We start from the raw sequence: 144179 nt of genomic DNA on the forward strand, positions 1-144179 counted from the left end.
TAGTGCCCACCAAATCTCATGTTGAAATATGATCCCCAGTGTTGGAGGTGGGGCCTGGTGGGAGGTGTTTCGGTCATGGGAACAGATCCCTTATGAATGTCTTGATACTGCCTTTGCGGTAATGAGTGAGTTCTTGCTTTGTTAGTTTCTGTGAGATCTGATTGTTACAAAGGGCCTGGCAGCTCCCTCCCCTCTCTCTCTTGCTCTCTGTCTCACCATGTGACACACCAGCTCCCCTTTCTCTTCTGCCAGGATTGGATGCTCCACGAAGCCCTCACCAGAACAGATGCTGGCACCATGCTTCCTGTACAGCCCACAAACTGCGAGCCAAATAAACTTCTTTTCCTTGTAAATTACCCAGCTTCAGTATTCCTTGATAGCAATGCAAACAGACTAGTACAATTCCCACTCCAACTCTAGACAGGAGCATCTTTGCTGTTCTTCATCCTGGGCTGTTTTGGGCCCCCTATGCTCAACTTACCTGACCTCTGAACTTAACTCATGACCTTTACTTTGGCCTCTAAAACCTCACCTTCTGGTGTTGTCTGCAGTGACACCTCATGCCTCTCTTGTTCTCCTTCTTAGCCAAGTGATCCCAGGCCATAGATGTCAGACACTGGGCTGAGCAGTTACTTTTCTGTGGGACCCGGTGTGGGGAGTTGACAAAGCAGTCAGAAAAGTAGCATTTAGGAAAGTGTTGAATCCCAAAGGAGGGGATGGATGGGAGGGCTCAGCTACCCCAAGTGGCTGGACAGAGCAGGAGAACTCAGCATGGTGTCCCGGACAAAGAGAAAGCACCTTCTCCGGCGACAGAGGAGGGCCAAATTAGACAGTGGGGAGAGTAGAGGGTTCTTTGCATCAGGTGCCCACTGGGGGTGGGAGGGGGCGCGACAGGACAGCGAAAGTCCTGAGCAGAAAGCCCATCTCAGAAGGGACACAGCCCTGCCTGCAGCTGCCTCTCCAGCTTGCTGTCCATGAGAGCTGCGCCCTCACTGCCATCCTCCTCCAAGTCCCTGTCTGGATCCATTCAGCTTGGCCCTGTCCTGGAGTGCACAGGAGGAAGTTCTGGTGACCCCTGGAAGCATCCCCAGGAGCAGTGCCAAAAGACCACTATTTTTTCCTTTTTTTTTTTTTTTAAATTTACTTTAATTTCCAGGATACATGTGCAGAACGTGCAGGTTTGTTACATAGGTATACGTGTGCCATAGTGGTTTGCTGCACCTGTTGACCATTCCTCTAAGTTCCCTCCCCTTGCCCCCACCCGCCAACAGACCCTGTTTGTGTGATGTTCCCCTCCCTGTGTCCATGTGTTCTCACTGTTTAACTCCCACTTATGAGTGAGAACATGTGGTGTTTGGTTTTCTGTTCCTGTGTTAGTTTGCTGAGAATGATGGCTTCCAGCTTCATCCATGTCCCTCCAAAGAATATGATCTCATTTCTTTTTGTGGCTGCATAGCATTCCATGGTGTATATGTACCACATTTTCTTTATCCAGTCTGTCATTGATGGGCATTTGGGTTGGTTCCAAGTCTTTGCTATTGTAAATAGTGCTACAATAAACATACATGTGCATGTGTCTTTATAGTAGAATGATTTATATTCCTTTGGGTATATACCCAGTAATGGGATTGCTGGGTCAAATGGTATGTCTGGTTCTAGATCCTTGAGGAATTGCCATACTGTCTTCCACAATGGTTGAACTAATTTACATTCTCACCAACAGTGTAAAAGCGTTCCTATTTTTCCAAAATAATTGCCATTCTGACTGGAGTGAGATAGTATCTCATTGTGGTTTTGATTTGCATTTCTCTAATGATCAGTGATGATGAGCTGTTTTTCACATGTTTGTTGACTGGCCCTGGTTTACCTCATGCAAAGGCCATCACCAGCTTGTGAATTCTGGTTCTTTTTTCAAAAATGTCTATTGTCAAGTCTATGATTTCAGATATGATATTCTGCCTGCACATGGCCCATATTGGTGGCAAGTCAGAGAAGGTATTTTCATGTATAGCATTTGGCCCAACCAACCCAGGTTTAGGTACCATCAGTCTCTTGAATGGATAAACAAAGTGAATTCATAAACTCTTACTGAAACTAACACGCTTTGTAAGTAGAAAACAAAATCAGGACCATGAATTGGCTAGTTTTATTTTTTCTAGTGGCTATTTGCTGATTCTTGGCCTTAAATGATAACATCTTTTTGTTGCATGTCATTTGATCATTCATTTGTTCAGCTTTCACCAAACACTTGTTATATGGGATTTCCTGTGATGCTTTACAAGCTGGCCCCAAACTGTGCCTCCATCCTGGTCTCCCACACATCCCTGTCATGTCCCTGCACCCACCTAGCACATTTAATCTCTGGCACACCTGCAGTATATGGATCAATAAGATATGGTCCCTGTCCCTCAACGTCTCCCAGTCCGGTGACAGTAATGCCAGGTATCGGTCCTTTTGAGGTGATAAAGGCTATGGTGACATTTGACCTAGGTCTTGAAGGACACAGAGCAGGTAAGCGACAGGTGCAAAGCCCTGAGTTGGGTGAGCTGGGAGGCCAGGGAGATCAAGGAGGGAGTGCCTGCCTCATGGGGACTAACTGGCAAGAAGTGGGGCTGGAGAGACAGCTCCCCGCCCAGGCCTGCCTCAGTGCTCTGTGATCAGCTGTTAGAGGTCCTAGTTACTGCCTGTGACATTCCTGCCATGCTGCCTCCTCAATGTGCCCAGATTCCCAGGTCACGCTCCCTCAGCCACCTTTCATGACTTGCTGCTAAGGTGGAAGGGAAAACCCAGAACTTTGTTCTTGGCGGGTAGCGAGGGAGTTGCCAAAGGCCGTTTATTTCTCTTCCTTTTGACTTTCAGTCAAACCACATGTAACTGCTCCCTGGATCCCTGCTCAGGTGTGCAGCAGACCTTGTGGTGCATGAGTCTCATGCCTGGCGTGGACTAGCCTCGCCGTAGACTCCTGTCTGAGCCCTCAAAAAAGTCTGCAGCACACGTCTAAAAATAGGTAAGTGAAGAAGCCCAGACTCAGGGAGAAATGCTCTTACTAGGCCCCAGAAAAGCCAGCTGTATCAAGTTCAGGCCTCTTCCCCGCCAAGCCACAGGGTCGTGAGAGACTTCCCATCTTGGCTTTCGGAGTTGGGAAAGGAGGGAAGGAAGTGGAGAGGCAGGATGTGGTGGAGGGGCTGCATGCTGCCTGCAGGGCTGGAGTCTCAAAGCAGAAATACTCTGAAGGACTTTTTGAACAGCCAGTTAGGCGCACATGCGCGTACACACACAAACACACACACACACACACACACACGCATGCGCGAGTGCAGAGCCCCCAAACAGCCTACTGGCTTTGGTTTCCTTCAGTGAAATCTGGGATCAAGAATAATCTCATCTGGGGTGGCCAGCCACTCTGGACTCACAGTTTCCAGGGTCTTCCGAGTATATACAACCATCCTCCAGACCGCAAAAAACACGATATTTACTCTGACAAAGCCACAAGAGCCCTAGGTTTATGTCCATGAAAGATCAGACAAAATCCAGAGCAGCAACTCATCAGTGGTGACTGACAAATAACCTGATGTGCAACTAATGTATGAGTCCCTTTTCTGACCCTCCTGTGTCAGTATCTGCCCTTCCATCTGTTTAGTGGGTCCACTGGGGGGGTGATACAGTTTTCTTGCAGGGGACTTGGGTCCAGGTGGCTGGAATTATCATAGGTTTCAATCCCGATTTGGTGTGTTCTAGGATGGAAAAGACACTTCCTCTTTGCTTCTGACCTCTTTCCAGAACAAGTAAAAAACACACACCAAAAAGCCACTCCCGGGAAGATGAAACAACGTAGTCACCCCTGGATCCCCAGGGGCAACTTCAGAGGGCTTCCATTAGCAGGGTGGATGAGCTATTTTCCCAGGATATTAAATGTGAGAAGCTTTGAGCATGTATCTGGTGAGTCACACTGAGGGGGATGACCAGTGTTTTAGAGTCTGACAAGGATAGTTACTGAAATACACAATGCAACCATCATCAGCATTTGGGGACTCATACATTGTAGAGATACTGATATGCTCTACCCTTTTAAGTCTTCATGCAACTAAAGGGGAAGATCCTCTCAAATAGGTTGTTCTCTTTCCTAACCTTAAGAGTCTTTCTTTAAAATAAGTTCTCCTGTATGACTGTAAGATAGGACTGATGGAAAAGGAAGGGAAAAGGAATTAGTATTTTCTGAGTGACTACTGGATTCCAGCTCATGAATGGCCAGGGAAATGGCATTCTCACTTGAGCAGGGCTCCTCCATTAGACTAGTGTAGGAAGCCCAGAGGGAGAATGGCACATGGTTAGGACTCGCCAGAGACCAGGCACAGTGGCTCAGGTCTGTAATCGTAACAACTTTGGGAGGCTGAGGCAGAAGAATTATATGAGCCTAGGAGTTCGAGACCAGCCTGGGCAACATAGTGAGACCCTGCCTCTACAAAAAATAGAAAACTAGCTGGGCATGGTGGCACATGCCTGTAGTCCCGTTACTTGTGGGGCTGAAGTGGGAGGATCATTTGAGCCCAGGAGGTAGAGACTGCAGTGAGCAGTAATAACACCATTGCACTCCAGCTTGGGTGACAGAGTGAGATCCTGTTTCAAAAGAAAAAAAAAAAAAAAGCTCGGGGTAGTGGTAGTGGCTCATGCCTGTAATCCCAGTACTTTGAGAGGCCAAGGCAGAAGGATCACTTGAGTTCAGGAGTTCAAGACCAGCCTGGGCATCATGGTGAGACCTCATCTCTTAAAAAAAAAAAAAGACAAGCCTAAAGTCACACCGCCCAGTTCATATTCTAGTTCTGTCACCTACAAGCAATGTGGCTTTGGGAAAATTGTTTAATCTCTTTGCAACTCAATGTCTTCTCTAAAATGGGAGAATTGAATGGAGATTTCTCAAAACTAAAAATAGGACTACCATTCAATCCAGCAATCCCACTACTGGGTATCTACCCAGAGGAAAAGAAATCAATACATCAAATAAATACCTGCAGTCACATGTTTATTGCAGCACTATTCAAAACCACAAAGACATCAAGTCAACCGAAGAGCCCATCATTAGACAAATGGATAAAGAAAATGTGCTGTATATATACATAATGGAATATTATTCAGCCATAAAAAAGAATGAAATCCTGACATTTGCAGCAACATGGCTGGAACCGAAGGTCTTTATCTTAAGTGAAATAAGCCAGTCACATAAAGATTAATACCACATGTTCTCACTGACACGTGGGAGCTAAAAAGTCTGATCACATGGAGATAGAGAATGAAAAGACAGAGAACAGAGACCAGGTGGGGTGAGTGGCAGGGTCGGGGAGAGGAAAAAGAGAAGTGGGTTAAAGGCTACAAGCCTACAGTTAGATAGAAGGAGTAAATCCAGAGTTTGATAGCAGTAGACTAGGGTGGCTATAGTTTAACAAAAGTATATTATACTTGGGCGATGGATGCCCCAAACACTGTGTCTTGATCACTCCACATTATATACATGTAACAAAATTTCACGTGTACCCCACAAATGGCGTACAAATAATATAAAAAAATTAAAAAAAAATAAAATAAAATGGGAGGACTGAATTCCCTGCCCCATGGTTTCCTGTGAATTGAATGAGCTCACACACTAGCACTTGGCACAGTGCCTGGCATAGAATAAGTGCTCAATGAATGCTAACTCCCCCTCCTACTGTCATCATCATTTACAACCAATAGACCTGAAAACGTCTGATGTTAATTGAACACCTTGATTCATTTGGAAAGATTGATCTGGCATTAATCGGAACTACTGTACAAAATCGATGACTTCTTTGGATGCATATTTTTTGGGAAAAGGCCCAAAGTGTGGGCCATAAAATAAACCGAGAGTTTGCCTTTTGGGAGTGTAGAAACATGTCACCAGTTCTAATACTTCCGCACTCATAGAACTAAAGCCTCCCAAGTAGAAAAAACTCCACTCCCAGAGGGTACTTAACTCTCTGTTTGGACCAAGATATTACTTGAAGCTTCTCCCTTTTATTTCAGAAACTTCTTGCATTTATTCGATTTAGTTCTAAAGACGTGAAGTGTTATGGAATAAATTTGCTTACGGTGATGGATGGGCATTTTCACAACCCAGGGCCTTGCTTCTAAAGTATTTTTATGACCACTTGATATCACCAAACAGTGAAACAGCATAGGACACCAATCAATGAGGTGCATATTCTTCTCAGGTGGCAGAGAGATTAGGTGGCCTGTTTAAAATTGCCCAACAGGCTGGATGCAGTAATCCCAGCACTTTGGGAGGCCGAGGTGGGCGGATCACCAGAGGTCAGTAGTTTGAGACCAGCCTGGCCAACATGGCAAAACCCCGTCTGTACTAAAAATACAAAAATTAGCTGGGTGTGGTGGCAGCTGCCTGGAATCCCAGCTACTTGAGAGGCTGAGGCATGAGAATCGCTTGAACCCGGGAGGCGGATATTGCAGTGAGCCAAGATTGCACCATTGCACTCCAGCCTGGGCAAGCCTGGGCAACAGAGCGAGACTCCATCTCAAAAAAAAAAAAAAACAAAAAAAAACCTACTTAGCAAACCAGTGACAGACAAATTGAGATGCCATTGGGCCACACTCCTTCACACAGAGGTCAAAGGAAGGAGCTGGCCATCGTCTGCCCATAGGTCTTTAATTAGAAACAGAGAAAGTCAGGATTTTTTATCCACTTGAGAAAAACATGAAACTTTACCAGCTAAACTGAAGAATCCCTGTTACTAAAAGTCTGTGTCATTGCACTTCTGGAGGGCGGGCCCAGTGGCACACATTTGTGACATGGCTGTCCAGTCACGCTGGTTGTGAAGAGTAGGAGCTACTGGAGAACCATGATGCATGACGCAGAGGATCAGGGGCAGGGCCCTGGCCATGTCTTTCTCAGCCGTCCTGGGAGCTTTCAGCATGGTCATCCTTCTTCTGTTCTTTCCTCCTAAGGCAAAAATTTTACACCACTTTTTTTTCCCCCAATCCAGATGCAAAACCAAAAACTCAAATCCAACTGTTCTCAGTCAAGTGAAAGCATTCCAAGACCTCAGAAATGCTCACTCACCAAAGACCATTTTCCTGACTTGTAATTTGGTCAGTTATCACTGGTTTTAGGAAGGTTCTGGGTGGTTCAGTTTCCTCTGGGAACTCCGTAGGTTTCATGGTTTCTGTTTCCAGAGTTTTCTGCTTGCCTAGGAGTTCCAGGGCAACTGAACCTGCTGAGAAGGTGAGCACCCACCGCTCAGCTGCAGGTAGTTTGGAAAACCTAATTAGGGTTCCTCCCCATTTTTTTAACACCAGGAGTTGGCCCTAGTAGGCCTGTGTGGAGGTGGAGGCGGTTACGTTTTGATCTGTAGTATATCTGCCTTAGAAAGATGCTGGACTTAAAATTTCAAACCACTTCATAATGATTTATACATTTTTTAATAAGTGCCATTAGATCTCCTTCCACCTTTCAGGTGTCAGAACTGCTAAGCCTCATACAGCTTCTTCCCTAAGGGCCCAAGTAGGTTGTTAGTTGGGGGGGTTGAGTCTCTGATTACTGCATACTTTAATGCCTTCTTCTAATTTGAAGTATGCAAACTAGGTTTGCTCCCTTCGGAACGATCCCATGCAATTTGGTTGAGGAGCTGAGCACATTTCACAGCAAGAAAATAGGGACCGTCCAAAAGGGATAGAAATTGCTCAAATGAACAATTTGCATTTACTGTCTTCCTGGGGAAAAATAAATTCAAAAACATCTGTTGCGAAAGTTAAGGTATAATCTTCAACTCCTCCAACTTTCTCCGTCCTTGTTTTGTACAGCACAGCACTAACTAAGGCAAAGTGTTTTTTTTTTTTAAAAAAAAAGAAGCACACACAGAGAGGCTAATTCACCATAAATGGTCCAGGCCACCACTGTGGAGATTGAGAATGTGAAAGTGAAAAGCAGGCCAGTCAGCTTGTAGAACAAGTCAGTGGAGGGTTCCTCTGACAATGGAACTGGTTGAGAAGTGTCAGCGATCACACCTGGGCATCCCAGGGCTGTCCCCTACCCAGAGAAGGCCATTATCCTGCTCTCTGTAATAATAAACCTCAGAAAGCACAGCCTGGTTGTCTAAATGAGCAGGAATCTTTTCACACATTTCCATCCCAGTCTAATATTTCTCCTTTCAGAGGTAAGAAGAACCTGTATTCATTGAAGCTAAGAAGAAGATAGTTTTTTTTCAACTATATATATACATACATAATTTTTTTTTTTTTGAGATGGAGTTTCACTCCTGTTGCCCAGGTTGGAGTGCAATGGCGCTATCTCAGCTCACCACAATCTTTGTCTCCCAGGTTCAAGCAATTCTCCTGCCTCGGCCTCCCAAGTAGCTGGGACTACAGGCATGTACCACCCTGCCCGGCTAATTTTGTATTTTTAGTAGAGACAGGATTTCTCCATGTTGATCAGGCTAGTCTCAAACTCCCGACCTCAGGTGATCCGCCCTCCTCGGCCTCCCAAAGTGCTGGGATTATAGGCATGAGCCACTGCACCCAGCCTAAAAAATATATATATTGAAGGAGCACAGGGGCAGATTTCTTACATTCATATATTGTGTAATGAAGTAATGAAGTCTGGACTTTTAGTGTATCCATCCCACCTGAATAGTGAACATTGTACCCAACAGGTAATTTGTCAACCAATAAGAAGACAGTTTGAGATGCCAAGTGGAAAGCCATCTCTTGGAGATTACTAGATTCTGTCTTTACTGTCAGTTCTTGGGGAGCCCAGGGAGCTCACATGGGTATCAGATGGGATTTTACTCCACACAGCTGCATAGCAATTGTGAGAAGATCAGGCAATACCAGATCTAGAGCTCCGTATTCAGTTAGGGCAGGTATTTTATCAAATGTCAGTGTACAAGTCAGTTTTCTTCCTTCCCTTCAGAATTGCTTTTTCTAATTTCATTATGTCCCTAGGCTTGGCATTAAGACCAATTAGAAGAGAATAAAGATAATGTCTGGGAGTGTGTGGGCTGAACAGATAAAAGCTGTCACTTGCAGATCACAGTGGAGCTTTCCTGCAGGAGTGACTCTCCTGAATCCAAACCACTTGGAGCTTATCTATAGGCTGCCTTGACTTTCCGGGACAGCTGATAGACCTGCTTCAGTCTGATTTGCAAAAGTATGCAATGCTTTTCAGCTATGACCTTGACTTGTCTCTTCCTGTCTCTCCAAGCAGGCCACTCTCCAAATGCAGTTTAGTTCCATTGACCAAGGATGTTAGAAGCAAGCTCTGGGCTCAGACCTGCCATTGGGTCCTGTCTCCTTGCCCCTCAGGACAGAGGAATTCTGTGCCAAGATTTTATCTTTGCTGATCTTGGCACATTCTGACATCCTGCATGTGTGGGCCCCAGACGAGCCCCAACTGTGTCCAGCTGGATAGATGTCACCAGGGAAAACCTCTCATCACAGCAGGTCACTTCCTTTCTCAGGCTACAGCCACCAGAGCTGGGTCAACTGGGGCTAGGGAAAGTAGGCCAACACAGAACTGGCTGGAGAAGGAAATCATGCAGGGTTTATTTAGAAGTGTCTATGATCCACAATGAGATTGATACCTCATCTCTGTGTAGGGAGATTTTGGAATGATCTCCATTTCCCTTCTAATTCTGAAGGCTGTGTACTGTGGTTCCAACCACGTAATTCACCCAAATTAGCACTGATGAACTAGCTTTTCACATACAAATATCTTTTCCAAGCATCAGCGTATTTTTATTTTGTGTCTCCAAATATTGCCAACGATGTGTGCCCAGGGTGTGGATATAGCAGGGCCGAACTTGGGTTGCCATCTGCACGAGGAGATGTTCCTCATATGTGCTCCTTCGCCGGTTTGCTGCCTGAAATCCTTAAACGGGAAACTCAATCTTTAATTCTACCATCTGATATAAGAACTCTATGCCAATGTGATGGGAGAAGATGCTCACTGAAAATTTCCCACCAAGATTTCAATGAATCATACAGATTCTTGCCAGAAGCTAAGCTTTTCAGGCAGTTGATATTGGGGATGGGGAAGGATGGTTGAAGCAGGAGGTCCTGGGGTTCCTGAAACGGAAGAGGGTGCCTGGAAGTGCACTAAAAGGAGCATATAGAGAAAAAGAGGGCAATTTCACCCACTCCACAAAGTGCTGAGTCTCTCAGTTGATGATTCTCCTGTCAGCAGAGTCTGCCTGTGGGCCAGCCATCTTGGAAGGAGAGAGGCTGCTTTGCTTCTCTCAGGCCATGGTAACAGAGGCTTAGCCTCCCAAGCTTCCTTGGGCACCAAGACTAGCAGCACTCAGAGCTCGGTTTATGTCTGGTTCACCCTGAACTGCACTGACTCACCCCCAGCAGAACTGGGAGGAGCTGACCTTGTCGTGAGGCCTAGTTGTCATTCACCTGGTTATAGGGGCAGTGACTCAGCCCTGTGGTTTTCAAGCCTTCGCCAATGATGCACCTTCATGGGCAGGAATCCATGGGCCCACCTGGGTCTCTGTCTCAGTTCATTTGTGTTGCTATAAAGGAATACCTGCGGCTGGGCAATTTGTAAAGGAACGAGGTTTATTTCACTTACAGTTCTTCTGGCTGTACAGAAAGCATGGCGCTCGCATCTGTATCTGGGGAGGGCCTCAGGCTGCTTCCACTCATGACGGAGGGTGAAGGGGAGGTGAAAGGGACCTGGTGTGTAGAGATCATGTGGCAAGAGACAGGAAGAGGCTGGGCGCGGTGGCTCACGCCTGTAATCCCAGCACTTTGGGAGGCCGAGATGGGCGGATCACGAGGTCAGGAGATTGAGACCATCCTAGCTAATGCGGTGAAACCCTGTCTCTACTAAAAATACAAAAAAATTAGCCGGGCGTGGTGGCGGGCCCCTGTAGTCTCAGCTACTTGGGAGGCTGAGGCAGGAGAATGGTGTGAACCTGGGAGGCGGAGCTTGCAATGAGCTGAGATCGCGCCACTGCACTCCAACCTGGGTGACAGAGCAAGACTCCATCTCAAAAAAAAAAAAAAAAAAAAGAGACAGGAAGAGAGAGAGGGGAGGAGAGGCCAGGCTCTTTTAACAACCACTTCTCATAGGATCTAAGAATAAGAATTCACTCACTCCTGCAAGAATGGCACCAAGCCATTCATGAGGGATCCACCCCCATGGCCCAAATGCCCCACACCAGACCCCACCCCCAACATTGGGGATAAAATTTCAACATGAGACTTGATGAAGACAAACAAACCACCACAGTCTCCATTCAAGGAGAACTGATATTGAAGCACAGTCTGCTCTTGACCCAACCACCCTTTCCATCAGATCCTCCAAAGGCCAAACAAACATTTAGCTAGACAGTCCAGAAAGAGGAATTTCTTATCAGAAAGGGCTCTGCAAGAAGACCAACCTGACTTTCCCTCTCCTTCTCTTCTTTACTACTTTCTTTGCCTGACTTAGCCAGGCGAGCTCTTACCGCAGTCTACTCTTCTTGATGGCACTGATGGGAAGGAAGTAGAAGAGACCCACATCTAGGTTTTCTCATAAAAACTTCTTGACCATTTTGGTCAAAAGTACAGTGAGCACATGGTGTGTACATAAATGTATCTAAACCATTGAAATGGCTAGGGATGTACAGTCATCAGTCACTTAATGTGCTGTTAGGTGATTTCATCATTGTACAAACATACCGGAGTGCACTTACACAAACCTACATGGTTGAACTTCCTACACACTTAGGCTACATGGTATAGCCTATTGTTCTCAGGCTGCAAACTTAACCCAGGGTCCCTAGGTTTTTGGGTATGGACTGTGAAAAAGTACCCACTAGTACCTGTTGCACCTTAAGTTCTTGTTGCTTCCAAAAGTTCCAGGAAGAAGCTCAGCCCTGGAAAAGCAAAAACCCATTGGATCCAGAGGTGCCTGAGTTGGAAATGAACTTTGGTGAACTTCCCTCATTACTGTACTAAAATCCCTGACCAGAGAGTAACTTATTTGCCATTTTCTATACATGCGACATATGTAGAAGCGTAATCAATGACTGCACATGTGCTATTAATATCTTGCTCCATCTCGACATGCAGTGACTCAGCTCACCAGCCCAATAAAAGGCCTGTTTTCACCTTTGATTGGAGGAGGCACTCCTTTAAGAATTATCCCCCATATCCTCCTCATTTGTTGCCAGTAATAAAATCCCCTTAAGTCCCCATTGCTTAAGTCCCCATTGGTTGTGGTCATTGGACTGCCACCTGCCATGTGATGGCACTCACCCGTTGTATGGGTAACAAAACTTATACAGTGTATCACTGTCCTGGATACTGCAGGCAATTGGAATGCAATGCTAAGCATTTGCATAACCAAACATAGAAAAAGTACAGTAGGACTAGGTGTGATGGCTGACACCTGTAGTCCCAGCACTTTGGGAGGCTGAGGCAGGCAGATCAATTGAGCCCAGGAATTTGAGATCAGCCTGGACAACATGGAGAAACGCAGTCTCTACAAAAAATACAAAAATTAGCTGGGAGTAATGGCCCGTGCCTGTAATCCCAGTTACTGAGGAGGCTAAAGTGGGAGGATCCCTTGAGCCCAGGAGTTTGAGGCTGCAGTGAGTCATGATCATGCCTCTGAGCTCCAGCCTGGGCAATAGAGTGAGACCCTGTCTCAAAAAAAGAAAATAAAAATAAAAGATACAGTAAAAATATGGTATTATAGGCCAGGTGTAGTGGCTCATGCCTGTAATCTCAGCACTTTGGGAAACCAAGACAGGTGGATTGCTTGAGGCCAGGAGTTCAAAACCAGCCTGACCAACATGATGAAACCCCATCTCTACTAAAAATACAAAAAATTAGCCAGGTGTGGTGGTGGGCACCTGTAATCCCAGCTACTAGGGAGGCTGAGGCAGGAGAATCGTTTGAACCCGGGAGGTGAGGGTTGCAGTGAGCCAGGATCACGCCACTGTACTCCAGCCTGGGCAACAAGAGTGAAACTCTTGTCTAAAAAAAAATGGTATTATAATTTTATGGGATCAATATCCTTCATGTGTCTGTTATTAACTGGAATGTTGTTATACAGTGCATGACTCTTCTTGGTCTGGACCACCTGGGACCTGGTGGAAGAGACTAGATACCAGCTAGTTCAGCCTTTATCTTGACAAAATCAGAAGAGTTGCCAGAAAGTCCTAGAGTCACCAGTTGTATTTTAAATATTGTGCATATAAATATAATGAGCAGTATTTGGTTTTACTACCATCATTTATTTCAGCATAATTAAAGACATTTCTTCTTTAAAAATTGACTGTCATATTTATATTTATAATCTGAGTTCAAGATTCTAAATTTTACTAATTCTTTTACTATTTCATCTTTTAAAAAATTATCTAACATATGGAAAGAAAAGGGAAAGATTTCTCATTTAACTGGAATCATGTTTGAAACACTCTGAATATATTTCCTAACATTTCCTGATTGATTGCCTGGGAAATAAATACACCCAAACGGTAGCATTATATTTATAATTCTAAGTCAGGAAAATTTTCCTTATTGCTCTGTCTCTGAAATAGAGTCCCAAGAAAGTGCATAAAATATCAAAATAGTATTTTCAATATCTGCCAAACCTGAACGTTTGCATCTCAGCAAGCAAATGTGCAACTAGTGAGTAAACTGCCTCTTTGTCAAACATAAATGTGGCAAATTCTAAGGCAACTCCTTTTCGACTAAATTGTCTCAGCATGCAGAGCAGCAGGGAGAATGTTTGCTATAGGACACAGGCAAAAAAACAATCTTTATATTATTTTTTCCAGGAGGGTATTACATTACGTTTCAGAGAGAAATGATGAGCTATTCATGATGAAATGGCACATTTTCTTGCAGAATCACCTACTCCATTTAAATGTGTTCGATTCTTTAGAAGGTGTCCCTAATGTCCCACTGAATCACAGTCTCCTCCCTGCCTCCTCTCCAAGTTCTTCCTTCCTAGCAGAGGAGATGTTAATGAATTCTGAAACATGACCCCTTGCTCTGGATGTCCACGTAGCCTGACCTCTCTAGACTCACTCTGACAGCACATACATGCTTTTCAAGAGACACAATTTTGTCTTGTCTGGAGAGCAATGTAATTAGAAAGCAATTTGGCCCACACACGCAGCTTCCATGGTCACTTGGCACAGCCTCAGCCTCCTTCTGGCGGGGCTGGTTTTGTTCTGCTTTGGCTGGCCTCCTAGATGTCTAGCGGCTCAGTGATCCTCGTCCTCGCTTGCTCGGAGCCCAGGCTTGGCCAGACTTAGAGAGTGTCAGGTGCTGTCTGCTGGGAAGCCGTGGGGGCTGCACTGGAGCCCCACGTTGGCCCCATGTCCCACATGGCCTCCAGACATGTGCGGTGACGCCTCTGCACAAAAGAGACCTGACATGAGCGGCCCAACCACTCAGTCTGGCTGGCTTCCTTGACTTTATTTGCTGAGCATCCAGAGTACAAAGAGAATCCGGCGGCACATCCAGCCCCCCAGATCTCCCTTATTACATTGCTCACAAATTTTTCCTCATCCCCCAGGCTCCAAATTGGCAGTGATCTTTAATTCTGCTCCCTCCATTTCTCTCTGCGTCCACCAAGTTACCATATCCTACACATTTGGCCTTCTCATTTCTGCCCTCGATACTGTAATTCAGGCCTCTTATCCAACCATTGTAACAGCCTCCCAGCTGTTATTTCTACACGGAACTCCACTTCCTCCAATTCTATTATAGCATTTCCCGGTGGTCAGATTAGTTTTCCAAATATATAGCATTGGCAATGTTATAATATCATCCTCCTGCTCACAAATCTTCAGTGGTTTCTCATGGTCTATAGTTTCTTTATTTGTGCGTTCTGGCCCACTGCCTGTTTTTATAAATAAAGTTTTATTGGAACATAGCCACATCCATTTGTTTATGTATTGCTTATGGCTGCATTTGTGCTATGATAGCTGAGTTGAGTCACTGTGACAGAGACTACATGGCTTTCAAAGCCTAAAATACTATTTGGCCTTTTACAGAAAACATTTGCTGGCCTCTGCTCTAAATTATGTTCCAGTTTTCCTTTCTGGTTTTCATTCTTTCCTTTTTTTTTTTTTTTTTTTGAGATAGAGTCTCGCTCCGTCGCCAGGCTGGAGTGCAGTGGTGGGATCTCAGCTCACTGCAACCTCCACCTCCCGGGTTCAAGCGATTCTCCTGCCTCAGCCTCCCGAGTAGGTGGGAAATAAATACACCCAAACGGTAGCATTGGGACTACAGGCACGTGTCACCATGCCCAACTAATTTTTTGTATTTTTAGTAGAGATGTGGTTTCACCATGTTAGCCAGGATGGTCTCGATCTCCTGACCTCGTGATGCACCTGCCTCGGCCCCCCAAAGTGGTTTTATTTCTTTATAGCCTTGGCTTTCATGCCGTCGTGCCTTGGCTTTCATTAATACACCCTCTGCTTAGGGAAATGCACCCCTCCAGGCCCATTTCAGGGGAACCCTCTGCATGGAGGCTTTCCTAACTCCTGTTTCAATGTGACCTCCCCTCACTTTTTACTTCGCTATGGCATGTTGAGTGTTCTGGCTTTTACTACAAATATTAATCAGTATCCTATTGCTTCTCCTCTCACCCTAGTCTCTAAGCTCCTTAAGGGCAGAAGTTATGTCTTATCCATGTTTAGATCTCCCCAGGGTCACCTGAATATAGTTACTCAATAGATATTTGGAGATTTTCTTGACTCGGAAACTAGGAGTCTTTTCTTCCAGTGGCTTCCAGAATAGATAATCAACATTCACCTACTGGGGAGAAACAAGGTGGGAGAATGAATACAACCTATGCTCCCCTAGGAAGGTTTTAAGAGTTTTATTTTGTGTTTCTTGTTTTGTTTTGTTCTTTTGCATAAGAGATTGAGGAAATACACAGCTACTTTATAAGAGACTCCTTAAGAAAGAGATGCAGTCAGGACCAAAGAATGCACAAAAGATGGAGTATTTTGCCATAAAAAGTAACTGCAATACACTGAATGTGTCCCCCCAAAATTCATGGTTTTAAAAAATTAAATAACTGCTTTTATTGAGATATAATTTGATGTTTTGATATGCATATGTATTGGGAAATGATTACTATAGTCAGGCTAATTAACATATCCATTACCTCACATAGTTACCTTATTTTTGTAATGAGAACACTTAAGATTCACTGTCTTAGCAAAGTTCAAGTATACAATGCATCATTATTAGCTATAGTCGCCGTGATGTACATTAGATTTCTAGAAGCTAATTCATCCCAAATAACTGAAAGTTTATACCTTTTGACTAACATCTCCATTTCTCCCAGCTCTCAGCCCCTAGAAGCCGTAGAGATCCATGTTTTTGCAAATGACAGGATTTAGAATTTCCTTCTTTTTTAAAGCTGAATAATATTCCAGCGTGCATGTGTGTGTGTATCACACACACATGCATCTATCTATATATTATCTATCTAGCTAGCTAGCTATCCATCTATCTATTCTATCTATCTATCTATCTATCTCTCTATCTATCTATCTATTCTGTCTATCTATCTATCTATCTGTCTATCTATCTATCTATCTGGCAATTTCTTTATCCATTTACCTGTTGACAGACACAGATTGTTTCCACATCTTGGTTAGTGTGAATAATGCTGCAATGAACATGGGAGTGTAGCTATCTCTTCAATATACTGATTTTATTTTCTATAACTTTGTAATATACTTTGGGATTGAGAAGTGTGATGCCTCCAACTTCATTCTTTTTTTCTCAAGACTGCTTTGGCTATTCAAGATCTCTTGTTGTTCCACACAAATTTTATGATTATATTTTCCATTTCTGTGAAAATTACCACTAGAATTTTGATAGGGATTGTGTTGAATCTCTGGATAACTTTGGGTTGTATGGACATTTTAACAATATTAATTCTTCCAGTCCGCAAACACAGGATATCTTTCCATTTGTGTCTTCTTCAGTTCCTTTCATCAATATCTTATAGTTTTCTGTGTCATAGATCCTTCACCTCCTTGTTTAAACATACTTCTAAATACTTTATTATTTTTTATTCTATTATAAATGAGATTTTTATTGATTTCCTTTTCAGATAATTTGTTGCCGGTGTAAAAAAACACTACTGATTTCTGCATGTTGATTTTGTATCCTGCAACTTTACTGAATTTATTAGTTCTAACAGTTTTTTATAGAGTCTTTAGGGTTCTCTACATATATAATCATATCATTTGCAAACAGAGATAATTTTACTTCTTTCTTTTTTATTTGATGCCTTTTATTTCTTTTTCTTGTCTAATCACTCTGGGAAAAACTTTTAGTACTATGTTGAATAGAAGTCATAGTGTGGACATTCATGTACCAGACCTTACAGGAAATGCTTTCAGATTTTCTTCAATGATTATGACATTTGCTGTGGGTTTTTCATAAATGGCCTTTAATGTGTTGAGGTAAGTTCATTCTATACCTATTTTTTGACAGTTTTAACAAGAATGGATATTGAACTTTGTTAAGTGATTTGTGTGCATCTATTAGGATGATCATGTGATTTTATCTTTCATTCTGTTAATATAGTGTATCATGTTGATTGATTTGTATATGTTGAACCAACCTTGTATCCCAGGGATAAATCCAACTTAGTCATGGTGTGTAATCTTTTTTATGTGCTGCTGGACTTTGTTTGCTAGTAATTTGGTTTGCTGGTATTGAGAGTTCTTGCTTTTTATTTATCAGAGATATTTGCCTTTAGTTTTAATTTTTCTTCCTTGTGATGTCTTTGTATGATTTTGGTGTCAGGGTAATGCTGGATTCACAAAATGAATTTGAAAGTATTTTCTCTTCTATTTTTTGGAAGAGTTTGAGAAGGATTGCTCTTAATTATTCTTTGACTGTTTGATAGAATTAATCAGTAAAGCCATCAGGTCCTGAGCTTTTCTTTGTTAGGTTTTTGTTTACTGATTTAATTTTCTTATCTCTTATTGGTCTCTTCAGCCTTTTTATTTCTACTTGATTAAGTCTTAATAGGTTATATATTTATTGCAGTGCATCCATTTCTGCTAGGCTATCCAATTTGTTGGTGTGCAATTGCTCATAAAAGTCCCTTATGATCCTTTATATTTCTCAGGCATCCATTGTAATGTTTTCTCTTTCACTTCTGATTTTGTCTAGTTAAGGGTTTGCTAATTTTGTTTATTTTTTTCAAAAACTCAATTCAGCTTTGATGATTTTTATGTTCTTTCTTTTAATTCTCTATTTGATTTATTCCCACTCTAATCTGTATTATTTCTAGCTAACTTTGGGCAAAGTTTATTCTTCTTTCTAATTCCTTGAGCTATAAAATTAGGTTACTTGAGGTGTTCTTTTTGTAATGGAAACAAGCATTTATTGCTATAAACTTCCCTCTTAGTAGTCTTGTTGCTGCATCTCATAAGTTTTGATATGTTGCATTTTCATTTCTGTTTGTTTTGAGGTATTTAAGAAAATTCTCTTTTGATTTCTTGACTCAATGATTATCAAGAAAATGCCATTGGGCTTCCATATATTTTTGAGTTTTCCTGCCTTCTCACTGTTATTGATTTCTATTTCATTCCCTCGTGGTCTTAAAGATACTTGGAATGATTTCAGTCTTCTTCAATGTGTTAAGACTTGTTTTGGGACCTACGTGTGATCCATCCTGGAGAATGTTCCATATATGTTTGAGGAGAATGTGTATTCTTCTGCTGTTGGGTAGAAAGTTCTGAATATGTCTGTTAGGTCCATTTAGTCTAGAGCGTTATTCAGTTAGCTATTTCTTTATTGATTTTCTGTCTGGATGTTCTGTCCATTATTGAAAATGAGGCAGTGAATTCTCCTATCACTATTTTACTGCTGTCAATCTCTTCCTTCAGATCTGTCAATATTTGCTTTATATATTTAGGTGCTCTGGTATTGGGTGTATATATTTTTATAATTGTTAGATTATTTGACCCTTTTATCATTTTGCAATGACTCTTTTTGTCTTTGGAGAGTTTTTAACTCAAAGTCTATTTTGTCTGATACAAGTATAGCCAGCCCTGTTTTCTTTTGGTTACCATTTACATAGAATATTTTTTCCCTCCCTTCACTTTCAACCTATGTGTGTTTTTAAATCTAAAGTGAGTCTTTTATAGAAGAAAATTGATGGATCTTGTTTTTCAAATCCATTCAGCCACTCTAAGCCTTTTGATTAGAGAGTTTAATCCATTTATATTTAAAGTAATTATTAATGGGTGAGGACTTACTGCCATTTTGTTAATAGTTTTCATCTATTTTGCTATTGTTTTGCTCCTCTCTTTCTTGCTGTCTTTCTTTGGTATTTGATAGTTTTTGGTAATGATTTGTTTTGATTCCTTTCTTTTTATCTTTTGAATATCTATTATGAACTTTTTCCTTGTGGTTACCATAGGGTTTGCATAAATTATCTTATAGTTGTAATCATCATATTTTAAGTTGGTAACTTGACTTCAATTGCATTAAAAAACTCTACACTTTTACTCCCCTCCTCTCACACTTTGTTTTCTTGTAGTCAGAGTTTACTTCTTTTTATATTGGGTGGCCATTGACAAACTTTTGTGATTCTGGTTATTCTTTTTTTTCTTTTTCTTTTTCTTTCCTTTTTTTTTTCTTTTTTTTTTTTTTGAGACAGCATCTCACTCTGTTGCCAGGCTGGAGTGCAGTGGCATGATCTTGGCCCACTGCAACCTCTGACTCCCTGGTTCAAGTGATTCTTCTGCCTCAGCCACCCGAGTAGCTGAGATTACAGGCACGCACCACCATGCCCAGCTAATTTATTTATTTATTTATTTTTTAATTTTTTTTTTTTTTTTTAGTAGAGATGGGGTTTCACCATGTTAGCCAGGATGGTCTTGATCTCCTGACCTCATGATCTGCCCACCTCAGTCTCCCAAAGTGCTGGGATTACAGGCATGAGCCACTGTGCCCAGTCGATTCTGGTTATTCTTAATATATTTCTTAACTTTTATATTAGAGTTAAAGGAAATTTATGCACTGCTATTACAGTATTACATTATTCTATATTTGACTCTATATTTACCTTCATTTATAAGATTTATGTTTCCATATGCTTTTACACTGCTGTTTAGCATAATTTCATTTCAACAAATAACTCCCTTAAGTATTTCTTCTAAGGCAGGTCCAGTGATTATGAACTTCCTCAGTTTTTGTTTGTCTAGGGAAGTGTATTAGTCAGGGTTCTCTTAGAGGGACAGAACTAATAGGATATATATATTATATATATTTATAATAGGATATATAATATATAATTTATAATATATATTTATAATAGGAGATATATATATATATATATATATATAAAGGGGAGTTTATTAAGTATTAACTTACACGATCACAAGGTCCCACAATAGGCTGTCTACAAGCTGATGAGCAAAGAGAGCCAGTCCAAGTCCCAAAACTGAAGAACTTGGAGTCTGACGTTTGAGGGCAGATAGCATCCAGCACGGGAGAAAGATGGAGGCTGGGAGGCTAGGCCTGTCTCACCTCTTCATGTTTTTCTGCCTGCTTTATACTTGCTGGAAACTGATTGTGCCCACCAGATTAAGGGTGGATCTGCCTTCCCAAACCCACTGACTCAAATGTTAATCTCTTTTGGCAACATCCACACAGACACACCCAGGATCAATACTTTGTATTCTTCAATCCAATCAAGTTGACACTCAGTATTAACCATCACAGGAAGAATTTATCTTTCCTTCATTCACAGAAGATAATTTTACCAGGTGTAGAATTCTTGGCTGACAGTTTTTTTTCTTTTTTTCTTTCAGAAGTTTAACTATATCATCCCACTCTCTCCTGGCTTGAAAAGTTTCTGGTTAGGAATCTACTGGTAGCCTTATTGAGGTTCTCTTACATGAGATAAGCCACTTTTCTGTTGCTGCTTGCAAAATTCTCTCCTTGTCCTTGGCTTTGATAATTTGATTGTAATGTGTTTCATTATATGATGCACTCATAATTGTATATCTTAAAATGAGGTCCTCTTTTGGTTTATCCTATTTGGGAACTTTTGAGCTTTATGAATCTGGATGTTGATTTCCCTCTCAAGATTTTCGAAGTTTTCAGCCATTATTTCTTTATTTAAGCTTTTTGCCTCTTTTCTCTCTCCTCTTCTGAAAATTTTGTGACTATATTGGTTCTCTTGGTGGCGTCCCTTAAATTCCATAAGATTTGTTCATTCTTTTCTCCTCTGTCTGCACAATTTCGAATGATCTGTGCTCAAGTCCACTTATTCTTTCTTTTCCTTGACTAAGTCTACTGATGAAACTCTCTATTTTTCATTTCATTGTATTCTTTAGCATCAGAATTTCTGGCTCTTTTTTGATTTCTATCTTTTTGTTGAAATTTTCACTTTGTTCATGCATTATTTTCTGATTTAGTTGAGTTGTTTAGAGATCTATGTTTAGAGATATGAGCTTCTTTAAACCAATTATTTTGAATTCTTTGTCTGGCAATACATAGATCTCTCTTTCTTTGGGATTGGTTACTGGAAAGTTATTGTGTTCTTTTGGTGGTGTCATGTTTCCCTGTTTGTGTGTGTGTGTGTGTGTGTGTGTGTGTGTGTTTCTTATAGCTTTTGTGTTGTTGTCTTTGCATTTAAAGAGGCAGTCACCCATTCCAAACTTGAGGGACTGGCCTAGGTAGAGAAAGAGCTCCTTCTATGGGAAGGCACAAGGGCACCAACTGGGTAAGATGTGCAGTAGCTTCTGATCTGGGTCTATGTCTGGGTTTGCTGGTCCCAGGAGTGCACCCAGGGCTTGAGTCTGTTGGACACATGGGCATACACTCAGATACCTGGTCCATTAGATGTGGTGTGCATGCACTGTGGCAACAGTGAGCATGCAGGAGCCCAGGCTAATGTGCAGTGGGTACAGCTTCAGGGGCACCTGGTCCCATGGTTGCGAGTGTGCAGCTGAAGTGGGTGCCTGTTCTCATGTACATATGGATGCATATTCAGTGGCACCAGCAGGCACTGGGATTGCTGTGCAGGCATGTGCTTTGCAGCTGCTGCTGGTTCCCAGGCATGGGCACACATGGACTTACCAAGGTTAAGGTTGGGGATGAGTGGCAGCTGTGACTCTGTCAAGGGAGGGTTAGCACATGGTGGCTCCAGCTCCAGGAGATAAAGTGGCTCTGGCTCCAGGCAGTGCTGGCAGCTGGAATCTGCATCAAAAATGATCACTGGAGTCTGTAGCTAGGGCTGTTGGGATCCTCGGTGGCAAAATTGTTGAGATTCCCTTCTCTCACTCTCCTCCCATAAGGGGAACTCATGGACAAAAGGATTCTTTCTGGCCCTGTGCCAGCCTGGAGGATGGAGTGATGCAGGCAGAATGTTTTCTACCTGTTTCTATGCATCCATCCACAGTCTCTGAACTCCTCTGCATCACTTTAGGATTCTAGGATTCACACCCTAAATACACTTTGGGATTCTCCCCAAACTATCTTCATCCATACAAAGTTGACTTTATTATTGTTTTTGTGTGCAGGTGAGGTCTGGGATCTCCTATTCTGCCATCTTGCTGACATTACTCCCCAAATTTATATGTTGAGTCCCTAACCCCAAGTGTGATGGTATTAGAAAGCAGGGCCATTGGGAGGTAATTAGGTCATGAGGGTAGTGCCCTCAGGAGTGGGATTTGTGCCCTTTTAAAACAGCGCCCAAGAAAGCATTCTCACTCTCTATCATGTGAAGATAAAATGAGAATTCAGCAGTTTGCAACTTGAAAGAGGACCTTCACTAGAACCTGGCCATGCTGGCACCCTGATCTCAGACTTCCAGCCTCTGTAAATTTCTCCTGTTTATAAGTCCCCGCACTCCAGCTCCCTGCAATGTGTGATACTTTGTTATAGCAGCCTGAACTGACTAAGACAGTAGCATTCACAGATTCCAGAGATTGGGACCTAGATATCTTTGGGGGCCATTTTGCCTCCCACAGGAGTTAATTCACATGGGAGTGGAATGCTGCTGTGAGGGGAACAGGCTATGGAAGCAGGAGACATTGGTGGCTGGTTAAATGTGGAGTGAAGGGATGAGGGAGGAAGAAAATTATTGAAAGGTTTCATGGTACAGGGCAATGTTCTCAGAATTAGGACTCTGAGTGCCAGAGAAGCCCAGAAAAAAACATGGGTTTGCGTAAAGGTGACTCATTGGCGACAAAACATGATGTAGACAGGCAGATCCAGATTTTGTAAGGACTGTAGCTTAGATTACCTTGAGAACGTCGTTAAGAACAGTAGTCCAAAGTTAATATACAAAATTGAGTAGGAATGTGAATTTTTTTAAAGAACAGAAAATCACAATATATCAAAAATTGTGCAGCCAGGGCAACATGGCGAAATACTGTCTCCACAAAAAAAATATAAATACAAAAAATTAGCTGGGTGTGGTGGTACATCCTGTAGTTCCAGCTACTCAGGAGGCTGAGGTGGGAGGATTGCTTGATCCAGGAAGGCGGAGGTTGCAGTGAACCAAGATTGTACCACTGCACTCCAGCCTGGGTGACAGAGTGAGATCCCATCTCAAAAAAAAAAAAAAAAAAAAAAAAAGAAATCATAAATTGTGAAAAGCTGACAAATACCACAAACATATATGCTCTAAAAAATAACATTCTTTTATTAACTGCCTGATGTCACTTTATGACTCTGTCATTCTAATTTCATGTCTGTATACTTTTTGAACACCTCTTTGTAAAACAATTTTATAGTATTTTCTACAGCATGAAGAGATGGCTAATTCAGACATGTCCTCTAGCATGATGGATCAAAATGTGGTTTCATAATTGATAGTTTAGAGAGGTTTCTTTCATCTACGCAACTACTATTGGCAATATAGGCAATAATACTATGTACATTTTTAGGATAGGTGCCAAATTTGAAAAAATCCTCTTTCAAGTCTCTTTCATATATGGACTATTAAAACTGTATTTTCTCCCTACTTACAGCACCATTATACTAAAACTAAAACTAGCCCTGAAACTACAGGAATTTTGATCATTTCTATTTTGTGCAATTCTCATTGAAAAAGAACAAGATGCATGATGCACTTATCATTGTATATGCTTCATTATCAAGTATAAATCCTGACAGGAGAGACTTTCCATTTGGGTTCAGCAATTAGGAAAAGCAAATTTTTCACTGACAATTTTATATATCCGATGTTTGAAATAATTTACCCGCGCATGGCTCAGAACATTTCAAACCTTATTTATCCTGCTAGATAGTGTGGGACTCAGTTATATCTCCTTCATGTCATGATGTTGGTGAGTTTCTATATTGGGTGGTAGAAGTATTCCCTGCAGTATTCTCATACGGGGATGACTGGTAGTAACTTAGCTGTACTCAAAAGAAACCACAATCTACATATATAAGCCCCTAAACCAAAATGAAGTGTATCCCCAGTTCAACTTCCCCTTAACCAGATGCCCAAAATGTCCATGAGCTCTTTAAAGCCATCCAAAACAAGGGGAAGTATGATAGTAGAAAGAGGCAGTTGCCTTGACAGACTTTAGTTAACATATCTTACTTTTGAAAAAAAAATATGACCACATTGTGCGGGTCCTTCTCAGGGCCTTGGAATGAGCCAGAGTAAGTGAGGAGGAGCCAGGGTGAGCTCAGGCTTCATTAGCTTCTTGGACAACTCACCCCTGTATCTAGGAGTCACTCAGATGTGAATCCTTTAATGAGACTGCTCAGGAGAGACAGCTGAGGAAAAGAGAGACACACTCTGGGCTAATGAGGTTTCCAGATCCAGAGCAAACCCTTATCACTCAGTGCTTGCTATTGCACAGCAAAAGCCCTCTTCTACATTTTTAATTTCATCTGTTTTTTAAAAAATCTTACAGGCTTGGCCAAGCGCAGTGGCTCATGCCTGTAATCCCAGCACTTTGGGAGGCCAAGGCAGGTGGATCACCTGAGGTCGGGAGTTCGAGACCAGCCTGGCCAACATGGTGAAACCCCGTATCTACTAAAAAAATACAAAAAATTAGCCAGGCGTGGTGGCGAATGCCTCTAGTCCCAGCTACTAGGGAGGCTGAGGCAGGAGAATTGCTTGAACTCAGGAGGCGGAGGTTGCAGTGAGCCAAGATCATGCCACTGTACTCCAGCCTGGGCAAAAAGAGCAAAACTCTGTCTCAAAAAAAAAAAAAATCCTGCAGGTTTGCAATGGGAAACAGTTTGGTAGTTTCTCAAAAAGCTAAACAGAGAATTACTGTATGGTCTGGCAATTTCACTCTTAGGTATATATACCCAAAGGAATTCAGAGCAGAGACTCAAACAGATACTTGTAAGTCAATATTCATAGCTGTGTTATTCAGCATAACCAATAGGCAAAAACAACCCACGTGTCCATCACAGATGAATATATGAACAAACTCTGGTATATGCAAGCCAAGGAATATTATTCAGCCAGAAACAGAAAAGAGTTCTAAAACATGATACAATTGGGTGAACATTAAAAATATTACACTAAGTAAAATAAGCCAAATAGAAGAGGACAAGTAGTTTATGATTCTACTCACATGAAATATCCATAGTAGGCAAATTTATAGAGATAAAAAGTAGATTAGAGGTTACCAGGAACTGGGGAAAGGGAGGGGGGATGAGGAATTATTGCTTAATGATATCCAAGTTTCTATCTGGGATGATGAAACAGCTTTGGACATAAATACTGGTAATGGTTGTACAACATTGTGAATATAATTCATGCTACTGAATTGTGCACTTAAAAATTATTAAAATGGTAAGTTTATGTTCTGTATATTTTACCACAATCAAATAACAGAAAAAAAAGAGCAAGGTAAGATTTGAGCATCAGAAATGAATTTGTCCAGATCAGGGTATTCATGCATAAAAATTTCTGACAGAAATTTTTGCATGAAAATATTTACCCAAGATGATCATAACAGCTGAGGGGTGGTGGCATGTGCCTGCAATCTCAGCTAGTCAGGAGGCTGAGATGGAAGGACTGCTTAAGTCCAGGAGTTCAAGGTCAGCCTGGGCAACACAGTGAGAACCCATCTCTAAATTTAAAAACAGATATAAAATGATCACAATCTCTTGAATAAGAATTCTATGGATCTTACTTCACACCAACCACATGTATATCCAAAAAAATCGCGCAGATTACTGAGCCAGTGAAAATGAGTATTAGGCTGGGCGGAGTGGCTCATGCCTGTAATCCCAGCACTTTGGGAGGCCAAGATGGGTAAATCACCTAAGGTCAGGAGTTCAAGACCAGCCTGACCAACATGGAGAAACCCCGTCTCTACTTACAAAAAAATACAAAATTAGCTGGGCTTGGTGGTGCATGCCTGTAATCCCAGCTACTTCGGAGGCTGAGGCAGGAGAATCCCTTGAACCTGGGAGGCAGAGGTTGCGGTGAGCCAAGATCACATCATTGCACTCCAGCCTGGACAACAAGAGCGAAACTCTGTCTCAAAAAAAAAAAAAAAAATAAGAAAGAAAGAAAATGAGTATTCATCTGGCGTACATTCACCAAACCTCCCTACGCTTGTCAACAATCTATTATGGGTGGATTACATGGCAGTGAACATGTAGTTTGGAGAGATGGTGTGGGTTATATTTACCACTGTTTGCCTTCTAAAAAAGAACAAACTTACTTGATGGTGATTCAGCTGGCCTGATTTCCTTCAGACCCTGAGGTGCCTAAGGTCTGTTTAATGTGCCTCAATGTCTGTCTGTTTAGACACCGACAGCCAGCTGGAAAAGCAGGGAGGCCCCCAGCCCCTCATACTGAGGCCCAGGCAAGCCTGCAGTTTCACCCTGAGCATGAAAGCACTGATGCTGAGAATCCTTAAGTGGATGGGAGATACGTGTGCTACTAGGACATTTTGAGTCATCTCTCTAAATCCATATTCATTTGCCATTTCTGCCTCCCATTCCTCCTATCCCCCAGATCCCAGTTACCTCTCAGTTCCTTTATCTAAGACTCAGCAGTGTCCAAGGGAGAGAATATAGTCATGAGTTCTATATTAGTCCATTTTCACACTGCTATAAAGACATACCCAAGACTAGGTAATTTATAAAGAAAAGAGGTTTAATTGACTCACTGTTCCACATGGCTGGGGAGGCCTCAGGAAACTTATAATCTGGCAGAAGGGGGAACAAAGACCTTCCTCACACGGTGGCAGGAAAGAGAGAGCTAGCAGGAGCAGGGAAAAACTGCCTTATAACACCAGCAGATCTCGTGAGAACTCACTCACTGTCATGAGAACAGCATGGGGGAAGCCATCCCCTTACTCCAACGCTTCCCACCAGATCACTCCCTAAGCACCTGCAGATTACAATTCAAGATGAGATTTGGGTTGGGACACAAAGCCTAACCATATCAGGTTCTTAGTTTCTGTTTCTGGTTGGGTCAGTAAAGCCCCTTCCTCGTCCCTCTTTTCTGCTCATTACTAGAGACAGAAACTAAAACCATGGATTCAGGCTGCTAAAAGCCCAAAACAAAACAGAACAGAATAACAACAAAATAAGATGAGATGGACAAGCTTGATAGAGACTTATATTGGGTAGGGTGAGTTAAGTAATGTTTGATTCTGAAACAAATTCCAGAATGGCTTAGCACAATAAAAGTTTTATTTTCCTTCAAGCGAAATCTGATGTGCTTGTTCCTATTAGGCAGGTGGCTTTCCATATAGTCACTCAGGCATCTGCACTCCTTCTATCTTGTGGCTCCACTATCTTGTAGGGCTTTCAGGTTCTCTGTTAGATTCAGTGTATGGGACCGGTAGGCAGGAGAGACAGATGGTGGAAAATGGCTGAGGTTGTTTCCTGGAGCCAGGCCTGGAAGGGATGCACATCACTTTTGCCTACATCTCATTGGCTGAGACCCAGTCACACGACCCCCACCTAGCTGCAAAGGAGTCTGGGAAATAGGTTCTGGGGAGTGCATAACAATGTCTCTGCACAGGGACTTTAAAAGTCATATGACCAAATGCCTTTTCCCACCTTCTGTGCTATTTTATCCTCACTCCACCATCATAAGACAGGAATAGTCCTGCCTTACAAGAGGAGGAAATGGAATCACAGAAACCTCGAATGCAGGACTGAAGCCTGGATGAAGAAGCCTGGGATGTCTTGACTCTGTGTGCTCCTCCACCTTCCTGGCTGGGTGCCTGTGGTATCTTCTTTGGTGACCTGCTCTGAGTTTCAGGGCAGGCTAGGACAACCTCTTCCCAGAGGGAGATCAGCTTGGAACATCTGGGATCCATATGCTCCTGGCTTCCTTAATAGCTCTGAGTGCAATGCAAGGTATTGGTCTTAAGCCCTGAAATCCTGCCTGGTCTGCTTTTTGTCTCTGAGAGATCTTCTCTCCCCTTTTGCACGATTTGAAGGTGGATTTCAATGGACACTGCCTTCTATAACAGCTGACAGGGAATTCTCAGTGGAGGCCAGTTGATTTTGGAGCAATTCCTGCTGTCAGTCCTGCAAAGCCCAAGTTTCCTGACCTGTGGGGCATGATGACAAACCCGTCTGCTTTTGCAGTTAGTCAGTTGAGGGTCTTAATTGTAAAACATTTGTCTAACATTAAGCTGAGATGGTGCACAGAAAAGGATACATTTATTTGACCGATCATCCCACTCCCTGCCCTCTTGTGAGTCTGCTCCAGGACCAAGCAATGCAGGTCGCCATGATATCCAGGACACGTTTAGCAAGAAACGCCTTTTGCCCTCTCTCTGTATAGATCTCCTTCCAGCCATCTGTCTTGGTATTTTATTTTTCATGAAAGTGATCTTAGAGATGAAGTTGGCCTCCACCATGTGATCATAATTCATAAAGTGAAGAGCCATATTAAGAGGTGGGGAGATTAATAAATGGTCAATTCATAACGGATTTCTATGGGAAACCAAAGTGTGTGGTGTGCAACTTTAACTTTCTGAGGTTGCAATCAAGAACTGCATGCCTCTGAATCTTCTTCCCAAGGTATCCTTTAGTTGCACATAGTCCTGACGTAGATGGATTGTGCGCTGACTCCCAGAAAGATTCTTTATGTTTTTACCTAGTTCTATTGCTAAAGTTGCCTTACAAATAACTGTGAGAAAGTAAATGTTACATCAATACAGCATATAAAAGCAACAAGGCTAAAAAATACAATTGCTTTAAGGTTAGGGAATGTAGATTTCAAATGTTCAATGAAAGGGATAAGATCTGTATTCCTGTTTTCTGTTTCACTATTTCTGAACATATATGCATTCAGATTTGCTTTCTCTGTACCACAATGAAGAAGGAAGGGAGGTGCTTTGGGGGGGATGCTTTCAAATGTGCACATCTGACCAAAAATGGGGTTTATCTCCTCACATAGCCAGACATCCTGGAGGTAAGGTGGTGCTAAGGTTGGTTGATTCAGTGGTGCAAAGACATGATTTTTTTAATCTGCAGTCCTCAGGCATTCCCCCCTCATAGCCACAAGATAGCTGCTGCAGCTCCAGACATCACATCCTCACACAACTATTGCTAAAAGCTGTAATGTCTTTTCTCCTCTTATCAGAGAGAAAGATCTTTGTCAGAATCTCCCAGTAGACTTCCACTTGTATCTCATTGGCCTGAACAAGGTCAATTCTTATTCCTAATAAAATCATTGACTAAGGGGAATGAAATTATCATAACTGATTTAGACGAGTGATTTTCAAACTTCAGCACGAATTGGAATATACTTGTGGGGTAGCTTGCTAAAATATAGATTGCAGTGCTCCACCACCAGGGTTTCTGAGTCAGTAGATTCTAGTAAGTTGTCCGGTAATTCTGCTGTGGCTAGTCTGGGAATTATACTTTGGGAACCAGTGGTTTAGATTGATTTGATTCATTTTCTAGTGCCGGGGAAAAGTCACCTTTATTGAAATCTGCTCTGAAAGCAGAGTCAAGGTTGGGGGAACTAGGAAAAAGCATTAGAATAAATGAGTTAGTGAGAGAAAGCTTATTAGGCAGGCACCCAGCTTCAACTACAATATATATTTTTAAATTTTTTCCTTCATTTTTTTGCCTTCTTTTCAAGACCACTGCAGATTGGATGGTTTTCATGAAATATTTTCATTAATTTGATTCCTACAGCAAGTCCTTTTCCTTTGGGACTAACAAATCCTAAATCCATCACTGTGTACTGCACACACTAAATTATGTAGAGCTTAAGTTATTTCTCTCAATATCTATTACCTTTTGCCCTTCTCTGTAAAATGTTATCAGTCTTAGTGTTTGTTCAGTCAGCCAGCTTTATTAGATCCATCTTAGGTTTCTCACCATCCTCCTTAGCTCTCCCCAACCTAAACACTTCTGTGTCATCAGCAAATTTTTCCACATGGCCATTCACTGCATCCTCTAAGTCATTAGCAAGTATATTGCGCTAAATCACCAGAACTGCTAACTTGAACTTCGCGTATTAGCAGCATCTGAAACAACTATACCAAGACTGGCAGCACGCTTAGATTAGTGATTCACTTTCTTGGGTGAAAAATAAAAAATATATAGCTCATATTTGATTCCATTCTTTCCAGTGCAGAGTTTGCAGTACATTTATTGTGTTTGTGTTATTGTGATTGTAGTGTTATATGTAAGAAATCTTTGCCTAACCCAAGGCCAGAACGATTTTCTCCTATGTATTCTTTTAGAAATTTTCTAGTTTTTGTTTTTATATTTAGATCTCTGATCCATTTTGATTTAATTTTTGTATATGGTGCGAGGATTGAACCAGAATTAATTCTTTTGCCTATGGATATCTTATTTTTCTATCTCCACTAGTTCAAAACATTATACTTTCTTCCTTGAATGGTCTTCATACTTGCGTGGGTTTATTTCTGGATTCTCTCCTTTTTCCTCTGTTGATCTTGCTGTCTGTCTTGACACCAATATTGTACTTATTTTAATTACTCTGTTTTTAATTACTCTACTCTGTTCTGCTAATCTATTTATCTCTCTTGATGCAATACTATAGTATCTTAATTACTGTAGCTTTATAATAATTATTAAAGTAAGATAATGTAAAATATTTCTTCCCATTTTTTTCCAAGTCTTTTTGGTTTTCCTAGTTCCTTTACATTTTCAAATGAATTTTAGAATCAGCTTGTCAACTTCAACAAAAAATTTCTACAAAATGGATTTTGATTGTGAATTTATGTTTCTGTAGATTAATTTGGGGAAAATTGGACATGTCAGCTAGACTGGGCATCTGACACATCAAACTGGTAAATCTATTTATTTAGATGTTTCACTTCTGTCAGCATTCTTTTGTGTTTTTAAGTGTACAGGTCTTCTACATATTTTGTCAGATTTATCTCTAAGTATTTCACATTTTTATTCTATTGTAAATTAAATGTTTAAAAATTTAATTGGTAGTATACAGAAATAACTGATTTTTGTATATTAATTTTATATCCTGTGATATTTCTAAAGCTGCTCATTAGTTTGAGTAACTTTTTATAGCCTCCATAAGAGGTTTTACATAGTGTCATCAGGAAATAAAAACAGATTTACTTCTTTTTCTATCTGAATGCCCTTATTTCTTTTTCTTGCTTCATTTATCTAGTTAGTACCTCCAATAAAATACTGAAGAGAAGTGGTGAGAGTGAACATCCTTGTCTTGTTCCTGATCTTCAAGGGAAAGTATTAATTCCTTCACCATAAATGTTAGCTATAGGCTTTTCATTGATAACCTCTTTCAGTTGAGGGCATTCTCTCTGATTCCCAGTTTGCTGAGACTAGGAACTCCAATTATACATATATTAGGCCACTTAAAGATGCACTACAACTCATGGATGCTGGTGGAGGGGTTGTATTTTGGTTTTTGTTCGTTTTTTAGTGTTTTTCCTCTCTATTTACTTTTGTTTTGTTCCTATTGCTGTGTCTTTACTAATCTTTTCCTGCATAATGTCTCATCTGTTTTCATCCCATTCAGTGCATTTTAAAAAATCTCAGATATTGTAATCCTCATAGAATTTCACTTTTTGTGTTCTATTTTCCATGTCTCTACTTATCACACATGATCTTTCTTCCAATTTCTTAAACATAGCAAAACAGATGATGGTTTAAATACCTTTGTCTACTAATTCTGTTATCAATGTCATTTGTGGGTCAGTTTCACTTGGTTGATTTCTTCTTCTGATTGTGGGTCATATTTTCCTGTTTCTCTGCATGCCTAGTAATACTGATTGGATGCCAGACATTGTGAATTCTACCTTTTTGGGTGCTATATATTTTTGTATGACTGGAACTACTCTTAAACTTTATTCTGAAGCACAGTGACATTACCTGGAAACAGTTTGAGCCTTTCAGGTTTGCTTCTAAGGTTTGTTAGGCAGAACCAGAGCAATGTAGTCTGGGTCTAATTTTGCCATACCACTGAGGCAAAATACTTCTGAGTGTTCTACCTAGCACTTCATGAATTATGACATGTTTTGTTCCGGCTGGTGGGAACAGGAACCGTTTCTGGCCCTGTGTGATCTCTGGAAAGTGTTCATTTTAATCCTTTTTGGTAGTTCTTTCACTGAACTTGGACATTTCCTCACGTCCACGTGCTGATCAGTTGTCAGCTGAAGCCTCATGGGAGACCCTCCACATGTTTCTGGAATTCTCTCTCCATATAGGTCCCTTCATTTCTGCCAAGTTAATCACCTTGGCCTCCCCAGACTCTCATCTCTGGCTCTTCAACTTGGAGAGAATACTAGGATCTGCCTAGGTACCCCGATTGTAATGCTCAGTTGTTTGGTCAAACACTAGTCTAGATGTTGCTACAAAGGTATTTCATAAATATGAATAACATTTATAATCAGTTGACCTGAAAGAGATTACATTTGGTATTATAGATGGGTCTCATCCAATCAGTTGAGGCCTTTACAGCAAAAACAGGTTTCTCAGAGAAGGAATTCTGCCTCAAGACTGTAACTTGGAAATTCTGTCTGAGTTTCCATCCTGCCAGCCGGTCCTATGAATTTTGGACTTGCCAACCCCCATAATCATTTGACTCAATTCCCGAAATGTATCTGCATGTGGATAAATCTAGATCTATCTTATAGATAAATAATTCTTACAAATATGTTGGCAGTTCATCCTACTATAAACTTGTAAGTTCTCCAAGGAAAAAGACTATGCCCATTCTACTCACTCCTCTAACTCCAGCATCTAAGCAGAGCTGGATGCGTAGTAGGGGCTCAATAAATAATTTTAAAATATTTATGGTGGGTGAATGAGGTCCCTCAGGCTCTAATTACCTCCTAATTAATAGAGATAATTAGGAGTGAATGACAGCCTGAGGTCCCTCATTCACTCACCATAAATATTTTCACAGAGGCCTTCTGGGGACAATATCTCAAACCAGGCGTGGACAAGTTAAATGTGTGACAGCAGATTCCCTGCACTAAGCAGGACAATTGTTATTAACAGTTCTTTTGTTCTCTCTCAGTTACTTTCCTGTACTCCCTACCATGTATTTACTTTACAAATAAGTGTTGCAAACTATGTATGTGTGTATGACTTCATTTAATCGCTTCCAGAAGGTTATCATTCGTAAGCTGCAATGTACAAGTCCATCTTTTAAAATGAAACACATCTTCTCCTAAAGTATGTCAGTGTTTATATTAAACAAATACATGCATGCAGCTTCAACAGTGGAGGCCATATGGACAAGTGACAGATATTATTTTCTCACCCACTTCAAGTTTGCATACTTCCTTTCTAAATAGGACTGCCCCTAAACCTTCTTTCCCTCCACCTTCTCCCTTCACTGAAGCAGACATTGGGCCTAGTGAAAAATTTAGGGGTCTGGGCCGGGAAAGTAAAGTTGGGAGACCAAAGCAGGGGCGACATGAGGTTGGACTGATAATGAAGGAAAAATAAAGCCCCAAATTTTTTGGGTGGTTTTTGCTGGGTCTTTTTAGAGACAAGGTCTCACTTTGTCACCCAGGCTGGAATGCAGTCATGTGATCATAGCTTACTGCAGCCCCAATCTCCTGGGTTCAAGCTATCCTCCTGCCTCAGCCTCTCCCAAGTACCTGGGACCACAAGCATGTGCCACCATTCCTGGCTAATCTTATTTTTTAAATGTTTTGTAGAGATGAGTTCTCCCTGTATTGTTCAGGCTGGTCTCAAACTCCTGGCCTCAAGCAATTCTCCTGGCTCGTCCTCAAAAAGAGCTGAGATTACAGGCATGAGCCACTGCACTCAGTCCCAAATATTTTAGACTGAAAATCCGTGGCAGTCTATACCCACCAGCCTGATTTACACTTTGCAAAGTGGGATTTAATAGCTATGCCTTTTCACTCCAGGGCTTAGAAAATTAAGAGAGTAAGAAAGGAATCTTTTCAACAAGGAGAATATCCTTTTGCTAAAAAAAATTTGAGTTTTTCTTTTTCTTACAGTACTATTCACACTATCACCACTAACAAACCCTGGTATGTGTGGCAATGTGTTTTCACTATTAAGCATCTAAACAGAGATTATGAAGTGGGACTTTAAGCAGAAAATCTGTGTTCACCTTCATTCTACCAACCTATTTGCTTGGGTAGATGTATGTATTAATTCAGTTATAGAAATAGTAACTTAAATAATGGATGAGCTCTTATCACTTTCTGTAGACAAAGATTTAAGCAACAGGAGAAAAGGCAATTGTATTCATTCTAGTAAACATGTACAATTTATAGTAAAGAGAAAGAAATTGAGAATAACAATAGGAAAATATTAGATATTTTAATTTATCCACTGTTCTGTTTCTTTTCGCAGTGGATTTAGGAAATTGAAATGTGTAAGCCAAAGCAACTGAAATTTTAAGTCCTCAGGTATTCTGACATATGATTATTTCAGTCACATAAAAATTTAAATTTCTTGCTTTGGAAAGAGGCAGGATAATGGGAATAAGAAAAAAAGATACTCTTATAATCCAAGGATGAATTTTAATATGGTGCTTGATTTACTCACCTAACCATCATGATTTGATTCATGCTATGAAACTGGCACAAATAAACACTAAATGAGGCATTTTAGAATAAATTTAAGATTGAAAGCGTTGGTAGAGAGGGAACTATACTGTATATCATTTGGTAAATCTCATTTCCCTGAAACTTTTTACTTTCTTTACAGTTTTATTGGCTTTTTCTGGCCAGTTTTTATTCTCCATAGTTGAATCATTATGACTGTTAAAAAGAAAGCCAAAATTCATGAAAAAACATATAAAAGAAGACTAGATTAATTTTGAAATTATGGACACTCCAGGAAGCAGTAAAGTTAGCACACCTGGTATAAAACATACTTGGACTATTTTCATATTTAATGAAAAATATATTCCACTGAGTATTAACACTAAATAACACTACCTAGAAATAGTTTTCCAGTTTATTGGAAGATTGAGGTTTTACTATTCCCAGTATTCAGAGCATTATATAAAAATGCCTTTAAATTTCAACAACTAACCCTAAAGTCATGCCAAATTACTTCTTGCCCCCAATTAGTGGAGTGTACCATTAAATGAAAATATGAGAATTTCAAGAATATCCACAGAGACATTACAAATTACATAGATATTCAATCATCTAAGATACAGAATAAAAAAAAAAAAAGATGGATCTATGACCAGAACAGGAAGATTCTCTAAAGAAAGTGAAATATTTACTTAAAGGGCCAGTGGATCATGGGACACGTGATGGGTTTGTAATGTTCTCACTTCAGGGAGTGTGAACTGTCAAATCTCCTCTAAACGGAATTTTCATTGTTCGACAAAACCAACTATTACACTATACCAAGAAATAACAACCTAATAAATAGCGATAAAGATGGATTTTCCCTCTTCCCTGTGAAACTTCGCTGGAATTTCCTGCTTCCCTTTTATGTAAGGGATTTTTTTTTTCCACCGTTCTTCTTCTTACTCTGATTGGTTTGTATCATTTTTGAACATGCATTTTTTAAAGAAATATCAGATTAAAAAATTCTCAGCCATACATTGTCTCATAAAGATTGCACTATGATGAAAACCAGACCCAGATTGTAGATCTGCTTTCTTTTTTTTTTTTCCTGAAACACAAACAAGAACAATTTCAATAAAAACATTCCACTTCCCACCAGGGACACTGACGATGGTAATTCAGGTATTACCCTATCTGCAAATATGCATCTAACACACAGGGACTGCGTGGAAGTATTTTGAAAGCTTAACCTAAGATTTTCATATTAAGAATGGAATGTCGTATCTTTTGATTCCATAAAACCCTAATTTTGAAGAAAGACACCTTTAAAATGGTCTGGGTAATGACCTGGGACTGCTAACAGGTATCCTATTGAATAATAAGCTCGCTTGTTCCCTGTTTAGCAGTAGGGAGATGGTACTCAAAGAGAAATGGAAAAGGCTGATCGCAGCAGCATTGTTTATAATAGCCACCAACTGCATGCAGCTTGACTGTCCATTGGGGGAAACTGATGAAATAAGTTGCAGGATGAGGGGAGGCCGGTGGAGGGGTTAAGAGCCCAGAGGGTGAAAACCAGCTGCCTCATCATGGATCCTGGTCCCACCACTTACGAGTCACACCTTAGGCAAGTTACTTGAACATCAGTTTTCTCATCTGTAAAATAGGGATAACAATAGTGGCAAACTTGGCCAGGTGTGGTGGCTCACGTCTGTAATCCCAGCACTTTGGGAGGCCAAGGTGGGTGGATCACGAGGTCGGGAGTTCAAGACCAGCCTGACCAATGTGGTGACATCCTGTCTCTACTAAAAACACAAAAATTAGCCGGCCGTGGTGGCGGGCACCTGTAGTCACAGCTACTTGGGAGGCTGAGGCAGGAGAATCGCTTGAACCTGGGAGGTGGAGATTGTAGTGAGCCAAGATCACGCCACTGCACTCCAGCCTGGGCAACAGAGTGAGACTCTGTCTCAAAAAAATAAAAAAATAGTGGCAAAGTCTTAAAGTTGAAGTGAAGTGTGAGATACAGTTTCTAGTGTTGCTAGTGTTCAGAACGGTGCCTGGCACACAATAGATACACAATAGATATGTGGAACAGGTGCAGTGGCTCACGCCTGTAATCCCAGCACTTTGGGAGGCTGAGGCGGGCAGATCACGAGGTCAAGAGATCGAGACTATCCTGGCCAACATGGTGAAACCCCATCTCTACTAAAAATACAAAAACTAGCTGGGTATGGTGGCAGATACCTGTAGTCCCAGCTACTCAGGGGGCTGAGGCAGGAGAATCGCTTGAACCCGGGAGGCGGAGGTTGCAGTGAGCAGAGATTATACCACTGCACTCCAGCCTGGCAACAGAATGAGACTCTGTCTCAGAAAAAAACAAAACAAAACAAAACAAAAGATATGTGTTGAATAAATATAAAGAGCTGGCCAAAGTATCCAGCCAATAGATGTCATGCAGATGGTAGCTATTATTATGGTACATCCATGCAAAATGGAATATTAGACAGTAATTGTAAAACTCTATGTTTCAGTATGTAAAAATAGGTTAAAATGAAAAATAAGATAGAAAAAAGTATGTATAAGGTGCTACAAACTTTATATGAAAATGGCCAAAATGGGTATAAAATGTACACGTATTTTAATATACATGTATACACACACGCATGCACACACACACACAGCCTGGAAGCATCCATAGGTGCTGGTATGCCTATTTTCCTTTGCACACTCTTTTTACTGTTTGAATTTTGACCACTTGCGTATGTGGGAAGATCGTCTTCTAGGAAGCAGATTCTGAGTTGAGACTAGTGTGTCAGAAAATTATTTGCTCTTGAAATCAAAACCTGTAGAGGGGAAGAAAAGGAAGCAGGATTGGGCAGATGGAGAAGTTGATCTACTATGGATTCCCAGCCAAGGCCTCAGGGAGCTCTGAAGCTGGGATAGCCCCTCGGAGTTGTCCCAAGATGGGACTGGGGCCAAGCCCGCCTACCTCCAGTTGATCAGTCACTGGCTGCAAGCTGTCCCTGGAAGGGGGCAAATCCTGAGAGAGATTTTCTTCAGCTAAGGCAATGCCCAAAGAGGGTTGACCATCCAGAGCCTGTTCCAGCAACACCCCCAGCAACTGGCAGGTAAACTCTTCCTTCCTAAAGGGAGACCATGTGGCACATTACAGAATCTACAACATCATTCATTCTTTCAATAAATGAACAACATAGCTGTCAATTTATTTATTTATTTAATTTATTTATTTTGTTGACACAGAGTCTTGCTCTGTCGCCAGGCTGGAGTACAGTGGCATGATCTTGGCTCGTTGCAACCTCTGCTTCCCAGGTTCAAATGATTCTCCTGCCTCAGCCTCCTGAGTAGCTGGGATTATAGGCATGTGCCACAACACCCAGTTAATTTTTGTATTTTTCGTAGAGACAGGGTTTCACCATGTTGGCCAGGCTGGTCTCGAACTCCTGACCTCAGGTGATCCACCTGCCTCGACTTCCCAAAGTACTAGGATTACAGGTATAAGCCTCCACTCCTGGCACTATCAAATATTTAATTTTCAGTGTCAATGGTGAAAACACAGAGCTAGCCCAATTATGGGGAGCAGGTAGCCTCTGTGATGTGATTTAAGGGGTGCCATAGGGCTATCTGCCCTTCCCCCAAGTTTTTTCTGCACTACCCTGCCAAAAGCACATGAAGTTTTAACAGTTTGTTAAGGGATGGCTTAAGGCAGTGCTTCCTGGAGAAATTTGTGTTCATTAACTGGCTTAATAGGTTACTCAATAATTGTTTCTTATCTATCAATAATTCAGAAAAACATGGACTTGACCAGTAGAGAACAAAACATTGAAATTGTTCAGTTTTTCTAGCTTAGACCTTACTACTATTAGTAGGAGTTAAGGGTTGATTCTCTGGACAACCAAAGGAACATGAATAGAACACAGAGAAATGTTCTACAAAATGGGTTGTGTGCACTTGATGGGGTGCAAAAGACATCCGCTGGCTCTTTCTTGGTAGGTATAGACGTTTGCAATGGAAAAGAAATTTGAGACCCTCTACACATCACATTTTTGCCTTTAAAAAAAGAAAAGCAAGGAAGAAATAGATTTTCTAGTATCATATTTAATAAACATATGGAGGCTCCCTTATTTGGTCTGTAAGCCAGACAGTCTCATTTCAAGGACAGTACAGGAGAGCTGCAGTGAAAAGCCCTAACACCACAACAGAGATTGAGGGGACAAAGGCAGCTTCACTTTTAGCTTCTTGTAATATTTTGCCCTTCACTCATTCTTGGAGAACTACATTGCCAAAATTATTTAGTTTTTTAGATTTTTGTTTTTTTCTTTTTTGAGACAGAGTCTTGCTCTGTTGCCCAGGCTGGAGTACAGTGGTGCCATTTCAGTTCACTGCAATCTCCACCTCTCGGGTTCAAGCGATCCTCATGACTCAGCCACCCTAGTAGCTGGGATTACAGGTGCACACCACCACGCCCAGCCAGTTTTTGTATTTTTAGTAGAGACGGGGTTTCACCATGTCGGCCAGGCTGGTCTCAAACTCCTGACCTCAGGTGATCTGCCCATCTTAGCCTCCCAAAGGGCTGGGATTACAGGTGTGAGCCACTGCGCCTGCCCCCCAATTTTTTTTTTTTTTTTTTTGAGATGAAGTCTCACTCTGTCACCCAGGCTGGAGTGCAGTGGCGCAATTTCAGCTCACTGCAGTCTCCGCCTCCTGGGTTCAAGTGATTCTCCTGCCTCAGCCTCCTGAGTAGCTGGGACTACAGGCTTAGTCCCACCACACCTGGCTAATTTTTTGTATTTTTATTAGAGACGGGGTTTCTCCATGTTAGCCAGGATGGTCTCGATCTCTGGACCTCAGGTGATCTGCCCGCCTTAGCCTTCCAAAGTGCTGGGATTACAGGTGTGAGCCACCGCACCTGGCCTATTTAGTTTTAGCTAGACAAAATTATTATGTGGCATTGACTATTTGGTGACATGGTATCTTGGATTGGATCCTGGGACAGAAAAAATATATTGATGGAAGAACTGGAGAGATACAAATTAAATCTGTGGTTTAGTTAATAGTACTGTACTGGTGTCAATTTCTTAGTTTTCATAAATATACTATGGTTATGTAAGATGTTAGTATTCAAGGAAGCTGGGTGAAGGGTGTATGGGAATTCTCTGTTCTATCTTTGCAATCCTCTAGTAAACCTAAAATTCTTTTGAATTAAAATTTCTTTTAAAAATATATTTGAAATATAGCTTTTTAACATGCATTATTGTTACCAACAAACATTGAGCCATGAATAGTGTTGCTTTGCAATATCATAAACTAATTTGAAATGAAGAACCCACAATATTAAAATGAGCCTCTGGTTTTGTTTCAAGTGTAAAGTCGTGTGAGTCTCAGCCAGTATTTTAAAACTTCTTATGAAATATTTATACATACTTAGCAGCCACTTTTGAGATTTCTTATCTAATAGCAAAGCTACTGTTGAAGAAACTGCTGCAGTATAAACCAGTGAAATCATTTACATAAAAGCATAGTAAAAAATTAAAGTGCCCTCTTTAGTTAGAAAAATCTTTTGGAAGACACAAAGCACAAAAGTAAAAATGATAAACCACAGGGTGGTTGCTGAATGGGTTGTTGCTGAATGAATAAAAGTTGAGATGCTTCCAACATGATTCCATAATTGAGCTGCTAGATTCTGTTTGAATAATGAAATACACAAAGAAATGCTTTTATATGGCTTGCCAAAGAAAAGATGTACCAGAAAAAGATATTCTCAACAGTAAATGACTTCTTTAATTTAAAAAATGGGGAAATGGGGAGTGGGGGTTTACTCATATGAGTCTAACCACTCAGGGAGTAGCTGCTTTGACAGAATTATAAAAGAAGAGACATCAGCTGGGCACGGTGGCTCACGCCTGTAAATCCTAGCACTTTGGGAGGCCCAGGCAGGCAGATCACGAGGTCAGGAGATCGAGACCATCTTGGCTAACACGGTGAAACCCCATCTCTACTAAAAATACAAAAAATTAGCCAGGTGTGGTGGCAGGTGCCTGTAGTCCCAGCTACTCGGGAGGCTAAGGCAGGAGAATGGTGTGAACCCAGGAGGCGGAGCTTGCAGTGAGCCAAGATCTTGCCTCTGCACTCCAGCCTGGGTGACAGAGTGAGACTCCGTCTCAAAAAAAAAAAAAAAAAAAGAAGAGACATCAAGTGGAAATCCACAGGCATGGCCCCTCCTGAAACATCTGTTCACTGCATCATCAGCCATATGGATATCATTGCTGCAAAAAGTTGAACCAGAAATCCACAAAATGTTACAGGGTGTCGTCAGTGTGGTTACTTGATTGAAAAATAGAAGTAGAATCTTAATGAGATGGGGAATAATGATGAAAATCTTTTGTGCCCTTGGAGGGTTAAAAGTTATTTCATGGCAAAGCACTTAAAAGTATTGTTAAACTTGAGACAGATACGCGTTATTCTTTTATAAATACAAAGGTTCCAATTTGGCTGACTTTTTCTGAGGCCAATACAGTATTCATCAGATATTTCCAAAACTATGTTTGATCTGTCCATTTGAGATAAAGGCGAGGAGAAAATAGTGTTACAATGAGGGAGAAAGTAATAATTGTTGAAAGAAATTCATGCTATGGAAAGAGCCCTTTGGAAATGGATTCTTGGAAATATTCTCAAATACATGCGGGTTTTGTTGCCAAAAACAATATAAAAACTCATATCTGTACACATTAAAAACCCTGGAAATATAATTTTCTAACCTGCCCCAGTTTTTTTTTTCCATGTGAAGAATTTTATCATGTTTTGAAAATGTTTGTTGGAAATATTAAAAATGTCAAATCTTCCAATTAGTTTGCAACAACCACTATTTGATATCTAGAAAAGCAGAAATTTACCAGCTCATAAGACACTTTGGCATAATTAGTGGATGGAATTTAGAAATCAGTATTATAAGTTAGTAAGGAGAGTCTTCTAAAAAGATACTTCTTGTACGTGAATCTACATACAGTATTTTTGTGAAGCATATTTGCATCTATTTTAACTATTAAAATATACTGAACTTGGCCGGGTGCCTCATGCCTGAAATCCCAGCACTTTGGGAGGCCAAGGTGGGCAGATGACTTGAGCCCAGGAATTTGAGATCAGCCTGGGCAACATGGTAAGACCCAGTCTCTACAAAAAATACAAAAATTAGCCAGGCACCGGGGCGTGGGCTTGTGGTCCCAGCTACTCGGGAAGCGGAGACAGGAGGAGGCAGAGGTTGCAGTGAGCCAAGATCCTGCCACTGTACTCCAGCTTGGGTGACAAGTGAGACCCTGTCTCAAAAAAAAAAAAAAAAAAGAAAGAAAAAATATATATAGAGAGAGCGACAACTCAAAATCAATATCACAAATTGTGTTTCATCTTGCTATGCCACAAAGTGCTACACCAAGATTTTCACTAATCAAAATGTTTAAATCTTATTTCAACTTTTTTCTTTAAAAATATTTATTTTTTATATTTTATAATGTTCATAATATGTTAATATTTAATATTTAACATAAAATAGTAGCTATTAAAGCCTGGTGACATATGTAAGTAAATATAGATGTTAGATAAGAAATATTTTAAAAGTAAATATATTAGAAACACACGCTCAAAAGTTTTTTCTGATGGGGCACGTGATATGTAGTCTTTTATAGAGAATAGCCAATCAGAAACAGCAAAGAAAATGGGTTAGTTTAGTCCTTTATAAAATCTATCAGAGAAAATATACATAACATACCAACCCTAAAGTATGCATTGATCCTCTATTGCCAAGCAAGCCAAATTGGGAAGCTAATTACATAAACGTTTTTAGAACTGTTCAACAAAGTCGTCCATTTACCTTTGGTTAAAAGTCAAATTCTTGGAGCACAGCCCTAGAGTCGCTGATTCAGCAAGATGAGTACAGACCCAAAAATCTGGATTTTTCACAGCACTGAAATAACTCCTCATTTTGAAGATGAGGAGAGTAAGATCTAGAGAGTTAACATGACTTGGCCAATGGTATGTGGGGAGTTCACCAACCAGAGCCAGGGCTAGAGCCTCCCCAGCCCTGTTATTTCCCCGTGCAGCGCCCCCCTTTGGCACATCCTGCTCCTCAAATGAAACTCTGGTGCCTGTCTACTTAGATATTAGCAGATTGGTGGAAAGCAATCAAGGGGCTCCAACTTCAGTGCTTCAGCTAGAAACCACTCGTCACTTGCAAAATATCCTTTGAATTTTCTGGTCAGACTAATGGCCACAGCACTTTATAGAGCTAAAAACAAAAAGCTATTGTTAGGTTTGTTATTGTTGCCATGTTGCTAGGAGAGCCTCTGCGATGGAATGTGCCATTCAATACAAGCTTTGCTTCTCTGGTACAACCCTACCATGTTCAAGGGACATGGCCCAGGTGCAAGGGGAGTGAGACCATACATTGCAAGGCCAAGGCCAGAAGAACAAGAGAAAGGGGAGATTTCCTCTTGGGCTTTGTGGGAGAAGAATCAAAGACTAGTACACAAGTCCTGAAATCACAACAGAGTTCTTCAAATTTAAGAAATAAGCATACACGAACATTCCAAATGTTATGCTGCTTTGCTTTTGTGGTCCGTAAACCTGCCCATTGCTCATTTGGTTATAGCAAACAGCAGTAAAATGGTCCTGAAATGTATAAGACCATATTTTGTTGGAAATAGGCCATGCCCTGGCCCCAAGTTTGATGTGCTGCTCTTGGAAATACTCCAAGCATGGTGGTGGTATGAGAGTGGGTTATTCACCCAAACACCTAGTTGATCAAATCAGCAAATACAGGCAAAGAGGGTGGCAGATGAACAGAACTGGATACACGTGTGTAAGACAAGTGACAATGTCCTCAATTATATGCTGGAATGAAAAGCACATGTCCACCTCTTCAAGCACCTGAATTCCAAATGCCATCACTTTCCTTTGTTATTTGCATCCTAGAAAATACACCTCCAAGGATAATGTGTGCATATATATACATATATTTCCAGGGTGAGAGAAAGCATGAAGAATAAAGGGAGAATTGACGTACCATTTAACATTTTTGAAATGTTTGAAAACTGCCATTGGGAAAATCACATACCTCTTGCTTAAAAAATGACACATTTTATTTAAAAATATTCCTGCATTTTTTATTTCAGGGGAAGGGGAGGTAAGGGCTGTTGTTTTGTAAAACCTCCCAAGGTTGAGCATGGCTGTCATTTCTGGAGTCTTTCTGCTGAGGCCATTTCTCCTGTGACCATGGGCTAAAGGGCACAGCCGCATGCCCCCACACCTGCTTCTGAATTCTGAGCACAGGCCAGAGGAGGGGAAGGGCAGGATGTTTGCAGAAGCAGAGCTGACCCTTGGGTAAAAATGGGAAAACAAAAAGTGGTCAGGATAGATTCCAGATTAGTTGGAGTTATAGGGAAATCTTCACTGCCAATGTTCTCTAGATCCTCAGCACTACACCCTGGCCAGCCCCGAGGTCGTGGAGCCCCCTCTCCTGCCCTGGGCTGGCCACCTCTCTCACTGGATAAGTGATGTGCTCTGGCTCAAAGGCTGAGGGGGCAGGTGGAGGATGCCTGCCACGGAATGTGGGTGCTCCCTCCATCAGAATCTTCTCACTGGGAGAGGATCTGCAGCCGTCACCTCCAGCCCCAGTCCTGGTAGAGCTGTTGGATAAAATGGTAATGTTTGCATGGTCACTGGGACCACAACTCAAGGGTGGAGGGGACGGGAACGGGATGGGGTGAGGGGTTCCAGGTTCCGCTCAGCTGCCCAAGGCCTGGAGGGATCTATGGCCCTATCCCTAAGGGAGGAATGAAAGCCTTTGCCTTCCATGACAAGATTCAAGGGGTCTTAGGACCTTCTTAGTGGCCCTGAGGCCATGATGCTAGTTTGTGCTGTGCTGTGTAGGCTGCCATTGTATTTTGCTATTGTGGGAAAACAGAGGCAGTGCAAGGACTGAGGAAGAAGAATGTAATTCTGTTGGGGGCTTGGAAATCCCCAGCAGGGGCCACCTGTGGAAGAGGACACCCCAAGTGCCTGCCTTGGGCCAGGGGAGAAGAAAACAGAGTGCCCAAGGCCTCAGCTTCTCCACTAAGCACCTGTTCCCTCTGCAAGGGGAGAGGACCACCAGCCGAACCAGTGTCACCTTGCTCAGATTCCAGAACTTGGGCTCCAGAAACAGTAGTCAGAAGCTTCTGGAGCAGCTCATAGACCCCTGGCCCAGGACTCCTGCACTCTCTGGTGGTCCTGTAGCAGCCTCCCACTGAAACTGTCCTCTCACTGCTTCTGTAGAATTATGCCACAAGGGAGAAGCAGCTGGCAATACATGTGATTGGATTTTTCTTTTGTTTTGTTATAAGGAGAAAGTGAAGGAATACTCATGGGCCAATTTGTAGAGAGACAGAAAGAGAGAGAGAGAACATATGAAATATGATATAAGGAAGGTGGTCTCTCATTTCACTGCAAGTTGTTTGGCAAAGATGATGTCATTTCACTCACATGTCGAAAGTAATTGGTCCCTTACCAACCACCTATGAAATTAAGAGCATTTCACACAGATAGCTGGAAGATTCAGGGAGCACGGTTTTCATTTACGATTATTTTCAAAGTGAAATGTTTGCCAGACTAAACAACAAAGTTCTTTGCTTGTTTCAAAAATCCTTTGAGTGTGAATCATGCCTTGATAGACTATGCTTTTTCATTTGTAGTCTTTACTGAGTCTCCGAACGATGGTGTACCTAAGTAGTCATCACCAGCACATTATTACTGGAGATAGACAACCCAAATCCAAAGACTTCATGCAGAGTTTTCTGATGGAGTTCCTCAGACACTCTTTCTTTTTCCAGTTCAGCTCACAGTCTTGGGCATCAGATGCTTTTTCCCACCCTCTAACTTTGTCCCCATCTTTTCTAACAAAAACACAACTACTTTTTGCTCTCAATTCAAGATTCCGGGACTAGTAAGATGATACCAGGGTTGGGTATCCACTGAACAGGAATAGCCAGAAAGATCCAGGAACTGAAATTGGGTTAGCAGATTACAGCTTCGGTGACCCTGAGAAGTTGAGCCCCCAAACCATGGCTGTACCCTAGGAGAGGCAGAGCCAAGGGGTTTGGCATCAGGCAGATATTGCAAACCCAAGAAAGCAATACCCACAATCCAGGAGCTCAGAAATCAGAGATGCAGCTAGGTAGCAAACACAGGGTGTGGGGGCCAGGAATAAGCCAGGAAGAGGCTGGGGAAAGGCCCCATGGCTGTCACATGCCTCCCACCAGGGCCAACTGGAATCCTACCTGTGGAGGCTGGGCCCACTGGGGACCCCAAGCAGCACCCACAGCCTGGAGTGTAAACGTGGGTGGAAGCAGCAGGCACCTGACAGCAATTGCAAGGGAGAAACTATTCCACGTTTCTTGACGCATGCAGCAGTTCCGAGGTGATGCGCGTAAGCATTCTCAGCCTCATTGGGTTCTTCTGTACATCAACTGTAGTGATGCCTGCATTTCACAAAACATGTGAAACTCATGGTGGCTGTGTACAAACATGAAGAAGAAGGGATGCAATATTCAGCTCATGTAGATGAAGTATCGTTTCATGTGGTGACAGGGTAGCTGGCAGTGGTAAAGAGTGGTGAACTTTCGGGGAGGCGTGACAAAAAATTATTGTACATAGAGCAGAAAGAAAGCAAAATGCAAAGGTCCCAGGAGCTATTTTAGAGCAATGCTTCCCAGCCCAGCCTTTTGCTAACCCATGGCATTCAGAGAAATTATCATTTTCTTTTTTTCTTTGACATTTATTTTAAATTCCGGGGTACATGTGCAGGATGTGCAGGTTTGTTACACAGGTAACTGTGTGTCAAGGTGGTTTGCTGCACAGATCATCCCATCACCTAAGTATTAAAGCCCAGCACCCATTAGCTGTTCTTCCTGATGCTCTCCGTCCTCTCGTTCCCACTCACAGGCTCCCCAGTGTGTGTTGCTCCCCACCATGTGTCAGTGTGTTCGCATCGTTCAGCTCCTCCTTATAAGTGAGAACATGCCATGTTTGGTTTTCTGTTCCTGGGTTAGTTTGCTGAGGACAAAATGTGGCATGAGGATAACACGTAACAGGAGCATAACATGAGGCTTCTCACTCCATCCACGTCTCTGCAAAGGACATGATCTTATTCCTTTTTACAGCTGCATAGTATTCCATGGTGTATGTGTACCACATTTTCTTTATCCAGTCTATCATTGATAAACTTGGCATTTGTGTTGATTCCATGGAGAAATGATCATTTTTCTAAGGCCCTCTTGGATAAAGATTTGCTTGCAGCCGAAGGCAAGAGGTTCTGGGTTTCAGCCCTTGGGCACTTGCCTGGATGCACTAAGGGTTAAGTTGGGGGCTAAGGGTAGTCACTCTCTCCTCACACTTGGAACTCATTCAAGGACCTAAGTTGAGGAGCTCAATTTTAGAAGACTGGGAGGGAATAAACAGAAATGAAGCACGTCACAGCAGACTTTGGATCAATCTACAAAAACCCATACCTGCTGTGGGCCAAACTGCTTACACTAGGTGTAAGTTCCTGCTCTCAAGGAGCTCCCAGAAGAGGGAAAGAATGGAGACAGAAAAGCACTTGTTATGATGAACTAACCATGACCCACGGGATGCGACGAGGAGGCGAGTTTATTCTTACCTCCACCTCCTTTTAGAGTATTTGCTAAGGCCCACCCTTTCGCAGTCCTGGGGGAAAACTCAGGGGCCCATAGCTTTCCTGGTCACCTTTAGACATTAAAAGTGTCCCAGTTGCTTAAATCTCAAAACATCAGCTCTGTCCAGTAATTAATACGTTGAATCAAGTGTAATAATCAAAAGCGTCATGCTTCATTTAAGGGTAAAACTTCTCCTGGTCCCCACCCCCATTGCATTGAGGCTGGAGTGCAGTCACAGCTCACTGCAACCTCAAAGTCCCAGGCTCAAGTGATTCTCCTGCCTCAGCCTCCACAGGGCTAATGGCTGCCACAGCCAGGTGCTCACTCCAGCTGGTTTCTGAGTTCCCCAGCATCAGATCGGGGAGGAGAGAAGGAGGATGAGCAAAAGCCTGAAGGCCAGGGTCGCAGCAGCTAGAGGCCAGGGTTACAGCAGCCCTTCTCTTGTGCGGTGCCTTCACAGGTTCTTCTGAGACCCTCCAACTCTCTATTCCCTACTGGGCCACAATCCTGGGGCTGTCTCCCCTGGAGCCCCTTGGGGCCTTGAATGCATCTCTTCTGGCTGCTTGCTTATGGCTCTTCCTCAGCCCCGGGGAATTTGAAGTCACTTCCTACTGGGGCTGCCTCACTTTCTATTTGGCCCCTCTTACTCCCTCCTTCCCCCGAACGGCTGTCACCATTCATGGGAAGCATGACGAGTCCTTTGTACCCAACTCTGAGTGCAAGCTGACCCCAAAACCACAGAGCAACCAACAAGCCAGGCTCCCCACTTCTCAGCCAGACACCAGCCCACTGCGTCCCCCAAGCATCAGGAGGCACCCCTACACCTTGGCTTGAGGTAGGGCAACTGACCTCATTCTTTCTTCCAGGTGAGGCCCACAGCAGAGATTTCCTCCAAAAATTCCCTACTGTAAATTTCAATTCTTTTCTTGGCTTCCCTCTCATCTTTTATAGTCTGGAGGTGGGTAGTTGGCTGAGACTACGAAACTGGTTTCCATAAGCACTTTTTGCAAATCTTGCATCTCACTTTGGTATGTTCTATCTATTTCTTTGGGGCCTCACTTGAAACTGAGACTAAAATAATTCCAATTTAACACCTAGTACAGATAGAGCATCCCCCCTTTTTGTTTCAGGACATAGCACATATAGAAAATGATGATATTTCTTTGGTGCTCTTGGGTAAATGGATGTGCTGTTCATGGTGAGAGCTAACTGGCCAGGAGCTCTACCTGCTCCAGTTGCCCAATGTGAGCAACTCAAGGCCAAGGGGTGCAAGCACAACCTATTTGCAACATGCCAAGTGCAGGGTCTTCACAGGTTCTTTCGAGACCTTCCTATTCCCCCTCCCCACTGGGCTATAATCCAGACCCACGGCTGTGTTGCTTATTGTTGGTTGGGAAGCTGTGTGGCTAGGCTGTGGATGAGGCTGGAAGTGATGCAGAAGAATAAACGATTCATTTGAGCTGTAGCATCAGGCTGCCTGGAGGTGGTGATGCCTGAGCTGGGTCTGGGTTTTGAAGTATGAATACAGTTCTCTAAGCAGCTGCCTTACTCTGTTTTCTGTTACTTAAAACAGAATACCTGAAGCTGGGTAATTTATAAAGTAGAGAAATTCCTTTCTTCCTTCCTTCCTTCCTTCCTTCTTTCCCTCCTTCCTTCCTTCCCTTTCTTTCTTTTTTTGAGACAGGGTCTCACCCTGTTGCCCAGGCCAGAGTGCAGTGGTGCAATCATGGCTCACTGCAACCTCAAACTTGCAGGCTTAAGCAATCCTCCTGCCTCAGCCGCCCAAGTAGCTAGTACTACAGGTGTATGCTACAATGCCAAGCTAATTTTTAATTTTTTGGCAGAGATGGGGTCTCCCTCTATTATCCAGGCTAGCCTTGAACTCAAAGCCTCAAGCAATCCTCCTGTCATGGCCTCCCAAATGCTAGGATTACAAGTGTGAGCCACCATACCTGGGCAGAAATATATTTCTTATAGTTATGGAAGCTGAGAAGCCCAAGGTCGAGGGGCCGCCCCTGGTGAGAGCCTTCTTGATGCTAGGGTCTCTGCAGAGTCCTGAGGTGGCACGGGACATCATGGCATGCTAGCTCAGGTCTCTTCCTCAGGGACCAAGGTCCCACATGAGTTTTGGAGGGCACAAACATTCAAACCATAGCAGTAGCCACCCAGAGCAAGGACATTCTGGAGAACACAGTGTTTGGTGCAGGGGGAGCACTCAAGCATGTAATGGGAAGGAGGGAAGTGGCTGGATGGGAGGCTGGAGGCTCCATCCTGGGCAGCCCTTTCTTTCAAGACCTCCTCACGGCTGTGCCCTGCAGCAATTTCACCTCAGCCTCATTCACAATTCTTTCTTCTTCTTCTCACATCTAATTAATTATCAGGTTCTTGTTTTCGTCTTTTAACTATTTTCCCATCATCCCATTCCTTCCAGTCCCACACTCACTGCCATGGTCTTCATTGTCTTACTACTGTGAAGGCAAACGTCACACACATGATCCACCTTGCCCCTGTTCCCCTCCGCCAATCCAATTTCTATGCTGCAGCAGCAGTGATGTTAAAATATCAGGCCAGGATTAACCACCCGCTCCAATCATTTTACTTCTCACTCAGTGAACTCTTCTTCCTTCCCGTAACCTGCCCAGGCCTATGCACTTTCCCCAGTGAATTCATCGGATCTCCACTCAAATAGCACTCTATCAGAGACCCTCCTATAAACAACAGCACCCTAACTCCAAGACCCCATTTCCTTACCTGGTAGCATTGATTGTCACTTGACATGTTGCATGTTTATTTCATTGTTTGCCCCAGCAGAATGTGAGCTCCTGCTGGAGGGAGCAGGGATTTGATCTTGTCGCTTGATGCCTCTCCCATGCCTAGTTGGTAGGAGGACCTCAGTGATAGTTGTTAAATAAATGGGTGCGTAATCCCAGCGGTGAGGCTGAGGCAGGAGGATTGCTTGAGGCCAGAAGTTCAAAACCTGCCTGGGCAAAATAGCAAGACTCCCGGCTCTACAAATAATTTTTAAATTAGCCAAGCATGATGGCTCACACCTGTAGTCTCAAGTACTTGGGAGGCTGAGGCAGGAGAATCACTTGAGCCCAGGAGATTGAGGCTGCAGTGAACCATGATCATGCCACTGCACTCCAGCCTGGGTGACAGAGTGAGACCCTGAGTCTATAAACAAACAAATAAATAAGTGAATAGAGTGAGGTGTGAAGAGACAAGCAAACTCTGGCTCACTTTATACTTACAGTTTCTTTGTGACATATAAAGCCATCCTTTTTTTTTTTTTTTTTTGAGATGGAGTAAAGCCATCCTTTTTAACAGCAACCATTCAATATTTATTGAAGATTCACTCTATGAGCAGTGCAGTGCTAGCTATTTTACGTGTATTATCTCAGTCTCCACAATAACCTATGAAATAGGTACTATTTCTAGCACCCCTTTTCATGTAATGTGAGTCCTTATAGTAAATGAAAACATGTAATAATACATTAAAACATCAGTAATGTACACTTTACATTGCATACACTCTGGCAACTTGTTTATTTTTTCAGACCTTTTGCCGTGTACACATACACATACATAGAGTTGATCTGGAGTTTGTGTATGTTTTTATTTGCTTCTTTCTTGTTTTTGCTATTTTACAAAAATGAGGTCTCATGATATATATTGTTCCACAAGGTGATGTGTCTCAGATTTTTTTTTCATGAAATTTACTAAGATGGACCTCATTGTTTTTCTTGACTTGCATAAGTAGGATACACCATGGTGCATTTAATCTCTTCCTACTGATTGACATTCACATTGGCTTTTTGGTTTTGTTTTGGCTGTAGTGTATTACAAACAATTTTGCAATCAATCTGTCTTTCTATATTGTTGATTGGGGCCCAGGTGTGTAAGGACGTCAGGAGGGAGATTCCTAAATGTGAAATTGCTAGGTCAGCAAACATGCATGTTCTATTTATTTATCATAATCTGATACTAGGATTGTGGTCTCCATAGCAGACATGCCTTGCGGCCAACCCACATCCCCTCCCAGCTCCTATCTCCTGCGTCTGTCCCAGCTCTTTGCCTGAGGCTTTCTCTGGCCGCAGAGCTTGTTCTGTCTGTGTCTGAGCCATGGAGTTAAGGCCCCCCGAGCAGCCTTCAATCAATGACCCACAGGAATTGATGGCTAAATACCTCTTTGGCTGGGTGGGTTAACTCAGGTGCATGTTTTATGCTGGATCACAGCTTCCAGTTGCCCATAGTGGTAACTTGATTGACAGCACGCTCTTCATTCACTCCTTCCGCTGCCCAGTCTCCCTTCCTTAATATCCCACTGATATTTCTTAGGATGACCCCCCAAACAAACGCTTGCACTCAAATCCTTGTCTCAAGGTCTGTTTCTGGGGAACCAAAACTAAGAAACTCTTATTTATTTATGAAAAAAAGTAAAGTTTGTTCTTTAAATAAAATTGATGCATATACTTTGTTTTTTTAAGTTTATACTTAAAAAAGTCTTTCTTTTTATAAAGAAAGAAAATTAAAAGTAAACATCATCTTCTAACCCAAAGGTAATAACAGTTAATAGTGTCCTTCATTTCTTCCCAGAAAGAGACACGATTATACAAATATATATACACACATCCTTTTACATTTACATAAATGGAATAATGCTAAACACGATGCAGCCGGGCGAGGTGGCTCACACCTGTAATCCTAGCACTTTGGGAGGCCGAGGCGGGCGGATCATGAGATCAAGAGATGGAGACCATCCTAGCCAACATGGTGAGACCCCTGTCTCTACTAAAAATACAAAAATTAGCTGGGCATGGTGGCGCTTGACTGTAATCTCAGCTACTCAGGAGGCTGAGGCAGGAGAATAGCTTGAACCCAGGAGGCGGAGATTGCAGTGAGCCGAGATCCAGCTACTGCACTGCAGCCTGGCAACAGAGCGAGACTCTGTCCCAACAACAACAACAATAACAACAACAAAAACAAACACGATGTTTGGCACCTTTACCCACTTAATGATACATCTTGGAGAACATTGATACTTACATAGACAGAGCTTTTAGTGGCCTTGCATTTTAGGGACACACCACACGTTTTTTAATCAGTCCCCTGTTAGAGAACATTCAATTGTTTCTAATATTATGTAGTTACCACCATGCCGTGACAAATATTTTTGTACATATATTTTAGGTCATTTAAAAAATTTTTAAATCATAACAGAATTGCTGGGTCAAGGTGTATGTGCATTTTGTTTTTGTCTTTTAGACACTACTGTCTTTTCCTCTTCAAATAGGCTGCACTGACTTATACTTCTACCAACAGTGTCTGAATGCCTGTTTCCCCATACCTCCTCAACAATGGGTTTATCAAACATCTTAATATTTACTAATCTGTTAGGTGAAATAAGTATTTAATTATTTTATTGTGTGTTTCTTGGAGCATCTATTCATATATTTATTGTCATTTATGATTCATCCATGAATTATCTGTTTCTATCCTGCACCAATTTTTCTGTGGGATTTTTTGGTCTTCTTCCTTTTGGTTTCCAAGAGGTTTTATACAGGGTATGGCTATTAACCTGTTAGGTATGGTACTTACATGTCCTCCCGTTCTGTGACTTTTCTTTAACTTTGTTTACTAATAATGAAATATTCTCTTATACAAGTGTTTTACGTTATTAAATCAAGTCTATTCATTTATTTTCTTGGTTTCTGAATTTTATGTGATGCTTGAGAAGTCTATTCTCCAATTTTATAAAAATATCCATCTGTATTTCTCTTAGTTCTTTCATTTTTACATTTATATCATTAATTCATTTGGAGTTTATCGGTGTTTGTTTTGTTTGAAGAAACTACAAAGAAACGAGAGTGAAGCAAAGAAGACAAGCCTGGCTTAAAACTGCTGAACACCAGTCAGTGGCTCATGCCTGTAATCCCAGTGTTTTGGGAGGCCAAGGCAGGAGGATCATTTGAGGCCAGGAATCCAAGACCAGCCTGGACAATAAACCAAGACCTCATTTCTTCAAAAAAATTACAAAATTAGCTGGGTGTGGCTGAGGCGAGAGGATCCCTTAAGCCCAGGAGATTGAGGCTGCAGTGAGTTGTGATTGTGCCACTGCACTCCAGCCTGGGCAACACAGAGAGACCCTGTCTCTTAAAAGAAAAAAAAATGTGCTGATGCTCGGGTGGTGATATTGGGGAGTTGCCATTGATCAGGACCTGCTAAGGGGTTTTCTTTCATGGAAGGTGGTCCAGGGTCATTTTCCAGGGCTATTATCAGTGTGTGCCAGAGCTAGCATGTACTGGCTCATAAGTGCCAATTTATTATGTGTTATATGTTATATAGCCATTCTTATAAGTTAAATCCTATTACATTATAATTAAATAAATAATATTTTCCAAAAAGGTAAAAACATTTAAAATCTACCACTTCCAACTCATTTTACTATGTTGTCTTCTTACATATGCCTCTGAGGTTATTTACTGCCATCGTATCTATGCAGTGGAAATAGTACATAATGTTGATGTAACATTGGTTGCTTGAATTGGCCACCGTGGGATTATTTACACCTCGGATCTTAGCAAATGCTACCTGTCAGTGTCCTTTGTTTTCTTTGGAGATTAGCTGATAAGCATTTACCAGCACACCCCTGACTTTGCCTGTCTCCAGATATGCTTATTCAGGGAAGAGGCAGGTGTGCTGGAGAGGAAACCCCAGCATCAGTTAGAGAATCAGACTTGAGAACAGTTAGGTTCTGCCCAGTCCTACCACTCTACGATTCCAGGATACTCGTGATTATTCTGCATGGCTACATTGCCAAGGGGAATATGGCTCAGAAAAACCTGCCTTAAGGGATTTCTCCAGAGTCTCCACATTCTTAACCTGGATCTCATTTTGGTGTAATTCAGCCCTCCGATGAGTCGTGCACAGCATTTTCCCTGCAATGTCTCAGATTTAGATTCCAACATGGCAACTCAGACCTATATATAGACTTATTTATCATCATTCATCTGTTTTCCATTTAATATTAAGTGTTCTTAAAACATTTTACTCTCTCTAAATGCTGTCCAAGTAGCTGCAATGTATTGACATTTTTACTTACTTTCTTCCACATGGCGGCTTACATTTTGTAGAGAGCAAAAGAAGGTTGGGAAAAACAGGGTTTGGGATCTCACACCCGCTCTTGAAATAAGGGAAGCATTATTTATCCCAGTTATAAAGAAAAGCCTTTGTTTTATCTTCGTAAGTCTGTTTTTTAAAAGAGCTAAAAACATGTAACATACATAAAAATCATAGGAAAAAATGTATGGTTCAAGTAGCTGTTATATAATTGTCTGAGAACCTTCTCCCTGAGAATATGAGAAAGTTACTTTTTCTGCTTCAGTATTTTATTTTAAAGATAGAGAGACCTTGTAAGTGTTAGCACAAATTTAGAAATTCCTACTAAATCAATAATAATAATAATTTTATGCCTTGCTCATCCTGAAACAGACCCATGTACCATATTAATAATGTTTTGAGGGACACATTTCACCAAGAGCTTTAATTATTTTTTACAAATATACCTTGGAAGTCATTTTTGCCCACATTTCACAGATGGTTAAATTGGTCTATTCACTGGCTCTGAAACATTCCAACCTAATTTCCAGCTTCTCTCCATCTTCCTACCTTAAATGCCATCCCTCCTCTTTTCCATGGAATCATCTCCTGTCTTCAAGATTCTACAGGTTTTCCATAATTATTCCTAAGTTGAGTGATGCATTGCTTTTCTGGACTTACAATAATTTTCCATATCACCCATTTGGCACCTGATTATACTTTCTCTTGTAACTTACACTGTTAGGCAATTTCTACTGTCTTTACAGTTGGCCCTTGAACAACATGGGTTTGAACTGCATGGATCCTATTATATGTAGATTTTCTTACATCTCTGGCACCCCTGAGACAGAAAGACCAACCCTTCCTGTTCCTCCTCCTTCTCAGCCTGCTCAACGTGAAGACCAAGAGGATATAGACCTTTATGATAATCCACTTCCACTTCATGAATAGTAAATGTATTATCTTCTCCTTATGATTTTCTTAATAACAATTTATTTTCTCTGGCTTCTATTATTGTAAGAATACAGTCTAGAATACATATAACCTACAAAATACGTGTTAATTGACTGTTTATGTTATCAGTAAGCCTTCCGGTCAACAGTAGGCTATTAGTAATTAAGTTTTTGAAGAGTCAAAAGTTAAACATGGATTTTGTATTGCAGCGGGACTCAGTGCCCCTAACCCCAGTGTTATTCAAGGGTCAACTGTAGTTTTACCTCAACATTCAGACAAGAGGTTCTGATTCTGAGATGTGTAGACTCCCTTGGGACTTTAGGGAAATTGGTGATATCATAAAATTATATGTAAAATTTTGTGTATGTGCCAATGTGCCTTTTTAGGGGCAAAATTCATTATTGTTATCAGATTCTCAAACGGATTTTTGACCCAAAAGTCTAGTCTCCTGGAGGAATGTAATTATATGATATGCTTCATTATATTTTTCACAATATCTTCAATAACTCAGCTAAGTAATTAAATGGGCACAGGACAGATCTAATGTTTTCACTTATTTGCCATCAATTAACATCTTATTTTCCAAACCATGGAAGAGGGACGAAAACTTTTCTATTTCCATCTCACAGATGTAATGAACATATATGAAGATAACAGATGTGTCAAAGTTTTGAAAAGTTAAAAACAATACCTTATGGTTATGACAGCCCATGTTGAGAGTTATCATAGCCCATGTTGAGAGATACGATAAGGAAATTCTGCACTTCCAGAATTCCCCATCATTTTTATTACCTTTTCTGAATCTTCTTCTAGAGCAGCAGAACTTGGAAAATGTCTTCTCCCTTGACTCTGACTTCAGCAGCATTGATCTCCAATACCACCTCTCACCCAATAACTTGTTAATAAAAATTTCTTTATCCCCTGTTCATTACTCTCCATTCGTTGACAACTTTAAGTCCTGATTAATTACCATTGTCCCCAGTACTCTTCCTATTATAATTCTTGGCGGCTGCAATATTCTTGCAGATGCTGCTTCTAATATCCTGGCTCCTTATTCCTGGACCTTCACTTTTCCAGTGATCTTGTCCTCCACTCCACTTTAGCCACCACTTCCCATGGTCAAATCTAGACCTTGTCTTTACCAATAACTACAATCCTTCTGTTGTAGGCAGAATAATGGACACCCTCCCCAACCCTCACCAAAGATGTCTACTTTCTAATCCCCAGAATCTGTGAAAATGTTACATTACATGGCAAAGGGAAATTGAGGTTGCAGATGGAATTAAGGTTGTTAATCAGCTGACCTTAAGTAAGGAGACTATGCTGGATTATTCAGCTGGCCCCAGTGTAATCACAAAGGTCCTTAAATATGGAAGGCAGAAATGGAAGAGGTCAGAAGGCTGTTCTGGATAACTCTACCCGCTATCACTGGATTTGCAGATGGAGGAAGATGGCCACGAGCCAAAGAATGTGGTTGGCTTCTATGTCCTGGAAAGGACCAGGAAATGGATTCTCCCTAGAATATCCAGAAAGGAACAAAGCCATGTCAACACCTTCATTACAGCCCAGTGAAATCCATTTCAGAATTCTGATCTCTAGAACTACAAATCACACATTTGTGTTGTTTTAAGCCAATAAATTATGATAATCCATTACAGCAGCAGAAGGAAACACATACACCTTCCTTTCATTAGCAGATGAGGCCAAGGTTGCCTTCATGCAACCCATTCTATTTTTGCAATTTACTTCCTCCAGTACCCAACTCTGATAACATTTTGATCCCACTAAATCCTGCAATCCATTGATCCTATAACCTTTTTACTGCCTCTCATTCAACTCCCCTCTGTTTTTCCTACTTGAGCAGCTCAGATTCGATGACCAAGTGCTGGAATCACTCACCTGCAGCTCTCAACTGCAGAGTAATTCAATTAAATCCAACCCTCTTCCTATCTTGTACTTGAATCTGCTAGCTGAATATGGTTGGAAAACAACACACAGCCAATCTGATTGGTCTCACTTTCAGTCCATGACTCTAATATCACGTGGGACCTTAGTGTGCCGGGAAGTTCTTGCTGGGATTTCATGATCCTTCCCTCTCTAACTTTCCTAGGAGACTATTTCACAAATTGTCTTCTCTCTGGAAATATCTGAATTCTTCTTCTGTATCTTCACTCTCTGCTGATTTTGTGTGTATGTAACCTTATTTCTTATTCCATTGAGAAAATAGATGATCAGAAGAAGACTTCCTTAAATCCCCACCACCCTACACACCCACTCACCCACCTACACATCTTCCCTCCCATAGCTGTGAACCATTGGTGAGGGCATCTATGGAAGCTCCGCCCCCCCATTGCAGGGAAGATTCACCAGTCACATCTCCTGCTTCTGTCTCCTTTGGTCCCATGAAATCACTTTTCTCACTCTCCACTGGATCACTCTCATTGGCATACAGACATCCTGCTATTTCTCCTGTCTTAGAAGAACCCTCTCTGAGCCCCACATCCCCCTCTGTCCCTGCCCTACTCCTCTGCCCCCTGAGAGATGTCTGCACCCCTCTCCTCCTCCCATTTTCTCTTGAACTCACTTCAGTAGGGTTTTTGTCCTCTCCTCTCCCCTGAAACTGCTGTTGTCCAAGTCACCAAGGCTCCCCCAAGGCTAAATCCAGTCATCAGTTTCCAGCCCTCATCTTACCTGACCTATTGGTAGCACCAGATACCATCTTTGGTCTGGATTTTTGCAAAACATCTCTAACTGGGTTCCCATCTCCTGCCTTTGGGACCGTGCAGTCTATTTTCTACTGGGCAGTGGAGGATTTCTGTTTCATTTTGGTTTTAGTGAGTCAGATTAAGTTGCTCCTCAGCTAATCACACTCTAATCACTTCTCAGCTCACTCAGGTAAAAGCCAGACTTCTCTCAGGGGCCTTCAAGTGCTGTATAATATGGCCTGAGGCCCCTGCCCTCATCTGCAGACACACCCTGGGCTCACTCTGCTCTAGCTTCGGACTTCCTGGCGGCTTCTCAAACTCACCAAGCACCTTTCTCCCTCAGAGCCTCTGTCCACTGACTGTGCCCTCTGCCTAGAACAGTCTTCCCCAGACGCTGGTGTGGCTTGTTCCCTTCTCCTTCCAGATTTCTGATCAAGGTGGTGTTCCTGACATCCTCCAACACGAAGAAAAAGCACCTCCTGCTCTGCCCCACCCCTGCTTCTTGGCTTTACCTTATATTTTTTCCATGGCATGTATCGTTATCTGAGTTTTATATATATAATATTATTCAGTTACATATAATACATTATATACTAGTACAGTCCTATGCCCCATAATGACATTCTGGTCAAGGACGGACACATATAGGACATTAGTTCCATAAGATTCTTATATCATTATTTTCCTGTACCTTGTCTATGTTTAGATATGCCTAGATACACAAATATTTACCATTGTGTTCCAGTTGCCTAATGGCGTTTAGGACAGCTACATGCTGTACAGGTGTGTAGCCTGGAAGCTATGGGCTACACCACACAGCCTAGATGTGTAGGAAGCTAGACCATCTAGGTTTGTGTGCACTCTGTGACATTTGCACAATGACAAAATGGCCTAATGATGCATTTCTCAGAACATATCTTCATCATTAAGTGAGCCATGGCTGTATATAATACATTGATGTAATATATAATGATTATGTAATATATTATATATGTATCTTAAATGTATGTATGGATACATACAGTATATATATATGTATGTGTGTATTTATATGTGTGTCTGTCTATATATGCATGCATAATTATTTCCCTCACCAACTAAAATATAAATGTCATTGAGGCAGGGAGTTTGTTTTGTTCCTGGCTATACCTCCAGCACCTAGGAAAGTGCCCTGTGTAGTGTTTAATAAGTTTGTTGAATCAATAAAAGAAAGAATAAATGAATGAATGAATTTAAGTAAAGTTGAACACACACTCAAATGGATCATAGCTTGACTGTAGATCTTTGCTGTCATTGTTTTGCAGCCAGGCAGGCAAAATGAGCTTCTCCTAGCTTTGTGTGTGTCAGCTTCAGCACTTATCAAATATTGATAAGTTTGATCTTGGGAGTTAGTCTACCTAACTAATGTGTTTCAAACCTCAAGAGGCATCTTCTCTAGGGAAGTCCTAGAGTCCTGTGATGTCACCACTACCTAGATTTCTTTGTTGTCCTTTGACAATCTTCCCTTAAATGCACCCTTCTCAGGGGATAAAAATAAGGAATAGAAGTTAATTATTGATGTTGTCAGTGAATGTTTTCTTGGATATATGTGAAAATCATTGCCTTTTTTCAGGAGAAGCTTACCAGGGTAAAGAAGCACTGTGTTCTCCATGGTAAAAGCAAGAAGCTCAATTCTAAAACACCATTTGAAAATCACGTCTGTCCAATAAACAGTGTATAATGATTGGGATACCTTAATACCATTCTTATATTTACTAATGGATGTGCGGAAATACACACTCCTAGAAAAATTAATCCAGTTAAATTTTTCTCTTTCATTTTTAACTTCTTTAAGCCTCAAAAACCCAAGAGTGTAGGATACATTTATAGCTAGGTTATTATAGCTATTTTCAGTTTTAACTATTCCATGTTTCCATCCTCTCACAAGGAAATGTTAGCAATTCATGGTTAATCTGGGCCATGAGCAGAAAGAATTTTTTCCCTTTCTCTTATTTTGAGGTAAAGGAAAAATTTTTGTAGAAACGTATGTTTTTGGAACCACTGGACTTAGAGAACACTTTGTGGTGCAGAACTATGGAATCTTGAATAGACCAAACACTGCACTACTTACTTCCATCCCTCAGAATGAAAGAGTAGATACAGCACACGTAATAGCGGGAAACTGAGGTTTGCCAGGGCTTAGACAATATGTTTATGACCAATTCAAGGGATCTTAAATGGTGGATAAGTTATTTTCAATGTTTCTGTAACTCTAAAGTGCAGGAATGATGCTGCATGATAGTTGACCAACAATGGCGGGTGTTAAGAATTCCATTCATTGGGTATTAATAGCATCAGGATTATAACTGTCTTACACCCTTGCTTATTTCATAATCTATTTCTGGAACTGGAGATTTGGAGGTTCGCCAGGTCTGCAATCCTGTCAGCTTTGACTTGATCAGTGGGAGCCAAGCGCATTAACCCAAAAGATTCAACTGAGAGGTGGGGGTGGAAAAGGAAAACTTTAAGTCTAAGTTTCTTGGAACCCTGCACAAAAGGAATTGTACAGTCTAGATAATTATCTGGGAGAGTTGCTAACAACTGGAGAATAGCTGAATGGCCTGATATGGGAATTCACAGAAGTTTATGGCAAAGTGAGTGTTAACTAAAAAATATATCATTCATTCATTTATTCATTCACTAACAAAGCTATAATTAAGCACCTACCTTGTGTTTGGCAAATGGCAGAGAGCAGGTGTGTATGCCAAAATTATTTTGGGGGATAGAAATTTAAGAAGGCCACAAGTGTGATGAAAATGTTATCCAAAAGGGCCTGGTTCCACTTTTTAGCTGCTTGACCTTGGATAAGTTGCTTAACTTTTCTGAGTCTGTAGAATGGGAATAATAACTCCCAGGTTAAAAGACTTCTGAGGATTTAGTGAGACAATTCTATGAACAGTAAGACAATGACTTGGAAAGCATCTCACATGGTTCATGGTCCATGAAAGGCATTCAACAATGTAGGTTTCTGTCCTCTTCTCCCAAGAAAGCTGTGTTAGTCTGTTCTGCATTGCTATAAAGGAATACTTGAGACTGGGTAGTTTATTTTAAAAAAGAGGTTTATTTGGCTCACAGTTCTGCAGACTGTACAAGAAGCATGGTGCTGGCATCTGCTTCTGGTGAGGGCCTCAGGAAGCTTCCAATTATGGCAGAAGGTGAAGGGGGAGCAGGTACATCACCTGGTAAGAGAAGGAGCAAGAGAGATGCCATGTGCTTTTAAACAACTAGCTCTTGCGTGCACTAACTCATTACCATGGGGAGGGCACCAAGCCACTCATGAGGGATCCGCCCCCATAACCCAACCACCTCCCACTAGACCTCATCTCCAAAACTGGAGGTCACATTTCAACATGGGATTTGGGGGCAGGACAAAACATCCAAACTATATGAAAAGGAAATGGCTCTGAGCGATTCCCAAGGGAGGTAGGAAGGAGTCCTGGGAAGCAGGTCTGGCTCTGAGAAATGGCACTCCTGGATTCTGTGTAGTGTATGTAGAGAAACACCCCATGCTCCCCATGAAATGCACGACTCAGTGTTTGGGTTGAGGTCCTCGGACCTTATAGGTTGGCAATGGTGCCCAAATGCTTCCCTTTGCTCACAGCTGAAGAGGAAAAATTTGAATTGTGACTGAAGAAAATGTCAACTGTAAATGCAGCCTTTAAAATTGAGTCATATGAAAGAAGTCATTATTTGAAAAAGATACTTGCACATGCATGTTTATAGCAGCACAATTCACAATAGCAAAATCGTGGAACCAACCCAAATGCCCATCACTCAATGAGTGGATAAAGAAACTCTGATACATATATATATATGTATATATATATATATATATATATATATATATATATATATAATGGAATACTACTCAGCCACAAAAAGGAATGGATTAACAGCATTTGCAATGACCTGGATGAGATTAGAGACTATTATCCTAAGTGAAGTAACTCAGGAACGGAAAACCAAGCATCGTATGCTTGTTATGCATCATATGATATATGTGGGAGCTAAGCTATGAGGACGCAAAAGCTAAGCTATGAGGACGCAAAAGTGTAAGAACGATACAATGGACTTTGGGGACTTGGGGGAAGAGTGGGAGGGGGGCAAGAGATAAAAGACAACAAGTATGGTGCAGTGTATACTGCTCAGGTGATGGGTGCACCAGGTTCTCACAAATCTCCACTAAAGAACTTATTCATGTAACTAAATACCACTTGTACCCCCAATAACTTATGGAAAAATAAAATTTTAAAAAATTGTGTTGTATGTAAAGTGACATGCTGGAGAAGGATGTGCTTTGGTCATTTCTGAAAGTCTCCACCAACTGCAGGTTCAGGAAACATTTTTTATTGGCATCGGGCAACTCCCGGTCTCAATAGGACGACATTACCAAAGATGGAGTCTCTTGTTTGGTCCTGCAGTATAGCACAAAAGGTGCTAGGAACAGTAGGCGGGGCCGCCAGCAGCTGGGGCTGCCAGCAGCACTATCAGCAAAGCAGATGTCTATACTGCCCTCTTGCCCAGTTCCATAAGCAGCTTCCCAGTGGCTTCTGGGGCTGGATCAAGTAGATTCTCTTTCAAGTCCCTGCCAGAAGGAACCAGGGCCTCAAAAAATAACCAGAAAAAAATCAATCAAAATAGTGTCTTGTTTCTAAACTGCTATGTATTTTTTTTCTCTTTTTGGAGACAGGGTCTTGCTCTGTTGCCTAGGCTGGAGTGCAGTGGCACAATCATAGCTCACTGCAGCCTCAAATCCCTGGGCTCAAGCCATCCTCCTACCTCAGCCTCTCAAGTAGCTAGACCTACAGGTGCACACCATCACATTTGGCTAATTTAAAATTTTTTCTTTTAGATGCAGAGTCTTGCTATGTTGCCCAGACTGATCTTGGACCCCTTATCTCAAGCGATCCTCCCACCTTGGCCTTCCAAAGTGCTGGTATTATAGGCATGAGCCACTATACTTGGACCTAAACAGGTATCTGTTAAACTGGCTTTACCTTCATTCACCTTTTGAGCCTGAGAATGAAAGGAGAACTGTTACCTGCCAAGTCTGCAGCAGAAGGAGTGAGTGTGGTAGCTGGATCACGAGCTCTGGGCTCCAGCCCACCCTTGTGGCTGGTACACTGGGGCAGGTTACACAGACTCTGCAGGTAACAAGGCTGAGCCCGAGGCTGAGGCTGAGCCTGAGGCTGTCTGCCTATATGATGGGGGAGGAATGATAATTGCTCATGGTTCATTGAGCTGTTGAGGGCTAAATGAGCTAATATGTGAAAGGGATCAGGACAGTCCTCAGCACCTCATTGGACTTCCTAAGTTAACTCTCACTGCTCTATTGGCTGAGGAGTTCACTTATCACAGCCTGAGAAGAGGTGGCTGACTGTGTGGAGTGACTTAGACGCCCGAGGCCCTTTATGCCATGAATGGGACACAGCAAAGGGTGGGGTAAGAAGTGCCCTGGTGAGGTTGGCCACCTTTTGGCTTTGGGACTTTGGGCTTGGTAATTAACCAGGCCTTAGCTTTTGTATCTGTGAATGGGGATGATGATATTACTTAATCATAAGATTGTTGAAAGGCTTTGAAAAAGTGCTTACAACTTGCTTATCTTTGTAACTTGGCACATGCTCAGTGAGTATGCACTCTTTGCACTCTTCATCATCTTATCATCATCATCACCATCTTTCCCATCTGGAAATCACTCCACACATTAGAACCACCTTGGATAAGACAACCTACAAAGGGACAAGTGAGGGGGAACATCCTTCCTTTTCCTATTAATATGTGATGATGGGTTTGTACTTTAAGATAGTTGTTTCTCAGACAACCCCATGAAAAACTCAGCAAAGGATATAAACAGACACTTCCCAAAAGAAAAAATACAAGTGGTCAATAAACACATGAAAAAATGCTCAACATCACTAGTCATCACAGAAATGCAAATTAAAACCACAACGAGATATCCTCTTACACCAGTCAGAATGGCTATTATCAAAAAGTCAAAAAGCAACAGAGGCTGGCATGGATGTACAGAAAAGGGAACATTTACACACTGTTGATAGGAACGCAAAGTAGTTCAATCTCTTTGGAAAACAGTATGGAGATTTCTCATGGAATTTAAAAAACAGAGCTACCATTTGTCCCAGCAATCCCACTGCTGGGTATCTACCCAAAGGAAAATAAATCATTGTATAAAAAAGACACCTGCACTCATGTGTTCATTACAGCACTATTCATAATAGCAAAGTCATGGCACCAACCTAAGTGTCCATCAATGGATGGCTGGATGAAGAAAATGTGGTCTATATACACCATGGGATATGATACAGCAGTAAAAAAAAAAATGAAATATGGACCGGGCACGGTGTCTCATGCCTGTAATCCCAGCACTTTGGGAGGCCAAGGGGAATGGATCATGAGGTCAAGAGATCGAGACCATTCTGGCCAACATGGTGAAACCCCGTCTCTACTAAAAATACAAAAATTAGCCGGGCATGGTGGCATGCACCTGTGGCACTCAGGAGGCTGAGGCAGGAGAATGGCTTGGACCTGGGAGGCAGAGGTTGCAGTGAGCCGAGATTGCACCACTGCACTCCAGCTTGGTGACAGAGTGAGACTCCATCGCAAAAAAAAAAAAAAAAAAAGAAAGATAAAAAAAGAGAAATCATGTCCTTTGGAACAACATGGATGGAGCTGGAGGCCATTGTCCTAAGAGAACTAACTCTGAAACAGAAAATTAAATACCACATGTTCTTACTTATAAGTGGGAGCTAAACAATGGGTAAACATGGACATAAAAATAAAATAATGGACACTGGGAACTCCAAAGACAGGGAAAGTAGGAGGAAGGTGATGGTTGAAAAATTAACTATCATGTACAGTGTTCACTGTTTGGGTGATGGGTGCACCAGAAGCCCAATCCCCACCACTATGCAATATATCCATGTAACAAACACGCACACGTACTCCCTGAGTCTAAAATTAAATTAATTTTAGAAATATAAATTTAAACAGACACAAAAATAAACATAGAAATACAGTGGTTTCTGTGGAAGACCTGGAGCAGGGCGCTAGAGTGAAATGGGAAGAGCCCTAGGTTTGGAGACAAAAGCCCTGACCTTGAATCTTGGCCTTGCCCCTGCCGGCTTCCCCTGAACAGCTCACAACCTCTCTGTCACCAGCGAGATGTCTGAATGCACGGGAAAGGAGAAGGAGCAGGCAAGCTTCCACGATGGGGCAATAACAAGGCCCAAGACATCAGCAGAGGTGGGAAAGCCCAGCCCAGGCCAAGAGGTGCCCTGGGTGGGGCTGCCTGGAGGGAAAGTGCCTCCTGAACGCCCTGAACCTCGGCCTGGGAAGGGGTGCTGAGGCGACTGTCCTCAGCAGTGGCATCCCTTTACCATTCTTTTTGGGGAAACCCCATTTTGTTCCAGCATCAGCTGTGGAAGGAGTGGAGTGGCTTCTGGGTAGCTCCAGATACAGGACTCTGCAGACAGGAGGGCAATTCCTGGGCAGAGCCTCACAGAGGGTCCAAGAGAAAGACAAAAAATGTTGCTCTTCCTTTTTCCCTCTCTGCTGCTAGATTAAGTAAATGGTCCTAATTATCAACTCATTCACTGAATTCCTAAACAAGGACCATAAAGAATCCCTTTACACACCACTCTCTTGACAGGTTAGAGGGGCAAAACTAAACTCTACGGTAACAGCCCCAAGACAATTAAAATGTGCTGCCCGCCCCGCCCCCGCCCCAGCAGCTGTTGAAATGCCTCAGCCTCCCACTTCCCCAGCCTGGCTGGCTTCCCCTGCCCCGCATTTCTGGCAGGTCTAGGAGTTGAGAGAAAAATCCACCAGAACAAGAAGTGCCTGGGTGTTCTCCAGTTCCTAGCAGGTGGAAGGTGGGGCTGTTCGGATGAAAATGGTTTTTACAGACGTGCAGAATTCAAGGGTGTTTCCCACTCAGCAGGCAGGGCTCTGCCAGGCAGTTCCTCAGAAACCCTGTGTTATGTTCTCGTGGGGACGTGTTTCCCTTTTTTTATGAAGTCCTCACTCTTTTCACCTGTGTTGGCCTCTGCCAACACCCTTGGCCGCCATGACGGTGGAAAGCCTTGTGTGTAGCCCCCTCTTTTAATTTGCTCTGGAATGATTCCATAGAGAAGCCCTGAGTCAAGGGCACTTCTCTCCCCATGTAATGCTGTTCTAGGCCTTGGGAGCTTACTTACGTCTTCTCCAAAATGTGTTGTGAGGCACGAGGCACATGGCTTTTGCTTTACATTTTTACCCAGAAATTATGGCATCGAATTTAGATACTAAATGACAAGTGCCATTTACCCTTGTAAATGAATTGGGCCATGGCTTATGTTTTACTTTTTTGCCCCGCATTCAGTCTCCATGGGGGAGAATATGTTTTAAAGGCCTGATAGTACCGATACTGAGTTGTAGAGTCATTCGCAGGAACGATTGGTAAGTGACTCAACTACAATGGCGGCGATCAGCGGCTTCCATGAGTCCACTTTACTAGATGCGACAGCTGTCTTCATGTCTTTACAAAGTATTACAAGAATTAGGAAGCAGGTTTTGTAGGAATTCTAAATTGGGCAAGGCATTGTGGTGGTGCAAAAAGAATTCTTACTCCCCTCTATTAAAAAAAAAAATCACGCTTATGGTTTCCACAGCTTACCTTTCTACTTGCTATAAAATGCATGAACTGCAGGGTGCCGATGCTTTTGTGCTGGCTTTCAGCCTCTAGATGCTTGCTGTTCCTAATCACACCTGAGGTCCCTCCTTGTTACCTGCAGCTGTTGGTCCCATGGCTGTCTCTTGGGCCCTGCACGGGGCAGGCTAGAGATAAGAGGGAGCTGATGCCCCATAGCTCAGCAGCTCTTTGCAAATGATAATGGAGTTCAGGGAGATAACTTTGAGGTTGTTCCACGCCATTTCCCGCAGGCCCCTGCCAGACTAGCCCAGTACCTGCAGTGTTTTCCCCCTCATTTATGCACCAATGTCAGCTTTCTCCCCTTCCCTGTCTCATTTCCCGCCCCCTGCTGCTCCCTGGGATGATCCCAATGTGTCATCAGCCTCAAACCCTTGGTCTCAGGTGTGCTCCCAAGGGATGCAAACTAAGACATGAAGCTCCGCCTAGGACAAGTAGGGGAGGCCCTTGAGAGCCAGCAAACCCTCCACTGCTTGACCCACCCATGCTTTGAGACCCTGCTCCAGAGCTCCCCAGGGCCTCCCTCACTTGCCTCTGGAGGAAGCACTCTCGGCACTGGCTCCTCCTGTCTCCCCACTGCCCAACCAAGCCAGCCCCCTCTCCTCCTCCAGAATGCCCTCCCAGACTACTACTGGGAACACTTCCTTTCTGAAACTTACATTGCATTTACAGAAGGTACCAAGAATTTAGCACCCGATGCTACGGTAATCCCCTCTATGTTGGTTCTACTTCCCTAACTAAACTGTCAGGTTCTGAAGGGCTGGGGATCATGGCAAATACTTTTTAATTCCGTTTGGTTTTGGGGTTTGTATTATCCCATTCCATGCCTACCATAGTTCTCATGACAGAATAGGTATTTAATTAGTATATAGATTCACTCAACATTCAGCAAATATGTGTTGAGTACCTGCTGTGTGCTAGAGGCTGGGGATATATTTCTCCCAGATTAACTGCTAATTGGAATACAGACAATTAGCAAAAATAAATGACTAATCACATGGTATATTAGGAAGTATTAGCAAATACCAAGAAAATACAGTAGGAAGACTAAAGAGATCCTTGGCTTGGAGGCATAGGGACATTGTGATTTTATTTCTATGTATGTATCTATTAACAAAAACTGTTTATATTTCAGGTGTACAATGTGATTTTTGGTATGTCTATACATAGTGAAATGATTACTACAATCATGCAAATTAACATATTCATGTCCTCACAGTTTCCTTTTTGTGTGTAGGCAAGAACGCCTAAAATCTCTTTGCAAATTTCCAGTATATAATATAGTATTATTAACTCTCATCATCACAATGAACGTTAGGTCTTTAGACTTATTCATCCTATATAACTGCAACTTTGTACCCTTTAAACAACTTCTCCCCATTTCCCCCACTCCCACACCTCTGATAGCCACCATTCTACTCTTTGTTTCTCTTTGTTTCTATGTATTAGACTTTTAAAGATTTCACATATAACTGAGATCACGCAGTATTTTTTTCCTGTGTCTGGTGTATTTCACTTAGCATAATATCCTTCCTGTTCATCCATGTTGTCAAAAATGGCTGAATCTCCTTTTTAAAGGTGTAACAACATTACATTATGTGTGTTTATATATATAGTCACAATTCTGTTATAATATAAAGGATAACAAGTGTTGGCGAGAATGTGGAGAAAAGGGAAGCCTTGTGTACTGTTGGTGGGAATGTAAATTGGTACAGCTATTATGGAAAACATTATGGATGTTCCTCAAAAGATTAAAAATAGAATGACTGTATGATCCAGCAATCTCACTTCTCGGTATATATCCAAAGGAAATGAAATCAGTATGTGGGAGAGATATCTGCATTCCCATGTTGATTACAGCATTCACAATAGCCAAGATATGGAAACAACTGAAGTTGTGATTTTAAACAGTTTCTGCAGAAAGCTGCATTGAAGAGATTACCTCTGAACAAAGACTCAAAGGAGAAGAGAGAACCAGCTCTACAAATATCTGGAGGGGCCAGGCAGCATGAACAGCAAGTACCAAGACCCTGAGATGCGAGCATGTCAGATACATTAAGGGGACAGCAAGGAGGGCAATGTAGAGTGTACAAGGGCCACGGTAACGGGAGGCTGGAGATGCAGGAGCCAGACCCTGAGGGCCTGAGACCATTGCAAGGACTTGGGCTTTGCCTCTCAGTGCGATGGGGCAGAAGCAGGTTTTGCTGAGAAGTGACACCACCTGACTCACATATTAACAAGATCTCTCTGGCTGCTGTGCTGACAATAGATTCTAGATCCACAAGAGGAAGCAGGGACACCCTTGACAGGGGTGAACTGCGACCTCTTCTTCAGAGGTGAGGGCAGTTTGGCTGGATATGTTTTGAAGATGGAGCCTACAGGATTTTCTATCGAATTGATGTGGAGTGCGTTAACTTAAATGCCTTGGTTTAGGGGGTATCTGTCAGGTTTTTCCATGGTAAATGATTGCTTTTCCTTCTGTAATTAATAAGTAATTTGGGGGGAGGCATGGTTAGATGATATAAATATCCTTTTCCTCATCACACTTTTACTTGCTATCCTAAGCATACATGGAAACTTTTGCTTGAATCAATTATTACTGTGATAGTAGTCAAACAGGGATTTTACGAACCCTGTCACTCATTCCACATTCATTAATTGGTACTCCATTGTAAGGAAGCTTTGTCCTCTCCCTTGATATTTATTTATATGAATGTGGACTCATGTGTTCCTGTTTTGCTCACCGGGTTATCATCTGTTAATGTCATTGTATATTTTGATGCTCAAAAATGTCCCAGATTTTTGGTCAGTGGGACCCATTTCAAGCTGGCTCCTGTGTCCTTTTTGACATACCTCCATCATTCTTTAAACACAATACTATGTTCCAGGCTCATGATGGGCTCTTTTTGTCCTATACCTGGAATCAACTGTTTCTCCAAGGAGCCCTAGTTCCTTTTAGTGGAGAATGGTATTTAGAAACCAAGATCTGGGCATATTATATATTTTTAAATTATGGAGTCTTTTTAGTCCTCCTTGCTACTGCTAAAATAAGAATTCTTATATCTTCATTTTAACAGTTAAACTTTACCTGAGCCCAAAAGAAGAAACATGAAATGTTAGAAGCTGTCAGCTTTAAGATGTTCTTCATATTGAGACACAAAGTGATGACCATTGTAAAATCCGAAGTGAAGCGTCTTGCCACACCTGAACACATTTTGTGATATTTAACTATGGCAAGACACCGTGGTGTTAACACTCTGTACTTATCCTAGGGTCATTCACTATCTAGAAACAATAGAATATGTTTAAAATCTTCTCCACAAAGGGGATCTAACTGTTCTTGGTTTTATTTTCTCCATGCATACATTACCTTTTATACTTCCACTGGTGTGCAAAAATGGAAGAAAGAGGCCTGAACAAGGCCCCTTTTGCTCCATGATACCCTTTTTCATCACAGTGATTACTTAACTTCCTTTGTGCTTTTCTCTCTCTGTTTCTAGGTACTAAGAAATGCATAATCATTATAATAATAGCATGATGCAATCCACGAATGACTTTGACTTACACTATCTCAGCTGATCTCATGACAAAACCTTTTAAAATAGGCAAAGTCATTGTTCTTATTCAATTTACCAACAGAAGAAGTAACAGAAAGCCTCATTGGCTTTCCTAAAGTTGCATACATGTCAAATATGATCTGGACCACTTTTTCTGACTAACACCCAGCTTGCTTTCCTCTGTGTCTCCAACCCTGATGGCATATTCGAATTAAAAGACTGGGGCCCAAGCCCCACCTTGAGAGGTTCTGCGTCAATGTGTGGGGTGGCAGGCCAGCCTCGGCAGTTTTCACAAGCTTGCCGCCGTGCCCATGGGCAGCCAGAGGTAAGTAGAGGTGAACTGTGTGGTGCACAGGTCCCCCACTGGGTTACAGAACAGGCAAGTCCAAAACCTCACACGTGTGACAGGTCAAACAAAGGGAGTGACTGTGACAGGGCCAAGGCTGGGCAGGTCTCAGAAAGAAAAGGCTCCAAGCCTGGAGAGGCATAAAAAGGGTTCTGGGGACCTGGCTGTGGCCCAGGCCCATGTGCCAGGAGCTTTCTCACCTGCTTCACTCATCCTCAGACACCACTCAGGTGCCTGGTTAGAGCAGAGCGTGGAGTTGGGTGCCACACTGCAACTCTTGTGCTCCCGGAAAAAGGAGCCATTGCTGAGTGGGGGCTTGCTATGTCCTTTCCTATTTTAGGCCTCATCCTGCTTGACGATGTGGGATTCTATTTCTCCACACTAGATGTGGAGAATATTCTCCTAAGTGTAAAGAGGGAAGTAAAACAGGAATGGGCACTTCCATCTGTATCTGCTGTCTGTATCTTCTGTTACTCTTACTCCTAGCCACAAGCAAAGAATCCGTTCCTTTGTTATTTTTCTTGCTGTTATGGCTTTAAATGCCTTTGTCATACCTTTGGGATCTTTGCATGTCTGAATTCAGACTGAACCTTTGCCCTTCTTTGACTTTTGTAGGTTTAGGCCACTCTGTCATATTCATTCTTTGTCAGGTTCCCTTGCTTCCATCCTTTACGCCTGCCCACTGAAACTATGAACCTGTAGATGAGCTATGTCTCTAATCACATGATTTCTTTAGATCTCTTCCCTCTTTTGTCCTTTACAGGTTCATTTGTGGTTATATTGTTGGCTAAGTCCTTCCACTTCTCCTTTTAGAACTTCTAGTCTTGGCATGGAGCATCTTTGTATTCAATCTTTGAACTTTCTTTTCCTAAATCTTCGACCCAGTGGAAACTAGGCATTGTGAACTGTGGCCCACAGCCCCAGTCTGGGCCCAGCTTACACACATTTGATTTGGCGGATGTGTTATTTACAAAAGTTTGAATCCGAGCTCCCTGTTTGCTCCCACCTCTTCCTACCATCGCATACATCTGCCTGCTTCACACATTTTCTGTACCTGCCTGGCCGTTGTAGACATTTGAGTTTCTGATCTCTGCCTTAGGTAGTGACTGGTGTTCTTCCTTCTGTAATGATGTGCCTGATTTTCTGACCCTACTGAAGGCCCACTTCAGCAGCGAAGGTTGCAGAGGTCACACCGAGCCTTTGCAACACTGACAGGGAGCATTTCAGACAACAGCACAACGTGGCACAAGCCTCTACCCCAAGGCAGGCCTGACTCTTCACTGTCCTGGAAACTGACTGTATTCATGATCACTCGTTCATCTGCTCCGCTCCCATTGGGCACCTTCCTAGGAATGTACTCACTCCCTGGCACTTCGTATCAAGCTGGTTGACCCCGGCAGTGCCCCTTCCACCAACCGTACTCCTTTCCCAGGGTTGCCTCATGCCTGCATCTGTGTTCCAAAACCTGGCCAAGTGTCTCTGCTCCTGTCCTCCCATCTCCTGTCCGGGAGGCTGGAGCCTCCAGGGTCTGGAGCCTGGCTCTTAGATGGGCCCCACTAAACATCCAAATTTCCACGTTTCTCCTTGTAGGATGCTCCTGGGGCCCTGACTGCCCTTCCACTTCTTCCACAGCCTTTCCCTGGGAGCCCCCTGGCATTCCTGCTCCCCTCCTGTTGTGCAGCTTCCAGGCTCTGACTTCCCATCCCACTCTCTGGAATGGCTCGTTCCTTTGCAAACTGCATCCTGTTCTTGCTATTATGAAATCTAAGATGACTAGATGACTGATTGCTTTTCTCCCAGATTCCCAAAATGTCTTCCTCATCAAATAATAGTTTCTTGATGACCTCACTAAGTTCTGAACAGTCATGTACCTTCTTGCATTGGCCGACTCCCCACCTATTCTCGCGTGCAGTGACAGCTGCTTTTCAGAGCAAGCTCCTCAAACACTTCCTGATTTTATCCACAAATGGTTGCATGGTTTTTGACACAATTTTGCTGTGTCTGGAACCCCGATTCTTTGAAAATTGGTTCAAACGACGTTGCCAAACTTATTTTCCGGAATGCTCAGTTAACTAAACCATGTCTATCAGCCTTTTCCAAACCATTGCTTGTTGCCAAATCCTTGTGTTATTGTCTTCAGCAAATAATTTACAAATTAGGGTATCCCAAAGAAAAACTCTGGCACCTTTTCCTAAATGGAAGGTAAAGCTATCATCAAGGGACACCATCGTGTGCAGACAGAACTTAATTAATAAACCTGGGATAATGATACTGGTAAATGGATAGAGAACATTCTATGGAACCCGTAGCCTTAGCACATCTCAGCAGCAGAGCTTTGCTCAGTGGTGAGAGAAGCTTTCTAGAGGTACAGCTTCCAGTTTACATTTCAGAGAGAACCCACGCACCATGCCAAAAGCAGTAAACTTGACATATTCAAAATGTTACATCCTTTAAGGTAAACCAGTTCTAAGTGGAGACCTTGGCCTCCTGGCTGCTGGTTGCTACAGGAAATCTTATTCACAGTGGAAAATGATGATACCTAAAGGACTAATAAAAAGAGGAATGAAAGTGGAGAGTTTTTTCATGCCTTTAATCAAGGTTATTTTCATTTTCCTCTTCATGATTATTGCCTTTCAGTAAATCTGCTCAGTGCCCAAGCCCTCAAAATGACACAGCATATCTGAGAGCGCCTGGGTGACAGCGCCTGAGAAAAATCGAACACAGAGAGGACTGCAGCTCCCTGCAGGGTGCTCACGGGCCGCTGTGCAGCTTCTGTGCAGGGTCCACTGCATTTCAGGGGCTGCTTCACTCCCCATGGGCCCCAACCAGGGAGCAGGGTGAACATTGAGGTGGCCAGGGCCAGCCCCTCTTGGCCAGGTGGTTATTCATTCTTGGCCAGGTGGTCAGGCTGAGAGGAGGCAGGGAAAGGGCTCAGGCAATTAGTGCTTCAGAAAATGTTGCAGTGAATCAGTGCCAATTCCAGACTGATTACTGTTACCCAAAACTTTTCCTCCCTGCCCAATCATTATGTCCTCCCTGGGGGTGAGCTCACAAGGCCCAGAGTTCTTTCAGTGCCTGGTTGAATGGAGCTTAAAACAAATAAACAAGCAACAATACTTGGTCCATGACACCCTTTTCATCTTTGGAGGGGTGGATGAGGGTGGGTGGGATGCAGGGAGTCAGGAATTGGGGCTTCATCCTGTCCTCAGGGTCCCCTGAGTCTGCCCGCTGGTGTGTTAGACACCCACTGCCCACAGCAGCACCCAGCTGAGATGCCATCACTTGCCCCCATGATATTCCTACACCTGTCAAAGCTCCTCGTCTCTAAAGGTTTTCAGGCTGAGTCCAAAGGCTTGTCAGGGAGATTGTAAAATGACTTCCTTCAGTGGAAATGGGGGTCCCTTCCACATTTTCTTTTTTTTGGAGACAGGGTCTCTCTCTGTTGCCCAGGCTGCAGTGTGGTGGTGCAATCACAGTTCACTGCAGCCTCAAACTCCTGGGCTCAAGAAATCCTCCCACCTCAGCCTCCTGAGTAGCTGGGACTACAGACACATGCCACCAAGCCTGACTAATTCTTAGTATGTTTTGTAGAGACAGGGTCTTGCTATGTTGCCCAGGCTGGTCTCGAACTCATGTCCTTGAGTGATCCGATCTGCCCGCCTCGGCCTCCCAAAGTGCTGGGATTACAGGCATCAGCCACCACGCCCAGCCCCCGCCCTCTAACCTTAAGATTACAAACTGAACAACCTGAACCTCTCTGGCCTCAGCTCCTCGTTTGTAAGATGAGGATAATAGCAGCTGCCTTTTCTGGTTGTTGCGAATAGAAAGAGGGAACACTTAGGAAGAGAGGTAAATGCTCAGCAAGTGTCGATCATTAGTATGATTCTCACTCAGCAAAGAGCCAGGCATTGCTATTTACCTCTAAACTGTTAGGAAATCAAGCCAAATGTGGAAAATTCACTGATACCCAGGATCCCTAAGGGGCATTGTCTTTTAGTTGCAAGACTGGATATTCAAATGGCAAACGCTAAGAGGACATTTCTCCTACAGAATAACTTTGTGATCATTTCCAAAGGAAAGAGAAAATCTAAGATTCCTCGTCTTCCAGGCCCAGAATTTAGGTCGTAAGTTTATCTCATTCAAGTGCAGGAAGGCACTTCTTCAACAGGGAGGAAGAAGTCCGATCCCAGAGACTTCACGAAGCTTGTCTGTGGGAGTGCAACAATAAAGGTGCTAATGTGAGACTTTTCATAATCAATTGGAAAATTTTCAGCAGCCAAACATTGAAACCGTACTCAGAGTATTAGGCTGAATTTATTGAAGATTATTTGTTTTCTTTTTTGATGTTGCCCATGCAGCATTGCAAATAATAGAATCTCATTGTTAAACACAGCTCATTATTTTCTTCAATTAGCTAGAATCCAAGTTATGAGTAATGGGTTAGTAGTGGGTTCACAGGCAGGCAGAAGAATAAAAAAGAAAAAAGGATCTAAAAGAATACTATTAGCATTAATTATGTCTGCATTTCCCATTTGCAGAGACTTACTATAAAATATTTCTTTTTTTCATTTTTCCTAATCGGATTGCCTACTAGATTTATAATCATAGAAGAGCTGTTTAGAAACCAATTCCTTATACAAGAGAAAATTCTAATTCTGAAAAATAACTATCTGGGATGTGTTATTTTATCTTTCTTGACTTATGAATGTGGTTATTGATCTCTAAATGGAATTTCCAAATCAGTGACTTTTATAAAAATATGATATACTGTGGAAAGAGGTAGGAAATAAGAAGCAGGAGGCAGGGAAAGGAAAGACAATTTGCAGAACAAACTCGAACAATAACTTTAATGGTCTTCATCCATCCCTATAAATCAACAAATCATTTTCCCACAGGTCAGACTGTTACAGTAGAATTTGGACTCATTCTGCTCATTTTGGAGATGGTTACAAATGCTCGGACTGGTGCCATGTTATGCATTTGGAAGAATGATTGCATTATAAAACCCATTCCAAGCTTCCCACTGTTTCAGCAATGGAAATAGTGAAGAATGTTTGGACTGATTTAAAATGTGAAGATCTAATTCCAGTATTGTAGAAGCTTTCTGCCATTCAAACATTCCCCCAAATAAGTCTCAGTTGTGTGCCTAATTAAATTCTGATGTTAGGTAAAAAAAAAAAAAAAAAAAAGGGATCATTTTTTCTAATTTTAAGTAGTAACTTGCATATAGCTCATAGAACTAGTCAATATTTAAATTACACCATTATTAAAATGCTAGGCTTAGCACCTAGCAGAAACTAACCAACTTCTATGGAATAGATTTGGGGACTCCATTTCCAGAAGTGTGGCTGATAAGATACCCTAAGTGACCCTCATGACTAAAAATAAAAAATACCAGATTAAATGTTGAAATCACATTAATTTAAATGCATTACTGAGCTGGCACCAAATTAAGAAATGTGCAGAGCCCCAAAGGGAATGAACACATGAATCTTGGAAGGTAGGCTAGTGTAAGAGTCCACTTATGTCCCCAGAGTGTGGCTGAACCCTGGAGATGCTAAGTGTCTTCTTTGATAACTACATAGAGTTCAGAGGACAAAAGATTAACCTTAGGGTCTGCCCAAAGGGGGATCTCATAGGAGACCCCATAATTATCTGGACTGCTAAAGGCCATAGTCCTAAAGCAAGGATGAACGAGCAGTAAACCCTGATATTCAGAAGGAGGCAGAAAGAAAACTTGCTTGTCTCTATGCTGAACTGGAGATGGGGAAAAATAAATCCCATTCCTCCTTCTGAGAATTCGAAAGCACAAGCCAGTAGTCTAAATTCACGCTTCCTGAGTGGCACAGAAAAACTCAACCTGGAAGGCTCACACCTGTAATCCCAGCACTTTGGGAGGTGGAGGCAGGAGGATCGCTTGAGACCAGGAGTTCGAGACCAGCCTGGACAAGATAGCAAAATTCGTCTCTATAAAAATAAAAAGTAAAATAAAATAAAATGGTTCCAGGTTGGTGACTGAGAAGGAGGGGCAAATCCTCTCTAGAAGAACACCACTTCAACTTAGGCCTCAACGAATTCCCACATAGAAAATCTTCCAGAACAATCAGGCAAAATTCACTAACATTCAAGGAAAACAGACATCACTGATGAAATTCATCAGGAAAAAAACAGGAAACGAACTCACAAATACCTTATATATTGGACATATCAGGCACAGAATAACTTGTTTAATATGTTTAAAGTTAATATACTAATTGAAATTGAAAATTCAGTGGACTTTCTTTATAACAGATTAGACATGACTGATAAGAAAAAAGGTAATGGGAGATAAATCCAAAGGAATGAATAAAATCTGGAGAATAAAGGATGCGAAACATTTTCATGCGAAACATGAAAGAGAGGCTAAGGTGCAAGAGGGATAAAGTTAGAAGGTTCAGGCCAGGCACGGTGGCTCACGCCTGTAATCCCAGCACTTTGGGAGGCCGAGGCCGGTGGATCACTTGAGGTCAGGAGTTTGAGACCAGCCTGGCCAACATGGTGAAACCCTGCCTCTACTAAAAATACAAAAAATTAGCCAGGCATGGTGGCAGGCACCTGTAATCCCATCTACTTGGGAGGCTGAGGCAAGAGAATTGTTTGAACCCGGGAAGCAGAGGTTGCAGTGAGCAGAGATCGTGCCATTGCACTCCAACCTGGGCAACAAGAGTGAAACCCTGTCTAAACAAAAAAAAAAAAAAAAAAAAAGTTAGAAGGTTTACTGTAAACCTAACTTCAGTTCCAGAGTGAGAGAATACTGAGAATGTGAACTCTTCAAGGATAGACTTTTTTGGGTTGTTGAAAGACAATCCTTGGATGCAGTAAGCCCAATGAATTCCAACTAGGATACATTTTTGTAAAATCACACTAAAACCAAAGAAAAACAGAAGATCCTAATGGCAGCCAGAGAAAAAGACAGATCACTTACAAAGAAGTGCAATTACATTAGCTGATGATTTCTAAACAGTGATAGCTGGAGGAAAGGTGGAAGTCCATGACTTTCATCAGTATAAATTGTTTTAGCCTGTGATTGAACTCCATGTAAATGAGATCACACACTATGTAATTTTTTCTGTTTATTTCTCTCAACATTGTGTCTGTGAAATTCATCCCTGTGGTTACATCTAACAGTAGTTGGTATTTTCTTTTCTTTCTATGGAGTATCCCATTTCATGACTATACTATAATTTATGTATTTTTATCATACTGCTGATGGGCATTTGAGTTATTTCCAGAATTTTGCTATTATGTATACTATTATTCTATGACTCTGTTTTTTTTCTTTTTTTTTTTTTAAAGTGTGTCTTACACGTCCTGCAATGTCGTGAACTTTTTCTCCATAGAAAACTAATAAAGAGGGCTTCCGAGGCAGGTGGATCACCTGAGGTCAGGAGTTTGAGACCAGCCTGACCAACATGGAGAAACCCCGTCTCTACTAAAAATACAAAATTATCCCAGCATGGTGGCACATGCTTATTATCCCAGCTACTCAGGAGGCTGAGGCAGGAGAATCGCTTGAACCCGGGAGGCAGAGGTTGCAGTGAGCCGAGATTGCGCTACTGTACTCCAGCCTGGGCAACAAGAGTGAAACTCTGTCAGAAAGAAAAGAAAAGATTAGATTTAAATGTTAACAAAACACCATTCTTATAACATTGACTTGATTTCACATCCAGGAAGTTCAAACCCTTAATAACATACCTCACTGCATTCTTGCTGTGGTTTAATGATTACTTTTTTCAACTCTTATTCCCTTGAAATTTTTTAGCAAAAGCTAATGTAGGGTTTTGTGTGTGATTCCCGCTCCAGTTTGCTAGAGTGTGTGAAAAACCACACCTTGTCCACATTAAGAAAGTAAAAGGCAGTTAACTTTAGATCCTAATCGAAGCAAACTTAAAAGCATACACAGTGCATGGAAAGAAAGTAGTGAGTACCTGCTGATTAAGAGAAGACAAAGGAGAAAAAACATGTGCACAGTACTTCTAAGTTTAGGTCTTTTCTAAATAGCCACAGTTTTGTACAATCCCTATGTATGTTTTGCTACATTTGCAAATCCCTTCTGGCTGCATGACGCATTTTCCCATCATGATCTCAAAACCAGCGTTATCATTCTTGCCTGCCCTTTCCATAGCCTTCAGTGCTGGGCTGTGCTTGACCTGCTTGCAGCTGGAGTGTTTCATACTGTCCTATCACCTTTCTTCAGTTGTTGTCTGCATGTGTACTAACTCCCTAACTAGAGTGTAAATGTAATGATTATCCCTACAGACTCTTGAGTCCCTCCCAAAGTACCTATCATTTCTCACAATAACCAGATAACCTGCATGTGATAAGGTAAAAGGTAAAGGAACGTTGATCAGAGTCAAGAATTTCCAGGCTGAGACATAATCTGCATCATTAAGTTCTCATGATAAGCAAAAGTCTCAAGGAACTAGTTGAGGTAGAGAGGAGAGTGATTCTACTTCATATATGTTATATATACAAGCAATCTCAAGGCAATAGTCTAACTAATCATTGAAATTTAGGAAAGGCCCCCACCTGCGGCATGTTTAATGGCAAGTTTCTGCCAAGCATGTGATTTTATGGTTGCTTAATAGAGCATTAAAAATTGAGGTTTATGTATCAAGTCTGACATGGTATTGTCTACACTATAGAAAGAATAGCACCATAAGTAAAAGTAGCCTGGAAAATGGCAATGATATACTCATGCCATTAAAGATCAGCATACCTCCTGGCTTTTATTTAGGAGGCTAAAGCTGGAGATTTTTAGCATTAATAAAGACAGTGTAGTAACCATAGAAACATAGCATTTATTAATTTCCATAGTAAAGAAAGCAATTCCTTCCATGGAATGATTTGAGGTGCTCTAGCAAGTACTTCTGCCTAAAGAGCTCTCCTATAGGTCTCAACTATTTAAAGCAATGGGAATTCTCTAAAATAATACACAACCCATTTAATAAGAGGCATGGCAATTTTGATTGAAAGTTAAAATATACCTACTATAAATAAATGTAGAAATATGATGGCAATGGGCTAAACAATCCATAGTAAAAAGGGAAAACAGCAAAGGACAAAATCAATCTTCAGATTGCAAGGAAAAGGAAAACTGACATTTATTGAAAGTCTACTCTTTGTCAGATACTTGTTATACTTCATTTCATTTAATCCTCATGACCATCCTTTAAGTATATATACATTTATCTCCATCCTTTTCTAATTGTTAAAGTAATACATGCACATGGTGGAAAAATTGGAAAATACTAAAGAAGTACCAGCAATAAACACTACACATCGTACCATGTAAAGTGACACTGGTAACAGTTTGATGTATTTCTCTTCTCTTTGCATACTCTTTCACGTAATTGAGATTGTAACAGATTCCTGTTTAGCTTATTGTTAAATATTCTTAGCATGTAAGCTGAATAAAGGCATAATTTTTTGTTTTTGCTCATTGTTTAATCATCATTGCTTCACACATAGTAAAACTCAATAAATACTTGTTGAATGTGTAAATTTGATGGTTATATCATACTAACCATCCCTCTCTTATTCTAAACATTTTGATTTTTTTTAAAAAAATGTATAAATCTTTATCAGAATTTCTGATTTTTTCCTTAAGACTGACTTTCAGACATGAAATTCATAGGTTAAAAATTATAGATCTTCTTGAGTTCAAAACACATATTGACAATTTGCTTTCTTAAAAGTTTCTAGCTGAGCTTACCAGCATTATATGAAAGTCTCTATTTTATTCACTCCTCATAGGCACTGCATAGTTTCTATTTTAAATATTCTCTTAAATTTTACAAAGTAATTTCTTTATATATTTTTATTATTAATACACATTAGTATATTATCAAGGTAGTAAACTTTTTCCTTATTATTGCAACAGTTTCCGCACAATTAATTATTTCCTTGAATCCAATTTAGGCTTATTTTTCCAATAGCAAGGCTTTCAAACTTTATGTTGTCAATTATTTCCCTTGAATTATTTTTCATTGCTTCTATGCTTGGAAATTCCTTCTCCAAGAAGGAGAAAACAATCACTTTGTTTTCATCTAGCTTTTCATGGTTTCATTGTCACCTTTATTTCATTAATCACCTGAAATTATTTGGGTTCATGGTGTGAACTGAGCATATTCAGTTGATAAAAACTGTTCCAGCCTCATTTATTTAAAAATTCCTTCTCTTCTTCTTTGTGATTTTTCTTCATATACTAGATTTTGACATAAACTAGGGTTATTTTAGTGTACTTATCCATTTATTCTCATGCAAGTCTAGCTGTGTTTTTTTAATTAAAAACATTTTATTGTAATATAGGTGCACATTTTTAAAAATCAAATAGTATAGGCTATGTTCATAATAAAAATTAACACTCCTCTCCCTCCAATATTTCCTTTCCTACACATAGTCCTGTTCACCGGAAAAAATTTTAACCATTTCTGTTTTTATTTTTTTCTGATATTAACTCTATGTAGTTAAATAATAAAATATGCCCTTAGTCATTATCTATTGAATTCCTGCCAATGAATTCAATAGATAAATTCAATTTATGACTAGTAAAGACTTAGCACATTTGTACTATTTTATCTCCTTTTCTTCATCCCTCAATATTTGATAGTTTTATTGCTGTTTTTGTTCCTCTTTTGGTTACCTTTGTGATTTAAAACACTATACAGTATCTAAACTTCTTTTTCCTGTTCCATCAGTTTTTAACAGTATATCTTGATTCCCCATTTTGCAATATAAGACTATTACTGCCACTATCCTTTGCTATGAATTTTAACCTTCTACCTTTTATAGATCTTATTTTATATTGTCAAAACATGTTATGTACATTTTGCCTCTATGCACAGTTAAGTATTTCAAGGCTTGCCTATAGATTGATTCTAATATAGGAAGTCAATGAACAGTGTTAGTATTATCATGGCTATATAATTCTTCTTCATTCTAGGGTTACATTTCTTCTCTCTTGTTCCGAAAACGCAATACCATTTTCCTTAAAAGAGAATGTGCTAGGACCAAGTAAGATCAAGTGGATTCTTTCTTAATTCTATTAATTGCTTAAAATAATAATAAATAATAATAAATGCTTGATTGAATATAGTGTTGATGCCATACGGACATGGTTTTGTTTACGGGAAAAATTTAAATTACTCTTTCAATATCTTTAGAAACTACAAGACTATTCTGATTTTCTGTTTCTTCTCAGGTGAGTTTTGAAAAGTTGTGGTTTTCTAGAAATCTTTTTTTTTTTGTGTGAGACAGAGCCTTGCTCTGTTGCCCAGGCTGGAGTGCAATGGTGCGATCTCAGCTCACTGCAACTTCCACCTCCTGGGTTCAAGCAATTCTCCCTCCTCAGCCTCCCAAGTAGCTGGGATTACAGGCACGTGCCACCATGCCCAGCTAATTTTTGTATTTTTAGTAGAGATGGGGTTTCACCATGTTGGCCAGGCTGGTCTCAAACCCCTGACCTCAGGTGATCTGCCTGCCTCGGCCTCCCAAAGTGTTTAGATATCTCTATTATCAAAATTTTGGGGACAAGTTTTTTCACAATGAAATACTAATTTTAATGTCTGGAATATCTGTAGTGATGTCTCCTTTTTCATATGGCAATGGCTAATGTCTATTTTTTAAATCAATCTTGCTTGATATTTATCAATTTAATTAATCTTTTCAAGAGGTAAAATGCTGGTGAATATATAATGGTATCTTATGATTTAAATTTGCATTTACCTGATAACTAATAATTTGGGGCATCTGTTCACATATTTACTTGCCATTTGGATCTCTTTTTTGAAGCCTGTGTTTACATATTTTGTCCATTTCTCTATTGGTAATGTCTCTTTTATTGTGCAAGTTCTTTACACATTTTAGTTATGTGTCCTTGATAGGTTATAGTATTACAAAAATTATCTTCTACCTTCTTGGCTTGGCTTTTCATTCTCTTCATGTTGTCATTAGATCAAATTTCTTCATTTTTTATAGTCTTATTTATTGATGATGATTTGTTTGTGTGTTTGTTTGCTTGCTTGTGTTCTATTTATCACTACATTTAGAGCTTTTAAAGTCTTTCCATAGCCCAAAAACATGAGGATTTTTCTTCTGTTTTATTCCAGAACTTTATTGGTTTTGCCTTTCATGTTTAGATATATAATCTGCCTGTAATTCATTTTGAGTATAATTTCTTTTTACAATATGGATATTTAATTGATCCAGTACCACTAAATAAAAGATCTTTTCCTCATTGCACTTCAGTGTCATCTTTGTCATAAATCAAATTACTGTATGTTTGTTTGGGTCTGTTTCTGGACTTTCTATTATGCTTCATTCATCAGTATGTCTCTCCTTGTGCAAATAGCACACCGACTTCATTACAATAGTCTTATAATTAGTCTTGACATATGGTAGTGTAAATATTTCAAATTAGCTTTTCTTCAAGATTATCTTGAGCATTTCTGGAATTTTATATCCCATAAAAATTTTAGAATCAGCTTATTGATTTTCACATCCTCCCCAAAAAATGTTTGTTGAGATCTTAATTGAGATGCATTTACTCTATAGATCAACTTGTGGAGATGTCACATCTTAATAATATTAGTCTTTCAATCTAGAGTGTGGCAAACTTTATTTAGGTCTCTTTAATTTGCTTCCATAGTATTTTTAAATTTTCTCCATAGAAGTCTTGCATATTTTTTGTTAGATGTATTCCTTGATATTTGATTTTTTTGATGCCATTATAAGCAGTATACTTAAATTTTTATTTTAAGATTCTTTGTCACTAGTATATAGAAATACAAAAAAAATTCATATTGATTTTTAATCTAATGTCCTTACTATGTTCACAACAAATAACAGAGTGTAGATTATTTTGAATATTCTAAGTCTAATGGCAGTTTTACTTCTTCCTTTCTAGTCATTCTATCTTTTTGCTTTATTGTGCTGGCTAAGACCCCTATTACAACGTTAAATAAAAGTAGAGATATTAAGTACCTTTGTCTCATTTTTGATCTGAAAAGGAAAACTTTTGATACGCCAAACTTACGTATAATGCTTGCTCTAAGTTTTTTGTACATTCTTGTACATCCAACTAAGGAACTTCCCTTCTATATCTACTTTGCTAAATTATTTCCCTTTTTAACCATTATTGAGGTTTAAATTTTATCCAATGCTTTTACTGCAGCTATTGAGGTGATAGTAATTTTTCTCTTATATTCAATTACACTGATGAATTGCATTTTACTGATTTTTATAATGTTAAATCAACCTTGCATTCCTGGAATAAATCCAACTTTTACTATCATGTAACATGCAGGAGTGGAATGGTGTTAGGGGATAGGTGGGTAAATGTTTATCCTACTTAAAGCTTTTAGTATTTCTTAAATTTGTGGCTTGTTTTGTTGGCTTTGGAAACATGTTTATTATTATTTCAATACTGCATTTATCTCATTTCCCCGCCCCCTGTCATTCTGGAAGGACCTTCTGAACATGCCACATATGGTTTTTACACTGCATTTCTACTCTTCTTGTTCTCTGTGCTCAAATCTGGTTATTTTCTACTAATACGACTTCCAATTTACTAATTCCTTCTTCAGTGGTATTTATGATAAAGTACATCTAGTTACAGCTTATCGTATTTTTTAGTTTTTGAATTTTTGTTTGATTTCCTCTTAGATTTAATAGTCCAATAAATTTTTCCATATTGATTTTAATTTTTTTTTTTTGAGAAGGAGTCTTGCTTTTGTCACCCAGGCTGGAGTGTCGTGGTGCGATCTTGGCTCACTGCAACCTCCACCTCTCTTGTTCAAGTGATTCTCCTGCCTCAGCCTCCCAAGTAGCTGGGATTACAGGCACCTGCCACCATGCCTGGCTAATTTTTGTATTTTTAGTAGAGACACGGTTTCACCATGTTGCCCAGGCTGGTCTGGAACTCCTGACCTCAGGTGATCTGCCTGTCTTGGCCTCCCAAAGTGCTGGGATTACAGGTGTGAGCCACCGTGCCTAGCTAATTTCATAATACATTATTTTAAAGTACATGTCTGATAACCCTGATATCTAAGTCATGAATGTGTCCTATTTTTTTGGTATGCCTGGTATTATTATTATTATTATTATTATTTTTATTTTTAGCTATTCATTTTTTATTTATTTTTATTTCATTTTACTTTAAATTCTGGGATACATATGCAGAATATGCATCTTTGTTACATAGGTATACATGTGCCTTGGTGGTTTGCTGCATCTATTGACCCATCCTCTAAGTTACCTCCCCTCGCCCCCGCTACCCCACAATGGGCCCTGGTGTGTGATGTTCCCTTCCCTGTGTCCCTATGTTCTCATTGTTCAACTATCACCTATAAGTAAGAACATGCAGTGTTTGGTTTTCTGTTTCTGTGTTAGTTTGCTGAGGATGATGGCCTCTAGCTACATCCATGTCCCTTCAAAGGACATGATCTCATTCCTTTTCATGGCTGCATAGTATTCCATGGTGTATATTTACCACATTTTCTTTATCTAGTCTGTCATTGATGGGCATTTAGGTTGGTTCCATGTCTTTGATATTGTAAATAGTGCCACAATAAACATACGTGTTCATGTGTCTTTATAGTAGAATGATTTATATTCCTTTGGGTATATACCCAGTAATAGGATTGTTGGGAGAAATGGTGTTTCTGTTTCTAGATCCTTAAGGAATCACCATACTGTCTTCCACAACGGTTGAACTAATTTACATTCCCACCAACAGTGTAAAAGCGTTCCTGTTTCTCTACAGACTTGCCAGCACCTATTGTTTCTTGACTTTTTAGTAATTGCCATTCTGAATGGCATGGTATTCTCATGGTATCTCATTCTGATGGTATCTCATGGTGGTTTCGATCTGCATTTCTCTAATGATCAGTGATGTTGAGCATTTTTTCATATGTTTGTTGGCCATGTGAATGTCTTCTTTTGAGGAATGTCTGTTCATATTCTTTGCCCACTTTTTGATGAGGTTGTTTATTTTTTTCTTGTAAATTTAAGTTCCTTGTAGATTCTGGATATTAGACCTTTGTCAGACGGGTAGATGGCAAAAATTTTCTCCCACTCTGTGGGTTACCTGATCACTCTGATGATAGTTTCTTTTGCTGTGCAGAAACTCTTTAGTTTAATTAGGTCTCATTTGTCAATTTTGGCTTTTGTTGCAATTGCTTTCGGTGTTTTCGCCATGAGGTCTTTGCCCATGCCTATGTCCTGAATAGTATTGCCTAGGTTTTCTTCTGGAGTTTATGTGGTTTTGGGTTTTACATTTAAGACTTTAATCCATCTTGAGTTAATTTTTGTATAAGGTATAAGGAAGGGGTCCAGTTTCAGTTTTCTGCATATGGCTAACCAGTTTTCCCAGCACCACTTATTGAATAGGAGATCCTTTCCCCATTGCTTGTTTTTGTCAGGTTTGTGAAAGATCAGATGGTTGTAGATGTGTGGTGCTATTTCTGTGGTCTCTGTTCTGTTCCATTGGTCTATATGTCTGTTTTGGTATCAGTACTGTGCTGTTTTGGTTACTGTAGCCTTGTAGCATAGTTTGAAGTCAGGTAGCATGATGCTTCCAGCTTTGTTCTTTTTGCTTAGGATTGTCTTGGCTATATGGGGTCGTCTTTGATTCCACATGAAATTTCAAGTATTTTTTTCTAATTCTGTCAAGAATGTCAATGGTAGTTTGGTGAGAATAGCATTGAATCTATAAATTACTTTGGGCAGTATGGCCATTTTTATGATATTGAGTCCTCCTATCCATGAGGATAGAATGTTTTTTCATTTGTTTCTGTCCTCTCTTATTTCCTTTAGCAGTGGTTTGTAGTTCTCCTTGAAGAGGTCCTTCACGTCCTTTGTTAGCTGAATTCCTAGGTATTTTATTCTCTTTATAGCAATTGCGAATGGGAGTTCATGCATAATTTGGCTCTCTGCTTGTTTATTGTTTGTGTAAAGGAATGATTGTGATTTTTGCACATTGATTTTGTATCCTGAGACTTTGCTGAAGTTGCTTCCCAGCTTAAGGAGTTTCTGGGCAGAAAGGATGGGGTTTTCTAAATATAGAATCATGTCATCTGCAAACAGAGACAATTTTACTTCCTCTCTTCCTATTTGAATACTTTTTATTTCTTTCTCTTGCCTGATTGCCCTGGCCAGAACTTCCAATACTATGTTGAATAGGAATGGTGAGAGAGGGCATCCTTGTCTTGTACTGGTTTTCAAAGGGAATGCTTCCAGAAATCAAGAAGTTCTTTGAAAGCAATGAGAATAAAGAGACAATGTACCAGAATCTCTGGGACACAGCAAAAGCAGTGTTAAGAGGGAAATCTATTGCACTAAATGCCCACATAAAGCTAGAAAGATTTCAAACTAATGCCCTAACATCACAATTAAACGAGCCAGAGAAACAAGAGCAAACTAATCCAAAAGCTAACAGAAGACAAGAAATAACTAAGATCAGAGCAGAATTGAAAGAGATAGAGACATGAAAAACCCTCAAAAAATGAATGAAGCCAGGAGCTGGTTTTTTGAAAAAATTAACAAAATAGGTAGACTTCTAGCTAGACTAATAAAGAAGAAAAGAGAGAAGAATCAAATAGACACAATAAAAAATGATAAACGGGATAGTACCTCTGACCCCAAAGAAATATAAACTGCCATCAGAGAACACTGTAAACACATCTACGCAAATAAACTAGAAAATCTAGAAGAAACAGATAAATTCCTAGACACATACACCCTCCCAAGACTAAACCAGGAAGAAATCAAATCCCTCAATAGACCAATAACAAGTTCTGAAATTGAGGCAGTAATTAATAGCCTACTAATAAAAAAACGCCCAGGACCAAATGGATTCACAGCCAAATTCTACCAGAGGTACAAAGAAGAGCTGGTACCAGTCCTTCTGAAACTATTCCAAACAATTGAAAAGAAGGGACTACTTCCTAACTCATTTTATGAAGCCAGCATCATCCTGATACCAAAACCCAGCAGAAACACAACAAAAAAGAAAACTTCAGGCCAATATCCCTGATGAACATAGATATGAAAATCCTCAATAAGTTACTGGCAAACTGAATCCAATAGCACATCAAAAAACTTATCCACCACTATCAAGTCAGATTCATCCCTGGGGTGCAGGGCTGGTTCAACATATGCAAATCAATAAACATAATCCGTCACATAAACAAAACCACATGATTATCTCAATAGATGCTGAAAAGGCCTTTGACAAAATTCAACATCCCTTCATGTTAAAACACTCGATAAACTAGGTATTGATTGAACATATCTCAAAATAATAAGAACTATTTATGACAAACCCGCAGCCAATATCATATTGAATGGACAAAAGCTGGAAGCATTCCTGTTGAAAAATGGCATTATTTTTTAATGAGGACATCTTGATGTTAAAAACTGATGGCTTTGGATGCTGTCATTATTCTCTAGTGAGAATTTATTGATCTTCTGTGAGGCATCTAGAATGGAGTCGGATTGGTTAGAGCCAATAACAAATTCAGTTAACTTAAGGTAGAGTTGTAATCTTTTTGTAAATTGACATATAGTAACTGTGCATATTTATGGGGTACAGTGTGATGTTTTGGTACACGTATACACTGGTAATAATCAAGTCATGGTAATTAGCATATCCATAAAAAAGGACAAAATCCTGTTATTTGTCACAGCATGGTGAGCCTGGAGGACATTATGTTAAGTGAAATAAGCCAAGCAGAGAAAGACAAATATCACATGATCTCATTCATACACGGAATCTTAAAAAATTGATCTCATAGAAGTAGAGAGTAGAACAGTAGTTACCAGGGTCATAATGTTTATAAAGCTTAGTTTGTCTCCATGGTGATGTAGCCTCCAGGGTGTTATAGCCTCCAGGGATCTCAAGTGACAGCTTGGGTATTCACTACCTCCCGTGACTCCTTTGAGCGTTTCTGAAACCCTACTTTTGTCCTCCAAGTACCAAGAGACTGCCAAAAATTCCATTCTGCATTTTGGTTGCCTCTGCTTAGTTTCCTAAATTTGCTCTGTATTCCTTAAGATTCATTAAATGACTTACAAGAAGCAGATAACCACACGTTGAATAGAATATATAAGGACGAACACTGGAATTCAGAAGAGAAATGAGAGAGACCCTCTGAGGCACAGAAACTCAAGATGGCAGCACAGAGAGGGAAGTGAAGCTGGCTAGGATCAGCTTGGAGCATCAGAGCATGGACAGATTCCCCATTGTGGGGAAACAATAAGCCAGAGATCCCCAACAGTCCACATTCCCACCACAGATACCTGCAATCCTAGCTACAGGAGAGCCTCTAGGCCCTCACAGGCCCTAAGCCTAGTATGGTGAGTTTCCTGGAGTTCACACAACTACATTGTCCCAGAGAGGGAATTGATGCTGGGTCCCACCCACCCACTAGGATTCAAGCTGCTGCTGCACAGCAACATTTTGATAATGGAGCCGACATCATACTGCATCTCATCCTGATGCAAAAATCCCTACACTTCCACATCCCTGGGATCCCACTGACATCACCCTACAATCACTCAGAGGGCTGCAGTGTCATAAAGCTAGCTAGAACCAGTGATGCGGCCATACCCCCAGTACCCAAGCACATGCAGTACTCCATACATGGAGGAACAGGCAGTTCAGCACATAAGGCAACCTGTCCCCAGGACACAGAGAACTGAAGCATGCGCTCTCTGGAGCCTGAGAGTCACTGTCCCTGGACTGCCACCAGTGACAGTGACCCCTTCCTTTCCAGTAACAGGGCCACTATATGTCTGCATGTGCTACCCAGGAAGCCAAAACTTAATTTGCTCAGGCTATGACCACTAACGCAGGTGCCTCCAACCACTTGGGGCCCCAAGTATTAGCCCTACTAGCTCAGCGAGCCTGCTGCCAATGCCAATACATGCCACCCAGGGGCTTACGGATTGGCCAACCAGCCTGCGGAGGCTGTTGTTGCCACCAGCAGTGCTGGTGTGTACCATCCAAAGTCCCAAGGATCATCCTTCACAGACAGCCATCACCATAGATGAAGCCCATGTACCCTACACAGGGAAAAGAGGACTGGCCCATCCAGGGCACACTGCTGCCACCACTGAGGTCCATGTGAGCCACTTAGGGCCCAGAGGACTGGTCCACCTAGCATCCCAGTCCCTGGTAAAGCTACACCGCAGCCTGCATAAAATACTGCAGCCTAAGCCACTGAGAAACTTGCAGACACTACTGATGTTGATTATAGCTGAAGAAATCACATGCATGGAGGTTATACTACAGTGCCACTCAAAACCAGAGATGGTACCCTACCCAGCCAACACTATAGATACATCTACGGGAAATTCTTTATGAAAGCTGCTCCATAAAATTCAGTCAATCAATTGTTATACCAGATGCACAGATATCAACATAAGGACACAACATGAAAAAGGAGAGAAACACAACACCTCCAAATAAACACAATAATTCTCCGGTAACAGATCCCAAAGTAAAGGAAATCTATGTGGGATGTGAAAAGGAATTCAAAATGATGATTTTAATGAAATTCAGTGAGATACAAAGAATGTGGGTAGACAATACTAAGAAATAAAGAAGCCCATTCCTGATCTGAATGAGAAATTCAACAAAGCAATAGATATCATAAAAAAAAACCAAACAGAAATGTGGCAACTAAAGGATTTAATGAATGAAGTAAAAACTACAATTGAGAGCTTTAGCAATAGACTTGATCAAGCACAAGAAAGAATTTCTGAAGCTGAAGACATGTCTTTTGAAATAACCCAATCAGAAAGACACAAAAAGAAAAAAGAATAAAAAAGAATGGAAAAAGTCTATGTGACATATGGGACACCATAAGTGAATGCATACTCAAATTTGGGGAGTTCTAGAAGAAAAAGAGATGGAAAAAGTCACAGAAACCCTATTTAACAAAATAATAGCTGAAAACTTGCCAAGTCTTGGAAAAAATATGGATATCCGGATGCAGGAAGCCCAAAGATCCCCAAATAGATTCCACTCCCAAAACGTCATCTCTGAGGGACGTTGCATTCCAATTATCAAGAGTCAAAGACAGAATTTTAAAAACAGCTGAAGAAAAGTGTCATGTCACACATAAGGGAATCTCCATCAGACTAACAACAGACTTCTCAGCAGAAACCTTAGAGGCCAGGAGAGATTAGAATGATACACTCAGAGTGCTGAAAGAAAAAAAACTGCCAGCCAAGAATGCTACACCCAACAAAACTATCCTTCAGAAATAAAAGAAATATAGTCTTTACCAGACAAACAAAAACTGATGAGTTACGTCATCACTAGACCAGCCCTACAAGAAATGCTCAAGGGATTTCTACATCTAGAAGCAAAAGAATAATATCTACCATTGTGAAAATACTCAAAAGTATAAAACTCACTGATAGAGCAGATACACAAATGGGAAAGAGAAAAGAATCAAATTTCATCACTACAGAAAACCACCAAATTGCAAAGATAAACAATAAGAGAAGAAGAAAAGAAACACAAAACAATCACAAACCAATTGACAAAATGACAGGAGTAAGTTCTCATCTATCAATAAAAATCTTGAATGTAAATAATTTAAATTCTTCAATTAAAATATACAGACTGGTTGAATGGCTGAAAAACAAGGCCCAACTATATTCTGTCTAAAGAAACCATTTAACCAGTAAGAACACAATTAGATTGAAAGTAAAGAGATAGAAAAGGAAAATCCACACAAATAAAAACTATGAAGAAGCAGCCGTACTTATATCAGCCAAAATAAACTTTAAGTCAGTAAGCATAAAAAGAGGTAAAGAGGGGTCATTATATAATTATAAAAGGATCAATTTAGCAAGAGGATATAACAATTTTAAATATGTATGCACCCAACACCAGAGCACTTAGATATATAAAGCAAATATTTTAGAGCTAAAGAGAGAGATTGATCCCAATACAATAATAGTTGGGGACTTTAGTACCACACTTTCAGTATTAAACAGAATCATCTAGACAGAAAATCAACAAAGAAACATCAAACTTAAACTGCATTATAGACCTAACAGACATTTACAGAACATTTTATTAAACAGCTGCAGAATGCACATTGAAACCATAGTCTTCTTTTTTCTTGTCAGCACATGGAACATTCTCCAGGACAGACAATATATTGGGCCACAAAAGAAATATCGGCAAATATTTAAAAATTGAAATCATATCCAGTGTCTTCTCAGACCACAATGGAATGAAACTAGATTTCAATAACAAAAGAAATATTTAGAAACTTTACAAATACAAAAAAAATTGAATAACATGCTCCTGAATGATCATTGAGTCAGTGGATAAATTAAAAAGGAAATATAAAAAGTCTTAAAACAAGTGAAAATGGAAATGCAACAAACAAAAACCTGTGAACAGCAAAAACAATACCAAAAGGGAAGTTTATAGCCATAAATGTCTGTATCAAAAAAAGAAAATATTATTTTTTAAAAAACCTAATGATATAACTCAAGGAACTAGAAAAGCAAGAATAAAACAAATCCAAAATTAGTAGATGAAAATAAATGATAAAGATCAGAGCAGAACTAAATGAAATAGAGACTAAAAAATATAAAACATCAATGAAAATTTGGTTTTTTGAAAAGATGAACAAAATTGACAAACCATTAGCTAGACTAAGAAAAAGAGAGAAGATTTAAATAAATAAAATCAGCAATGAAAAAAGGAGATATTACAACGGATATCACAGAAATACAAAGAATAGTTAGAGACTATTATGACCTATGCACCAACAAATTAGAAAACCTAGAGGAAAGGCATTAATTCCTGAGCACATATGACCTACCAAGATTGAACCATGAAGAAACAGAAAACCTGAACAGACCAATAGTAAGGAATGAGATTAAATCAGCAATAAAAATTTCCCAACCGAAAAAGAAAGCCCAAGAGCAGATGGCTTTATTGTCAAATTCTACCAAACATTTAAAGAATAAACTCCAATTATTTTTAAACTATTCCCAAAAATTGAAGAGAAAAGAATTTTTTCTAACTCATTCTATGAGGCCAGCCTTATACCAAAAAAGGACAAGGACAAAACAAAAAAAGAAAACTGTAGGTCAGTATCTCTGTTGAACATAGATGCAAATATTGTCAACAAAATAATAGCAAACTAAATCCAACAACACATCAATGAGAAATACATGATAATAAAGTGAGATGTACTTCAGAAATGTAAGGATGATTCAAAATATGCAAATCAATAAAGGAGATATATCATATCAACGAATAGACACAGAAAAAAACATTTGATAAAATTCAACATCTCTTTATGATAAAAACTCTCAACAAGTTAGGTATAGAAAGAAAATATCTGAACATAATAAAGGCTGTATATGACAAACTCACAGCTAACATCATACCGAATGGAGGAAAGCTGAAAGTCTTTCTTCTAAGAACTGGAATATGACAAGAATACCCATTTTCACCAGTCTTATTTTCAACATAGTACTGGGAGTTTTTACCAGAGCAATGAGGGACATCCAGTTTGGAAAAGAGTAAGTCAAATTCTCCCTCTTTGCAAATGACATGATCTTGTAGATAGGAAAACCTAAAGACTGCACAAAAGAAAAAAAAAACCTCTTAGAACTAATAGGTAAATTCAGTAAATTTGCAGGATACAAAATCAATATGCAAAAATGGGTAGTGTCTCTATATAACAATAACAAACTAGCTGAAAAAGAAATCACGAAAACAATCCCATTTACATTACCTATAAAAATGAAACAAGGCCAGGCGCAGTGGTTCACACCTGTAATCCCAGCATTTTGGGAGGCCAAGGAGGGTGGATCACAAGGTCAAGAGATCAAGACCATCCTGGCCAACACAGTGAAACCCCATCTCTACTAAAAATACAAAAATTAGCTGGGTGTGGTGGCACATGCCTGTAGTCCCAGCTACTCGGGAGGCTGAGGCAGGAGAATCGCTTGAACCCGGGAGTCAGAGGTTGCAGTGAGCCAAGATCGCGCCACTGCACTCCAGCCTGGCAACAGAGAGAGACTCCATCTCAAAAGTAAAAATAAAATAAAATAAAATAAAATAAAATACTTAAAAATAAATTTAACCAAAAAGATGTAAGATCACTACAATGAAAACTACAAAAAAAACTGATGAAAAAATTGAAGAGGACAAATAAAATGGAAAGACATTCCATGTACATGAATTGGAAGAATTAATATTGTTAAAATGACCATACTACTCAAAGAGATCTAAAAATTCAATACAATTTCTATCAAAATACCAATGACATTCTTCATAGAAATAGGAAAAACAATTCTAAATTCTTCATTAAACTAGAAAAGTCTCCAAATAGCCAAAGCCATACCGAGCAAAAAGAATAAAGCCAAAAGCATCACACCACCTGATTTCAAAATACACTACAAAGCTCTAGTAACCCAAACAACATGGTATTGGAATAAAACACATAGGCCAATGGAACAGAAGAGAGAACCAGAAATAAGTTCATGTATTTATAGTCACTGATTGTTGACAAAGGTGCCAAGAATATACACTGGGGAAAGGACACCCTCATAAATAAATGGTGTTGAGAAAACTGGATATTCATATGATGTAGAATGAAACTTGACCTCTATCTCTCACCATATACAAAAATCAACTCAAGATGGATTGAAGACTTAAATGTAAGACCTGAAACTATAAAACTATTAAAAGAAAATATAGCCAAAACCCTTCAGAATGTAGGTCTAGGCAAAGATTTTATGGGTAAGACTTAAAGGCACAGGGAAGAAAAACAAAAATAGAATATACCAAACTAAAAAGGTGCAGAGCAAAGTAAGCAATCAACAGAATAAAGAAACAACCTGTGGAATTGGAGAAAATATTTGCATAGTATTCATCCAATAAGGGAGTAATATCTAGAATGTAAAAGAAACTCTAAAAACTCAACAGCAAAAAAAAACCCAAATATTTCAATTAATTAACAAGCAAAGGATCTGAATAGACATTTTTCAAAAGAATGTATACAAATGGCCAATAAACGTATAAGAAAATGATCAACATCACTAATCATAAGGGGAATGCAAATCAAAACCACAATAAGATAACACCCATCCTAGTCAGAATGGCTATCATCAAAAAGACACACATACAAAAAAACAAATATTGATGAAGATGTAGAGAAAAGGGAACTCTTAAACATTCTTGTTTGGAATATAAATGAGTACAGCCATTATGGAAAACAGCATGGAGATTTCTCAAGAAACTAAAAACAGAATTACTGTTCCTACAATCTCGCTACTGGGTATTTATCCAAAGAAATCAGTATATCAAAGTGATACCTACACCTCATATTTATTGCAGCTCTATTAACAATAGTCAAGGTATGGAATCAACTTGAATGTCCATCAACATATGAATACATAAAGAAAATGTGGTCTATACACAATAGAATACTATTCAGCCATAAAAATGAAATCCTGTCATTCACAGCAACACAGATGAGCCTGGAGGACATTCTATTAAGTGAAATAAGTCAGACGCAGAAAGATAAATACTGAATATTCCCACTCATATGTTTGAATTTTTAAAAATCCTGAGCTCATAGAAGTAAGGAATAGAATTGTGGTTATTAGAGGCTGGGAAGGGTAGGGGTAGGAGAGGATAGGGAGAGGTTTGTTAATAGACACAAAATTATAGCTAGATTGGAGGAATGAGTTCTAGTGTTCTGTAACACTGAAGGGTGAATTTGATTGATAATAGTTTACTGTACATTTTTCAAAAAGCTAGAAGACTGAATATTCACAACACAAAGAAATGATAAATATTTGAGATAGAGGATGTGCTGATTACCCTGATTTGATTGCTACACATTGTATACATGTATTAAAATATCACTCTGAATCCCGTAAATACGTACCATTACTGCACATCAGCTAAATGAAAATAAGTATTGAAGTCAATGAGACGTTGTGACTCTCCACCTAAAGAGTTGATGGTATTTGTTAAAAATTGGTGTGTATATATATATATATATATATATATATATATATATATATATATATATGTGATTCACATTTTTAAAAAATCAACACATTCTGAAACGTAGATCAACAGGGAGAAAATAAACATAAGAATCTGAGCTAGGATTTTTTTAAACCTTCAAGATATGAATTTTAAAGTTTATACAAAGCTCCTTTTAAAAAGGTAAGATTTCATCAATACTCTCTTTTAGTAAATTTCAATGTATTATTTATCAATTGATAAGTCATGGGCTATTTTGCTCTTCTGTGTCCTATCATATAAGATTGTTTTAGAAGGAAATTTGATAAAAATCAAATGTGGCTGGGCAACAAATGAATTCATTATATTGAAGGTGAATACATGTCTATATTTTAGAATAGATGATTTAAACCAAACATGACAGTATGGAAATTAACATTTTTTTCTCACTACAGAGAATACTGCACAGTGGTATTCTCAAGTCTTATTTCCCAGCTACAATAACATGAATAGATATTGATATAGCCTATTATCTCAGCAATAATGCATATTACAACAAGCGATTACTTATTAGCAGGAAAATGTTTCTCCAGGGCTTAATTTAGAATGCCTGAAATGAAATAACAAAATCTCAGTCTTGGAAGTATCCTCTGTATAGTTATTGTTTAGGGAAATTTTTATTGCTTCACAACAGTTTAAGATTCTTAATTGGCCAGGTCTTTGAAATGAAAGCATGTGGTGAAGTACCAAGGTCTTGGACAGGTAATGTGAATGAACATATGCAATACTGTAAACCAGGCTTCTTGGAATTATTTGGCAGGTTTTGATTCAGATGTAGAAGAAGGTGTAGCTATCTCTTTCATGCTCAGTGATTGCCCTAAGACTTCTGGATAGCCTGCTGCCTTAGCAACTTTCACCCTTGCCTCAGGATTCTATGTGCAGATAGAAATTTGGACATGGATGGGTTAATCCACTAAACTCTACTCCTGCATGATCAGGACGCAGTCAAACATCAATTTAGGCAGACTGAGTTGAGGCTGGGTTGAGATGCAAAACTTGGCTGATTCAATGCCCGAGAGCAAGTTGTCCTAGAAAATTTCAGTACTGGGGGAGTAAATCTACTTTACATTTGACAAGCACCAGAGGAGTGTGATTCTGCAAGTTCTTGTGATACAAAGGTAAGCCTCCAATTTTGAAAATACAGAGGCAAGGAGGATTTCAGGTGTTCAGGAGTAAGATAAGGATGCAGGTCTGGAACTTCTGAGTCCCAAGGGAAAACCTGATCAAAAAGCATAAGGTAAGAATACATTTACCAGATACAGGCATGCTAGGTCAGAGTAGGTGTTAGCACAGGGATGATTTGATGGTAAGCCCCCAAACTGATACCTAAAGATTTCCTATATTTTCCCTGACCAGAAATGCAATTGATCATGGAGTCTGGGACAGGGCTGAATCTCCAGGTAGTCACTATATGGTTCCAGCTGTGGGACAGGAGAGCTTTAGGAGCAGGGAATTTCCAGGTCATTATACCCTTCTATACTTTAGGGCCTTTTTTGTGGACTTATTTATCCTTTTCCAAGCAGCTTAATTTTTAGAAATTGATCATAATCTGGAGGCAGTTTTTGCCTTGATTACCAGGTATCTTTTTTGTGATCGCTAATGGATGCCCAGAGCTGGAGCGGAGACCTAGGTATCCTCTTCCTGGAACGGCTGCAGCTGTGCTTAGGTCTTACAGATGGCCCAGGGCCCTGGGTTTTTCCTTCTGAGCTTCCTTTAAATCTGCTGACTGAGGACTGAGTAATGGCTGGATATGTCCACGACTGAACTAAAATCTCCACCTTTCCAAAACACGAAAATAAATTTCCTTAATGGAACTGCTGGCTAGAGGAAAAGCATCTATAGACTTTTGACTTGTACTTCTCTCCAAAGCTTTTTTCTATGATTCCAAACTCCAGGCTCTCAGTAAATTGCTTAATTATTTGGAAAGGTGCTGAGCCAGCAGCAGGTAGCCTTACTCAGCCCAGATCTAACCACACTGCAGTAGTATGTTGCCCCCATTTCCTAAGCAAGTCTACTGAAATATAGACCACTCACTCAGATAAACACATCTCTCGTGTTCAGCCTCCTTAGTGCAGAATATCAGGATTTTGCTTAGAAAGTAAAGGTACAGGCAAGCGAGGACAGCCTGGAACTCAATGGCTAGACACATGAAACACAAAAAGCATGATCTTGTGTGCAGGTGAGGATAAGCATCTTCCACTGCAGGTGAAGAGAAATCCAGCAAAAGAGTGGATTTGATGTTCAGTTGATACGCAAATAGCAGAAAGTCAAGAGTAGCACAGTGTAGGGGGAAAAGAGTGATCTTTAGGTTTTTGCAAACTCTAAATAAAATTTTAATACTTCCATTGATTATACATTCATTCATCCATCATATATATATGTGTGTGTGTGTGTGTGTGTGTGTATATACTTATATATATACTTATATATGTGTATATATATAATATATGTATATATATGTATATATACATAAGTATATACACACACACACACATATATATGTATATACACACACCATCATGCCCAACTAATTTCATTCATCCAATATTTACTACAACCTACTATGTGTTCCAGTGCTGTCCCAGACATATACCAGTTCAACTTCTGTCAGAGGAGCCTGGTTTTCTAGGCAGAGGTCAGAATAGGATGAAATAAAGAAACTGCCATTTGTTAAGTATCTATTACGTGCTAGGCGCTTTCATATTGATGATTTAATTTAACCATCAAAACAATCCTGTGGATATTATTATCTCCAGTTCTGAAGAATGACAAGGAAAACATGTTTCATGAATGCAGAATAAAGAGGAATCAAACCAGAGAAAAGACAGGCATTCATGTGACCTACACAAGGAACAACTTCTCAGTCTGTGTTCACTTATCTGTGAAACCTGTCTTGGAGGATTAGTTGTAAAGAGGAGATTGCATTAAGGAGCAAATATGCCAGTCTTTCCATGGGCTTTCACACCTGGAGAGGGTTGGTAAGTGTGTGTATTCCAAATGCCCATCAGAAGTCTTACAGGAGGATGCCTAGGGAGGTTGGCAGAGGGCCCGAATGACAGCCTTGGCAGGATGACATACAGCAATCCTGGCTGGGAAGTGCTGATACTGGACACCCTAGCCATAGGTAACATGGCTTAAGAAATCTAGAGCTCAGCCCCCAATCCGGAGGGACCTGGAAAACCAAGGCCGGAGTGAATGGAAACCAGGAGATTAGTCATAAGCACAAAGCAGAAGCTGGTCACTCTATCTGAGGTTAGGGAAGAACTGGTCAGATGACAAGAGCACTGCTGCATTTCAGCAGGGCCTGTAGCATCAGCCCCCTGCACGGAGAAAGTCATTGTCAGAAGTCATTGCTCCCCCATTCCCATCTCTAGGAGTTATGACTCTCAGTTCTTCCTTCCATGACTCAGCAACTACTCAGCTCTTTCCAACTGTCTCTGACTTACTTCTCAGATCCCAAGGGCTGACCCTCTGTGTCCCTGATGCTGTCTTCTCCCAGCTGATGTCACCTTGGTTCATAGTAAGCTCACTGGGTGCTGAGTCATCCAATGTCAAGGGCCCTTTGATCTGCCCACCAGACCTGGGGAAAGCTGAGTCACCAGACCTGGGGAAGGCTGAGTCTGCCAGTGGAATAAGTGGTCCCAGATGGGGAAGGAAATGACTGCAGACACAGAGCACCAGGCACTTCCTTCACGGACCTCCACCCTTCACAGAACATGGTCAGTCCCTGTTGCTGTCCTCTCTCTCTCTCTCATACACACACACACACCATTCTCTCTCTCTCTCTAAACAAGTTGTGGATATGGTGTAAAGGTACCTTGACAATATTGCTCCATAGGAGAAACCATGCTTGGCTTCTGAATATTATGACTGTTTCCTTCTCACGAGTGAATGAAGGTGAGCGCAGCATAGAACTTAAAAATAGGACTTTCTCTGACTCTTGCTCACTAATTATACGATAATTGAAGAGCAGAGAAGAAAGTTTGTTTTGTTGCCACATAATTCATGTAATAGGGTCTGGATTACATGACAGAATTGTCACATTTCTCCTGGTTTGAACCCCTACCCAGAATCCATCCTGGGAAATTATCTTCCTTGAACACTCAGCAGGTTTGCACTAATTTGTTGCTTGAACCCGTGGCCACAAAACTTCAGCAGAAAAGGTTTTTAGCTATGAGAATAGAAAGAAATATGCATGTAGAGATGAGAATGTGTCAATCATAGAGTATTTGAGTGAGTAGATTCGGGGAGAGAAATTATTAAAATGTTATGAAGAATTCCATTTTTCATTGAGAGCATCATTTGCCATATCTCTGAATTCAAGTTCTTCCACTCAATCATAACTTAGATAAACCTTTCCCTGCTCATCTCTGTAACTAATAATTTCTTCCTTCTCAGAACTCCCAAGAGCTCTCTTATATTTCTCTCGTATCACAGTCATTACTTCGTACTGGGGTAAATCCAAGTTATGTGGAGCTTGAAGCTTAAACAATTTGGGGGGACCTCTTTAGGGAATATAATTGAAAGTGATTAATACAAAATTAGGCATGAAAATGAATATTTATTTAGAATTTGAAAAGTATCTGTAGTTCTAGCTTGTAAGGAGGCTGGGGTGGGAGGATCACTTGAGCCCAGGAGTTCAAGGCTGAAGTGAGTTGTGATTGCACCACTGCAGTTTGGCCTGGGCGACAGAGCGAAACTCTGTTTCTAAACAACAACAACAACAACAATGAAGAAATTACAACGAAGTCAAGTTTTGAAAAAGTTAACAGATACAACAGACATTCCACAATCTAAACAAATAACATTTGTATTAGTCAACTACCTACCACAGTTACTTAACTAATATTTTCTGTACAGGACATGGAAAGATAGTTCAGTCTTCCATAATGGTCATAATTTTTTACTGTCGATAATTGGAATGAATAAAACATACAACTTCACATACAGATGCACTTATTCTTTGAAATACTGCTACAGGTTTGTGCCCTAGAAATCCACACGTTCTATTATTTTGTGTAATTACCAACAAAAAGAAAACAAATGGATAGTGCATGTATAATTGGAACTGCTTATGCTGTGTTATTGAAAGTATTCCTGAAGTCAGAGAATTCTGGGGTTTTTTCAGAGAATTGTTTTGACCAGGCACTGATGGGAACGAAATCCACTGTTCAGTTTTATATGTCTGATTAGAAGCATTGTTCCACAGACTAGCTCCTGGCTCCATGCACTTCAAACCTTGTGTCTCCTCCAGCACTCACCTACTTCCTGTGCTGGGTGCAATAACTTTTTGTTTGACAGCAAAATATCTGTGAGTCCCAGACATGCATTTCAATAAACTCAACTGAATGTGTCTTCAATACTTTGCCTTTTTAGGACCTCAAAAATGTCCTTGGCCATTCTAACAGTAGGGAAAGTCAGAGGAAAAAGAGACAGCAGTTTAACTGAAGACTTTTTTTAAAATTTCACTTTTGCAAATTTTACCAGAATACATGACCACATAAGTATATGTATAGGGTCTCTCCCAGAGTGTTGGAAGAGGCCCATGTAAGTGAGGGGCACCAATGCTCGAGTTTCATTTGCTTCATGGAAAATCTGCCTCTGCATTTACTTTCTATTATAATAATTTATGTACTCATGTAATTATGCCTACTATATTTGAGAGCATTTTTACATTTCCAGTTCCATGTAAAAAAAAAAGAAGCTGATTTTTACGTGGAAGCTGCTCAGTAAATTTTGTCGCATTAACTAAGAAATTCATATACATTAAGGGGCAAGTGCAGTTACACCATTTTTCTCCCCACATGACTGAGTGTGCAGAGGAATTCCATGCTGTCCACCTCAAGGAAAATTACAGTTGTGTTTCTCCTTAGAGAGGGCACCAGTCAGTAGCTTTGGTCTTGAGTTTTTCTGGAATCCCAGGGGTTTTTTCCCACCAGTCTCAAGAAGGTCAGAGACTTCTTGGTGAGGATTTCTGAGAGGATCATAAATTTATTACTTTAAATAAAACTAACAGTATTTTGTCACTATGATTTAAAATAATAATTATAGGAAGAGATTGGTTAAATTGTTACATCTATAAGGTGGAATACATTATTAAAATGCATGCAATGGAATATTTCTTTTGAAATGGAAAAGCATTCGTAGTATCCCATCAAGTGGATAATAATGCCCCACTTCAAAACCCTCACCAGTTCAAACCTCTACAACCAGTTTTTTTTTGTTGTTCTTCCAGCGTGCCTGCTCAAGAACCCCATGGCACTCTCTCTTCTGCAATTTCAGTGGTACTTCCACTCATCTCCCCACTTTCTACTTCCCTCCTATCCAGGTTGGATTCCATGGTCCATTACTCCAACTACTCTCGGATTCCGTGGTCCATTACTCCAACTACTCTCTTGCAAATACTCTAACCTACCTTGGCCCCTCCTTGTACCTTTGCTCTTTTGAAAATATTTACTTTAGGCCGGGCGCGGTGGCTCACGCCTGTAATCCCAGCGCTTTGGGAGGCCGAGGTGGGAGGATCTCGAGGTCAGGAGATGGAGACCATCCTGGCAAACACAGTGAAACCCCGTCTTTACTAAAAATACAAAAAAATTAGCCAGGCCTGGTGGTGAGCGCCTGTAGTCCCGGCTACTGAGGAGGCTGAGGCAGGAGAATGGTGTGAACCCAGGAGGCGGAGCTTGCAGTGAGCCGAAACACTGCACTCCAGCCTGGGCAACAGAACGAGACTCCGTCTCGAAAAAAAAAAAAAAGAAAAAGAAAGAAAGAAAGAAAATATTTACTTTATTGTGGTAAAATACACATATAAAATTTGCCATCGTAACCATTTTCTAGTGCACAGTTTAGTGGTATGAAGTACATCCATGTTGTACTTGCTGGCAATCATCACTACCATCTACCTCCCGACTCTTTGCATCTTGCAAAACTGAAACTCTATACCTATTATTTATTTAAAATTTCAATTTGTATTTTAGATTCAGGGAGTACATGTGCAGGATTGTTACAAGGGTATATTTCATAATGATGAGGTTTGGGGTAGGATTAAACCCATCACCCAGTTAATGAGCACAGTACCCAATAAGTAGTTTGGCCTCCCTTGCCTCCCTCCTTCCTCCTCTCTCCTGTAGTGACCAATATCTATCGTTCCCACCTTTGTCCATGTGCACTCAATGCAATGTTCAGCTCCCACTTATAGGTGAGAACATGTGGTATTTGGTTTCCTGTTTGCGTTTTAATTTGCTTAGGATAATGGCCTCTGGCTACATCCACGTTGCTGAAAAGGATATGAGTTCATTCTTTTTTATGGCTGTGTAGTATCCCATGATGTATATGTAACTTTATGTAAATATGTCAATTTATGTAAATTTGTAAATTTTCTTTATTGAATTCACCATTGATGGGCACCTAGGATGATTTCATGCCTTTGCTATTGTGAATATGCCTCGATAAACATAGGAGTGCATTTGCCTTTTTGGTAGAACAATTTATTTTCCTTTGGGTATATACCCAGTAATGGGATTGCTGGTGTGAAATGGTATCTTATTGTAGTTTTGATTTGCATATTTCTGATGATTAGTGATGTTGAGCATTTTTTTGTGTTTGTTGGCTGCTTGTGTGTCTTTTGAGAAGTGTCTGTTCATGTGCTTTGCCCACTTTTTAATGGGGTTTTATTTTTTGCTTAATTGTTTAAGTTCCTTATCATTTCTGGATATTAGACCTTTGTTGGATGTGTAGTTTGCAAATATTTTCTCCCTTTCTGTAGGTTGTCTGTTTACTCTGTTGATAGTTTATTTTGCTGTTCAGAAGCTCTTTAATTTGGTCCCATTTGTCAAATTTTGTTTTTATTGCAATTTTTTTTGAGGACTTAATCATTAATTCTTGCAAAGGCTGATGCCCAGAAGGATATTTCCTAGGTTATCTTCTAGTATTTTTATAGTTTTAGGTCTTAAATTTAAGTCTTTAATCCATCTTGAGTTAATTTTTGCATACAGTGATAGGTAGGAGTCCAGTGAAACTCTGTACCTGTTACACAATAACTCCTCATTCCTTCCTCCTGCTAGCCCCTGACAACCACTATTCTTCTTTCTGTGTTTATAATTTTGACTACTGTAGGTACCTCATATAAGTAGAATCATGCAGTATTTGTCTTTTTTTGTGACTGCCTTATTTCACATAGTATAATAACCTCAAAATGTACCTGTGTTGTAGAATGTGTCAGAGCTTTCTAACTTTTTAAGGTTCTGTGATATTCCACTATACGTACATATATACCACATTTTGTTTATTCATTCATTTGTTGTTGGACATGTGGTTTGTTTCCATGTTTTAGCTATTGCAAATAATGCTGCAATGAAAATGGATATACAAATATCTGTTTGAGACCCTGGTTTCTTTTTCAAAATATCTTTTAAGTTTAGGGGTACATATGCAGGTTTGTTACATACGTAAACTTGTGTCATGGGGGTTTGTTGTACAGATTATTTCATCACCCGGGTATTAAGCCTAGTACCCATTAGCTATTTATACAGATCCTCTCCCTCCTCCCTCCATTCTCAGATAGGTCTCAGTGCTGTTGTTTCTCTCTATGTGTCCATGTGTTCTCATCATTTAACTCCCACTTGTAAGTGAAAACATGCAGTATTTGGTTTTATGTTACTGTATTAGTTTGCTAAGGATAATAGCCTCCAGCTCCATCCATGTTCCTGCAAAGGACATGATCTCATTCTTTTTTATGTCTGCATAGTATTCCATGGGGTATATATACCACATTTTATTTATCCATTCTACAATTGATGGGCATTTAGGTTTATTCTATGTCTTTGCTATTGTGAATAGTGCTGCAATGAACATACACACGCATGTGTCTTTACGATAGAATGACTTATATTCCTTTGTGTATATACCCAGTAATGGGATTGCTGAGTCAAATGGTATTTCTTTTTTCAGGTCTTTGAGGAATCACCACACTGTTTTCAACAATGGCTGAACTAATTCACACTCCCACCAACAGTGTGTAAGCATTCTTTTTTCTCCACAACCTCACCAGCATCTGTTATTTTTTTGCCTTTTTATTAACAGCCATTCTGACAGGTGTGAGATGATATATCATTGTGGTTTTGATTTGCATTTCTCTAATGATCAATGATGTTGAGCTTTTTTTCTTATGTGTCAACACATGTATGTCATCTTTTGAAAAGTGTCTGTTCATGCCCTTTGCCCACTTTTTAATGGAGACCTTGCCTTCAGTTCTTTGGGGTATATACTAACAGGTGGAATTTCTGAATCATATGGTAATTCTATTTTCATTTTTTTTTAGAAACAATCATTTTTTTTACAGTGACTATAGTATTTTGCATTCTCATCAACAGTGCACAGGGTTCCAATTTCTCCAGATCCTTACCAACACTTGATATCTTTGGGGTTTTTATACTTTTAAGTTCAGGGATACGAGTGCAGGTTTACTACACAGGTAAACTTGTGTCATGGGGGTTTGTTGTGCAGATTATTTAATCATCCAGGCATTAAGCCTATTTTTAATAGATGTCATCCAAATAAGTGTGAGGTGGCACCTCATTGTGGTTTTGATTTGCATTTCCCTAATGATGAGTATGTTGAGCATCTTTTCATGTGCTTATTAATCACTTGTATATCTTCATGGGAGTAGTGTCTATTTAAGTCTTTTGCCCTTTTGGAATCAGGTTATTTTTTAGATTGGGTTTCAGAAGTTCTTTGTATGTTCTGAATATTAATCCCTTATCAGATATATGATTTGAAAATATTTTCTCCAATTGCCTGTGTTGCCTTATCGCTCTGTTGATAGCATCCTTTGATGCACAAAAATTTTTAGTTTTTATGAAGTCCAATTGGTTTTCATTTTATTGCCTTGCCTTTGATGTCATATGCAAGAAATTCTTGCCAAATCCAAGATTGTGGAGCTTTTACCCAATGTTTTCTTCTAAGAGTTTCACAGATTTATCTCTTAGCTTTGATCCATTTTGATTTCATTTTTGTATAAGGTAGATAAGGGTCTAACTTCATTCCTTTGCATATGCATATCCAGTTTTCAAAAATTTGTTGAAAAAATTCTTCTTTCTCTGCTGAATGGTCTTGACAACCTTATTGAAATCATTTGACTATATAAGCAAGAGGTTATTTCTGGGCTCTCTGTTATGTTTAATTGGTCTATGTGTCTGTTTTCAGGCCAGTATCATGCTATTTTGATTGCTATAGCTTTGTACTAAGTTTTGAAATCAGGAAGTGTGAATCCTTCAGGGTTTTTTTCCTTTTTTAAGATTGTTTTGGCTATTTGGGGTCCCTTAAGATTCCATATGAATTTTAGGATGGATTTTCTATTGCAGACAAAATGATCATTGGAATTTTATAAGGATTGCATGAATCTCTAGATGGCTTTGGATAATATTGACATTTTAATAAAATTTTCTTCTTATCCATGAACATGGAATGTGTTCCATTTATTTATGTCTTTTTAAACTTCTTTTGGCAATATTTTGCAGTCTTCGTCATACAAGTCTTTCATTTCCTTTGTTAAGTTAATCTCTAAGTATTTTATTGTTTTTCATGCTATTATAAATGAAATTGTTTCCTGACTTTTTAATGATTGCCATTCTAACTGGTGTGAGATGGTATCTCATTGTGGTTTTGATTTGCATTTCTCTGATGGCCAGTGATGATGAGCATTTTTTCATGTGTCTTTTGGCTGCATAAATGTCTTCTTTTGAGAAGTGTCTGTTCATATCCTTCACCCACTTGTTGATGGGGTTGTTTTTTTCCTGTAAATTTGTTGGAGTTCATTGTAGATTCTGGATATTAGCCCTTTGTCAGATGAGTAGATTACAAAAATTTTCTTCCATTCTGTAGGTTGCCTGTTCACTCTGATTGTAGTTTCTTTTGCTGTGCAGAAGCTCTTTAGTTTAATTAGATCCCATTTGTCAATTTTGGCTTTTGTTGCCATTGATTTTGGTGTTTTAGACATGAAGTCCTTGCCCATGCCTATGTCCTGAATGGTATTGCCTAGGTTTTCTTCTAAGGTTTTTATGGTTTTAGGTCTAACATTTAAGTCTTTAATCCATCTTGAATTAACTTTTGTATAAGGTGTAAGGAAGGGATCCAGTTTCAGCTTTGTACATATGGCTAGCCAGTTTTCACAGCACCATTTATTAAATAGGGAATCTTTTCCCCATTTCTTGTTTTTGTCAGGTTTGTCAAAGATCAGATGGTTGTAGTTATGCGGCATTATTTCTGAGGGCTCTATTCTGTTCCATTGGTCTATGTCTCTGTTTTGGTACCAGTACCATGCTGTTTTAGTTACTGTAGCCTTGTAGTATAGTTTAAAGTCAGGTAGCGTGATGCCTCCAGCTTTGTTCTTTTGGCTTAGGATTGACTTGGCAATGTGGGCTCTTTTTTGGTTCCATATGAACTTTAAAGTAGTTTTTTCCAATTCTAGGAACACTTTTACACTGTTGGTGGGACTGTAAACTAGTTCAGCCATTGTGGAAGTCAATGTGGCGATTCCTCAGGGATCTAGAACTAGAAATACCATTTGACCCAGCCATCCCATTACTGGGTATATACCCAAAGGATTATAAATCATGCTGCTATAAAGACACATGCACATGTATGTTTATTGCGGCACTATTCACAATAGCAAAGACTTGGAACCAACCCAAATGTCCAACAATGATAGACTGGATTAAGAAAATGTGGCACATAAACACCATGGAATACTATGCAGCCATAAAAATGATGAGTTCATGTCCTTTGTAGGGACATGGATGAAGCTGGAAACCATCATTCTCAGCAAACTATCGCAAGGATAAAAAACCAAACACCACATGTTCTCACTCATAGGTGGGAATTGAACAATGAGAACACATGGACACAGGAAGGGGAACATCACACACTGGGGCCTGTTGTGGGGTGGGCGGAGGGATAGCATTTGGAGATATACCTAATGTTAAATGAGGAGTTACTGGGTGCAGCACACCAACATGGCACATGTATACATATGTAACTAACCTGCATGTTGTGCACATGTACCCTAAAACTTAAAGTATAATTAAAAAAAAAGATAAACAACAAATTTTATTTGGATTTAAATAAATAAATAAATAAATGGAATTGTTTTCAAAATTTCCCTTTCAGACTGTTCATTTTTAGTGTATAAAGATGAAATTTATGTTTGTATGTTGACTTTGTATCCTACTTTGTATTCTGCTACTTTGCAGAATTCCTTTATTACTTCTAACAGGGTTTTTTTTTTGTGGTGTGGAATCTTTAGAGTTTTCTACATATAAGAGCACATTACCTGCAAACAGAGGTAATTTTACTTCTTCCTTTCCAATTTAGATGCTTTTGATTTTTTTTCTTGCCTAATTGTTTTGGCTGTGGCTTCTAGTAGTATATTGAATTATTGAATAAAAGTGGTGAAAGTGGGCATCCTTGTCTTGTCTTTGATCTTAGAGAAACAGCTTTCAGTCTTTCACCATTGAGTATGATGTTTTCAGTGGGGTTTTCATATATGGTCTTTGTTAGGTTGAGGTAGTTTTCTTCTATTTTTTGTTTCTTGGGTGTTTTCATCATATAATTGTGTATAATCTTGTCAAATGCTTATTCTGTTTTAATTAAAATATCCATGTTTTCCCCCTTCTTTTTGTTAATATGGTATATTACAATGATTGATTTTTATATGTAGAGCCATCCTAGCATTCCAGGAATAAATCCCACAGTTATGATATATAATCCTTTTAATATGTTGCCAAATTCAATTTGCTAATATCTTGATGAGGATTTTTGCATCAATGTTCATAAGGGGTATTGTTCTGTAGTTTTGTTTTCTCGTAGTGCCTTTTTCTGTCATTGGTGTCAGGGTAATGCTGGTGCCAGAATGAGTTATGAAGTGTTTTCTCCTCTTCAATTTTCTGGAAGAGTTTGAGAAGGATTGGTATTAGTTCTTTAAATGTTTGGTAGAATTCACCAGTGAAGCCATCAAGTCAAGGACATTTCTTTGTTGAGAGATTTGGATTACTGATTCAATTTCCTTAATAACCATAAGTGTTTTTTGATTGTCTAACTCTCTGTGATACAGTCTTGGTAAGTTTTGTGTTTCTAGGTTTTTTTATCTAGGTTTTTATCTAGGAATTTTATCTAGGTTGTCTAATTTGTTGGCATATATTGCTCATAGAATTCTCTTATAATCTTTTTTATTTTCACAGAATCAGTAATAATGTTCCTATTTTCTTTCTGATTTGAGCAAACTGAGTCTTCCCTCTCTTTTTTTCTTAGCCTAGCTAAAGGTGTGTCAATTTTGTTGATCTTCTTAAACATATTTTGGTTTCATTGATTTTCTCTATTATTTTTCTATGTACTTATTATTACTATTTTCTATTCATTTATCTCTGCTTTAATCTTTATTATTTTATTCCTTCTGATAGCTCTGAGTTTAATTTGTTCTGTTTTTTCTAGTTACTTAAGTTGCAATTAGGTTGTTTATTTGGGATCATTCTTGCTTTTTAATGTAAGCATTTATAATTATAAATTTCTCCCATAGCACTGCCTTCCCTGTATCCCATATGTTTTGGAATGCTGTGTTTTGTTTTCATTTGTCTCTAAGTATTTTCTTTTTTTTTCTTGTGATTCCTTCTTTGATCCATTGGTTGTTCAATAGTGTATTAATTTTTACAAATTGGTGAATTTTCCAGTTTTCTTTCTCTAATTGATTTCTATCTTCATCCTGTTTTGGTGAGAAAAAATACTTTGTATGATATCATCTTTTAAACATCTGTTAATACTTAATTTGTGACCTAACTAACCTATGGCCTGTCCTGGAGAATGTCCGTGTGCACTTGAGAAGAATGTGTATTCTGTGATTATTGAGTAGAGTGTTCTGTATACGTCTGTCATAACCCTTTGCTTTATTGTGTTGTTCAAATCCTCTATTTCTTTATTTTCTGTCTGATTCTATCCATTATTGACGATGCTAAAGTCTCTTTATTGTGGAACTGAATTATTTCCTTGTGTCCACTTATTTGTCTTTTTTCCCTTTTCAAAAAATGTGAAGTTTTAAAAATACCCACTAGAATATAAGCTCCATGTAGCTGAAGATTTTTTGTCTATTGTTCAGTGCTCTATTTGTAGTTCAGTGCTCTATCTTTGGTTCTAGTAGTTTGGGATATACTAGATACCTCATTTTGAATGAATGGACATCGGAAAGTACAAAATTAATATAGAAAACACACTGTACCCCCATGCTTTATCAAAATTTGAGATATTACCATATTTGCCCCAGCATTGTCTTTTAAGAAATTAAATATTACAGATAAAGTTGAAGCCCCCTAGATACCTTTCCTGGATCTTATTCACCTCTCTCCATCCCCAGTGATAGTTGCTGTCAGTAATTTGGTGTTTATCTTTATCATGTAAATTTTTTTACTTTGCTACATACATATTTAGAAATCTCCATAATAATGTATAGCATTGTTTTGAAGGATTATAAACTATATAAATAAATGACATATTTTACATATTATGATTTTCTATATTATGTTTTATGAAATTTTTCCTTCTATGTTATATTTATGAAATTAATCCATGTTGATACATGTGGCTCCAGTTCATTCATTTAAATGGTATTTGTTTTTTGGGGTTTTTTACTTGCTTGTATCAAAATTTGTTTATCTATTCTCCTACTGATGGACATTTAAGTGGTTTCCTGATTTTTGCCATTTCTAGCACTGCTACAATGAACATTCATATAAAATTGTCCTTGCACGGCAATCTTCAAATGTTCCTCTGTGAAGGATCTTTGTTTAGGGATGGAAAGCTGGTGCACAGGGTATACGGAGTTTCATCTCTAGTAGATATTGTCAAATTATTCTCCAAATATTTTGTGCAAATTAACATTCCCAACAGAAATATTTGAGAGTTCACCTTGCTTCACATCCAAGCCACCATTTGGTATCATCAGGCTTTAAGTAATTTTTTTCATCTTATGATGTGAAGTGGCAACTTATTTTTATTTTGCATTTCTCTGTTTACTAGAAAAAGTTTAACAATGTTTTATATGTTCATTGGTCATTAGGTAATCCTCTTCTATAGACTGCTATCTAATATAACTGTCTTTTTTATTGAGCGATTTCTCTCTCTCTCTTTTTAATTTGCAGGCAATCATTATATATGCTGGCAACTAATCCTTTGTCAGCCATATGTATTGTAAATACCTCCTTTTGGTCTATGTTTTATCTTAACATTATTTATAGTATCTTTTTTATAAAGAAGTTTTATATTTTAATGGAGCTAAATTTATCAGTTTTTTTTCTTAATTGCTTAGTATATTGTTCAAGAACTCTCTCTCCACCCTCAGGTCTTAAAGATATTCTCGTATGCTATTATCTAAATTTTTAAAATGCTGCTCTACACATTTAGTTTTTAATTCGGTCTGGGGAATGAGGTAAGAATTAATTTTTATCTTTTTCCATATGGACAACTAATTGCTCCACCACCATTTTATTACCCCACTGATCTGTAATGCAGCTCTTGACATATTACATTTCCCTGTATGCATGGGACTGAGCTCTGTATTCTATTCCACTTGTCATCTTGTCTGTCTCTGTGCCAGAATCACATTGTAGTAATCACTATAATTTTACAAAAATTATTCATCTCTTTCTCACCTGTTCATCTTCAATTTTTTTTTTTGGCCATTGTTGTCGTCCTTTTCTCTACCATTTAAATATTAGAGACACTTGTCAAGTTAAATATAAAACTCTGATGGAATTGCATTGGATTTATAAATAAATTTGGAGAGAACTGCCATCTTTATTATAGTGAATCTTCCTATCCAAAAACATGGTTTTTACTCGGGACTTCTCCATTTATTTAGGACTTCCTTTACTTCAATAATGCTATATATTTTTTCATTATCTTGTATATCTTTATTAGATTTCTTCTTAGGTAAATTATAGTCTTTGTTGTTATTATAAAAAGTATGTTTTTTGTATTGCTTTTCTGGCTACTAGAGTGTTACTGATTATGCTACGCTTTGTATCCAAAAATCTAGATCAACTCTCTACTTTTAGAATCGCATATTGGTTAATCATTAGAAATAATACCACTTAGATTTTATGTGTATGTAAATATGCTTCATATTTCTTTCCAGTTCTACACCCTTATGTTTTTATTTGTCTTACTGAATCGACTATAACCTTTAGTACATTACTGAATAGAAGTGGTGACATAAAATATCTTTATCTTGTCTCTGACTTTAATGGTAATGCTTCTAAAGTCTCATCAATAGGCGGATTACGTAGATTTTGAATATTAGGTAAATAAAATTCACTTCTATTCCTAGTTTAATTTTTTTTAATTATGATGAATATTAATTTTTCATCAAATGCTTTTTCTGGAGTTACTGAGATAATCATAAGGCTTTTCTTAACGTCTAAATATGGTATACCATATCAAAAGATTTTGGAATCTCTTCTTGAAACCACCCTTCCATTCCTGATATGAACCCAACTGGAACATAAACACTGCTGGTTTATGGTTTGATACCATTTGAATTAGAATGTTTTATCTCTCTGCTGATAAATGAAATGAATCTACAGTTTTCTTCTCTTATTTTTTTTCTGATCTCAAGATTACACTAGGTTTGAAAATGAGCTCTGTGGCTTTTCCTCTTTTCCAGCTCTCTGAAATAATGTACATAAGTTAGAGACCATCCATACCTTGAAGATGTAACACCCAGCTGTAAAATCATCGGTGCCCGGTGGCTTTTTGGTGGGGAGGAGTTTTGGTTACTGACTTCACTTCTTTAACAGCTATTAGACTATTCATATTGTCAAATTTTTCATTCAATTAATTTTTGTAATTTATTTTTAAAGAAATTATTTCATCTAAAATTTTAGATTTGTTACTAGTAGTATTTTGTGGTTTAAAAAAAGTCTCTATCTGGAAAAACAGTGGTTCCCATGGTGGGGTGGGGAGACGAAGTGAGGAGATGTAGGTCAAAGGATATAAAATAGCAAATGTGTAGGATGGACAAGTCTAGAGATTTAATGTGCAACATGAGCACTACAGTTAATAAAATTGTACTGTATTAGGAATTTTTGTTAAGTAGATTTTAGTAGCTATGTAAGATGACAAGTATGTTAATCTGTTTCACTATAGTAACCACTTGACTATATGTATCCTATAATATCCTGTCGCAAATCTCAAACATACACAATAAAATGTATTTTTAAAAAACACATATATCTATAGGTAAGTCCCCTATTTAGATGCTAATATTATACATTTGTGCCTTTTGTATTTTTTCTTGATTGTTCTCTTGTTTTTTTCAAATAAAAAGCTTTTGGTTTGATTTATCCTCTCTATTGCTCCTTTAATTAATTTCTATTCTTTATTATTTCTTTCTTCTACATTTCTTGTGTTTATTTTGCTTTTCTTTTTCTAACTTTTTAATCCAATCGCTAATTTATTTTAACATATCTTCTTTCCTTCCCTCCCACCGAGACGGAGTCTTGCTCTGTCACCCAGGCTGGAATGCAGTGGTGCGATCTGGGCCCACTGCAACCTCCGCACTCCCGGGTTCAGGCGAGTCTCCTGCCTCAGCCTCCGGAGTAGCTGGGATTACAAGCAAGTGCCACCGCGCCTGGCTAATTGTATTTTTAGTAGAGATGGGGTTTCACCATGTTGGCCAGGATGGTCTCGAACTCCTTGACCTCGTGATCTGCCCGCCTCAGCCTCCCAAATTGCTGAGACTACAGGCGTGATCCACTGTGCCCGGCCAATATATCTTATTTCTTAAAGATGTCATTTTGTGCTATAAATTCACCTCTGACTACCATAACTTTAGCCACTTGCTATGTAGCACATTCATTACTGTTTAATGCTAAATGTAATTTCTATTGTGATTTCCCTCTTTAACCTGTGTTATTTAAGTTTCCAGGCCTTTTTTTTTTTCCTGCTGGATCAAATGGCAGTTCTACTTTTAGTTCTTAGGGAATCTCCACACTATTTTCCATAATGTTTGTACTAGTTACATTCCCATCAGCAGTGCAGAAGTGTTCCCTTTTCACCGCATCCTCGCCAACATCTATTTTTTTTTATTATTATTATAGCCATTCTTGCCGGAGTAAGGTTATTGCATTGTGGTTTTGATTTGCATTTCCCTGATCATCAGTGATGTTGAACATTTTTTCGTATGTTTGTTGGCCATTTGTACATCTTCTTTTGAGAATTGTCTATTAATGTCCTTAGCCCACTTTTTGATGGGACTGTTTGTTATTTTCTTGCTAATTTGTTTGAGTTCCTTGTAGATTCTGGGCGTTAGTCCTTTGTTGGATGTATAGATTGTGAAGATTTTCTCCCACTCTGTGGGTTGTATGTTTACTCTGCTGACTGTTCCTTTTGCCATGCAAAAGCTCTTTACATTCATTTTTAAAAGAATATCCTGTAATGACAGTTTATGATTGGTTACTTGTCTAAGTCTTTGTGATTATAAAAATGTCCTAATTTTATGCATTTTAATAGTTTTGCTTGGTATAAAATCCTCGATTGAAAGTTAATTTCTCTCAGCCCAGGAAGATAATCACTGTCTTCTTACATCTTTTTTTTTTTTTTTTTTTGAGACGGAGTTTCGCTCTGTCGCCCAGGCTGGAGTGCAGTGGCTCGATCTTGGCTCACTGCAAGCTCCGCCTCCCAGGTTCATGCCATTCTCCTGCCTCAGCCTCCCGTGTAGCTGGGACTACAGGCGCCTGCCACCACGCCCGGCTAATTTTTGTATTTTTAGTAGAGACGGGGTTTCACCGTGTTAGCCAGGATGGTCTCGATCTCCTGACCTTGTGATCCGCCCGTCTCGGCCTCCCAAAGTGCTGGGTGTCTTCTTACATCTTAAGTCCACTGTCCATCTATTGAGTGTAACTTTGCATGGAACCTGTTCTTTATTTCTGATAGCTTTTAATATTTGCCTCTTTTTTGTTGATGTTCTTCAATTTTACTATGTTGTACATTTATTTTTATTTATCCTGCTTGCTACTAGTGTGCTTTTAATCAGAGTACTCCTGCCATCTTACAATTCTGGAAATTCTCAGCTCTTATCATATATTGCTCCTCCATCCCCCTTTGCTGTCACTCCTATTAGGCACATATTATAGAACTTACTTACATCACTCTATCAAAATCCCTACTCTTGCCCACAAGGTTGTACCAATAATGTTTTGCCATCATTCTAAATGGAAAATTAAAATAAAATGTAATGAAATGTTTATATTTTCTTAATGAAAAATGCTAATTCAGAAATACAATGTGTCACATTTGTATTTCAAACCAAGGAAAGACTATAAGATTATTGCAAAATCCTGTGTACTATATTACACCACAAGGCTAAAAATATAATTACACATTGAATTTGATAAACAAAAAATCAGAAAGATTCTTGAGACCTGAAATTTATAAGTGACAATAACATCACTTATCTCTAACTTCAAACTAGTTATATGACATTTTTAATTGTTGAAAGCTGAAGTCATTAAAAATTTGTTGGTACATATTTATAGAAGCACGTATTAATTCTATTTGTGTTTGTCTATGGGTATACGTATATATGTGTGTACATATATATATATATAAATCTTATATAAAATAGCACACTCCAGCAGTCCTAAATTGTTTTCTTTATAACCATTATTATTTCATACCAATTTTTAAATAACAATGATTGTTAAAAAACAATATATTGCTATCTGATATATTGTTTGTCTATTTTCTTCCTCTAAAATGTCAACTCCATGAGGGTAGGGACTTAATCTTTTTTGGTCATTACTGTATTGCCTGGAACACTTCCTAACATGTAGTACTAATTCCTTAAATATTTGTTGAGTGAATGGTAACATTTTTATATGTTTCAGACCTGAATTTGAGTTAAAATTGAGCAAGAGAGAGACTTCCATGAAATATGTGAACTAGAAGCGTTACAGGTAAACTGTGGGTCCAGATGGATCGTAAAGTTGAGGAGTGTGGAGTGTGTGGCTGAGAGAGGTGGAACAAATTAGGCAATGCCACAAGTCAGAGGACTCACAGAGTGTGTAGTTCTGGCCATGACCGAGGTCAATTGAGGAAAGCTAGGAGAGGAAAGCTGGCCAAATGTTTAGGGTGTACAAACTCGTTCAAGATTAAGCCTGCAAGCTTAGATGCAAGCATATAAAGAATCTGATGGATGGCTGCTCCAATAGAAACACCCTACATGGGGTCTGCAGCCATACCACCCTGAACGCAGCGAGTCTCATCTGATCTGGGAGGCTTAGCAGGGTCAGGCCTCAGTAGTACCTGGAAGGAAAACGAAGCACATAGGATGTGTCCTTCAATAGGTCCCACTGACATTCAAACTCCTTAGTGTGGCATACAAGGTCCTTCACATTCTGGTCTCCCTGTGTAGCTTCCTCTATCATCACTCTATTATTGATCTAAAGTAGGCTCCATCCATTTTGGACTAATCACATGTCCCTGAACTGCACGTTCACGTTTTTCACAGGCTTTGGCCTCTTCCTTTCCTCCTGCACAGAATATTACACCTGGTCTCTTTACCTTCGTTTTCCCCTTAAGTCCCCTGCCTATCCTCTCTTTTCTTTCAGGTCTTCGCTGAAACATGGCCACTTGTGGGAAGTGCTTTCTGCTCCCCAGGCTCAGGTATGGTGCCTTTCTGATGTGTCTCCATAACACCACTCATTCCTATGTAACATTCATCATGCAGTTCGGAAATTGCCACTCTTGAGGTCTGTCTTTCCAACCAGTCAATATGCTCCTCAAAGACAGGGATTGGGTTATGTTCCGGCACCTGACACAACAATTTTTTTTTTTTTTTTTTTTTTGAGATGGAGTTTCACTCTTGTTGCCTAGGCTGGAGTGCAATGGCGCGATCTCGGCTCATTGCAACTTCCGCCTCCCAGGTTCAAGCGATTCTCCTGCCCCAGCCTCCTGAGTAGCTGGGATTAAAGGAACCCACCACCATACCCAGCTAATTTTTTTTTTTTTGTATTTTTATTAGAGATGGGGTTTTGCCATGTTGGCCAGGCTAGTCTTGAACTCTTGGCCTCAGGTGATCCACTTGGCCTCCCAAAGTGCTGGGATTACAGGCGTGAACCACCATGCCTGGCCTGGCACAACAATTGACACATAGACGGCACTCAGTCAACAGTATTGAATAAATGATGAGTGAAACAGTACGAATGAATGAACGTGGACAGGTCCAATAAGGCTGTTGGATCGTAGGCAGTGTAAAGAGGCATGGTTATTTAGTTGGTTAAGTCTCAAGCCCATCGAAGAAGAGTATGTGTTTGTTGCAGGAGTCAAGGGAGCTTTAGGGAAGACTGGCTGGCCTTGGTATCCCAGCAGAGTTGCTCTGAGCAAGGTTAAGTCAAAGGTAGGTTAAGGATATGGCAGGGCAAAAACATCAGGTAGCCAGAGTTTGTCTTTGGAAATTCCAGCCTTTCTTTTCCGGTGATTTCCCCAACCCCTGCTGCAGCAGTCTCGTATTTACTTTGACTCAAACACCAAATTCCCTCCTACTACTCTTTCTCTTTTCTACAACACCAGCTCTTTGTTCCTAATTTATTTATTTATTTATTTATTTATTTATTTATTTATTTATTTATTTATTTGTAGAGACTGAGGTCTCCCTATGGTGTTGCCCAGGCTGGTCTTGAACTCCTAGCCTCAAGTGATCCTCCTGCTTCAGCCTGCCAAAGTGCTGGATTACAGGTGTAAGCCACCTCTGGACATCTTATCTGTGAAATTTTAGGCACTGATCAGTGCAGAAAGAGCCATGAACTGCAGGATGTTCTCAGAGACTCTGACATTATGGCCCACAAGAAGCTGCCCACTCAGCTTCTAGTCAGTTAGGCGTGGACTTCATCAATCACAAAATGAAAACTCAGAGAGCCTCCCAGGAGGACACAAAGTCAGCCTCAGAGAGGCATGGAGGTGTTAAAGAGGGAAGTGCCTGTTAGAATTTCAGTGGGTTGGATATGCTCTTTAACGATGCACAAATCATAGGTATACATTTTCTGACAATTGGAATCTATTATTACTCTTGAACCAGCTGTTCTCCAGGCTGTTTCCTGTAATAGAAGGGATACTTTGAGTTTATATCTTTTGAATCCTACATCCTCAGAAATCTACACTGATACTAATAAAGGGACTCATTTCTCCTACAAGAACCCCTATGCGAGAAAAGTATGTTTGGGTATTGCCTAATGCACTCATAATAAATATACACAGTCATAAAACAGAGCAAAAGTCCTGGTAAGCCTGTTATTTGCAGTAATTGTAGATTGTGAGTGGACATTTTAAAGAGAAGCTTACAAGTTAGTTGTGCTTTCTGGTAGTAATTACCCCCCACAAACATGACTCACTTCGGCAGTTTAAATGCAAGAGTTGGGTGTCCCAAAATCAACAGTTTTATAAATAAATCTCTGAATCATGAACTGAATGCACAAATGTTGAAATATTTCTCATTAATCTGAAAGATAGCTTTAGATTTAAGATATTGCACATATTTTAAATACCTTAGGGAAAAAATAAAAACAAAAAAAGCAAAAAAGGCGATGGATGTCTCTCTACACTGTAGAAAGGCCTTTAACTTGGAAGTTGATACCCTCTTTGCAGGAATGAACCTCCAGCAACCAGAGTGTTAAGTGGATGTTTTCTTCAATCCAAGAGGGGAGGCTGCTATCAATCTGTTCTAATGCGGCCCATTTGTTTGTTTTTTAAGTAATACTCGCAGGGCAGACTTTTATGGTAATGTAGCAACATTAATGCTTTTAGGTGGGACTCTCCTGCAGTCTCATGGGTAATAGAACATATAACGGAAGAAATGTGGCTGTGTCAGCTTGGAATGCTGTAGAAAGAACAATTCATGCCAGAAGGAGACATTCAGTTTTTTGGAATGCTCACTCAAAGACATTGTGTATCTCAATGAACTTGAGCCTTCCAATCAGTGAAGCTTTTTTTTTTTAAACCTGAAAAAAAAGCACTCTCCAAAATTATTAACAGAAACATCATCCATCCCACTAGACTCATTTTTTTGTGAAGTTCTAAAGTTTTATTTATGTCTGGTTAAAAAGGGAACTATATTAGAAGTCTGTTCTATTCTTGTAACCATGTTTTTCAGAATTTACGATTAATCACCCACATGGATCTAAGAGTAAAATCTAGAGTCAGAATTCTATATCTGTGTTTAAAATATAAAATCACATGTCAATCTACCTATGTTTTTCCCTCTGTTTAAAATAGCAATGTGACAGCCAACTTAGCACTGAATCCTATAGAATGTTCAGTGTCGAAAAAGAACTGCTTCTGCTGTTTTTTTTTTTTCAGTCCTTTTCTGAATTTGATGTCTATTTTGTTCCCAGTTATTTTCATATCCTCAGCTGCTGCTATTACATTCCCATCTCTTGGAAGGAGCCACAGCCAGAAAAATACAGAGTTCCTCTGTGGCCAAGGGAAAAATGCCTGCCAAGAATGCTGAACTTCTGGTGAAGGTCACTAAATACTACAAAACGGACTAAGTACAGTAAATAATAATGTTGGTACACACAAATGAATAGCCAATTGCATTGGCATTTTGTGGGGAAATCTGATATTGTATAATAACACTAGTACATCTAGACATGGAGAAGCTAGTAAAATACCTCCAAAGGGCATGCAGCAATTCTGTGGTTAGACAAGGACCAACCCAAAGCTCAGCATGTCCCAGAATAATCATCCTGACAAATAACTGGTATCTTTGGTTGCACATATTAGACCCCTCAGTATCGTAGGCCAGAAACTTTTCACCTGGATCTCATTAAAAGTTTTTTGTACAGGACGGAAAAATCAGGCTCATAGAGACCATTCTCTTCAGTGCAAAACGATCACCTGTAATTGACTTTCAGACTCCTAGCATGTCAAAAGATGGGGCAAGTTCCTTCCATATAGCTCACTGGAGGTACTTACAGTGCCCAGGATCTTATTTATGGTCTAGGAAGAGTTTGAGTTTTTGGTGGCAGGCAGGGGAGTATGGTTTGAGGGAGATCCATCACATGTCTTTTTCGACACTGAACATTCTATAGGATTCAGTGCTAAGTTGGCTATCACGTGGTTCTCAAGCCACGTTTTGAACAAGAGTGATTTACTGCTAAGTACAAAGCTGTAGGGTACCTTAATAAGCATCTGGGGAGAATATAAGTTGCCTTCATGATGATCAGAAGTGGCCCAGGAGAGGCAGGAGAATGCTAACTGATCCTCTAATCCCCAGGCTCCTATGCCAGGGAATGAGTGAAGTCTTTCCTCCAAAGGCAATAGCAAATCCCTTTGACTTTCAAAACAGTATCATACTGTCTGCATTTTCTCTTTAACTAACTTAGGTTACCTCACAGGGACTGGTGGTTACATCAGGAGATGGCATTTCTTCATTAAGTTAAGGGGTCCCACCCTCTCCCTTTTATAATACAGCTTTTTGTTGATTTGATCCTAATGGAAGCAAATCCAAGAGAACGTAAAGAACATGCCTTTAGGAGTAAATGGGAGAACTTCCTTTTCAAATGGTATTGCTATGTTCTAGAATGGGAAAACTGGATAACAGAAAAAAGGGAACTTATTCCATATTTATGTTCTCTCGGCATCCCTTCCATTGCTCTGCCAAGTGTCCTGCGCTGGCTCTGCCGGGGATCTGACCAGGACCCCGTCTGACACCTGGGCATGACACACCATGGAACACTAGGCTCTGAGTCATGTTCAACCCGGAGGTATGTGGAGTGAACTCCCTATGGGGTGAAACTTAAATATAATGAGATATAAGGGCCAGTGAGTGAAACTTAAACCAATGAGTTATGAGGGCCCCCTCTTCCTTGTGGATTGACTGGCTTGAGACACTGTTCAAATTCTCAGAGGATAAATTCTCAGAGGATAGCCCTGTAGAAAGAAACAATCAGGTGCACAGAGAAGCAGCCAGTGAGCTAGCACCTTCTTGTATAGGCTCTACTTTCCCTGCTTCATTCTCTGGGACCCTCTTGGGTGTCTCCTGGGGTTGCACTTCCTAATAACATTAAGCCTTTTGTCTTGGCCTCTACTTTCTGGAGAAGCCAGGCTGACACACTTGCAGAAGGGGAAAAAAATTGCATAGTAGTTCACCTGGAAGAAAAAGCCATCTCAAAAAGTGTTTATTTTATTAAAAGAAGACTGGATAATGCTGTGTCAATGTAGGTTCACAGAGGTTACAGATGCATCATTCTGGTGGGAGATGTTGTGGGAGATGTTGGCAATAGGGGAGGCTGGGTATATATGTTGATGGGGGATATGGGAAATCTCTGTGCCTACCACTCACATTTTCTTTCAACCTAAAACTACTCTGAAAAAATAAGGTACATTAAAACAAACAAATGAACAAACAAAAAAGAAAACTGATAAAAGACTAGCCCAATCAAATATTAAAGTATATTATAAAACCGCAGTGATTAAATCAGTCTGCTCCTCATGCAAGGAGAATCAGGCAGGAAATTCGATGTGCCTGCTGTGTGTTAGGCCCTCTATTATGCACTCTACATGAATAATCTCATTTTGTTCGCATAACAGCCCTGCTTGGTAGGTATCATTTATGCCATCATTTTAGAAATAAAAACAAACAAACCAACCTGAGGCCTAGACACTTTCCCAAATTCAATCAACTATTATGTTGCAAAGACAGGATTTGAACTTTTTAATGATAGACATAGCCACAAGGCAATATATTCACTAACCATTTCCCTCTCACCCTGCACACATAAGAAGACTACATTTCCAGGTGCACCTCTACGTGTGGTCATGCGACCCATTCAGGCCATTCAAATATGGTAGAGGTGTGTGTGCTTCTTCTAGGCCTGACCCCTAAATCTCATGAGACCCTCTGTTCCCCCACCCTCCTCACTGGCTGCAGAAGATCTAGCAGATGATTCCAAGATCCCAGACAACTCTAAAGTCCCAGAAGGCAGTGGATCCGCTAGATGGAAGAAGCTAGAACCCTAACTGCTGTGGAAGGACAGCAACCCAACCCACCACCCAGAGAGGCTGTGACAGATGTGAGAAATACATCTTTTATTCTGTTTATTTCTCAGTTAATCTACTGAGCTTTGGAGTTGTTTGTATAACAGTCATTGTAAATTATCTTAATTGAAACATATACTTGCCAAGTTTTAAAAAAATAAAAAGGACTCTAAATAAAATAAAGCTATGTTAGATTTTTTTGGGGGGAGCTCAAGAATTCCAAATTTAATCAGTGATTTTTTTAACCCCCTTGAAATTCTGTGAACCCCACTCAAGACAATAATAACAACAGCAGCCACAATAATAACTAACTCACTGTAAGTGTTAAGTTCAATGAGTTTTGATAACTGTATAGTCACGTAACCACAATCAAGATCTCGAACATTTCCATCACCCCAAAAAGAGTTTCCTCGTGCTCCTCAAGACCTAGGTCTCAGGCAATCATGTTCCTGCTACACTGGAGTTTTGCCTTGCCTTGAGTTTCATACATAACGGAATCACACAGGATTAAGGTTTTTAAGTTTTTTAAAAACTTTAAAAAGCAATACTTATTATATAGGTACCATTTTTACAAATCATTCCATTTTCTGCACTTTTTACATTACCAAGGGCTTTAATTTTAAGCATATTATGGTATATCAACACCAAACCAAGTAGGACCTCTTTTGTTCGATGCTATTTAAAAAATAAAAGTTCTATGGGATTCTAAGTTTTAAAATATTTCTCTCAGGGCTAACATTACACATATATGGAATTTGTTCATTAATTTATTTGATATTCATCCCAATAAACAGCCACTGAAAGTGGCTGACTTTCAACCTCTTGTGACTGACTTCTGCTTAGCATAACGTTTTTGAGATTCTTCCATGTTGCTGCATCTGTTAATAATTCAATCTCTTTAATTGCTGTGTTCTTCTTCCTTTCGGTAATGAAATCCCTAAATTCTAGTTGGGTACCTGGCTACGCAGTTAGAGATTACATTCCCAGGATAGCTGTGGTACAAAACTCATTCCAATGAGATGTGGGCAGAAATGATATACCCAATTTCCAGGTCACTTTCTTATTGGCAAGTTGCTGGCCCTAGGGATTGCTATAATGAGAAGAGACATGTATATATTAGGTCAGTGCAAAAGTAATTGCCATTTAAAAGTAAGAGCAAAAACCGCAATTACTTTTGCACCAACATATTATCTTATTTAAGCCATTGTATTTTGAATCTCTGCAAAGTAGTTAGCTCAATGAGTGCACTCCCCATGGAGCAGGGCTATATTTTATTCATCTTTGTAAACTCATCACGACTTAGCTCAGTGGTTTATAACGAATAAACTTTCAGTGGCTGTTTATTGGGATGAATATCAAATGAATTAATGAACAAATCCTATATATGTGTAATGTTAGCCCTGAGAGGAATATTTTAAAACTTAGAATCCCATAGAACTTTTATTTTTTAAATAGCATCGAACAAAACAGGTCCTACTTGGTTTGGTGTTGACATACCATAATATGCCTAAAATTAACGTTGGTAATGTAAAAAGTGCAGAAAATGGAATGATTTGTAAAAATGGTACCTACATAATAAGTAATGCTTTTTTAAGTTTTTAAGCAGTATAGAATCATAAAATAATCAAGGATGAATTATAGATTATTTAAACTAATTTGACATTCAAATTTATACTTTTATTCTTTCAAAAAGAAAACTTATCAACTTCCAAATTAGCTAAAACATACCTATAACAATTAACTGGAAATATGTGTTTCATAAAAAGTAAGCAATATGAAACAAAGAGTACAGCTTGATCCTCCACTGAAAGAAGCCCAATTTATCACTGACAAACCTGGTCAAAACAATTTGTAAATCTATCCTGCATCCCTTGGAAAAATTAGCTGTGTGAAAAAATACAATTACTTTAAAAATGTTATTTAACTCATCATCTGGTTGCTGCAATTAACTTAAAGACCTAGGTCAATCTTTTAACTGCAGAAAAATCAACAGAATTTCATGCCGTCTCACAAATATGATTTTTAAGAAGTTGTGTGGCTGCTCATGGCTAGCCTACTTCTACTTTGATGTCATTCTTTCTGCTATCAAAGCTTCAGTGAAGTCTTCTGTTTTGAAAGTCCAAACAAATATAGAGTCTAGATGTCAGTAGATAAACTTTGAGTTTCACGGCTTACACTGTGATACAGCATCATTGTCTTTGCTTATTTGTTTGTTTAACAGAGACAGGGACTTGCTTTGTCACACAGGCTAGAGTGCAGTGGTACAATCACAGGTTACTGCAGCTTCAATCTCCTGGGCTCAAGCAATCCTCCTGCCTCAGCCTCCCAAGTAGCTGGGACTGCAGGCCTATGCAACTACATTGGAATCATTTTTTGAAATTTATTTTGTAGAGACAGGGGTCTCGTTATGTTGTTCAGCCTGGTTTTGAACTCCTGGCCTCAAACGATCCTCCCTCCTTGGCCTCCCAAAGTGCTGAAACTACAGGTGTGAGCCACCAGGACTGGCCCATTGTCTTGTGTATACCAATGGAGTTAAACAATTGCCAGCCCATCTATAGGGAACTCCTACAAAGAGTTCTCAGCAGGTCCCGCTCCACTCAGCAATAAGGGTACAGTTATTTCCTGAAGTCAAATTCGATCAACTATAATTGTGTATTCTTACCACTAATTTACTTACATTCTAACTCTAAAAAATAATTTTTTATCTCAGCAAATCAGTTTCCTTCCCCAGTGGGTATTGTTTTCAATATAATAACTAATTAGCAACCTTTTAGTTTAATAAAGCATGAATGGGATGCCTGCATTGCACTTACGTTGATATTTCAAACTACTTACCACTTAGGATAATGAAAAATCACTCCGGTCATTTACATAGCTGGCATGTAAATTTAAAGTAGCTATCCATCACAAAAATATTATATGAAATTATGAAAATGGCATTTCATTGTACTTAAAATAGTTGGTCTAGTGTAAATTTTAGGTACAGTGAGTTAAATACATTCCCCAAACAATTTCTCCTAAAAAGCTTTTACATACTGTTATTTGCAGAAGAACAATTATTTGCCCTACAATAAAAACTAGAATGGCCATTTGACATTTAGAATTGAAAATGGAAAGTTTTTTTTTATCCCCCCTTGCCTACATTTGGGATTGCATTTTTCTTAGTATTTTATTTTCCTGTGAGGGACTCAGCCAGTTTTCCTGACTTTGGGTCACAGGGACTTGGAAAACAATTGTGTAATTTAATAAATCACAGTAGGAAAGGATTTGCCAGAGAATCTGTCTTGATTTGCCTTTGATTTTACTGCCCCTTGGATGGGGAAGAGGAAGAGGAGTAAAGGTTGGAAAGAATGGGAATAAAGAAGATATGCCGGGAAGGGAGGTATGCGGTCAAGGTGAAAACATCCATCTTCCCTGTCCTCCAAGCCAGGGCTGCTCTGGAGCGGGCTGAGAGGGACAGATCGTCTCAGGGGGAGGACACACCACCTGGAACTGACAAAAGGGATTCAGAGCAATGATAGGTGGCTCTTGGCTCTCAGACTCTTGCCTGTATATCTTTGTAGAACCAGATGATTTCTTGGATTGGCCAGATTAATTCCAGGCCCAAGGAGCAAAAGAATCCTAAAACAGAGACAGAGGCTGTGAGAAGCGAAAGGCACTGTGGATGTTGCTGCCCTAGCGTTTGAAAGCCCGAACATTCACATGACTTGCTTCAGTCTCATAGAGAGCCAGCAGCTGAGCTGTGGGTCCAAGTGTCAGGACACCTCGCCCATATCTCTGTGTGCGACAGGATGTGCATGATGCGGTCCCAATCCTCAGGCCCAGTGCTACTTCTCTATTCATGCCGAGAGCAGCAGGCCGGGGAGGTGAGAAGGACACATAATCACGGCATTTTTTGCTCCCTGGCTCTGGCCTTCTTAGGAAGGTTGTTGTGGACTTTGTTTTGTTTTGCTTTTATTGAGACGGACTCTCACTCTGTCGCCCAGGCTGGAGTGCAATGGCGCAATCTCAGCTCACTGCAACCTCCGCCTCCCGGGTTCAAGCAATTCTCCTGCCTCAGCCTCCCAAGTAGCTGGGATTACAGGCAGGCGCCACCATGCCTGGCTAATTTTTGTATTTTTGGTAGAGATGGAGTTTCACCATGTTGGCCAGGCTGGTCTCAAACTCCTGACCTCAAGTGATCCACCTGCCTCGGCCTCCCAAAGTGCTGCATTTACAAGAGTGAGCCACCGTGCCCGGCCATTCTGGACCTTTGAGCATTCATCTCCCCTTCCCCAAGTCTCCTACCTCCTTCCCTCTTTATAGTCCCTCCCCTAGGCCAGAAAGCAGGTGGGACAGAGAAATCTTCAGGCCCATGAAAAGATGATGTGTAGAGATTACAGCCACCAAATGGCTTCAGAATTATTCACTGAGGTGTGTTATAATCAATGTTATAATGAAATAAATCGATCAAGCCAGGGGGATTTTGTTCAAAATGTTCTTGCAGTTGGGAGGGTAAAATCTCACAGCACCACTACAGCAGGTCCTCATAAATGGGGCACTCCAGGGGCCCTTTATTTATTTATTTCTTGTTTTCACAGCTCTCACTGTAGTAGTGCTGCCTTGCTGAGACCTGCCCACATTTATCAGCTTGCAAATTCTTTGAAATGGGTATCTTTTCTTATGAATAAACATACATAGTAACCAGTCATATTAAAAATGGGATTATTGGCTGGGTACAGTGGCTCCCACCTCTAATCTCAGTGTTTTGGGAGGCCAAGGTGAGAGTATCACTGGAGACTGGGAGTTCAAGATCAGGCTGGGCAACAAAGCATGACCTCCTGTCTCTACAAAAAGTTAGAAAAAAATTAGCCAGGCATGGTGGCACACACCTATAATACCAGTTACTTGGGAGGCTGAGGCCAGGAGGATTGTTTGAGCCCAGGAGTTTGAAACTGCAGTGAGCTATGATTACACCACTGCACTCCAGCCTGGGCTACAGAATGAGACCCCATCTCAATATCTATCTATCTAATCTATATTTATACTTCCATATATATATGGAAGTGTATATATATATATATATATACATGGAAGTATATTTAAATATATGTGGCAGTATATATATTTATATATATTATATATGGAAGTAATATATATATGGAAATATAAATATAGATATATATGGAAGTATAAATATAGATATATATAACACACACATGCGTGCACACACACACACATATATATGGAACCTAGTTCCTTATGACTGCTTATGTATCCTTATCCTAGGTTTTCAATGAGAAAGGGATGATGTAGAGTAAGCAAACAAATTGACCAGCATGTAAAATTTTGTTGTATATTTTCGTTTCGTCTATTTCCATAGCCTCAAAAATCTTACAATGTTTATTCTGGGTGGTTTCCTTTCTATGACATATGCTCGGGGCCACAAGAATAACACAGCCCACCACCTCCTCTAGTGCTTGTTCTCATTTTCAATTTATCAAAAATTGTAGTTGATGTTGGATGATGAGAAAGGCAATGGTCTTTTTCTACTCAAGCCAATTTCTGTCATTATTCCTAGTTCAACGTTTGTCTAATGCAATAGACCTGTCGAAAAGGGTGTCCACATTTGTCAAAAAGGAACACTTTCCAGTTCCAAAATTAGAGGTGAAACCTGTTGTACCCAGCTCTGCCGAACATTCCACGCTCCTTAGTGGAGGAAGGAGTTGGCTCTGTCCAGGCGAGTTCTGAGGATCTGGAAGGTGTTCAGCCCCCACAGCTCTTGGCACGGTGTGGGGATATTTCAAGAGTGCCGCAAAGGACTGAACTTTGTGTGACTGACTGGGAAAATGTTCTGCCTGCACAATCACACATGAAACCTTTTCTTTTGGGAAAGTGTCATAAATAATACAGACAGCAAATCTGTTAACCTTTTCTGGACAGGACAACGTGTCTTGCTTATTTTAACACATGCTTCATGTATCAGTTAGCAAAGCTCTTATTTCACCACTAACTGAACATCACCGCAGCCTTAATTTGAACCAACCCTAGACTTTCCATGATGTCATGGAATTATCACATGTGGAAAATGCATTGTTCCAGTTCCTGCCTTCACACAGGAGGATTTAACTTACTCAGGGCAGAGTATTTTTTATGCATGACTTGAGTACCTTCAAGGAAGTCCATGATCTCCAGTGTTTGTGATCCGATGTTGACCTTGCACACTATTGTGATTTATATTGTGCTAGACTGAGTTGTGTCCATGGGTAGAAAAAAAAGACATGGAAAGAAAGACAGCAATGCCTTTTGTATTAGTCTGTTTTCACGCTGCTGATAAAGACATACCTGAGACAGGGTAATTTATAAAGAAAAAGAGGTTTAGTGGACTCACAGTTCCACCTAGCTGGGGAGGCCTCACTATCATGGTGGAAGGCAAAAGGCACATCTTACATGGTGGCAGGCAAGAAACAATGAAAGCCAAGTGAAAGGGAAACCTCTTATAAAACCATCAAATCTCGTTAGACTTATTCACTACCATGAGAACAGTATTGGGGAAACCCATGATTTTATTAACTCCCACTGGGTCCCTCCCACAACACATGGGAATTATGGGAGCTACTATTCAAGATGAGATTTGGTTGGGGACACAGCCAAACCATATCACCTTCTCTGGCAGTGTGGCAGAACAGGAAGACCATGGACTGAAAGCCAGGCAAAGCAGGTTCCAGCCCTGCCCCTTACTTGCTGGCTGTGTCACCTTGCCCAAGTAATATAACCTCTTTGACCTCAGTTTCCTCATCTGTAAAGTGAGGATAATACTAGCCTGTTTAATTGGATCATGAATAGTGATACAACTAGCTATTATTTATTGAGCACTTACTATGTAGAGTATTTGGCCCCAGCGCTTTATGTGTTATAACTCACTTAATATTCTCAACCACGCTAAGAGATAGGTTCTATTGTGATCCTGAAGAACCTGCGGCACAGTTCTTCATATAGCCATAAAGGGAGCCATTATGATCAATTATCATGATGGTGCTAATATTGTTTGACAGCATTGACAGCTAACGATGAAAGGAAGTAAAACTAACAGGAATTTCTTCACTTAAAAATATTATAAAAGCAAGATTTATATGAAAAAATACTGAGTAGGGGAAAGACACATCATTCTTTAGATTTACACTTGAATTTTTACCCCATGCCTCTTTCTCCAGATTGAAAGGGACTAGCACACCAAACAAGAAAAGACCCATCCCAAGTCACAGCATCAAGGAAATTTAGGTACACCAAAAAGCAGACAAGATCCCAGAATCTTCCCAAAAGGGATAAACAAGCCAAGAAAAGCTGCTTACATACAAAGAAATGTCAAATAGCATTAAACTCCCCAACAGGAAATTAAAAGAAAATGGAGAAATGTCTTTGAATTTTTGAGGCAAAATTATTTTCGACTTACAATATTAAAACTGGATAAATTATCAGTTAATCTTGATTGTTATAGGATAGTCAAAGGCTCAAAATTTTACCTCCTATACTCTCTCTTAGAAAAATATTGGAGAATGCGCTCCAGAAAAAAAGAGGAAGTAAATGAAGAAACAGGAATACTTGAGATACAGGAAATAGAATATGTAGCAAACTAAGAAAATTCCCGGGAGATAGTGAAGGAATGTTCCAGAATGACAGCTGTGCAGCCGCCCTAGATAGCACATTCATATTTGACCAAGTGGGGCAAAAGCTGTAGGAGAGAAATCTCCACAGAGGGGGAAAATGGAACTGATTGATCTGCTGTCTTTAGGTTTGGGGAAAGTTATTTTTAGTTGTTTGACAGATATGTTACAGCATTAGAAAAAAATATATACTGATAGATACAAAGAAACTAAGCAAATAAAAATATAAAGAAAGCAATTATTAATTCTAGGAAGAATGAAAATTGTACAAAAAGTAAACAATCGAAGTATAATAACTGAAGGAGAATAAAAAATATTTACCTAGCCTTACTAACATAAACAATGACTGCTGTTTTTGCCAGAAACTAAAATCTAACTCTATTGGGCAGATGGGATGTGGAAGTGGAAGGTAGGGCATAAGACAATGGCAGCCTCACCTACCATAATATGAAGCTTACATTGTCTAAAATTCATAAACCAAGAGACTATACTGTAAGTATTACCTAAAATGTGGAGAAACAGCTGAAATAACTGAACATGGCTGCTGCTAGGTAGTCTGTTTGGGAAGTAAAGAGGGATGGGAGGAGGACTGTTGGTTTTCAACAATAAGGCTTTTAGATTTTTTAATTTTAAAATATGTACAGGCCAGACACAGTAGCTCACGCCTGTAATCCCAGCGCTTTGGGAGGCCAAGGTTGGAGGATCACTTGAGATCAGGAGTTCAAGACTAGCCTGGCCAATATAGTGAAACCCCATTTCTACTAAAAATACAAAAATTAGCCTGGCATGGTGGCATGCACTTATCATCCCAGCTACTGGGGAGGCTAAGGACTACAGAGTGAGAATTGCTTGAACCCGGAGGCAGAGGTTGTAGTGAGCCGAGATCGCACCACTATACTCTATCCTGGGTGACAGAGTGAGATTCTGTCTCATAAATAAATAAATAAATAAGTAAATAAATAAATAAAGCAATGGGAAAGGAAATATTTAAGACAGCAAATAACAAGTCATTTTTAAAAAAATTACTGGTTACTGATTTGAAATGAGTTCCTAAAAAGATTTATTCTTTCTCTTTGAGCCTTAGAAAGGAAACCCATGAAAACATGCGCCTAAAAGAGAGGAAAGAACTAATATGTTTTGAGGAGGAAACAGAACATTTCCAAACAGGCTGAAAGCTCTTCCTGGTGTGCATAACAGGGACTCACAGGCTGGGGGTCTGTCGTCTTCTTTGGGACAAGGGAGGATTTAGGGCAAATGAAGAACATGGAGAAAGAAAAATGTAAGTTTCCTTCTTTCCTAATTGGAGACAGGTTTGTCTCTGAATTAATACTCCTTTCCTTCTTCTATAGTTTAATAACTATTTGTGCTACATATGTTTCCAAGTGTTCTGAGTTTCTGGGTAAAATGACATTTAAAGCCTCATTTCCATTTGTCCAATGCATTGTGAAATTTGAAGGCTTGTGCACCACTATGGAAACTATGAGTCACAGGTAGATTGTTCTGAAGCAATGGTTGCCATTTTGATATCACCATTATTTATGGTACCAGAAGTTTGAAGTCCCTTAAACTCTGAGAAAAGAAGAACAATACACTAGCTTTTCTGTAAGACAAATATAGACACTGACTGTTTATTCCACAATTTATACAGCCATTTATTTTTTAATCATTTCTAATTATATTAACAAGAATTCTAGGAATAAAGGAGCCCTGCTCTAGAGTATTATTTTCTCTTAAGTTCTAAGTCTGGGTTTCAGCTTCTGTCCTCTGAAGTGGAAGAGCAAGGCATGAGTCTTTCCTAAAGTTCTCCTCACCCAGCTTCTTTTAGCATTGCTTTTTACCAGTCAGCTGGCTCTGTTGGCTCATCTCTTCCAATGTCCTGCTGGGGCTAACCACTGCAAAGGGTACCACATAAATTAACTATTTTTTGTAAGAGACAGGGTCTTGCTCCGTGACCCAAGCTGGAGTGCAGTGGTGCAATCATAGCTTACTGCAGCCTCAACCTCCTGGGCTCAAGGGATCCTGTTGTCTTAGCCTCCTGAGTAGCTGGGACTACAGGTGTTCACCACTATGCCCAGTTAAAAAAAATTTTTTTTAGATATAGGGTCTTGCTATGTTGTCCAGGCTTCTCTTGAACTTCCAGCCTCAAGTAATCCTCCCCTCCTTGGCCTCCCAATGTGCTGGGATTACAGGGATGAGCCACCACACCTGACCACTAATTTTAGTTTAGTGTGATTGAAAATAAACATGAACACAGAAAGTGTATAAAATGTATTTCCTTTATATACACACCCATACATGCACATACTCTGTGGTATACACTTCTGCATTAGAAAACCTCTGATTTCAAGTAAAGAAGCTTGGATTAAATTTTGTAAATTCAGTCTGGCATGTAATCTACATGGTTGAGTCATGAATAAGACCCAGGCCATGTTCTAACAGAGAACTGGTTTTTACAAAAACAGGGAGTGGTCCTCACTTGTCGTAGAGGATGCTCAGGCAATTTGGTCCATTTTATCATTTATACATAGGAAGACTTCACCAATAAAATGATAGAAAAAGCATATTCATTCAACAAATATTTGTGAGCACCATCTTCGAGGTGCTGAGGATTCAGTCAGAAGCCAAAATGTACAGAAAGCTCTACCCTCCTGAAACCTACCTTGGGGTGGAAGATGACATGAGAAGGAGAGTCGATGGAAAAGCAGATTTCCTTTTATAGAAATGTCCCGGCAAGCCAATTTGTAAGATGCTTCTCATAAAATGTCAAAAATGTATACAGATATTTCCTAAGTAAAATATTTCTTGATTTAGAAAACTTCTGGTTAGAGATTGGTTAACTTTTACGGTTAAAATTTTATTGAAGTATAATAAAATCCTGTTATTCAGCAACTCATCTATACTATAGATTTGATTCTGGTGCAAACACATGCAGTGTTTACATTTAGCTTCTTATACCATGGAGAACCTACAAATAAGGTGATGTACGCCAATTCTTATATTGTAACATGGTTCTACTTAGATGTAGCAAGATCTCTGTTTCTGTAACATGGGTTTTATATAATTTCAGTGCTAATGTCTGAGATTAATCAACTACTATCAGCCTAAGGAGGTATTATACTTACTACATGAAAATCCTCTACTTTCCCCACACAGCAGCAGTGATAATAGCAAGAAATAGAACAATAAACTCGGAGTCAGAATAATCATTCCGATTTTTTAAATGGGGCAAAGATGTGGGAAAAGATGGGTGAAAAACTACCCAATTAATTCAGTTGACATGTTACACACAGCATTACTACTGTGCCTCTTGTTGTAAGGCAAACGGTAACCAGGATAAGAAGGTGGAAGCAGGGGCTGCCAGGGAGTCACAGTCAATATGGGAGAGCCCCCAGCACGACAAGTTTCAGAATCTATGTTCCTCCTGAGTTGCTCATCAACTAAGGATTAAGACAGCTAGTGGAATATGGTTAGGCTATTTTTTTTATCGTGTTTTGTTTTAATCAAGGCAGAGAATAGAGGAAGTTACTTATAGTATGGCACTAAAATAAAAGACCCATGGGTGAGGCAGTAGCTTTTAAATTTTGGTGTGCATCAGAATCACCCAGATGGCTTGTTAAAACACAGATGGTTGGGCCCCCAGAGTTTCTGATGCAGTAGATCGGGTGTGGGGCCGAAGAATTTGTTTTTCTAACAATTTCCAGGTGATGTTGGTACTGATAGTCGAGGGATCATATTTTGACAACCATTTGGGTTAGTAGATATACAAAAAAAGATGCAAAAAAAGGGAGGAGGAGGTGATAGGCAGAATTCTATGATGATCCCTGTTATCTGTGTGTGCTTCCCCTTGAGCACAGGGGAACCTGTAAACATGATGGCATATCCCTACCACAATTAGGTTAATAATAAGTTGACTTTGTAAAATCGAAAGAGAGATTATCCTGGTTGGGTCCTACCTAATTACGTGAGCCTTTAAAGAAAGGTGACAAGTCAGAGGCCAATCCAGCTGGCTTGGAAGAAAATAAATATCCATGTTGTGAACTGCCTTGGGGAGCCACATGTCACCTATATTTAACTGACCAAGTATTTATTAACTGACTAGTGTTTGCAAGATTCTGTTGGGCCCAGCTGTGGAGTTAAAAAAAAAAGTTCACAGTTCTTTTCCTCAAAAAGCTGACTATCTACTAAGAAGGATAACATAAGAACACAAACAATTTTTCTTCAAGGCAAATTACACTAAAAGTCCTAGGAGAGACATATGCAAAGTGTTATAACATTTTAAGGAAGAACAGGTCACATCTGGCTGGGAATGGAAATATTTAATAAAGAGGCATGGGAGAAAGTATTAAAAAATAAGATTACCATAGGCAGAGAGATAGGAAAGAGAAGAGCAGAGGGGTTGGATAAAATGGGATCATATATTCCAGAGAGAGAGATCAAATAGACTAAGGCTTGCAGGTATGAAAAATACAGAGCATATTTGTGGAATTGCAAGTAGTCTAGTATGGCTACAGTACCAAAACCAGTGGTGGAGCAGGAGGAGGACAGGACCAGAAAAGTCACTAGTAAGGGTTTCTAAATGTTAAGGGAGGATCAGTGTTCGGGAGAAGCAAGCAGGAGTGGGTGATGGGGCCTGTCCATAGAAGTCAGCGGGACTAGAATTCACTGACTGGATATTAAGTTGATGATTTACCAAACTCAAATCCTTCTTTTCTGCTAACAGGTCCAGGATTGCTCCTAGAGCCTTATAGTGCCTTGACTTTATTTATTTATTTATTTTTGTTTTTTGAAACAGAGTCTCACTCTGTGGGACAGGTTGGAGTGCAGCAGCACAGTCTCGGCTCACTGCAAGCTTTGCCTCCCGGGTTCAGATGATTCTCCTGCCTCAGCCTCCCAAGTAGCTGGAATTACAGTCGCGTGTCACCACACCTGGCTAATTTTTGTGTTTTTAGTAGAGACGATGTTTTACCATGTTGGCCAGGCTGGTCTCGAACTCCCGACCTCAGGTGATCCACGTGCCTTGGACTCACAAAGTGCTGGGATTACAAGTGTGAGCCACAGCGCCCAGCCAGTACCTTCACTTTATACATGTGTGTTTGGGAATATTAAGAATAGCAGCGATGGACCAGGTGCAGTGGCTCATGCCTGTAATCCCAGCACTTTGGGAGGCTGAGGCCGGTGGATCACCTGAGGTCGGGAGTTTGAGACCAGCATGACCAACATGGAGAAACCCCATCTCGACTAAAACTACAAAATTAGTCAGGTGTGGTGGTACATGTCTGTAATCTCAGCTACTTGGGAGGCTGTGGCAGGAGAATTGTTTGAACCCGGGAGGTGGAGGTTGCAGTGAGCCGAGATGGAGCCATTGCACTCCGGCCTGGGCCGCAATAGCGAAACTCCATCTCAAAAAAAAAAAAAAAAAAAGCAGTGATATGAGGCACAGGACTCCATTGTACTTAGAAAGATAAGCTTCATGGCAAATTGGAAATCTCCTATGTATTTCTCTTGCTGTTTACGTGTACTAAAAACAGCTTATCATAACTTTATCACTTACACATAAATTTAATGTGGTATCTATATCCCAGTAGCTTATCTTCACTGCCAATTTGGTGTTCATTGAGAGGGGATTTTTATTTCCTTGGCTTTCCTTTTCTAAGGACAGCAAATTCTCATATTGCTTTTCCTATGCTGGTCATTAGAAATATGGCTATCTCTATGAGTCAGCAGAATTCCTTATCTTTCTGGAACTGGTCAGATGTTTCCCTGTCCCTAATCCTAGGAAGTATCACATGGAGGAAAAGAGATAATGTGTTTTCTGTATGTTGAGTAGCACCTCCTTCCTGTAACATAGATTTTCTTACCTTGTTTATAATTTCACAGACTTTTCTCGAAAGGCCTTGTTACAATTGCAAACATTAAAAATATTATAATCTCTCTTTAAGCATCACTTCTAGAATTCTTCTAAATTACATATAACGTATCTGACAGAAAGTGCTTAGTATTTACTAGTGTTACTGACCTTACTCAGCAATACATGGAAAACTGGGCTCTCATAAAACATGGCTTAATTGCAAAGTTTAATGTGAAAAATCAACTTCCATTTTAAGATATGATGGAGGAGCTTAGCATACAGCAATGCACCCATGGAGAAAACACAGAAAAAGCTAATGAGATACACAAAATATCTGTTCCAGTGCATCAGTGGTTTGCTTCCTGAAGCAACCAGGAAGAAGAGAGCCCAAGATTGTGAAGATTCTGGAGAAGAGACAACAGTGGAGAGACTAGCTTGGAATCTGCAGCTGCTTTTACCATGGGTAAATTTGCCAATTTTGGATTCTAAAATCTGAGAATTGCCTGGACAGAGGGCTACTGGGAAAGAAGGAGACCAGCAGAGTTTTTGGTGGTCTTGCAGTACTGGGACTAGAAAACTAGACATATGAAGGGCTAGTGTTTGATTGAAAGGAATGAGTTAAGCACTAGAGTTGGCACAAGAAAGTTTCCCCCACAATATGTGCTGAATTCTGAAGCTGCATGAGACGGAAAAATAAGAAACTAAGAAAAAAGCCCCAGAAAAGGTCTGCATTTCTGATTCAGGACAACAATAATAATAAAGTTAAGAACTAGCCAAGAGAAGCTCCAGTGTACAGTACAGGTTTCCATGCGGAAGCCTTAGAGAGCCACACTCTAGAGAGGTAAAGAGAGTCTTTACCTGTGTGAATAAAGCTTAGTCCCTTGTTGTATTTGTTATCAGTCTTCATTCTATCTACCCAGAAAGGAAAGATGAAACTTCTCTGGAGAAGATTATGTGATCTGGAACCTCTATGATTTTTTAATGTATAGTGTTCAGAATTCACTTTTTAAAATTACTTAACATGCCAAGAAAAATATCATAAAATCAAGAATCAGTAGATAAAAAAGATCCCTATATGATTTGGTGATGGGATTTAGCAGACAAGGACTTTGAAATAATTATGATTAATATGTTCATTGAAATAGAAGAAAAGGACAAAAATATACTAAGATACTAAAAAGGGCAAGAATTGAAAGTAGAAACTCAGCATATGGATTTAACAACATATTATATATGTGAGATTGAAAGCATAAGGAAACCCAAAGTGAGGCCAATTCAACACTGAAGAACAGAGCTAAAAAAAAAAAAGTGTAAGATACAGAAAAGAGTATGAAATAATACATGTGAAACATAGTGAAAATGTCCAAGAAACATGTAATTAAAGTCTCAGAAGGAACTGGAAGAGAGAATGTAACTAAAGCAATATTTGAAGAGATAAAAATGACTATTCCAGAAGATAAAAGACATCAAACACAAATCATTAAGCTCTGAAAGCCTTAAAAGGAAAAATACAAAAAAGGATAAATATTCCTGGCACTCTAGAATAAAACTGCTTTAAAAAACACATAGACAAAAAGAAAATTTTAAAAGCAGCCAGAGAGAAACTTTACTTTCAAAGCATCAGAACTGATTAATTGATGACTTCTCAACAGTAATAATGGAAAACAAAAATCAATAGTATGACAGAACTAAGAGTGCTTAAAGATTGTAACTGCTGATCAAAAACTGTAATCCCCAAAGTCCTTCAAAAATTTAGTGATGTAAAGACGTTCCAGGAATACAAAAACTGACACTTAGACAATTTGTTGCCAATAGACAAGAAGTTCAAGAAATACATGAGTTCTTCAGAGAGAAGGAAATGATCATAGACAAAAATATCAATAAGTTACAAAAAGCAAGAGAAAAAATAAAATTTTTTGATAAATATATTAATAATTGAATATTGTCTGTATAAGATGATGATAATGATAATGCTGAGTCTTTACAGAGTTTAAACTACATAAAGAATTAAAAGGCAAATAAGAATAAGTTTAAAAGTGGGCAGGGATAAACTGAATCTAAAAGATATTAGGTCTTAGCATTATCTGGGAAGTATTAAAAGTAATAATCTATATTAGCTTATAATAAGTCAAAAATGTGAATTGTAATCTCCAGGGTAGTTACCAAAGAACAGTTAAAGATGAATAACAAGATAACAGTTGAAACAAAATAATCAAATGATTAATACAAAAGTGGACAAGAAAGGAGAAAAAAAAACAAAACAAGTGGGTTAAATAGGAAAAAAAAGAAAGAGGGAACATTTAAACCCAACAATGTCAATAATTACAATAAATGTAAGTGAATAAAATATTCCATGTAAAAGACTAAGATTTTCAGACTAGAGGAAAACAAAGAAAAACAAACAAACAAAAAAATCTAACTATATTCCTTTTACAAGAGACATATTTAAATATAAGGATACAGGTTAAATATATAAGTATGAAAAAATAGTTGTTTTAGTTATACTAAGATAACAGGCATTATAAGAGATAATGAAGAACTTTTCATAATGACAAAGGATTCAATCCACCAGGAAATATAAAAATTTTAAATTTGTATGCACTCAAAGATTCAAAATGTATACATCAGAAATTAATAGTACCAAAAGAATAAATCAACCAAATTATAATTACAGAGGAATTTTTTTTTGTTGTTTTGAGACAGAGTTTCGCTCTGTCATCCACGCTAGAGTGCAGTGGCATGATCTTGACTCACTGCAAGCTCCACCTCCTGGGTTCACGCCATTCTCCTGCCTCAGCCTCCCGAGTAGCTGGGACTACAGGTGCCTGCCACCATGTCCAGCTAATTTTTTATATTTTTAATAGTGACGGGGTTTCACGGTGTTAGCCAGGATGGTCTCGATCTCCTGACCTTATGATCCACCCGCCTCCGCCTCCCAAAGTGCTGGGATTACAGTCGTGAGCCACCGCACCCGGCCAATTACAGAGGAATTTTAACACACTTGTGTAAATAGTGACAGGGCAAGCAAATCAAACTTTGTTAAGATTATAAAAATCTAAACAACACAATTAACAACTTGGTTTAAATAACATATCTAAAAAGGAGAATTCGTATTATTTTCAAATGTACATGAAGTATTTACCAAATTCAACAATATTATGGGTCATTAAAAATGTCTCAACAGGCTGGGCATTGAGAGAAAAGAAGAACAAAGAGATACTGAGATTGTTACAGCATTTCAAGCAAGTAACCTGAATTTTACTCTAATATGGCTGATTTGGATCACATGTTCACTTCTTAATTAGTTCACTTCTTAACAAAGCCAGGAGGGTAGATTGAACTGATTAATTTAGTTTGATCCTATGCTCCATCTCCTGAATCTGAGGGCAAAAAAGGTCCCATATCTATATGGAACCCCTAAAGAGACATGAGTTGTTGGGAAGAGGGTAATGCGGAGGTTCCCAAACTTACTTTCTTCTCAGTGCCCTTAGTGCCTCAATGATTTTTTCATAGTGCCCATGAATCAAAAGAAATATCAAACAGGTCCTTTCTTCTTCCTTTTATTAAGTAGTAACATGCAAACAACTCAATAATAGTAGTTCATGCAGTGTCCAACGAATGTCACAATATTTCTCTTAAAATTTAAAAATATTCCACAGTCCTTCTCTGAATTTTCTGTGGTGCCCCAGAACACTTCAGTGCATAATTTGGTAAGTGTAAGGGTAATGGCTGAATGGGAGGCAGCCACACATATCCACAGACTTCCCAAGTTAACAACCATAAAAAAAAAATCAAGCCAATTATTCAGGAAGAAAGGATATAAACTTTCATAAAGGAGAAGCTAAGAAAGTATAGTTGCAGACACCATTTGTCAATATTTCATCTTGAACATCCATAATCTCTAACAAGACCATAGAACGTGGAAGAAGAATGGGGCTCAGGGAAGGGGCAGAAAAGAGATGATAAGCACTCAATCTTGCTGCTACCCTCTGAGCCAAGAGCTTTGAAAGATGCTGAAAGTTCCTGTGCTTGCATTTGAAACTCCAGGTCCTTGGTTCTCTTCTACACTGGCTCATATGCAGATCAGAGCTCTCAATCAAGATAACTAAACCACTTTGTAGATTTGTGTTTTAGTCAAAGAGCTAGATTAATGGCAAATAAGGATATTAAAATGGCAAAACTAGAGGGACAAAAATAAGAACACTTAATAGCTCCTATTTTAAAGGCTATGGTTTTTAATATTAAAATTTAAAATATATGTATAGCTAATTAGGGTAATCTGATTTCAGAGGTCTTTCTGTCACCTGCTAAAACTGTTCCCTAGTTTTCTACGAACCTGCCCCAAGTGTTTCTAGGAGTTCCCAAAGCCTGTCTTACATGAGCTCACTAACAAATCTGGTTACTTTTCACCAAGAAAGTCAGAGTAGAAAAAGAGAATTCACCATCATAAATGGTTTTAATCCCTTTTTGTTCTGTGTCCCTCCACTGCTTATCACCACATCCAGGAGGCACTACTGTGTCCCCTGGGCATATCCAGGCCAGGCCCGCCAGGCACATAAGGCAGCACCACATTGTATGTGCACAGCTGGACACTACTGTCTCTTCACTCAGGTACCATTTCATCTACAGAATACAGTTGCATGGTTTTCCATGAGATGAGATACAGAATGCCTTTTTCCTATTGTGTACTACAGTATCATTGAAGGGAACCAAATAAGTGCTTTTTGTGTCCCAATATTTTATAGTAATGTTAGTGAAATTGTTTGAGTCAGTTGGGGTCCAATCAGGAGACAACACCTGTTCCAGTTATTTGAACAAAGAGAATTTAACATAAAGGACTGCTGCTATGGTTGGAATGTCTGCTTCCCCTCAAGAGTTATATATTAAAGCTAATCACCAATGTGATGGTATTAGGAGGTGGGCCACTGGGAGATGATTTGGTCATCAAGGCAAAGCCCTTATGTATGAGATTAAGGCCCTTTTATGAAAGAAGCTCCAGAGAGCTGCTGCGTCCCTTCTGCCATGTGAAACACAGTGAGAACTTGCCATCTGTGAACCAGAAGGCCGGTCCTCCCCAGACAATGAATCTGCTGGTCCCTTGATCATGGACTTCTCAGCCTCCAGAACTGTGAAAAATAGATGTCTGTTGTTTGTAAGGTATCTAGTTTATGGTATTTTATTATAACAGCCTTCCACCCTTCCAGGTTCCCTATAGCAGCTCCCCTCCCTGTACTGGCAGAGCCTAGAAGGATGCCAGCTGGCAAAGCAGAACTGAGGTCTGCAGGGTCCCGGCCACAGCATCACAAAGCAGAGGCTAGAAGAGGCTTTGGTGCTTAACAACTGGCATATGGTTCATTTAGTTTATTTACTTGCAGATCTAACACCCACAGAGGACTTAAGTTCACAGAGGCGTGAGGTGGAGAGTAACAAATCATCTGCTATATTTAATAGTTTCCTTTTCTCAATAACTGAGTTTTGGTTGCTCAGGCAACTTCCCTATATAACTCTCTCTTTCAGATTCTCTTCTCTTCCAATGAATTCTTTCCCAGAAGCTTCCTTGGCCATTCATGCAAGTAGACCTCTGTTGGACCTACTCCAGCCTTTCCCCAAAGAGCCAGCATTCCAGTGCAGGACACACTAGCTCAAATTAGGAATCTCTCTCACACTAGCATGCTGGAGAGTGCTGGTTCATGGGTGGTATAAGAGGTATCCATAATAAATTAGTTTGTATTCCTTCTCACCAATGATACAGTTCCAGCTTTAGATTTTATAAAATGAGATCATCTCATTGGAACATTCAGTCAGAGGTTTAGGTTGATGCAAAAGTAATTGCGGGTTTGCCATTGAAAGTAATGGCAAAAACCGCAATTACTTTTGCACCAACCAAATAATATAAAATACACAGTGGCATAAATGGAGTGTAATGGACTTGAGAGATATTAAGGAGATAGTATTTGTAGGCTTTGGGGACCATTTTGAGAGAGGGATAAGGAAGAGAAAGCAAAGTCGACACGCAGGTTTCTGGCTTGAAAAAATAGGATACATCTTGGTGTCATTCACAAAGAAAGGTGACCCTGAGGCTGAAATACATCTCAGATGTAGACACGCTGACTGTAGCTTTTTGGGGAACATCTTCATGGATATGTCAAGTAACCAATTGAGTATACAGATGTGAAGCTCGGGAGAGAAATCCAACTGGACAGATAGATTTTTGAATAATCAGCATTTAGATGAAATAAACTATGTAAATCTATAAGATCACCCAGAAGGAAAGTTAGGTGACATGTAAAGAGAAGCTGGCCATAGACAAAACCCTGAAAAATAGAAAAATTTAATATACCAAAAGTAAAAAAAAAAAAAGAACCCAAACTGAGCATTTTTACCTGATCAACCAGAGAATTCACAGGAAAAATGCAAAGTTATGGTGTCTCATTTTGCAAGAGGAATAAGCAGATCATGGATGTCAAATGTTGTGATTTCTTTTTAGGATCTGCTGTGGTAGTGGTTTTCTAAATGTGGTCCAGTGCCAGCGACATCAGCATCATCTGTAACTTGTTAAGACATGCAAATTCTTGGGCTCCACCCCACACCCACTGAGTCAGAAATTCTGGGGGGTGGAGCCCTGCAATCTGAATTTCAAATCTTCGAGGTGATTCTGAGATGCACACTTAAGTTTGAGAACCATTGCTCTAAAAGGCTGGGTAGGGGCAGGGGGTGGATATTCAAGCCTAACCCTAAAAATTCTGACTCAGTTGGCCTGGAGAAGGGCCCAAGCACTGGTATTAAAAGTAAAACAAAACAAAACCTCCAAATGTGCTGGCAAAATTAAGAACTACCATTTAATGGTGACATTTCCTGTGTATTGTCATTGAAATGAGAAGACTTACATTTTTAAAAAATTAGGAAAAGTTTAGAGATACTATGCGTTATGGTCTGAATGTGTCCCTCCAAAATTCATGCTGAAACCTATCCCCATTGTGATGGTATTAATAGGTGGAGCCTTTTGAGATGTGATTAAGTCATGAGGGCTCTGTCTTCATGAATGGAATTAATGCCCTGATAGAAGAAGTTGAAGGGAGCTTCATGGCCCGTCTGCCATGTGAGGACACAGCAAGAGATACCATCTACAAAGCAGAGAGTGAGCCCTCACCAGACACCAGATCTGCTGGTGCCTTGATCTTGGACTTCTCAGCCTCTAGAACTGTGGGAAATAAATTTCTATTATTCTTTAATTATGCAGTATTTTGTTACAGTGGGCCAAATGAATGAAGACACTAAGTTTTGTGAGATTATTTGTTCTCCCTCACCACACTCCAACATGTGAAGAGCTTGGAAGTTGTCACCTAGCTTCCTTACAAGAAAAAAGCTAAATAAACTGAAAATCAACAAGTCTTCTTAGATCTGTCAGAAAATTGAAGTCACAGGGCAAACTGCTGTCTCCAAAAATAGAAAGGCAGATAAATAAAAAGAATCACAGCTTATCAGAAGCAGAAGTTACTGAAATAAGTAACTAGCAGGAACACTTAAATAGTAATTGATAAATTTCCAGAGGCTAAGGGTGAACTAGCTTGAGAGTTTAAAACCCCTGGGGCCCACACTTTCCTGAATTTAACTCCAGAAGCTTCATCAGGTTCTCACTGTGAAGATCAGAGAAAAATTCCTTTCTTCTTTAGGCAGGGAGAGGCGAAAAGTAAGAATTTTTCAGTACATCCAGGGGATAAGTAACCATTTTTAGATACATCCAGAATGTTCTGTTCTCTTCAGCAAAGACCTGATTTCAAAGAAAACTCCTTTACCAGAGCCTTATCTCACCTCAGTAAGGGCAATTAGACAAAATGAGCTCTCCCTAACCTTCTCACACAATGAGAAGGGTAAAAAAGGCTAACAAATGCTTTTGAAAGTCACAGTCCAGAGACTCAGGCCCACTAAAACAACCCCCGAGATTGAATCATAAGCTTAGAACACACTTCCCCTCCCCAGTACGTTACCATTGCATCAACAGGGCTTCACAATAATAGCAGTGGACTACGGTTGAGGGAGCTCATTACAGACTCTATTTGAGAAGGAGTTCTTAGGGAAGCTCAAAGATAACAGAGAAGAAAAAAAAAACACACCAAAAACCAAAAACCAAAACCTAGAGGAAACATAAGCCTCTGGCACAGCTACAACAAATTAAACATAGCTCAGCTCCTAGCCAGATTGACATAATATCTCACACTAAAAGCCTGATTACCTTAGTTCCTGTTGCCAGATACATCACATCTGGCTTTCAGCAAAAAATCACAAAGTTAAATGGCAAGACAAGGTTATGACACCCAACTTCCCAATAACACATCTGTAGAGACATCTGCCCTGCCTAGCTCCTCTTCCCAATGGCAAACGGATATTTTATGACCCACTGAGATTCTGTGG

The 144179-nt window shown here is 39.8% G+C and overlaps 1 long non-coding RNA gene across 1 annotated transcript; it reads left to right on the top strand.

Moving 5' to 3' along the window:
• Positions 1-44350: 44350 nt before the first annotated feature.
• LOC129006917 (uncharacterized) lies at positions 44351-118441 on the top strand. Its single transcript, XR_008492116.1, has 3 exons — positions 44351-44668; positions 116852-116906; positions 117882-118441. It is a non-coding gene; the product is annotated as an uncharacterized LOC129006917 (long non-coding RNA).
• Positions 118442-144179: the final 25738 nt, after the last annotated feature.

This window comes from Pongo pygmaeus, chromosome 8, assembly GCF_028885625.2.
Source record: "Pongo pygmaeus isolate AG05252 chromosome 8, NHGRI_mPonPyg2-v2.0_pri, whole genome shotgun sequence".
Classification (NCBI taxonomy): domain Eukaryota; kingdom Metazoa; phylum Chordata; class Mammalia; order Primates; family Hominidae; genus Pongo; species Pongo pygmaeus.